Source organism: Platichthys flesus, chromosome 11 (genome assembly GCF_949316205.1).
Source record: "Platichthys flesus chromosome 11, fPlaFle2.1, whole genome shotgun sequence".
Classification (NCBI taxonomy): domain Eukaryota; kingdom Metazoa; phylum Chordata; class Actinopteri; order Pleuronectiformes; family Pleuronectidae; genus Platichthys; species Platichthys flesus.
This window is the reverse complement of record NC_084955.1, coordinates 24,786,975-24,928,670: the sequence shown is the minus strand read 5'-3', so window position 1 is coordinate 24,928,670 and position 141,696 is coordinate 24,786,975. Positions and strand designations below refer to the sequence as shown.

Genomic DNA, 141,696 nt, shown 5'->3' with positions numbered 1-141,696 from the left:
ATTCATCCCCCTGAGGGGTTGCATCGTGGAGTACTTTATTTTTCTTCAAATTTAAGTTAATGATGAAATACACACTGTGTGGGTTGTGTTAATCCAGATGGCTTCATCCTGTGAGCACAGAACACAAACCTGCACTAATCAGTTGGTGTAGAAACATCACATTAATCACACAATATGAAGATTGATCCTCTTCTAACAATGAGATTTGGTCATAAGTGACATATTGTGAGGAAATCAAAAACAAAACATCAAGTAGAAGGGAGGGATTGCATGACTGGGGTTGGGGGGGGTGTCCTGGATTCACAGGATTAGCTTGATTTGATCAGAGATTAAATTGTTAGGTTTTTGTTATATGATAAGAGAACGTTCTAATATGAAAATGTTAGAAACCCCCCCCCCCCCACATCCAATATATATATGTTCTGTAGTTTCTCTGTAATCTAACTGACCAACAAACAAGCATAACCAGAAATAGAAACAGATCTGTGACCTGTATTTATATCTATATATGATAAAAAGTTTTCCTGTTTTGTTTACAAGGCAGTGAATTAATTCAAGACCCATGAAACTCATTTTACAAACCTGCTCCCAGCTGTAAAGTTGTGGTTCTTCATGAGCTCAACACAAAGTTCTACAGTCAGATTGTGATGTTGTGTGTATTGTGTTCTTTCCTCACTGCTCTGAAGGGGATGGAATTGAAAGTTAGTATTTACACACCAGGCCCTTTCCAACACAACACTATGGAATCAGAATGAAAAGACATTTATTGGGAAGTTTGCTTCTGGGTTTTTTCTCAAGGCTGAAAGTTTTCGTTTCCTTAGTAAAAAATGTAAAAGAAGGGAAGCCCCCCCCCCAACCTCAGAATCACAAGAGAACGTGAAGCAAACCCCAGAATATCAATACTATATCACAGGAGACCACATCATGACATATCGCCTTATTGATTATTTGTCACACCCCTTTTGTAATTAGGGTTAAAGACTCTAAAGTGAAAATTGAACATTTACTGTTTCTTAATGCTCGTTCCTTTTTCCCAGGTTTACTGTGCACACGTTTTAAATTCAATTCTTAAAAGTTTAGAGAATCAGAATCACATATTTCAAATTTTACTTTTACTCGTAATTACCGGCTGGTGAAGCCTCTGTGTTATTTATTGATGAGGCCCCACCCTCCTTCAGAGTAACATCCTGAGTGACAATATAAAGACACTTACTGATCAATTAGCACCAAAAAACTGTAAGGAAAACAAAAGGTAATAAATCAAATCAAATAACCAGGAATACACTGGAGATAATGTAAACTAGTGGTCAAAAGCCTTTTACAGGTGGGTTTTAAGAAGTTTAACATTTTAAAGGTTTACATCAAGTCAAGACACATCAATACAACATAAATAACAAGTTAGCTGTTTTAATATTGTGTATTATCAGTTGTTGATGTAGTTTCAGGGACTAATTGATCAAAAAGGAATCAATATATTTTAACTCAACTTATAAAAGAGACAAATAAATCCAGAGGAAACCGATGAGATGGAGAATTGAGCAGAAGATAAATGTTTTCAGCTCAGATTCTCTCAAACATCCTCATGAAGCACCAACTCACTCGCTCTCGTGTTTTTAAACCTGACATTTCAAATTCGAGGCTTCAGCTCTGGCACAGTTGACGATAACAATTTCTGTCTTTTTTTTTCTGTTGTTTTTCAGAAACCGCAGTAAATTCAGCCGTTTACGATGATCAATAGACAGTCGGAGTGAAAAGGAATCCAGAGCCGACGCCTGTAGAGGCTTAGTGTTTCTGAGAACACACAGCGCTGTGTGCGATTTGAGAAAAGAGCAGAAGTAGAGAGCAGAGTGATCTATGCTCCGAACCACCTTGTGTGTGTTCGCTGTGACTGGATGGAAAAACAAGTCTAAGTGATGTGGCCCTCTAGTCATGTGACCATCAACACGGCGTCCCTGCCCAGGTCCACGAGGCGCCGGCGACATATTGCACAGGTATACGGCCGTCAGTAGTTATTCATCATCCATAATGTTAACGATTACAGCATGTCGATAACAAACCTTGGAGTTAAATGAGTTTGTGCACTCAGCTGGGCCTGCGCGGCGGCGGTTCAAGGTCACTCCCTGCCGTGCCTGACAGGAGGGATGATTCCCGGGCCGGGCGGCGAGCACACACATCTCGCCTCAAGGTCAAGTGTGCCACTATTTAGAACAAATAGATACATAAAACACTCAATCTTCTGGGTGGGTAAAGTATGGGCCAGGACCTTGAGCTGGGATAAAGTTGGCCGGCAGCTCGTATATTTCGTCCTGTACTTGTATTTCAGTTTGACACCTCCCCCCATCCCCCACCCCCTTCCTTCTTTCTCACCCCCCCCCCCTCGTTTTACTTGAACATCTTGAAGCCCCTCACATGTGACTGAACGCGAAAAGTTAGCATTGATTTTGGTCGTGTAGGAGATCAGCGGAGTGCGACGCGGATCCCGATCGTCTCGGGATGACAAACTGTGTTTATCAATCCGCCCGCTGGCCAGCTGAATCCAGACTCCTTCCTTTAAGCTGCTCTGTCAAACATGCCATGACCAAAGCCGCCTTTCACCTACGGACGGCCGAAAAAACAGAAACACAGAGAGGCCTTTGTGTGTGAGCACGAGCAGGACAAGGCCGGGGCGCGTGGCGAGAGGATACACTTGATTTGGAGTCAGTTAGCAGCTCATGCCTATCGTAATGGACAATGGGACAAGGGCAAGTGTGTCCCTCCCCTCGGCTGTCCCCTCTCCCACTCCCTGCTCCGTGGCGTGCGTCCCCCCGGAGACACGAGCCGGGGGCTGGGCGCTCTGATGGCCAAGCGTGACATTTAAACCCCTGCCCTGCGGTAGCTCTAAGGGAGGCTTTGTGGAGGAGATGGGGGGGGGGGGGGGGGGGGTCCATCTGAGCACAGAAAAAGAAAAAAGGGTGTACGGACAGAGGCTCACCCTATAAAACCCCTATCCCTCCATGCACATGCACCCCCTCCCCACACACACACCCTGCAGTGGGGGCCCCATTGTGCGACGGCCTGCCGCTGAAGAAAAGGGCCCTTTGGTGGTAAACAATTCAGCTGTCCACTCTGATCACAATGGGGGCACATCCCATTGCTTTGAGCATCTGTTTCCAGTAGGCACTGGTCCCCTCGCCACTCGGCAGCGATGACCATAAACACCCAGTGACCGACTAAACCCCTGAATCTGCTGGCCCACCACCACCTGCTCTCGGGGCTCCCCTCCTTTTATCATTCCTTCTCCGGATCAATACCGGTGACTCGGCGGCGGTGAGTCTCTCTAAAGACACGTTGGGCCGCCTGGTGTCGGCTGCTCGGAGGCTTTCTGAATTGTGTACAGTGCGGAGGGGCCAACTGTACGAGCTGATTCAGTTATGCACGAGGAGGGAGAAGCTGTTCTGTCCTGACACGAGGAGTCCAGGAGTTGATCAGCAGGGGCCTCACGCTGGAGGCTCGTTGCGTGGCCACTTATCGCCCCCTAGTGGTCGTTGTGGAGACTTGACTCCTGCTCGGGAGCTCAGATGATAAATGTTCTCCCAGTGTCAACACACTGTAGAATGGTGGGAGAGGCATTACAGTACTGAGGTCGACTAGACAATGCTTCAATGTTAACACGCTCCACTGAAAATGTAGGTCCATGTCTAAACCTGAAGTGGAATAGTCTTTTATTAGAATACATTTGAAGCCATGAAATCATATTTTCAGTTTCCTCTTTAATCTGTTTTATAGAAAATGTTTCTGTCTATTTTATTTTACTTTTTCTCTTTAAATTTCTAGCCAGTATAACCGTGAGTATTTTTACGTCTTAATAACTGAACTTCAGTTATTTGCTCATGATCAAAAGGAAGTATAGAAATACTTGCTTTGTGGCAGAAAGTACTTCAGTATCAAAAGTAAAAAGATGCATCTGTCAGTAATATAATAGTATATATTACATTCGGTGGTGAAATGTTACTGATGCGTTTATATCTCAGTGTCATTTTAGAAAAATCTATAGTTTCTATCTAATTGATAGCAGGACATCAACTCATAAACTGATATATTTAGTAAAGTCATCTGCAAAGAAACTAGTTGTAAAATAATGAGGTTGAACAGGAAGTAGAATAATTCTCTGTGGATCCAGGGTTAGGTTGAGCAGTAAAGTCTCAGCACACAGTAAGTAGATATTTAGTTAGTGTTGACCTCTGCTGACATTCAGTGTGTAGCTATTCTAATTAATATGGAACAGTACGAGAATGTTTCGTTTTTTTGAAGTAAAATAAATTAATGACATATTTTCTGGACTTCCTCCAAAGCATCGAGCGGGATGCTCGGCTGGGGGGGGGGGGGGGGGGGGGGGGGCGCTAATCAGCTCGGAAACATTTGCTGCCCTTCTGGCAAGGTCACAGGGGTCACGCTCCCCGGGCTGGGTGTCCACTCCCTCCCTCCCTCCTCCCCTCCCGCTGCAAAGCCCAGCCCCCCCCTTGAGGCCCACAGGCCCTGCAGGCACAATCACCGCACAGCGACTATAGGCTCACAGAAGCTGGCTTTAATCTATATGGAGCCCTGGGATGGACTGCGGCTGTCTGTCCATCAGTCTGTCAGCGGGTCTTGCCTTGACCGCACACTGCCGGCCCTGGACCTCGGCTATCGACTCAGACAGAGCGAGACCCAGATTTGTGATTGGTCTTCGGAGGCGTCCGGCGAGCCCCTCCCGCTGTTTGACCAGCTGATTGATCTGTTAACACTGGCCGCCGGACGTGTGTCCCTGAATTTAATTTCAGAATTCATTTCTGGGAGATGTGTGTGTACAGAAATGATGAAGAGTCCCGGGATCGGAGTGGAGGATCGAGGGGGGGGGGGGGGGGGGGGGGGAATTGCAATTTAGATTTCTGTCTCTATCATTCGTTCTCGTGTTATTTCTTTCATCTTCAATATTCAAGTCTTTGTTTCAATAAGTTTCTATATCTATATTTTCCAATTTAGGATTCTCTTTATTCTCCACGCCCCTGGATTCATTTTGCCTGTTGGGCTCCACGTATCGCTTCATTTCTGTGATGTAGTGTTGCTGTAATGTCTATAGCAGCGATATCTGTTATCCACACTACATGACTGGACCTGTAGTGGTGCCTTTACTGCCATTGCATTTTATCACTTATCAATACCCAGAGAACCCAACGCTGTCAAAATAATAAAAAGAGTTGAAGAACGCCAGCGGAGTGGGGCTGAGGTAACCCTGATTAATTTCACAGCTCATAAACGGCGTGGACGCTCCGGTGGGTGGAGCATCGTCCAGCGTGGAGTCCCCAGCTCCACCCGGCTGTACGCTTCTCCATCACCAGAAATATCCATAAAAACACTGAGACGGCAAAATGAAAGTGGTGGTCAAGACAATGCCCATGTTAGGAAGTGAGAGGCTGATTTGATGGAGTCTCTGCCCCCCCCCCCCCCCCCCCCCCCCCCCTCTGGCCTGCTGCAGACACGGGGAGTAGGGGGGGGGGGGATGCTCGGATATGCATCACAAAGGCTTCCTGCAGTATCGATCTGCAGTGGGTTAAGGCAGTCTATCAGCAAATGTCCCTCTCTCTGGGAAAAACAATAGGAGATTAAAAGCACACAGCTTGCTGGGCGGCAGGCTGCTGATGGGCCCTTATCTGGGCCCAAAGGTCACCGTGTACCGATATAATCCACTTTCACTTAACGGCTTCATTTAAGGAACCGCATGCAAATGGTGGCATTTCGGGATCTGTTTTAAAGATCGAGGTTTGTTTCTCCAGAGGCAGCTGAAGTTTTTTATATCCCAGAGGAAAAACCTTCAAGTTTGGTTGGTGTCGATCCTTCAAGCACTTTTAAAATCACATTTATAAATTAATCTGGCTTTTTAATTATGTCACGACTCAGTTAAAACACCGATGACACTTGAAATGAATGTGGTTTGGTATTTTTATTTTCGAATCCTGCTTGAACACAAGCAGAAGCTTCGTAATAGAAAAACAGACACAACCATGTACAGGCAAAACAAACGGTTTCATAAATTATTATTCATATTTCATGGCTAAATTATAATAAATTCTATTAACACATTAAATATCTGTTTCATTCAAATGAACCTGTTACTGATGTTACATAACAACCTTAAAATACAACTCATTTCAAAAACAAGGAATTTCCTTTATAAAAACAACAACAACCACATAACTTGTAATCAAATTTTAAAAACATCAGTGTAAATCAATACAGCCGTGCTGCTGAGTGAGCGGTGGGCCGCGGGGTCAGTAGCGTTCCTTGGGCTCACTGAATTTGCGTTTGCTCGTAGGAGTGGCGGTGGACGGGGTTTCCTGGCTGTTGGGAATCTCAAACTGAGAAACCTGAAAACAAAAGGGAGAAACACACAATGACAAAGTGACCGGCGCTGACTCATCTGTGAAACAAGGTTCACACACACTTTCCACTTCAAATTGAGTTGTGTGTAACGTGTGTAAATGTTTCCATCCACGGTTAATATCTTAACTGATGTTTTTGGACCATGAAATTATTAATACACTTTCCAGACTTATCGGACATGAATTCAATGGCTGCATAATTAATGAGAGGATGTGGAGTTGCAGGCACACACAGTTCTGTTGTTCTTATTGAATAATGCATAACATATATTTTTACAGGCTTCATTTAGAGCTTTTTATTTATACTAAATTATTTATTAAATCAGGATAAGGCAGGAGGCTGTGAGGATGAGTTTCTCACCATTTTGTTCTTCATGGCTGTCGGCTCGTTGTTTACGATTAAGTTTGTCTTCTATACACAGATACACACAACCACAGACACACACAAACACAGTGTCTTGTTACTTTCAACATCATTTCATTTTCACTTTCAACATCATTTCATTTTCACTTTCGACATTATTTAAATTGAAAGTCTTCAACATGTCAGTTTTCTACAGCAAACAGAAGATTCTTATTTGTGACGTAAAACATGATTTTATTTTCCAATCTCCTCTGTCTATGAGTATAGATCAGAAATGACTTGGAATAACCTGAACAGGCTCTAAAACCAGGTTAACATGTCCGACTCATATCATGAATAAACTAATAACTGTGGATGCAGACTATAAACTCAAAAGGTTGACAAACAGAGACGTCCTGGTGACTGGTTACTATATAACTCATAAGAACTGCTTGGGGATTCCAGCACCAGGGCTCTGAGGGGTTTTCCAGTGTGCGGGTGTTTCTAGCTGTGACCGTGCTCGGAGACAATTGGAGGCTGTTAAGCTGTAAGTGTTCGACTGACCGTGGCCGACTTGATGATCCGTCCACTCCTGGTCCTCTTCACACCCACCTCCATGTCAGAGGTCCTCTTCACCAGAGTGTCCATCTGAAAGGGGACACATGGCCCGTAACACCGACCCCACATAAGTGGCCATTTGCTTTATGTTTGCACAGAGACGAACCTCACTCTGTGCTCTCTGATGCTGGTCAACCTTTAGATATATATATTTTTTATATTTCTAAATAAACCTCATGAAAGGTTGTTTTTTTAACAGTTCTAAAATATTTTTAAACTGGCCTATTCAGTGTGATTGTTTTCTATTTGGCCAACCTACATAATGTTTTATTCACTGTTCATTGTATTGATCTTTTTGACGCATTGTTATTTTTTTGCTTTGTTTTTATCTCTGCCTTGTAAGGTGACCTTGAGCGCTGTGGGAGGCGCCTGTAAATAAAATGCATTATCATTATTTATTATTATTAGTTTCTGAATGCAATAAATTCTGTGTTTACCATATTCGTCCACATGAGAAGAATCAAATTCAGGTAAAAATCTTCTTCCACTTATTAACAAAGGCATTATTCCCTTTTTTTAACCACTTCATATTTACTTGCTGTTGATTGGGAAAAGATGATATTTTACCTTTTTGTTTGATTCCTCACTAATAATTTCCACTTGAACATTATTGACTGGATCAGGATCAGTGAATTTAAACCTGCTCACAGTGAGTTGATGCAAGTGTCACACTTACCTCTGTGATCTCCTCACAACTCTCCATCTTCTCATGACAGCTCAGTTGGATTTCTTTAAAAATAAATAAACACACTATCATTTTATACAGTTTAAATGATGTAGTTTCGAGGGCTCTCATAATAATCATAATAATAAACATGCCGGATAAAGGATATTGTATTTACATCTTTAGGTTTAATAGATGACGTTCACCCTGTTGCTATTACATCAACTAACGAATTCAAACCGGACTTTTAAGACACATGAGCACATCAGCAGTTTTTACCAGAGGATTTTTTATGGCAACGTCTCTGGTTTATACAATTAATTTCAAAATCTTTGCGAATCATTGCTTCCAGAACAATTGAGTGCTATGTTGAATCCACATTGTACATGTAACATGTTTAATTATCATTAACCTCTGCAGTCACTTCATACATAAAGGAGACAACAACAAAGAAGAAGCTGAATTGTGTAAAGGTTGTTATTTGTCAGATAAAGTGAAATGGAGGGGGGGGGCTCACCAATGTTATCCAAGTCTGTGTTGTCGTTGTCAGGTCTCTCAACGTCTTCGATCACATGACTCTAAAGATTTAAAACATGTTATCTGAACACCATGATAGAACTTTGTCAACACACTGAACACAACAGCAAAACAGCTTCTGATAAAAACAACCGACTATCACGTCTGACCTTTAGCTTCACTGCAACATTTGAGTGTTGACCTCAAAACGGCGCAAATTCATACTTGTCAGATGTCTTATAATCCTGAAGAGCGCGTCAATGAGAGGTCTGAAAAAATGTTATTATAATATAACGTGTCACTTAAAAGTATGACTAGGATTTCAAAGATCCTCTGGGTCATGTACGGCCTGTGAGAGAATTTTAAAATATAAAGAAAGCAACTCAGAAATAAAATATCGTCTGGTTTTTTCTGCATAACAAGAAAATGACACACAACAGTTGACAAGCTGACAAGTTAAAAAGATAAGAAGCTAAACCCTCATTCAATCAATCAATCAGTCATTCAGCAGGAGAATTTGTGAAAGATCTTTGTTTCTGCTGTAAAATTGTTCAACAAAATATAATTGAGGATTGATATTTTACAATTTGATCAGCAATATTCCTACAAATAAAAATAAAATCTAAAATTGAACCTGAATCAGGAAAAAAATTTACTGTTTATTACATCAAAGTTACATCGTTTGTTATCGTTTGTGGAAATTTCTATACACCAAAACTCTGTGAAACTCTTATCGGCCTATTTTTACTGGCTAACAAATAAATTGGTGGGATTCTATAAGAAATACCAAGCACTGTCCCTGTTGTGCCATCATCATCACTACCATCTGACATCAGAGGCTCATCAGCAGTTCCAGCTGTAGCAACAAAGAAGTTAGTGTGATAAACCTGCTCAATAATTTCGTACGGCCTGCGAAGGATGATGTGAAAATCTAAATGGCCCTCGATGAGAAAAAGGTTTGCTTCCCCTGATGTAGAGCGCTGGTGTATAAGCAGAAATAACGTAGAGTAATAGTGAGCATGAATTTGATCGTAAAGAGATTTATAGTGCGACACTATAACGTAAGTCAAAAGCGTGAGTGAAATGACTTTGCCCTGCTGAGTGTAAACAAGCTTTATGTCTGAGTTGCTTGTGTGCTGACCTGTGAAAGGACGCCCTCCCCCTCCATCTTCAGAACCCACTTCTCCGTCACATTAACACTCTCCTCCACCTGCAGACGTTTAGCAGAAAGCAAAGCTGTCCATTAGAAATCAGCTTGTTGAAGTGCTGGCTTATTGATTAGGATGTTGATTAGGAAACAAAGGCATCAAAAGCGTTCCATTAAAGACGATCAATATTAAAGAAAGACTCCAACGTGGGCATTGGGTTAGGCTTTCTATCCCTCTGTCTTCATTTCCCTCACCGGCTCCAGTCTCTGTCTCTCTGTGGCCATGTCCATCTTCAAAGTGTGGAAGGGGGTGGACACCTCGCCCATATTCAGTTTGACTGGCTCCCTCTCGAACTCCATGGTGTCACCGTCAGCCTCCTTGAAGCCCGGGGGCTGGTAGTCCTGAGGGGTCACTACAAAACAATCACACAGACAAACAAACCACCAGTCAAAAGCAAATATCATGACTGCAAAACATTTGTTACAAACACACAGAACATGCTACAATCTAAATTTGAAATATTTGCAGTTTAGCCTATAAATGTCTCTTTTACATATTTGTTTGAAATAGCTTACAGATCACATTTGACTTAGATGTTGTACAAATATATATTTTCATTTATTGGTTTTCCCCTCCTGCCTTTACAAAAGACAGGGGAATCTTTAATTGCAGCTAAATGTTTAAAATGTGACACAAATGTATGTATATGATAAAAGCAGGTAAGAGTTCCAGGGCTCATGACATTATGTTCATATCTAAATCTAATTGATGAAGTATTGAATGTGTCTTAGTCTAATTATAGTGAGTTTCTTTGTTACCATCCTCGTAGTAAGACAGCTTCATGTTGAGGCAGACGTTATCCGGCAGAGGACCCAGGTTCTGCATCAGCGTGTAGAGCTTCCTCACCAGCAGGACGCTGGCCTTCTTAGTGTCGCCACATGTCATGGTCGACACTTTGTTGTTGTTGTTGTTATTGTTGTTGTTGTTGCTGCTGCTGCTGGAACAAAAATGAAGCAGGTGAGAAACAAAGTCGTCCTTTCAGTTGCTTTTCCCAGGTTTTCAGGTGTTACACATTTTTTGAGTTTGGTCCATAACAGCCACCAGGGGGCGATCAGGAATCTTTGGCGTCACGTCTGTGGTATGAAATGTTTTTTTCTTTTTCCAATAATGCAGTAATGATAATAGCAAAATTATTGTAGCTATTAAGTTTTGGTGGAAGAAGGTTCTGGACACATTCACATTCACTGAGTCGTATCGAGACAGAAACCAGATCAACGTCCTGGTATGTGAGTGTTAAGCCAACCTAGCACCCTTCATGCTTATTGTATTTTCCTTTTGTTTGTTCCCCACACTGATATGAGGTTTATTCAACATCCCATTATCTCGACTGTCAAGCTTGACAAACTCCCACCTTTCAAAGTCCATCTGCGCTCCTTTTGCTGTGTACTGGATCTTAAACTGGTAAAACTCTGTCACTTTCTGCCAGACAAGACGGGAGGAGAGATGTACAGTAATCATACAAGCACCTGTACAGTAGTTTAATGGTATGGCAGATCCCAGCACATTACCTGGGGGTTCTCTGGGTCAGTGTAGATCTAACAAAAAGAGCAAACAAAGAAAACATCATCACCACATATATTTACATTTCTTTAAGGCCTCCAATAAAGAATAAACACTGTAAGTAAGTACTCTGAATAATGTGACAGTTAAAGATCCTTATGAACCACTTATCTCTTTGCTATCATCATCATTTCCCCCAAGCACACTCCTGTGTTTCTCAATAGAGCATGAAAAAGAACAAAACATAAGATTAGCTAAAATACTCACAGACATGATAACTGTCCGGAGCTGTGGGAGGAAAAAAGAACAAAGACACAATTTGAATCAACAATTTCTTTGCTGGTCATCGTATCTTACATCGTCTCAACAAAAACAAACAAATCTTCTGTCTGGTGGAAAAGGATGAATATGACTTACATATCTCTGCTGGATGGCCTCGAAACATCCCTGCATCCTGGATGAATAAACACACACACACGTACAGTTAACTGTCACCTTATTACATGAGATTACAGAGTCACTAAATCCTGTATCATCATCACATGGAGCCAAGAGTCTGACTAACTTCCAACTGTAACATTATTACACAGCATCATTTAACGTGTCATCATGATCTTAAGGGCCGAATCATCCCAGTAGTGAACCACAGCATCTTATAACATAATTAATACACAAAGATACAGCATCTTGACATGAGACTATTTAGGAAAAACTATTGTGATATGTTTCTGTCAATATCAACCAGAACAATCTAGGTTATGACTGACAACCAGTTAGCTGAACAGTAATTGCATCTCAAAAGTTGGAGGACATTAGTGTAGTGAGCCTGAACCACAGCTCTGACCAGCAGGTGTCAAGGTGTTGTTATTTACCACTGGACGATCTGAGAGGCCCCAGGACAGCTGCGCACTTCTCTAAGGATCATCACTTTCTGATCTGTGGAAGGCAACAAAATAGCAGGTATGAAATCGTGTTTGTAAATATTTATCGGAAATGATGTTCAGGCGAATACATTTTTCATGAGTAATCTCACCATCAACATATTTGTTCCCGTAGGCCTTCTCGGGGAAAAGGCCCCGCAGGTATGTGATGCCAGACACCGCAATAGCCAGAAGCTTCTTGATAACAACCAAGGACTGCTGCTCGGTGATAACCTGATTAGGCAACAGCTGAGTCTCCTGCATGGGTGAATCTAGTTAATCAGAATCTGAGTGAAGCTCATCACACTTAAGACAAACTCTCCAGACAAGTCAGCTGGACATATTTCATATCATATTAAACATTAACTAAAGGGTAAATATGTCAGTTTGTACACAAGATGCCACACTGTCTCTTGGAGACTAGGATAAAGAATATGAGCAGATCATCATTATAGTTTTTAGTTATATGGTTCTTTTTTTGTTCTCAAAGATAAGTATAAGTGAGGAAGATCCTCTTCATCAAGTTGGGGGAGTTTTTTTGGTATGTTTGTAGTAGGGCCAATATAACTATTATCAAAAGCAATACAAAAAAAGTACAATATTTATCTGCTTACTACCTCCTATTGAGGAGGTACTACATATGATTATCGACCTCATATAGGTTTAAGTGTTTGTAATTCTCTGCTCAAAAAGAAAAGTTTGAAACCACAACCTTCACACAGGAGCAAGAATCAGAATGTAAAAAATAAAATAAAATAGCCCAGCCCTATATGAAAGAAATCTTAACATTTTAACTATGCATTTTGCTAGAATTTAGAATAAAACAAACTAATATGAATCAGTATGGACGTTAAGAAACATATCTCACCCGAAGATCTGACCAGAGAAACATGGCGGACACACCAAGTGATCACAACTGTACCTTATGATGAATATGAGGATAATATATTTTGAATTTATAATCTAGGGGGGGATCTCAAATTAATGTTGAGGAATAAAGTCTCATTAACAGCCACTCCAATAACTATATTTCAAATATAGAGGAGACTCAAAAATTACACTCCTTCAGGCTAACCAGCTAGTTAACTAGTTAGCTGAGTTAGCAGCATCACATCCCCCTGAATGTCCTCTAAGTCCCTGTTACCTGGGAGGTTCTCACTTGCTGCACACACGCCATCACTCAGAGGGAGGAAACAGGATGGAGGAGCTGGAGAGAAGGAGGACAACGTGTTTGAGGAGGTTTAAAATGGCCCCTGGAAGCTAGCTTAATTTAGCTAGCACCTTCACATCAGTCTCTGCACTGATGTCAACTAGCACAAGCTACATTAGCCCTTACTGGCTTCACTTAGCCCGACTTCACGTGGTGATGACGGAGCTGGAACTTACTTTGACACGACGAGACTGTATTTGAACAATTAGCAACGAGGTCCCATCAGTTCTCTCAAGCGATCTGTTCCCGCTTAATGTTAGATTCACGGGTCACCGGCAAACAGCCAATCACAGTCAGTTCGCTTCCGAGAGGCTGACTGTGATTGGCTACCTGCTGGTGAGATAAGTTTGGCGCAGGGATAAAAGATAACAACAAATATGGCTGCCGATGCTCTAGTGGATTTCGATCGATCGCTGTTGTTAAACAATGTTTGTTAAACATTGTACGTATTTATTCTTAGTTTGATTTATTGGCGTTTAGCGTCAAACATCAAGGTGCATCACCGCCATATTTGTCTTAAGTCCCGCCTCTGCTTAGGAGAAGCAGCCAAACACAGTCAGGATCTCGAAGCAAACTGCTCTGTGATTGGCTACTGGCCCGGCGAGAGTTTTAATTACAGGTGAATTTGTATCGATGCAGAGTCCCCCCGTCTCCTTTTGTAAAATCACTGGACACCGGAGCTGTCACTCACAGACAGCTCGATTCCCATTGGCTCAATACTCCCCCTCACCGCCTTATGATTGGTTACTGTATACGTCAGTCACAAGCATGTGGCCGCCTCTCCCTCACCCACCTCCCCCCTCCCTCTCTGCTGTGGTGACGTCACATCTCGCTACGCCATTTTTGCTGGGGAGCAGTCGCGGTCTGTGGACAGGAGGATCACCCCGAGCAGAGCTCTCAGCCCCCGGCTCCGCACGTCGAGTCGCTCCGGTACCCGGGACGCTTGCCCGCCCGTCGCCCCCGCGCCATGTCTTCGGAGAACCCGGACTCGGACACTCAGGTGGACCACGAGGATGAAAAACAGGTGGGTTGTCTCCCTCAATGCTAACCCTGCTAGGCTAACGTCAGCTAGCACTAGCGGGGTGTTAGCAGCGTGCACCAGAGGAGGAGGGAGGAAGAGGAGGAGGTGGGGGGGACTCCTGGAGACATGCAGGCGAGGCGGTGCTTTATGCGGGGCAGCAGGACAAGCGTTTCACCGCGGCTGTCACCGCAACACGCTGACGCTGTGTCACTTTGTTTTTGTCTCCTGGCGTGTGTCATTGGCTGGAGAGTCCACAGCAGCTCGGGCCTCATTGGTCTGTCCTCAGGGGGGGACGGGGGGGGGGGGGGGGACGGGGGGTCTGTAGTCCCCCAAAAAACACCATAATAACCATAACCAAGTGACGTCACTCCAAAAAATATCTGATTGTAAATAAGATCCAGGAAGTGACTGTCAAACTTATACGTCGATCAATCCCAATAAAACGGGACATTGATGTGCACATTTATTTCCCAAAATCTTTCGATTATCTCCTTTAAAAGTTTATTGTTTAGCTTTACTACACCACCACTCCTTCTGAAACGTGGCATGAAGGGCCCATAGTCCGGAAAATAACTCAATAACCCATAATGAATACCATCAGAACCATAAAAGTACCATAATAACTAATGATTAATACCATGATAACATTACAATTTATAATAACATCATCATAACTATAACAAAGTGACGTCAGTCTAAATATCTAATAGTAAATAAGAGCAAGGAAGTGATGTTCAAACTGATTCATCATTTAAACTCTTTCTAACAAGTTATCAAAAGGATATTTCAGCTCTTTTTGTCGACTGGTTTCATTAAGACATAAATATTACGTTAAGGATTTGATACTGTTGCTCGTAAAACCACATATCCACAAATTTACTTTTCAAGTTATTGATGTTAAACAGACTTTAATATTTTTGCTGGTTAATTTCTGCTCGCCATGATCCCCTGACATAATTTCTTATGATTTATGTGTTGTAATGTTTTCTTTCTTAATGTTGCTGTTTGTCAACAAATCATAACCACACACAAACGCCTGCACCGGACCAACAACCTCGACACACTTTCCTGAAGGTCACGTGAAACTGACAGCTGCAGTCTACCTGCACGTCAGCTTTACACGACCACAACCACACTTGTGCTTATAGTAACAAAATCTGGTTCAACACACATGTTGTGTCACGTGCTGACGCCGGTGTGCGTCTGATTTATTTATATCAACTTTTTCATGTCTGGAAAAACAAACTCAAAAAATGTTTCCACTGCTAACGTCCTGATATTCCTTATGGTCATGTGACAGGGACATGAATCTCGGTGCTTCATCATCTCCTCACGATCACTACCACACACACGTGCACATAGCAACAACATAGTAGCACTACGGTAAACTTTTCACGCCTGTGGTCAAAATAAGTCAAATACTTTTATGGTCATAATACATTTGGATCAAGATCTCTGTGATTTGCACAAAAATATACAATCTTCACATTGTGCACAAGCAATGTGATTAAAATGCATTGGGGAAAAAATAGGGGAAATGACAGTTTGTTTTGATAATTCCATAATTATAATTACACATCTAAATGGAAAATAATGCAGAACGAATACGAGGCTCTAGCAAACCAGCCTTTAACTGGCCACTGAACCGTTGGGTGTTTGACATTCAAACTGAAAAACCTACTAATTGGTTTGTTTTGATAACTCAGACATCTAACTCGTGATATAAAAACATGGCAGCCATGCGCATCAGGCCTTAATTGGGTGTTTGAATTTCAAACTTATGTTGACAAACCTGATGTTTTCAAAGGATTTATAATCTGGGATGTGTACAATATACGTAAAGTCATAAATATGCAGTGAATGTTAATTATGTGAAGTATTCTGACACACAACATGTCGAGCATACTTCGTTACTTACGCAACAACTAATTCCGTGGTAAATACATCAACACACCCCCTGAAACTCTCTGACCCGACAACATGCCACCAATTAAACCCACACAACTTAATATAGATTTTTCTTCAGTATTGCAATGTTGGTTAACATTCAAAATGTGTCATGGGAATTTTTTTATTTAATGCAGCTTCAGACACCTCAGATGTTCAATATAGCTGCTGTTAAACCTCCTGAAACTATCCAGAGGGGCTGTTTGTGAGACTACTGAGGTTCTGTGGATTCCCTGCGAGCGAGTTGGCACAGTAACGAAGTTTCTAACACGTGACAGATGCAAAAATAATATAACATGGAAAAGAATGCACATATATCAGGAGGAAAAAGAGGATTCATACGTGTAGAGGAGGCTGAGGAACACGTCAACTTTGGAGAACAACATGATTCCAGAGCTTTTAGTGACATAATGTTAAATGTGAAGCAGCTTCGATTAGGCACTGTAACAAGCAGATGTTAGTTTATACTGTCAAAAAGTGTTGACAGACTGTTAAACTTTAAACCTCCCAAAGGTGACTTTTCTAAAACAGTTGTAAAGTTGCACTGAAAGCTGTTGGATTTGTTGTATCTCTGAGTCTGGGCCGAATATAGTGGCTCGTAAATTCCAGGTCTTTGACCCGAGTGACTCCGAACACTCTGTTCCACACCTCCGCTCTCCTCCTGATGGAAACTGTTCCTCGGCCTCTGTGACCTGAGTCACATTTAATCCCCGCCCGTCCAGCAGGTTCTACAGTGTCCGTGTCCCATCTTGTCTGCATAGTGTAAGTAGGTCTCTGCTGTTTGCTCCAGGTGTTCGTGCAGGGACAGTATAAATGGCCTTTGGAGCTTGTGCACTATTATAGTCCCACATGCACTTTACACCTGTTATTTAACTGACAAGGTATTAAACAACGGCTGGTGACCAGTTTGTCAGTAGCAACAATATAGACGCTCCTAGTGTCAAGTTATTATTCCAAGAATGATTCAATAACACACAAAATAACATCACCAATTAAATCACATTAACTGAGGACTAAAAATCATTAGATAAAATGTTACTATTAATATTTAGAGTTAGAGAGAGATTGGAAACTGGAAAAATACAAATATCTCAAGATGGAAAAAAGGAGCCATACACACGTAGAAGATGCTTAACAATAACACTGAGCTTTCAAATGCAGACTTTCTACGTCGTGTCCGACCTCCTGCTGCTCCTCTCAGGATCCAACGTCACCTGAATGTTCCTCACATTTTCTGTTGTTGGGAACAAGTCTTACCCGGACCATCTCGTGCTGCGTCCTTTATGAGACAAGCAAACTGTGCAAACTGTCTGGAAAGATGGGTTTGAACATGTTCCTGGTTTTATGTCTGAAAACAGCTGAGGTTCATGTTCGAATTGACTGAAAATGTCAGCGTTTAAGAACTTTAAATCTAGAAATGAACAACCCTCTGATTGCTCTGACGGAAGTTCTCTAATGTGGAATATTAAAGCAATTTAAAATAATGATTTAAAATGAAAAGAGTAGGTTTTAAATGATATATATCAATATAATTTCTAAAAACCTGTTTCCTCTCTCAAATACAGAGCTGTCTTCTTCTTGAGTTGTCTCCTCTCAGGCATGATGGCATATTGTAGAACTGAAAAACGAGTACCGGTCTCAAACCAGCTGTTCCAGTTGAGCTGTGAATGTTTCTCAAGATGTTTCAAGGTCCCTGTTTTGTGTGCAAAACACGGCTGTTTATGTCCGTTTGTTCTCGTCTCCGCAGGACGCCCAGGAGAAGAATGCAAACCCAGTGAAGGCGGAGGAGGCCAAGCTGCAGGCCAAGTACCCTGTTCTGGGACAGAAGCCCGGCGGCTCAGACTTCCTCATGAAGAGATTACAGAAAGGGGTAAGCAGCCTCGTTTGGTGGGAGATGGGAAGGAACCCTTTGGAGATACAGTTGGGCCTCATTAAAAATCTGTCTCAGGTTTTATTCAGTCATCAAACCTCCTGCTTATACCTACACCAGTAAACAGAGAGTCTGACTCAGGTCATGTTTGTCCTGTAGTGAACCTCAAGCACTTTACATTCACTGACAAATCCACTTGTAAAACTGAAAACAGCTGAGTGCCACATTCCTTTCATTCCTTTTCCTGTGTCCTGTGAATTCTTCAGTCTGTGTCTCTATCCTGCAGATAACTGGCTTCATAATGAGAGGTTTCCAGCTTCGGTTAAATTTGTTATGGTAGAAAATGTTGTGATCAGAAAAATGACTAATGATAAACAGTACGTGTCCCTCACAACCACAGGTTTCTATCTTGAGTCACCGTCGTGTTGTCTGCTCCACAGTCCTACAGGGCTGAATGCATTGAAGCAGAGAGAGAAATAGTTTCTCTACCAACCCAATCTCAGTCGAGCAGAATGCCAATGCAGCCAAATCCATAGGATGTGAAATATAACGGTGTGTTTGATGGATTGTTTTTATTTGTAATTTGTACAGCAGGCCAAAGCACACAGAAGCATCAGTCTCTCTCCTCGCTCACTTCTCCTCCACTGGAAAAACTGTTGCTCTCTCCACCTACACGCACTGTATATGTTACAGAGAACCTCCACCTCTGGAGACTGCTGAGGGTCATTCTGGGAAATCACAGACTAGAAGTCGGAGTAGTCGAGGAAGGCAGAGCAGAAAGCCTCAGAGTAAATTGCAGTACTTCATCATAAGATAACTCCCAGAATGAAAATCATCGGAGAATGATGATATCAAGGATAGTTAGAGAATCTGAGAGTAGACTTTTTTTTTTTGGTGATTGAATCAGTGCAATGCAATCGTCAGCTTGATCATTTCATAAAAAGGTTTGTGATCAGGATGTATTTGAACACAATACTCAAGCTTTAATAATCCCGCCTGTTCACACTGGCTGGGCCAATAAGAGCTTTTCACAGATATGTTGGTATAACCGTTAATGTTTGCTGATTTGAGAACTTAATTTAAGAAATAATAAAACATGTACATTTATGTTTAGAAAGAAATATGCTTGTGTGCTGCTTTTACGCAGCTGGGGATGTGTACAGGAGCAAGTGTTTGCACAGTGTCAGCTCGAGCCTCCAGCAGTCTGTCCTCCTCTCACAGGCTGGGATTGTGTCGGGAACGTTCCTCCACAGGATCAGTCAGACGCTGACCAATAACTTTCAGTGCACACATGAGCATGTGAATGTTGTTTTGATGAAAAGCTCACCTTCCTCTTGTCTGTGCCCTCACACAGCAAAAGTACTTTGACTCGGGCGACTACAACATGGCCAAGGCCATGAAGAAGAAGCAGCTTCCTGTGGCGGGGCCCGACAAGAACCTGGTGACCGGCGACCACATTCCGACGCCGCAGGATCTGCCCCAGAGGAAGTCGTCCTTGGTGACCAGCAAGCTAGCCGGCTAGCCTTCGTCGTGCTAGAAGCTAATATGTCCCCATCCTCCCCTCCTCCTCGCCCCTTACCTTTTCATCCCCAGACACCACTGGCTTTAACATATCGGGCAGAGTTGTATAAGTTAAAACTCCATTTGCTTGTAAGTGGGTGGGGCTTGGTGGGGGGGGGGTGACGGAGGTCACTGCGGCCCACAAGGTCGTAGCCGTCTCTGCCTTCCCACCGCGCACAGCTCTGCCCCCCTCTGCCCCCTCTGCTCTACCGCCCCCTTGTCTTGGTTTTCGGTGTTCCCAGATGCATCACAGTAGGTGTGTGTCGTCGGGCAGGGGGCGGACGGGGTCAGTCAATGCACTTTGTATTCTGTATATTATGTTTTTTTTTTTTTTTTTGCATCCTGAATGACACCAAAATGATGCGTGTGAGGGAGCTAGCAACCTTAATCGCAGCGTGTTCTTTAAGTTCCCTTTCTGTCCGGGTGGCAGCTTCGGGGGGGGGGGGGGGGGATGCGTGGGAATAATTGCTTGCATACCAAATCTGTTAGGGCAGCCGCCTGGATTAAACGAGCTGCTGAGCTTTCGCTGACACCGTGTTGGGAAATGGTGGCAATTGAATGGCGGCTTGCTGGCGGCTCATCCTTCACTCAGCTTGCGTGGAACCAGGCCAGAGGTCTCCTGCTGCAGCTCAGCCGAAAAGGGATTCGAAACGCCGCCTTTCTGTTTCGCTCTCTGCTCCTATTGCTTTAATTCTCAACTCCCTTTGCTCCCGTTCTCTCTAAATATGCTGCATGATTGTAACATGTAACAAAAAAGAAATTTAACATGTTTTTAAACTGGAGTGGGGCATCTGCTTATTGATAAGAAGAATCCAGAAAAACACACAAAGCCCTGAAATGTCCACAGTCGCACTTCCTTCCTTTTTGCTGTCCTGACAATCCATGTGCACACACTTGTTGGCGGCCCAGGGTAACAGCTCAGCTGAGTTTATCCTTGTATAATTTCCAAAGGCGGGGGACCCCTGCCATTCTCTGACTTCTGTCTTAGTCTGGATGCATCAAGATGTGTTACCATGAGCCTAAAAGATTTGTGGGGGCATTGAAGCACCCTACGTAGAGTATATGCTTCTGTAAATAATACTCCAACACGCACGTAGCTCGCGATAAGCTCAGCGCTTTGAGGAGCGTACCAGCTAGCATGCCTGACAGGAACGGTAGTGCTAAGTCCACTCACTTGAGATTACAACCTGGGATTTTCTGGCTGGGGAATTTCGTCGCTTTCCCAACTGAGCTAGATTTCACACTGCAGCTATCCCCCGGCTCAGAGACTGCAGATATCCAACCATTTAATGTGTCTTGTGTCCCCCGTCCAGACCTCTTACTCTCCCGACATCTCCAAACATCTCTACAAGTTAGTATCTCAGTGTCAAGTCTGAAGGCCATATCCCATCACAGAGGTCCCATTAAAAAGACAAAAGTTACCACAGTCCTAGCCTCGTAGTCGATTCCCACTCTGCCTTGTTTAGGTAGTAAGTTGCTCTCACACATTTGGGACTGATCAAACAGACTTTTCCTAGCTGCTTAATGGACGCTGGTTTCTCATTGTTTAAACTTTTTCAGATTATTTATCACAGTCAGATTTAGTTCTGTCCTTGAGTCTTGCCTATTTGGCAAATCACATTCTGAAACACTAACTTAAAAGATTACATATAGTTTACTTCACTAAATCCTGAACTGGAGTTACTCCGACTCCCAGCACCTCGAGAAGCATGTTTCTTTTTTCTTTCCAATCTCACACTGCACAGACTGGTTTGTGTCAGATGTGGTGAACGGCAACCTGAGAACCACAGGTGTCCGCCCAGCGAGCTTAAAGTGGAACGTCGCATGCTTGTGGGATGTGTTCACGCCAACACTTGGCGAAGCGGCGAGATTGTATAACGCTTGGTGAGGGGGCGACGTCTGAGCCAGGCCCACCTGTTAATGTGGTTCAAGCTCTGAAACAGGTCACCGGAGCCATCACCAAAGTCTGCAGACTTGAAATGAATCGAAACCAGGACGCTCGCTGAGAATCAGCCTCCTTGTAATAATAACTGCTTCAGGGAACCTTCACAAACACACGCACTCCTCCATGTAGACTAGGTGATCGGGTGCACGCACCATCACATCCTCCGCCTTGTTATGTTCATTGAGATTTTTAAACGTGTCAAACTTGCAGTGGATGAAAGAAGTGACCTCTGCGTACGTGTGTTGTGTGTTACACTGTTGTGTGAATGCACTGCCTTCCTCTGTTCCAGCCGTTTGTAAATAGTCTTCAACAGGACGGGATTCTGAGTGTTTTTTTGTTTCCCCATCAGCTTTCCACTCTGTCAGAGCCTGAGCTATTTCTGATTCAATGGTTCCTCTACTTTTCAGTTTAACACTACTTCTGCTCTGTCTGCAGAGGCTATGTGAATCTGTATCATATGAAAATATGTGTAAATGCTGCTGATTCAGTCAAAGACAAATCTAAGAGAGGATGCCCTGTAAAGAACACCTCTCCTCTCGATTCTACCAGTCAGACTCTACTCTTTCCAACGGGTATCTCTCCTCTCCTATCCTACGACCGAGACAAACTTTAATCTCTTTCAAACTACAGTCAAATTTAGTGCATATCCGACCACTACATTTATGATTGCTTTGTTGAATTAAATCATATTTTTTTCGCTCTGGTCAGGTCTTAAAATCTGAACAGACCGTTAAGCTTCATCTTGTGTTTGAAATCCTACAGTTTCCTGCTGGAACAAGTAAAGGTTGCTAAAATAGATGTGTGAAAGACGACATGTTCCAAGACACAACAGTGGACAGGAGTTCTTGAATGCTACTTGATGCTCGGCTTTGCACAGAACAGTTCACAAGAGGAGATAGCAGGGTACGTTTCAAACCCACCATGCAGGGTGTCTCTCGTTCAGCGACGATAAACATGTGCCAGAATGTATAAAGAAATGACCGGCTGTGTGTTCTGAAGTACTTTTGTGCTGCTTTTACTTTTAATCAGTTTTCTTGTTGTTTTGCAAGTAAATGTTTCTACTTTTTGAGTTTTCTCTTGTGTTCAGGTATTGCATAATTCGTTTTAATTGTGGCCCCAGACAACTGCAGGGAAATCACTGGCACCCTCGCTTCCAAGACACAAATATATAAGGGTTTACAATGATTTAATCACAAGAGGATGACTGGAGAACACGGGAATGATTTTAAGAATTCAGAAAAGTTCAGGAGAAGTTGGAATGTTTAAGTTGTGTGGGAGTCGTTGAAAGGATTTTTGTCAGTATTTGAAATAAAATTTTACATTAACATTTTCCTGTTGATTTGTATTGATTAATTGATGCTCCTTTATATACCTGATGTGTTTATAAGATGAGACTCGTAAGAGGCAAGCCCTTACAAGAGCACATCTCCTACTGACCACCAGGGGGAAGCAGAGTCACTCATGTCATGTGGCCCGTTGTTGAGGAAGAAGTTCTTGTTATTTTAACACTTGTCAACAGAAGAACTAAAACAGGAAGTGATTTTTTTTTTTTACCCATTTTGTGAATTAGAAGGGTCGTGAGACAAAAAATGATTTGTTTTCAAAAAAGTAAAACAAAGGAAATATGCAAAAAGGATTTGTGATGATCACAAACAAGTTAAATGAGGATCACCTGAAATACTGAATGATTCATGTTGTGTATCAAACGGTTAAACTGAAAGAATATCACTTGTTTGTGACTTATTATTTCACTCTGCTCAGGCTTTACTCAAATCAACACTTCAAAGGATTCATTAAGCAAATACTTCGTTGGCTTGATATGTGTGTAGATGCATGTAGATACAGTGATAGCGCCCCCCGCTGCCAGATACAGTATAACAATCACCACTCGAAAAATCTAGAAATGTCCACATAAGGTGCAATAATGAATTATAGGGCCTCGCCTATACAGGCATTCCTTTGTTTTCTCGAGAACAGAAAGTGAGTAATTTACAAACGACATAGTTATGAGATTAATAATGTATCAGAATCAGAATTCTTTTTATTGCCATGTATATTTGCACATACAGGAAATTGCCTTGGTGTGGTTGGTGCACTTTACAAACAAATTAAAAACAACAATATTGAACAATATAAAAAACAACAATATATACAGTAGAAGAGTTACGTGCGGTTTTTAGGTGCAGAGATTGGTGATAGTGCCAGTAATATATTATGTTGAGTTATACATTATGTAGATTAAATAACTTTATTTGTGACGCCATAATATAACTTTGTATTACGCCATAATATCAAAATAAGAGAGTAAATTACTTCATAATGTATTATTACTATGTCGTTGAGAAAGTTTGTATTTTTCCTTATGAATACTAAGAAACTGTGATGTCATGGAAAAATACAAATCTCACCTAATTCCTCACAATAAATGTTTTAACAGATAATTTCAGCTTCTCTCTCTTCGTTGTGTTTCATTTTTTGTATTTGTTTACTTTCCGATTTAATCAACGATACGTTTGCTTTGCGGAAGTGAAGTGACGTAACGTCAAATGACGCACGGACCCACCCACGAGCACAGTATATAAACCCGCTGCACTTCCGCTCCTCTGAATCCTCAGACAATGAAGGAGTATTAGGCCCCTGCTAGCTCTTTGTTTCCCGCAGCTAGCTCCAAATTAAAATCATTTTTAAACACTTAATAATTCAAGAAGATTCCCCAGAAGAACGAGGAGAAGCGAAAATGTTACCAATCAAGAAACTGGACACACTTAAATTCGCCAGCGGGGACACGAGCCGCTTGTTCCAGTCTCAAAATGGAGTCGGGGACGGACCGATGAAATGCGGCTCCTGGGTAAATTCCTCCTCGCAGATAGTGCCGCAAAACGGGAGCGCGGTGGAGGGCCCGAGGCGGCCGAAGACCCTGCAGGTCACCGCCAGCAACGAAGGGTACTCAGCGAAGAACCACCGGGAAAACGGCGACTCGGTGGACGACTCGCTGCCCTCCAGCCCGGACTCCCAGGGCGACGTGGACAGCTGCCCGGCGGGGGCCGAGGGGCTGGAGGCCGACACCCGGCAGCTCATCCGCCGAACGCTCGAGGACCTAGTCGCTCACAAGGAGTCGAGCTGGAGCGACAGCAAAGCGCTGGCGACCATGAAGAGGGTCGTGGACGATCTCCTGGAGAAACACAGATACGCGTATAATGGTGGGTTCTTCCTCCGGTGCTGCTGGGGCTGCTCCCCCGCGCTGCAGACTCCATGTTGCACGAGCTGCTATGTTAAAGTGCTCGTATGTTAAAATGGTTAAAGTGCTTGTATGTTAAACTGGTTAAAGTGCTTGTATGCTAAACTCAGCTCCCATAGAACCCAGTTAAAGCTTTACATTGAGTTACTGGTGATTGCTGTGTCAGTTGAACCGTTCGACCGGGGCTGTGTTCTGACCGGAAGCCTGCTCTTTATTCCAGGTATGCTCAAAAAACTGTCGCTGGACGACCGGGCGGGCGATGTGGGCTTCGTGAGCGACGTGGCCACCAGCCTGTTCAACGACGGCACCACCAACTGGGGCCGGATCGCCAGCCTGGTGGCCTTCGGGGCGGTGGTGTGTCAGCACCTGGAGAAGACGAGGGGCCCGGCGGACAGCGTGGAGCTGGTGGCTCAGGAGATCTCCACGTACCTGCTGACCCACCAGAGGGACTGGCTGGTGAAAAACAACTCCTGGGTGAGTTGTGACTAATGTCTGAGTGACAGGGTGCAGCAGACAAGTGTGGTTGCATAACTGCCCTCGTTGTGCAACAAAGGCTTGTGTGTGTCCATTGAAGACACCGAACTTATGTGTGTTTTAAATTCTCCTCTCCAGGATGGGTTTGTGCAGTTCTTCAGAGTATCCAACCCTGAGGCTGTGGTGAGGAACACGCTGCTGGGCCTGGCTGGCTTCGCTGGTATTGGGGCACTGGCCCTGTTGATCAGGTGAATTTGGACACTCGTGGACTTTTTGTGTCCGACAAATGCTGGAAGCGCCTTCTCTTTTGAACATTTGAACCCTTCGGGGTCGGACTTAAGAAGATGGAAATATCGGCTCCACTGGAGCCTGAGTGATAAAGACGATCACAGACCTGTGGTTACTTTTATCTTCTGTTCCCTCCTTGGACTCCCTTCACCCCCACCCACACAACAAGCTCACTTCACTGTCGGCTTTGAATGATTTCACCCTCTTAGAATACCATCAAACAATTACATATATTTAATTTACGAAACAAATTATTTTTCTAAAGCGTGTACATTGATTCTATGCAACACATTTGAATGGTAATGGGAAGTCGTTTTTTTAAATCCTTTTGATTTTGATTTTTCTCATTGTTTACATCTTCCCAATTATGAAACCTTTCCCTGGCAGTGAGGGTGTAGCAGGCAGGGCCCAGAGCAGGAAGGGAGAGGCTGCGTTTTCCATGACATGCAGCCCATTTCCATAGAGTCCATTCATAACCCCTGGATTGTATGGAGGCCTCGGCCATGTGAAGGGAGGAGGGGGTGAATTTGCATGAGTGTAGCTCTGTTTCCTGGTCGGGAAACTGACCTGAGGAGAGCGACCCCATGCCGGACTTGTGGCAGCGCGGCCGCAGCCTGTAATGTTCCAGTCTGTTGGAACCGCACAAGGACTGAGGCTGAAGGAAGCAGATTGGGCTGTTCCTCTGCACCAGACCTGACGAGAGTGGACAATGAGTAATAGTACAGATTCAGTTATAAGCTATTCAAAATAAAAGGCAAATGTAATTCACATGACTTCAACTTTTGTTTTGACTTTTCTTCTTCAGGTGTAGAACTCTTGGTTTGTTCTGTTGTGAAATAAATCGCCCCACGCTAAACTTGACACCTCCGCACTCTTCAACCTGATGCTTTTTCACACCACAGCTCAAAATGGAGCGCTCGCTGGTGTTTCCTAGAAATTAGACATTGTGGTGACCCCCCCCCCTCTGCACTGAGCTCAGCTGCATCCGCAGTTTGTGAGTGCTGCCTTGTTTTTATGCAGTTGTGTGCACGGCTGCAACAGCAGCAGCAAGGTTGTGAAACGGGTGAACAGCGGTTCACAACATCCTCAAACATTTCATAACAAAGTCTTCTTCCTGTGTTTCAACAGTTATTTAGCTGCCTGGAAACTGGTGACTTAATCAAATATGACATATTTGATTTCTAAATATTTACTGTGTGTTCGTGGGGCATTTCCACCATTTTCTTTTACCCACAAACCTCTGGTATGTTTTCAGTGAGGATCTTTCTAGAATCTACTAGAACATGAGGGTTCCAGTCCAAAAGATTTCTATATGATCACCTTTTTAATAACTCATATTTACATGCCACAGCCCACTGTAGGGAGGCTCCCCTCCCACTATGAAATCCACTGGTGTGGAGCACACCAGCCCGAGGCCGGGGGAATCCTCGCTGGTGACTTGCGGCTGCGCCCTTGTTTGTTCAGATCCTCCCGTTGTCTCGGGTTACAGGCCAAACACCAGCCTCATCAAGGTCTTGGGAGGAAATGGAGAAGAGTCTCTCCATGGTGATGAGCCACAGCAGGCCCCCTCAGGTCCTCCTGCGGCTGGTGGTGTTGGCCACCACCCTGGTTACCCCAACACAGCTCAATGGGGGAAAAACAGGCTGCGACACAGTGGGGACTCGAGGATGAGGCAACTTCCGGGAACAGTTTTCACTATACACGAGAGGGTTGATGGAGGTGGGGGGTGCAGAAAACAGAGTGGAAGCAAAGTGAACCAAGTCTTTGAACAACCTTGATGCTGGTTACCAGTTTAGTGGTGCATCTTATCCTTCTACCTGGAGTTTTAATGATTTCACTTGAATTCCACCTGCATGCAGCCGTGTGTCCACCTGAGTTTATCAGTGACCAGGCGGGGGGGTTATGCAAATGGAGGCAGGAGGATGTGATGACTACCTTTTTGTAGCTTCGCACACAAACTGCAGCTGCGTCGAAGTTCAAATAACGAGATTCAATAAACCAGAAAAAGGGAACTTGATAACAGGGCTGTACGTTAGTGTGAGGGACAGCACCATCAGGAGATTCCCTGACCTGCTGTTTAAATACTCTTTAAACAGTTATATGATCAACTAAATTTATATAGCACAAACTCAAAGAGCTTCATAAGGTGAACGATAACAGGTTAATTAAAAATGTATTTTAAACGAGCCCAATAAAATAGAACTATGAAATAATGAAGTCAAGAAATGCAACAGGGATCACATTAATACCATTGTTTAAAAATAGATGTTATTTGGTGACTAACGGTGTATTTATAACTAATCTTCCATCACTTGGTAGAGCTCAAACCTCCACAGGGCCAGACAGTCCCCGGGCTGCACCAAATCCAACAGTCAATATCGTTTCTCTAAATATGTCAGATGTCTCTTTTTGGTTTTTCATCAAGATCCATTAATTATTCACTGAGAGAAAAAGGAAAATGTTGAAAAACTCAAGTATTCCCTGGACCTGCCTCGTGATCAGGTTCCTCTCGGGGCTCTAAACCACATCCTTCCACCGAGTCGCCATTTAATCTGTCCAGTACAAACAAACAAAAACAAACTGTCGGTCAGAACAGACGTTTTCCAGTGACTCAGCTCTTGCTGTGGTGGTTTTACTGTCTGAGTCTGGCTCCTTCATTTTGGATCAACTGTAATTTTATGTCAACTTTGCTGAGTCAGACAAGCAGAGCGAGTTACAATGGTCCAAACCAGCAGAGGTAAATACTGTGGTGTTTATTATATTAAACAGTTTAACTATGGTCAGGGGGTCCAGCTCCCCCCCCATGGTCCTCTGAGGATAAGTGGTGTCTGGCTCATGGGAGGATGGGATGGATGTTTGAACACAGTGGACCTGAGCCTGCAGTCAGATGGGTTGAAGTTTCCCTGGGCACTCCGGGGGGATTGAACCCTCGGTGTTGCTCCACCCCAAACACGTCTTCTATTCGAGAACTACACGTCCGCCACGTTCTCTACCTGCAGCTGTTTTGTGTTAAAAGTGTAAATCATGTCTTGTGGTTCTGAGCTGGTCTGTAAAAGTTGATTCTCGGCCGTGTAGGAGGGAACCAGTGCTGCTCTGAACTCCTCTGCTGTGAATGCATTCCTAAGTTCAAGGTGTGGTATGAAACCTGTCTGCACGCCCACTCAGTTCTCAGAGTGTTGATTATATTCAGGAAGTATTCAGACGCATTGTTCAGGACTCAACTTACATTTGAATACTTGTATATATAGTTTCTGTGCTTTAAAAATACATAAACTTGAATTCAATGTCGACTTAAAAAGTAAAATAAGTGGTTTTCTTTTGACTTTTGAGGATCTGGGTCTTTTCAGTACAAGAGAAATGCACGAGAGAACTTTACAGAATAAGTTTAGATCCCTTTCATTTCTTGATAAACTGTTTCATCATGGACGTGTTGCTCAAGTTTTGGCCACACAGAAGCTTCTTTCGTTCACAGACCTGCTGCAGTTTTATTTGCCCTTTAGTAACTTGAGCTGCGAGGAACGGCCTTTTGAAGAAAGCCACATCATTGGTCCGGAGCCTCTGCACTTCCTCGTAGCAACAGCCCGCCCCCTGGTTTAAAAAAAAGCAACAGTTTCTGGGAAGTCAGCTGACGCACAAGTTTATCTTTAACAGTTCTCTGCTGCAAGTTGCTCGCTGGAAGTCGTCAATAATCACAATTTGGACCCTGAGATGCAGAGATAGGCCGAGTCGTTTGAAGTGACACTGCGTTGCGTTACAGAAGCAGATCGGGTTGTTGCTCTTCTCTTCAGTGGTACACACACAAAAACAGACTTTAACATCACAAGGGTTTGATGGAGCTGCTGCTGAAGAATTAGAGACCGAGCTGCACACAGTCCTTTAATTAAACCTGAGCCTGCAGACCCAGCTCTGCTGTCTGAATAAACACAACTTGTTTCTGTGTGGGTGCAGACTTCCCTCAGGGTGTCTGCTCAGCTCCTTCCTCTATCGGGCAGAAGTGCTTTTGAGCCAAACACATCTAAATGGGTCTCAAGGCAGTGCTGTGAAAACCTAGTTCACACTGCAATATGTTGTTTCCATGTGTGGTTCCGAGAACTGGCCGTGTGGTCGTGACTTCAGACACTTGTTTCTCAGTGTGATCCATCAGGTTACTTTCAGTATCACTTTAGTTTTATTCTTAAGGTTTCATGAGGTGCTGCAAAGTTCTCAATTCTTATTTTCATTCTGAGTAATCCTGCAAACTTCAAATGACACCCCCCCCCCCCCCCCCCCCCCCGTGTGCAAGAAGCCACTGGATGCAGACTCATGCATGTGCAGACCTTCTGCTGGATTCTGCACCAGTCACCTCATTCCTACATTCAGATATAATTTACTTTCTGCTGTGTAATCTGGTTTTGAATGTGAAGTCGACTCATTCTCTCTCTGGTCCGGCTCATTTCCTTTTAAAGGCAGCAGAGCAGCTTCTGCCTTGATGAGCTCAGACCCTGAATCAGCAGCGTCTGCACAACACAAGGTCAGAACCGTGATCTGTGTGCATTCGGCTGCTGTGTACCCAGGAAGACGATATGCAAACCTATTTGCTTACTGTGTTATATAATCATGCTTGTTGGATGCTGGTGTTTTTCTAGGGCTGGGCCATCAAACGATACCAGTAATTATTGCAATAGAGCTTTAATCAATATTAATATAACAAGTTCTTATGCATTTTGCATATGTCTTGTGACTATCGGCTGATATGACCTAGTATCTGGTTGCAGCCCTATGTTTTATACACGTGTGTTCATGTTCATGTATGTAAATATGAAATTATCTTTAAAAAGATTCATGCAGTGTCCACATGCTTCATTCCCCTGAACAATAATGAAGCCAAAATATCTGCTTTGATCTCGACTCATCAAGTTTGATGAGTTGAGATCGAGAGGATGCAGAATGGAGGTTCGACCAATCACGTGTCCGTCTCATCTGTCAATCAGGATGTTTCATCCTATTCTCATCACATAGAAAAGCCCCTTTCCCTAGGCTGGTTATTATTAGTTTTGTATTTGCATGAGTTTTGTTTGCATGAGTTCAACAACGCACGACTGGGTTTAGTTTTCTATCTTTGCTCTCATATCGTTTCAGATCGAGAACACACGGGACCAAATGTCTTATAAAGAAGTTTTACTAAAGAGGAACTTTTGTTAGTGTAAACTTTGTCGAGGAAATTATATCCTTGCTATTTTTTTTTTTCCTTTTCAGAGATTTCTCTGCGCTTTGGCCAAATTGTGAGAAATATTTCCAGGAAAGGTTTTTGCCATTTTGTAAATTAATAACAAACTAATAATCAATTATTATGGGATAGGGTTTAACAAATGTTTCAACAAATGTTGATGTGTTGTCTGGACTCAAAGACGTCGTTGTTACTCATACGTGAAACATGAGGGCGAATGCTTTCTGCTCGTCATGGAATGTGTTTGTTTGTTTCCAGGTACCGTTCATACTCTGCATAGCATGCATTACACAAAGCTATGTGTGTGTTGAACAATATTCTTTTGTGTTACGAGACGCAGAGCAGAAGAAAATGGCTCCGAATAGAAGCTTTAAAAATAGTCCGGGATCAGAGGTCAGAGTCATTCATCAGGACATGAAGCTCTCTGTGGTCGGAGGACGCTTCTGTCGCAGATTAAACTGGATCCACTGGGTGATGTGTCATGCTCCAGTCATCCCGCTCTTTGAAACTTTATTCTCTGACCGATGACCAGAGAACTGTATTAATAGACGTGTTTGTGTCGACCATCATGTCGCTGTGAGCTGCAGATACTGATGTTGTTTGAGGTTGTGTTGTTGTTTGTCTGATTGTCAACACGACTACGCACAAAACTACTCAACAGATTTGAAAGAAACTTGGTGGAGAGATGCATTATGGTCCGAGGAAGAACCCTTTCAAGTTTGGAGCAGATTCAGTTGGTGGGGGGGGGGGGGGGGGGGGGCGGAGGCAGGAGTTTGTTTTCACTTTCTTTATCAGTGCGAGTTTGGTATTTTTTCAACTTTTGAGAAAACCTTTCTCAGAGAATAATCAGATCAGAAAGTATTTATTGCCAAGTAGGTTTACACCTACCAGGAATTCACTCTGGTTATTGATGCATACAATGAACATAGAAACATAAAAACACAATAAATACAACACATAAGAAAAGCACCAAAAAAAAAATATATATATGTTTACTCAATATTTACTTCTTATTTACTCACTTTTTCTAATGTTTATACAAAGTAACATTTATTTAGACATAAACATATCTAAATAAAAATATATAAAAGATATATAATGCAAAATTCGAAACAGTGAACAGTGTCAAATTACAATATGCAATGTAATGCAATATAATATAATGTGTTAATTTAACATCCTTGAGGTGTGGGGGTGGAATAAAAGTCTGAGTCAAGTGGGGGTCCCGGGCCTTGTTGATGAGGCCAACTGCCTAGTGATCTAAATAGAAACTAATCACACATGAAGTGGATTGATATCTTTGAGAGTGACTCTGCAGCTTGATTGAGTTTAAGGAAGGAGGAATAAGATTTACTGTAAGGTGAGCAGGAAGCAGGAAGTTCAGGATAAACAAATGTTTGTCAAAGAAGTTTTCAGATCACTTCTCATAGTTCTGATCACTGAGCACTGATGTTCAAGTCCCCTTGTTCCTCATCGGTTTGGTTTTAAGAAGTTATTTGATATCAAAACAGAGTGAGACCTCCTGTTTGTCAGTCGAGACTCGAGTTTATTAAGTTGTTGATGTTTATTCCCTCTGTTGTTTTGAGTAAAGCTCTTCAGCAGCTTTAACAGTTCCATGGGAACGTCGCAGCTAATCTTTGTTTTCATCTTGAGTGATCTTCATGTTTGTGTTTTTGATTAACTGCTCGAACTCTAACTCATCTGTGAACTGTGAGACGAGACTTCCTCCTGGCATCGAACCACCGATCCACATTCCAGAGATAAGGACTCTGAAACAGAAACGAAATACTCACTCACTCAAATAACTTAAACCACCAATAGCTGATCACCGTTGTTGCTGATAAAGTTCTTACTGATTAGTGATCAACTGACGAATCATTTAAATCCTATAAAACGTGTCTGACCTGCAGATCTGTCACTGAGCAGATAAGTGAAGGAATCTGTGTGATGTGACAGCTGATTAAACAGAGTATCCTTCCTCCTCTGGTGTTATGTATCAGTGTCTTCATGAATCTTCTCTCTGGTGTTTTCTGTGCGCCTACGTGTCGGTGCTGCCTCGGCACACTGTGTGCTGGACGGCCGGCCCTGGTTTGTTTAGAGCACAGAGGAAAGAGCAGTTCGGTATAGAGGCCAGTGGGGTGTTGTGCTCAGTGAAAGGGGGCGTGGTGTTCCCAGGAACATTCCATGCTTATTACAGAGGGGAAGGAAGTGGCAGGACATTCAGCCTTAGAATAAACAGCCCAAGCAGTGAATACAAGGCCCTGCTGCACCGCCCGGGACATGCTCAGCTACTCCTCTGTGCAATCAAGAATTAACATGTCGCTGTCTGACGTCTTTATTCTTCCTTTTCTCCTCCTCGATAAGTCCTGTCTTTGCTGAAGTTGTATTGAACCAGAGACCAGCTGACAGGCGGTGGACCCACGTCTCTTCTCTGCCATCAAAGTCTTTGTAGGTGGAAAACAGAATCAAAGGGAACAGAGTTTTATTCCTGCAGAAAGAAACTGGATTTCTTCCTCTTAAGAGCTCAAGAAAGAGTTTCACTCCTCAGATGCTGGAGGTGTTTACATCTCGGCTTGTGCACGAATAAACACTGACATATATATATATATATATATATATATCTATATCTGTAACGGCAGTATGAGCACATTAAAGGAAACATCACCCGCAGCTGTGTAACCGTCCAAAAATAACCAGTCCAAACCAGTCCCTAACCGTAACCGTACGTCTAACGTCCAAAAGAGTCAAAGTGGAACCTAAACAAGTCTAAACCAGAAGGACACGCTGAGGTCACATACCGAATCCACCGAGGCTGGTCTGCCACTTTACCACCGTATCGCATTTACATGTTTGATATCAGATTTTCAAAGATGTTGTCTACAAACTGTTGTTTATCTATATCTCTGTTCTCTGATGTTGATGAAAGGAGAATAAAGAAGTAGAAAGATTCAAACCCATCAAAGTGGATGGTAGTTTTCCTAACATTGACAGTACTTGGATAAGACCTGGACCCTGAGCAGCTGTATCCACAGCTCTATAGATTTCCTGCTTTAACCTGATTTCTTGTACTAACTCATAACTTGTACTCAAAAAAACAAAGTGAACAAACTCATCCAGGCTCAGAAATGATCCTGGAAACACAAACACCAAAATAGGAAAAATAAATGTTTCAGTCGTTTGCTTTTGGTCGGCGACTCGGTTCCCTAACGACGGCGACACCACGAAACTGGGTGACAAGCCTCCGAGAAGTAGGTCACCCATTTCCACTGGACTTGTTTGAACTGGGAGAGCGGTCACTGGGAGCCTCCTGCCCAGTGTGTGCAGAGGATCCATCACTTGGAGGCAAAGCGTCTTTCCATTGACTGTTTGGTGTCTCGAGGTCAAACGGCGACAGGCCCGGGCTTGTTTGACCCGAGTGCTCTCAAGGTGTGATGTTGTTATGTCTGGACGAGCCGTCGGGTGGGCGGAGGGTCAGGTGGTCAGTGTCAGTTACAGCTTGTCCCCCCCCGACCCCACCTCCCTCTTGTTTGCCGACGGCGGTTGTGTTGAAGTCTGCGGCCTCCGACCCGGCGGAGCTCGGCCGTTGAACCCGGCTGAATGAGCGTCTCTGTGCTCGTTCTGCTGATAGTCGTCGGTTGATGTGGGGGGGGGGGCTCGGCGTGCGGCCGTGCGTCATTCATACGAACGATTCATCGGTTCACCACGGCCCCGAGCGGTCATGCATCTCCGGGTCACATGCTCCGGGTGGCAGTGCCCGCTGAATGGAGGAGTTTGTTGAAATCCCTCGTTTCAGCTGGAAGACGACTCGAAGAGATGACGATAGTGTGAGAGGGATAATTATAGAGCCCCCGTCCCCCCCCCCCCCCGTCCCCCCACATCACCACCTCCTCTTCCCCCCCGCCGCATCTGAAGCTGGGATCAGCACTTGGTCAGCAAAAGAAAATGAAATCTGATAAAGAAACGTGGCCGAGCAGGTCGCACAACCTGGGACCAGAAGCTACAACTCATGCAAACACACAACTTTTAGGTGGGCAGGCGGAAACCCCCCCCCCCCGCCCCCCGCTTCAGGGAGCACAAGATGATGACTCACTTCTAAATAAGTACGACAACATGACTGCGTTTGTTCTCGGAAGTTACTGAGATAAAGTCTGCGTTCACACACACACACACACACACACACATCAGCCGCACACACACACACGGCCCCCTCATTGATTTGAAGAAGCCATTCCGATCATTCAGTGCTGATAAAGAGGTTCTGATTAACATGGACTGTTGATCCTGACTCATGGCCTCCAGTCTCACTGTTATTGTTTTGTTTGAATTTTTTCTTTTTGCCAAGACTTTGCTGGGGGGGGGGGCTCCAGGTTTGAACGTTACCACATCACCACAGCAGATAAAGTTCCCGATGGTTAGTTTTACCATTTCAATCAGTAATTGCCGTCATTACCATGGCGGTGTGGTTGGTACTGGAAGGTAACAGAGCCGATTGTCTGGATTTTCCCCGGGGGGGGGGGGGGGGGGTCATGTCTGAAACCGGCTCCTGAGTGATTGTGAGGAGACGTCTGAGAGCGAAGCACCGGGCTGCGTTCTGCCAGAGTCCTGTGAAGTGGATCCTGGTTCTGGTTCTGGTTCTGGTCTTTGTTCTTAATCTCGTTCTGGGTTCGGCTCGGATCCGTTTGGGTCGTCCAGCTTCGTCAGACCTCAAACTCCATGGGGGGGGGGGTTGGCGCTGTGTGAAGCTGTGGACTTGACCTTGTTGACCTGACCTCAGCTCAGTCACGTGAAGATGTTTTCAGGATTCTTGTTTTTCACAGACAGCGTGTGACGGCCCCTTCAGCCCAGAGGAAAGTTTCTACTGCTGTGACTCCAATGAAGTGGCTGTTAACCCACTTTATGAACAAGGACGCGTCAGCTGAGACTTTGTTTTGCTCGATCTGAGCCAGAGTGGAAGAGTCGACTTGGTTCTGTCGGTTTACATTTTAACTTCACTGTCACTGTCACGGTTTCAGGTTGTTATCACGTTGACATCACCAGTGTCAGTGTCAGTATTCAGGTTATTTTGACCTCATCTCTGGATAACGGGTGGAGACGTGCAAGACTATAACAATAACAATGTGTCTACAGGCACCCCCCCCCCCCCCCCCCCCGTATTCCCACAGTCTGTTTGTGCTGGTGTCTTATCACTGAAGTGTGAACCCTGGTTGTGTTTGGTCAGTTTATAAATCCAATCAACCGCAATAAAACAAAACTAGTGCCTCGCAAAACCATAATTCCCACGACTCACAACTGGGACTCGGCCTCTGATCCTGACCCAGTACAGATCTTTTACCTGATACCTAACCTCTGTGAATATCAGAATCTGGAAGCAGTCTGCAATATTTTGAATCATCTCTCGAAAAAAATTATCTGTGAGGATCAAAGCCAAGTTTGCCGATTGGATGCTTTTCTGAAACTGGTATGAAGTCATTCAAATGAATATGAATAATGTATATGTATGGTCCCTGTTGTTTATCTTTACTTACAGTCTGTGGTTCTGCCCTCATGAACCTGATCCTCGGGACAAACTGTTCCCACAGTGTCACGTTAATCTGCAGACAATGAAAATGACCTGGTGTCAGAATCACCGGCTTTGTTCCCGGCTCTGATAAACGTTTCACCAAACAAATGAAATGACGGGTTTCAGTGGTTCCTCTGTTGTGCGCCTGCCACCGAGCGAACCCACAATCCTATAAAAAACACTAATTAAGGGCTTTTCTATGAGCTCTGCTATTGTTTTGTCTCTCAAGGTCTTCCTGTGCATTTGGGTCAGGGCTGAAGTCTTTCATCCTTCCCCACGGGCGACGACGGGGAGGATTACAGCACAGACAAAATAAGAGCTCGGCAGATAAGCAGAGACACAAAGAGCGCTGCCAGCTCCAGGCCTTCACCGGCACTTCACCAGAGAAACAGGGGGATGCAGCCGTGTGGTGAGTGTGGCCCCTCCGACATCTCGCCCGGACAAAGAAAAGGTAGCTGAATGTGTGCCCGTTGGAAAAGATAATCCTCTCAGCATCATCGTAAATATTTGTGATTTGTTTTGAGCTCTGTGCCGACGACTTAATCCCGAGTTTCAGAGTCTAAATCCCAACGCAGCACAATTCAATCAAAGTTCTTTAACAGGCAGGACAGAGGTTCATCAGGTCAGGGACAGGTCGGCAGTGTCCTCGGTGAAGTTCCTTTCAGCGACGCCCAAGCCCGACAATATTCTTTATTATATTCTTTATTTGTCTAGTGTCTGCTGATGTCAAACTCAGAGGACATTGACACCGGATCAACACACACGGACGTTTGTTTTCGACTCAGCTTGAAAACAACAGTCCCCACACGGAGCTGGGTTCAGGCCTTCAGGTGTGAAACAAACCAGTGTCCCCAGTGTGTGGTCGGACGTGTGTACAACAGCTGTCAGGGATTTATTGTGAAGTAAATTAGTTATTTATTGATTTTATTGGTTTTCTGATGTTTGAACTGAAGTGAAGGAGTAAATGATTCATGCTTGCTGTTAATTTCCTGAAGCTTATTCTAGGTGTAGCCGTCAGTGGGACAGAACAGGTGTGACCAACTTCCTGGAAGTCTGTTTATTCTGTGGTTAATTATCGTTCATCCTCTTTGAACTGAATTAAGTAGGAACACGTACAAACTGGACGTAGTGACATTTGCATTTTGAGCTGGGGCCGGATATGCAGCATCAAACCATAAAGATGTGGGAATTTTTTTTCTAAATGAAGCTTATCAGGGCGATAAATCAGACACATGGGATCAAACTCCATGAGAATGACAGCATGGGTGTTTGGATTCTCATGTAAAGCAATTATCTTGGCTCAGGCTCAGTTTGGTATTTACATCATGGATTGGCTTATTAGATCAGTTGCATGTCTTGGTTTTTAACGCTGGTTTTATTAGCTCTATAAATATACATTATTTTGATGGAAGGGTTAATCTTGGAAAATATTGAATTCATTCTGTTTCGGAGCCGCTTGTGTGCAGAGCATCTGCATGACATCCTGTTGAAGTGAGAAAGTATAAGAGTCGTGGTTTTCATTAATAGAATCTCAATAAGCACCTGACCTGGAGCTGCAGGTGCGAACACGTGTCATGTAGCGTGTAGCGTGTGCACAAGCATGTTGCACTGAGCCTGATCAGTGTCATCTGATCCCAGTGTTTGTGCACGAGCTGCTGTTTGTGTAACTCTATTTGCTCGACTCAATAGGGATCTCACATGTGTGTGTCTGTGTACACACATATTTGTTATGCACAACAGTTTTCCGTGTTCACATCTTGAGAGACACTTGTTTCTCGTGCTGCTGACCAGAGGGCTTCCTTCTGCTCTGCTCACTGAATTGATTTAGCATGACGGCTAACGCACTGACCTCATGGCCGCAGAGTTCCTGTGTCCAACGTCAGGGGAATCCAGTGAAACCAGTGATCTGTGGTACCGGATTCTTTGGTAAACACATTATAAAGAAAATAAATGTTTTCCCATGTGACCAGTACAGACAGATGACCATCTCTTCTGATGCCGGTCACGAGTTACTGACAGGAATCCCCCCCCCACATCATAAATCATAATAATTCAGCCACAGATCATAACAGCATCGAGGCTGGGGAACTTCCGATATGGATCCAGCTCGCAGCACGGTTCATAAGAGTACACAAATAATCTCATATCAGTATTTCATTTTTCTGAAGCCAAGAAAACAGTTTGAAACTAACTGTGGAGTTTAATTGAAGGGACTGTTAGAGTAAGTGAGAAGCATCATCATCACTCTCATCTGACATCAGTTGGCTTGCTTAAGAAAAAGTGGTTCCAACCATCACATTGCTGTGGTTGGTGTGGTCCCCCCCCCCCCCCCCATGCCCAACACTTCAGGGAAACAGGAAGACCAGATCACACTCCACCATCGAGCGATGTCATGCCTCCTCTCAGACACATGTTTGAATCATACAACTGAAAACGTTTAGCAGCTTCACAACAAACTGTGCGCCTGTTTAAAAGATGAATGTGTGTTTGTTCAGTTTGTTGTATTGTTAGATTTGTTTCCCGAGTCATGTTCAGTTTAAATTCAGGTCCAGAATCCTTGTTTTCATTTATTTATTTCCTGTTGTTGTGTTCCTGTCGAGTTTGACCTGTGTCCTCCTCAGCTGCTGCCTCTCAGTCTGATTCCTCTGATAAGTCTCAGATAGGTTATCTGGCCTGTGTGAGAACAAACCGCTGCGCCGCGTTTGATCTCCATGTGCTCGGTGTTGCTTCAGTTTGAGCAACCGGAGCAGATTACCACTCAAATGCATCTGCTTCCTGCTCATAGTCATGTTTATTATACTTTTTGGCCAGAGACAGAATTCCTGGATCTCCTCCCTGTTCCAGATCTTCACCTACATTTTAGGCTACGTCAATAAAGCTACTACGAAAACACAGCCCCGGAGATTTCAAACTTCTCGAAGCAGCCCCAGTGGACGCTTCTGGTACTGCACCCTTCCACCCACTGTTTGTGGAAATCCATAGTTTTTCCTGTAATTCTGCCAAATGACAAACAAACTAATTTCCCTCTGGGCTGCGATCTGAGAGCCTTTCACCCGATCACGTCTCTGGGCTGCGATTGTGGCTATGAGCTCATTCTGCAAACACAGACCCACGGTCACACGGAGCTCGTTTCTCTGGTTATCAGGTTTTTCATCCAGTTACCAAACAGCAGCTCCACTTTCACACAGATCTTTACTGTGAAATATGAGCAACACGAGCTGATGCAGCGCAGCATTCGATCTGTATCATCAGTTTGTCCGAAGGTCAACAACTCATCACAGGAAGCTGATACTGGAGACTTATCTGCTCACGTGATTTTTGTCTCACGTTAGTTTACCTCGTTTCTGAAACGGAGACGAAGAGGAACAGGTCAACCCCCCCCCCCCCCCCCCCCCGAGCCTCCAAAAGAAAACATCCAGGTTGACCGATGTGACTCGGGGAAAAAGGTGTCGGCTGAAACTGGATTGGATTCTGTTGATGAAACCTGATAGGCGTGGGACTGCGGGGAAGACAAGCTCCTGGGAAAACTGTCCCACGTGACGACATGGTGCAACTTGCACTGATTCTTAATTGAGATACGTGTGTTGGGCAAGAGTCCCTACAGACTAACCATGTGGTAGGAACCACACACAATGGGTCGTAAAAGCGGGGCCTTTGAGCCAAGATTAAGCCAGCTAAAGTCTCCCTCTAAGACCCAGCATGGAGATTGTATCTTCTGGTGTTAACTTAATCCCTGGGGTCTCCCCAGAAACCCCTGCTCTGCTCCTGGCCCCTCCCACTCTCCTTTGACCTCTGACACTCAATTGGCTAAAAGCCAGCATCATCCCATGACCAGCACCTCAAGGAGGCAGAACCTCTCAGGTAGAATAAAACCACTGAGACATCAATGCTCGCTGCCATTTTTTACCCTGCTATGAAGACATCATGAGGCCCCTTCGGGGCCTCCCAGCTGTTTTAGTTGCTAAAGGGGGTAACCTTAACTTTAGTTTATCAGCCATTTTTACCCTGCTCTGAAGACATCATGAGGCCCCTTCGGGGCCTCCCAGCTGTTTTAGTTGCTAAAGGGGGTAACCTTAACTTCTAGTTTATCAGCCATTTTTTACCCTGCTATGAAGACATCATGAGGCCCCTTCGGGGCCTCCCAGCTGTTTTAGTTGCTAAAGGGGGTAACCTTAACTTTAGTTTATCAGCCATTTTTACCCTGCTCTGAAGACATCATGAGGCCCCTTCGGGGCCTCCCAGCTGTTTTAGTTGCTAAAGGGGGTAACCTTAACTTCTAGTTTATCAGCCATTTTTACCCTGCTCTGAAGACATCATGAGGCCCCTTCGGGGCCTCCCAGCTGTTTTAGTTGCTAAAGGGGGTAACCTTAACTTCTAGTTTATCAGCCATTTTTTCCCTGCTCTGAAGACGTCAACAGACCCCTCCGGGTCTTTCCAGATGATTTAGTTGCTAAAGGGGGCAACCAGAGTTATTTTCTTTCATTTCTTTCATTGTCTTTTATCTCAGTCGACGTTTTTATTTTCAAAAGGACTTTGCTGTTTTAACTTGAAAAGACCAAACAGGAAATTGCACGCGGAACAATCTCAGACTGTTTCACTTTCCCCACGGACTTTACTTTCTTTTCCCAACAATCTACAAACGGCTTCCACAGCCGTCCCCTGCAGAAGCGCGAGATTCATTCCGCTGAGGAGCACGACCTCCACATCCCTGAAGAAGGACGATGTTCATCCCGTTGAGGAGCAAGACGAATCTACTCCTATTCGGCCCGGCCGACGCCGCTGCGACAGAGGAACCAGCGCAACAGAGCTTGAGCGGCCACGATTATTCACTGGACTTCCGAAATATCCGCGCGACACGCGCATGCAACACCGTGAAGGTCACAGTAAGAGGCTTTATTGTCTGGGCAGATGTTAATCTAATACGTAGCGTATTGTTTTAATACTTGAATGTATTTGTTTTGTATGAGACCGCAGAGTCTCTAGTGTTTTAGCGGCGATTCGCCACTTCCGGTTTCCGGTTACGGCCTTGTGCCATAGTTTTTAAGCGCCGTGAGCAGCGTCTCCAGCTCATTGTGACCGTTTGAACAACGTTGAAGATACTTTACCGGTCAAACCTCAGCACACAACGCCACTTGGGTGCTGAGTGGTAAAGTAAATGTAACTTGTCTCTGACGGTGCTTTTAGAGAGCTTTGCTCTCTCCTTGTATTCTCTCTCTCTCCTTCTAAACCGACCTATACACACATCCGATCTGTATTTAGAATACAGTTCATGTGACATAGTTAAATCTATATTCAGAGAGGCTGGACACATCTGGAAGCCATGCGGCCGAACGCCAAAGCAGAGACAAAGAATTCTCTTTGTCTGAAAATCCCTTTGTGTAATTCATGTGACCACCAGTGTGAGCTCCGGCCACATGGTGTCATTAACATAGACTCCATTTTGAAGAACGCAAGTTAAACCACCATTTTGAGTCTATTATTGCCACGCCTCCTCTCTCACTCTCCTCCCATTCTGGCTCTAAATTCATAACGGCTCTGCCATCTTGTTTTGTAGTCAATTCGCCATTTTGAGAGTTTTTAGGCCTTGGTTCCACGAATCATGATCGGCCGCCATCTTAGATGTGACGTGACTTCGTCATCGCCACGCCCCCCTTCTTTTTCTCTCTCTCTCTCTCTCGCTCTCTCACACACACACACACACAGACACAGAGACACATTGATAGACACAGACAGATACACACACACAGATACACATTGATGAATACATGTGTTTTCTAAATTGTGATAAGCGGCTGCTGTTGTTATCTTTGAAATATGGGAGTTTGTTAAAATGATGAATCATTAAATAACACTAACTGTATTTCACATGCACACACATAGACACACACACACAGAGAGACACTTTGACACAGACACACACGCATACCATGACAGACATACATAGGTAGACCGCCGGTTTTACATGTACTTTCTGAATTGTGATAAGTGCTGCTGCTGTGTTTATCTTTGAAATATCGGAGTTTGTTAAAATGATGAAACATTAAATAACACTAACTTTATTTCCCCTTTTTAATAAATGCTTTTGTAATTAAAGTATCTGTAGTCTGTGATTATTTGTGCATATGTATGTGATTGCAGCTGGATTATGATTGCCTGTGCTCGAACTTAGAAGCCTTCACTGTTAATTAAATAATTATTAATATTAAATATTGAGATTATTGATTTGACATTTATCATTATGAGACTGATATTTAAAGATTGAATTGTTGGTCCCTGTAACCAGGGTGGTGCCCCGCGACAATAAGCAATGATTACAGATTTGTATTATTCTTAATTGATAATTTTATTGTTTTCATTAATTATTTTAACTATTATTAATGGATAACCGTATCATTTCTAATAAAATGTGTTACTATTCTTAATTAATAGCTTTATCATTTTTGATTATTTTTAAGAAATAATTGTTATTTTAATAATCATATTTCATGATTATTAATAATTAGCCAACGTCAATTCTACTCCTACTATTGCACAACACGTGTTTGTTCCCAGGCTGGTGACGACACGTGACCGAGGTCGCCCACGCAAGGTCAAGGAGAAGCACCGCTCAGAGCTGTCACGCCCCCAAAGCCTCGACCTGCAGTTTAAACACAGAACTCCTCTCTTCCCAAACATCAACCTGTTCTTCTCGTTTCCTTCCTCCACATGTACATTACATATATATATATACACAGGGCCCCAGTGGACTGAGGCAGTTTGTTCAGTGAGATCATGTGTTTGTTGAACTGCAGAGATTCAAATATTTTGGGCCTTTTTGCATTTTAGACGTACAACAACAGTCTTTGATCTTTCCCTTAAAAGCTGGAGGCGGAGAACTCATTACACCTGAGTTTGAGTTTCTAGTCACGTGACACATGGAGCTTCTCTCTTTCCTGAAGTTGGATGTGGTGACGAGGTATCTCATCTTTGAAGAGTTCACACAAAGTGACTGAAGACTGTTGAATGAAGGCCAGATTTTTTAGATTAGGGCTAAAGCTTAAAGGCTATAACTTACGGCGGCGATTCAACGTATTGACCTTAACCGCTGTTTGTGTTGCTGCTGAATTACATGAATTACTCATTTTCTGTTTCACCACTGACATCAACTTTTTAAATTTTGATTTCCTTCATTTGTGCTGATGGACCTGAAAGTGATGCAGAACTCAGAACTTCTTCCCCGGTGTCGAGTCCCTTCAGATCTTTTCCTCCAGAATGTGTCGGCCCGGCCGGTTTTAAAGGTTTTGAACAAGGCTCTGCTCTCTGTGCCCCGGATTCCACCTGACAAGCTCAGGTGGTCACATGCAAAGGGGGGGTGGGGGGGCGACTGAAGTACACCAGTGCATTAGCTCAGTGATCCGAGGCCTTTTCAGGCTTCACTGACGTCCTTGCCTCCGAGTGAGTTCTGAAAAACAAGCGCCTGGCGTGAAGGAATGCAGCGAGCCCTTCACTGGAGCCCGGAGGAGGTCAGCAGCTTGTGTTTTCTCCTCTGCCTGATCTGCTGTGGTTTGTTCCTGCAGCTCTCTTACAGACACCGGATATTACAAAGAGGAGAAGGAGGAAGATAAATCTCATGGACCAGATCCAAACCCATAAAACCCTGAGGAGACGTGGCCTCAATCTGCCAAGACGTCAGGGATCTGGTACCAACATTATGGAAAGTGATGGTTTTTCTTGCACATGCCTCGACACAGGAATCCCACGAGTCGTCTTTGCCCGCCCCCCCCCCTCCTTTGGTGTAATACCCATCAAATATCAGAGGCTTCATCCAAACCGTGTCTCAAGCACCAGGTATTTGCCTCCGGCTGCGATCATTTAAGTAGAACCCATCTGAGAGGATTTGTTTACCAGACTGAATGTGTCTGGTCTCTTTCTTCAGTCACAGTCATTTCCTCCTCGCGGCCTCGAGTCATTTCAGAGACGTGTGTTTTTACATCAGCCCCCACAAGGAAAAGGTCCCTGCTCCACCTGCACGGATCTCACACCTTCTGTGTTTTGAATCAGATTCTGGCCCAACTTCTGCCTCCTACACACACACACACGCCTGAATAACACACACACACACACACACACATAACCACACATACACACACACATGCACGTCTGACTTAATTAAAGGACAGGGTTGTGTGGATGGGGGAAATACACGGATCTGATGTGGTGCACATTATTTCGCCCACGCTCTTAAAGGAACAGTGCACCAGTTCCGTGTCGTTACAGATCAACACTCACTGCTCTTTAAAGGGACCTTCCACACAAAAGGATTCCTCTTTCACATGAAACAATTGAGAGAAGTGAGTTTAGAAAAGTTTTTAATTTCGTTTCCTCATGGTGAACAGAAGGAGAACAACAATGACAACTGAATGAAAAGCTAGAATACTGATTTAAATACGGTAGAGGGAAAACTGTGAATTAGAGAACACACCAGGACTCGAGGGTTTCTGCTGACTCATGCTGTCGGATGAGGGATTCACATCGTTCATCAAACCTTATGATTGACAGGTGACCCCCAGTCCCTGTGGCTTCGCACCACAATGTTCCAGTTCATGATCTGAACTCCATCACGATGCGTGACCCTGTCCAGCCTGTTTGCTGAGTCACGTTTCACCGGCTGCTCCTCTCTCATTGGTCGGAGTCTCTCTAATCAACAGCCACACCTGGAGCCCTTTAATTGGCCCCAATGACGGTCAACAAAGCTTCAGACTCCAGGGCTTAAAATTCAATATCTACTCACCTCTCATTCAGGTTCAAGGTTGAGATTGTTCATGAAAACACAAACATACACATATTTATAATGAAATGTGTAGGATCCACCACCTGAGCAGCGACACAAAAGGTTTTGGCGTAAAATAAATAGTTTTATCGGAGCATCAACTGACGAGTGGACATTCCCGTCTGTTCTTCATCACTCCTGTCCAGCGTCAGGTTCTGATGTGTGTGTTTAAACCCTCTGGCTGGTTCTGTTTGCCTGTTTCTTAAGTGTTTTGTTGTTCGGAAGTCTGTCGCTGAATAAATTGGGAGTTCTGAGTAAAGTTTAACTTGTGATTCAACAGTTTCAGGATCAGTCTGCTGGTGTCCGTGTGGAATGTGTCCCAATAACACCCACTGAAATTCCTCAATCATGACTCGTGGTCAAGTTACCGGATAACGTGACCTCAGAGAATCTCATTAGTCAGACGTGAAGAATGTCGTAAGAGGAAATGACCATGAGGGATAAATATCCGTCTCAGTCTTTCTCAGATGTGGTTTTTCTCCTCTTCTCTTTTTGGACTCGGTGTCCTCTGAATAAGAGCAAAACCTGATCCTGTTGAATTCGGGATGAGTTACATTCCTCCTCCATGTTGCTGTGTTGCATTTATATCATGGATTGAACTTTGCTGTCGGCTTCCTGTTGTCTGACCTTTCCTCCTCCTCGTCATGATCACCTGCTTTTCCAGCAGCAGCACGAACCTCTGACCAGAGTCACGCTGACGACATGCTGGTTCTTCTTTTCTTCTCTATTCCAGTTTTATTTCTGGAAAAACTCTCAGAACCTGGATGTGTGTTTTTTCAACAGGACGTCCTCTAAAGCGGCCGGGCCTCTCCTTCCCGGATCGTCTATCAGCTGACTGTGTTTGCTTCCTGCTTGAGTCAATATGTTCTGTGCTGCAGTTGAAAGGCAGCTCACAAGAGCAGGCTTGTCTTTGGCAAAGTCGTATACCTGTAAACGCATGTCAGCCGACAGCCTGGGCCTTTCATCTCAGCTCTCTTATTAAAAAACACCATTTATTTACTTCTTTGCCTTTTTCTTTGCAGTTTCCCTTATTTGTGCAGCTCTTCAGTGTGGAGAGGAGGAGGAGGAGGAGGAGGAGTGTTTGTGGCTGAGGAATGAGAGGAATGAAGAGTGGGATAAAGGCAGGCGTCGGTTTGGAGAGCCGGGGGGGGGGGGGGGGGACTGGAGTTCTGGGAACATTTGGTACTGATCTACTCATCTAGTTGCATCAGGGTGTGCACCACTGAAATGAAAGGGGGGGATTGTGTGTTTGTTTGGAGGCTATTTGAAGCCAGGTTGGTGAAACAGGAATAGCGAGAGCTGCTTTCACTTCAGCTGCGATTCATTAAAGCCGTCCGGCCCCGGCCATTGTCCCTGCTTTGAATAGCAGGTACATGTTGATGCTCTGCCCTGAAACACACAATAGAGAGCAACCGACCGGCAGCTGGCAACGCAACTGCCGTCAGCGTCTGTCAAGATCCAACCTGCTCACCACATCACTATGGTTCTTCCAGTTTTCCTATTGTTTTGGATACACAGTTGTGTGTGTGTGTGTGTGTTTGTGTGTGCGTGAGTATGTGTGTGCGTGTGTGTGTGTGAGTGTGTGTGTTCGTTGCCGAGCTGCAGTCAACACCATTCCCACGCATTTCTGTGGAAAACCAAACTCAGAGTGAGCGGAGCTGAGATAAACAGCGTCAGCTGACTGAAGGCAAACAGCAGCTCCCAGAGAGAGAGCACGCCGCCCGAGCACAGAACACACAGCAGCCACCAGTTCAGAGCGTGCTCACATCCAGGATCAGCTTCTCCTCCAATACGCTCAAGTACAACATGCAAATACGCAGCAGGGCTGTTCTGGACTTTACTTTTATTTGAGATGAACTTGTACTTTACTGGAGTTTTATTTTGTTCTACCATGAATCAGTGGAGAACACTGTGGCTTTAAATTCACTTTATTTATCAGACAGCTGTAGTTACAAAGTAGGAAAAGTTATGATTCAACTAAGTAGAGCACATTCCTCCCCTAAGGTCCAGCAGTCCTGTAATAGTATGTCTTGTTTTTTCCATCAAGCTTCACAAATGATCCCCTGGGAAGTTAGAGGAACTGTCCAAAAAAACAAAATCTTGTGCAATGCAATTCCAGAATCTGCCCTTTTGTCCTGATGTGTCTCAAAATTCAGTCAGTTCTGTTTCAGCCGATGTCCCAACTTTCCTCGAGGTTCACAGAAATCCATTCAGGGTTTTTTGTGCGTAATCCTGCCGTCAAACCATCGAGCAGGAGTGGAAACCAGTTGGTAACTAGAAGGTTGCATAGAGAGCACATGCCCCAAAACTCTAAGGCTTCTTCTTTGGGTCCCAACCCTCCAACACAAGTTTGGGAAAGAATCTGTCTCGTAGTCTTTGTGTTATCTTTTAAACAAACAGACAAACTCAGATGAATTTGTAGATAACTAGGATGCAGACGTGGTGTTGTAACTGTTGTTGTGAACTTTGATCGCTTATATTTTAATCTGTAGAATTTACATTTAAATTCACATTAAAGGCGTAAGGAACATTTCCATTTGTCAACAAGTCATTCATTTCTTGGAGACGATGTAAACCGTCAACGTGCAGCAAACAGTGTTCTGTGATTAAAAGGTTTCATCTTAGATTAATCCTCTGGCACCGAGCCTGGTCCGACGCTCAAACAGACGTTCCTCACAGCCGCCATCTTGAAAAGAAAACCGACGGTAAACACAGGTGCTGCTGACGTCGCCAAATAACGATGTGTTCTACTGAGGTTCAGAGCTCTGACTGATGTGACGCCCGTGTTTACCCACCATAAGGCCCGGAGGGGAAACTTTCCAAGAGTTCCCCCTGAACGCAAATATGAAAGAAACGTCTGCAGCAGTTTGTTTTTCTTCACTCTCCCATTAATCACATCTCAATCCCTCCCATGTCTCCTGTGACCCCCGGGGGGCCCTGGGCTGGGAACAACTGGGCTGGGAACCACTGGGCTGGGAACCACTAGACTGGGAACCTCTGGACTGGGAACCACTGGGCTTATCTACGAGACTGTTCTGTAAATACAAACATGCTGCTTATTCATAGGAGTTATAGAGAAAGACATTTGTTTGTGTCTACCTCCAATTGTCTTTTAGCTCCGATTTTGGGCTCCACCTTCTCCTGAGGATCACATCTGGCTCTTGTGTTAAATGTTCAGACTGTGTTCTGCTCCCTCAACATAGAGAATGATGACCTGTGTCCTCACAGGAGTCAGCAGCTGCTCACAGGGAGACTGACCAACACCTGTAAAGAAGAATTGTGTAGAATAAGTGCAGTTCAACTCAGATCCACAGTAAAATGTGTCCTCTACTGTATTTTTATAAAAATGCAGAATTTAGATGAAAACCTGGTGATTTAGAAGTGACTGGGGAAAAGCACGACAGCGTTTGTGAGTCTGTTGAATTGGTTTCGACCTCAGCGCCTCTCAAAGTGTCGGGGTGGAGCGTCGGGTTGTGTAGCGGCCCGTATCAACTGGGTTTTTTTTCAACCTGGAGGAAAGTACCTAAATGTTCCTGTCATTTAAAAAAGTGTTGATCTGCTCTGACCTGGGTTTTGCAGATAAATTTGACTGAACCGAGGAGGCTGCAGCTGCGGCCTGGAGATCCAGCTGTGCTCGGGTCAGCTGGTGTTATCGGAGGAGGTGTGTGTCTTCCTGTGAGCGAAAAGAAAACAACGAGACGGAGCAACAAACAAAGAGTTTATAATAATAAAAGAATATGAAAAAGCCTGTATTTAGCTTAGTGTCGCTAAAAGTCAATCAAACGCTGTGTGTGTGCAGTGGCACGTCCACTACCTTGACTTGTGATGAAATCTGGGGTTTGCAATTGGAAAACGTTGAACTTACCACAAGACTTTACTTCCTGTGCATCAGTAGATCCCCCCCCGACCTCGAGCTGGGTATTACACAGATTCCCAAATCGCTGTAAACGTTCGTCTCTCACCCTGAAGGGTTAAAGACGCCTCCCACAGGAGACTTACCGTAAGAATCATTTAAATGCTCATATTTAGTTTGTCTGGGTGTTTCCCCTTTTCCTTCAATGTGTCACTGCTGTTTTTTTTTTTGCACATTCAAAAGTTCCACTGAGTGGTAAAAGGTGAAGTCTGCAGCAAAGCGAGGTTTGTTCCGTAAAGCGTCAGAGAGCCAGATTTCATTCGAGCGTCTAACGTCCTGTTTGACTCATATCGATACAGAACCAGCTGATCGAGCAGCTTCTCACTGGAACTCTTCGGAGGCTTCAGTGGAAACGATGTTCAATCTCATGTTTGCTGAAGTGCCTTGTGGTTAAGGGTTAGAGTCAATTACATGTAGACTTCGCCCACGTAGGTGACGACGACAGGACGTACACATGTCGATGAAATTCTTTAGTCCCTAAATTACAACGTGAATTCAAAACCACGTCAGAGGAAACTATGGAACCAACACGTGAAGCCGGGTTCGGATCCTCAGGTGTGAAAACCTCCTCGGTGACTTTCAGTGTAAAACAACCAGGCTAATTTAAGAGATGTGGTTTTGTTCTGTAATCACTTATAATGAACCCGCTCTTAATCTCCTCAGTGTCTTCCTGAGACATCATTTGATTCCTGAATAAGCACCTGGAGACACAAGGTTCCTTCTCACTGTGATGAATCAGGGTTTTGAAGAAGCTCTCGTTTTGAACATTCAGTCACCGACAGCTGAGGCAGGATCTGGTCTCAGATCAGCTGGGTGACAACATGTGCTCACATCATCAGATTGCACAACAAGCTAAAGACCACTTGTGTGAATTATCGGCCGTCATCTGTTCCTCAAACCTAAATTTAGAGAAGGGGTTTCGCTGACAGCGGCAAAACACCTGATGCCAGGAACAGGCCACACAGTCATTTTGAGTTTGAAGTTGGTCACTGCGTCAGATTTGGTGGACCAATCAGGGCTTGTGATTCAGGAGATCAGAGAGACAACAACAACACGTCAGCCTCATGTCCTTTTCACTGTTTACAGCTTGTGAATAATCACTGTGCTGAATATCCTGAAACAACCGTGTGTGTGTCACAAGGCATCACGAGTTCTGTCTCTCACTGACCAGTTCTTTTGGCCTAACATGATCTTTTCTTATTGGTGAAGTGAGGAAATCCTCCTGGGTTGGATGGGTCCAATGTTTTCTTTTTTCAAGAGGTGACAACACAATCATCCTCACTGCTCCACTTCATTTTATCTCCTACCGCAACAAATTGATGAACAAACCCATCAGACTCGGTGTGTGAGGATATTTATTGGATGATAGAAAACACAGACCTTTCGTGTCATCTACCAGAAGCTGTGTGGGTTTTGTTTGCTTCAGTTCTTCTGCATGAGGAACAAGACCTATTCACCTGTTTGTGTGCTGCACTGGTTGAACTGGTATCTGCTGGAAGCTGCACCTGGGCTGTGCTGCAGCCGTGCTCGGACACACCCCTCTGTGCCAGTGCTGGACGACCATCTCAAACACAAACCACACCAAGGGCAATTTGGCAGAGGAGCAACCTGAGTGCAAAGGCTGTAGATAGGAGAGCAGTGGCGTGGTGATCTCTGTGCTGACTTACAATCGTCTGAGTGCACACCCAGAGCCAGGGAGCAGCCGAGAGCTAAAGGTCGGTGAGTCGAACCCGGATGTTTTCATGCCGGATCCACACGATGCCGAGCATCAGCCTGATTGTGCCAAACAATGAAGGTGCCAATATTTCAGATGAAAACAAACCTAACCTCTTATCAATCTGGAGTTTGATTCATCATCATGTTATCTGAATTCAAAACAAACTCTTAGATGGAACCAAGCCTCGATTCTGGATTGTGTGTTTTGTAAACACCTCTGATAAGAGTCCTGTCTCATAATGTAAAGAAAGTGACGAACCTTTGATCAGCAGCTTCGTCTGAAACCGCTCCCAAACGTGTCATGTGGAAGAAACCAAACCTCTTTTGAAACCACATTGGAATTAGATTCAGATTTTTATTTTGATCTTTTTGTTTGTTTCGTTTTTAGTCTTCGTCAAAGATCCTTATTCCGTGAAAAGCTCAATGTTCTATTATCGGTCTGCACTTAATTTTATTCTTGAATGTAAAACATCCGGTACTTAAATTTCACGTTGAACAAATGTATGATTTGTTATTTTTATTCTTTTAAATCATCTGGATATATTGCAATATATTCAATAACCTTAAGTTTGGCCACAACAGATTTTTAAAACTCAAACGAAAATCGACATTTTCCTTCTTTGGTAGTGATTTGATCTGGTAAACATCAGTTTCCCATCAGAACGACTGGTTTCACGAGCCGTGCCTTTGATTTCTCATGTGTGTAGGTGGACGTCTCGTGTATGAAACTCTTTGTTCTCATCAATGTTTCTGTACAAATGTAAATCTGGTTTTATCCTGAGTTTAACACCATCCGCCGTGCTGTACACTTCTTACAAACACTCTCCTCCTTTAAATCCCTCCCTACGTCTTTAAGCCAGGATTCTGCAATCGCCCAAAAGCCTCTTTTTTTGTTTTTGTGTGTGTGTGAGTTGCCTCGAATTCTTTCAATAGAACGTGCAGTGTGTGGGCGGGTGTGTTTTCTTTCTCTCTCTGCAGTTGTTGAATGTCTCTGGGGAGTCGGCTGGATTATTGAGGGGATTTCTGTTGGATTTCAGGGAAATAAAGACAACTGTTTTTCCTTTCTCCCTGAACTCTCTCATATTGCATCAACCAATCACAGCCCGCAGACCTGACGCAGCCTTAAGTGCTGTTTACATGCATTTTTAACAGTAGACCTCTCTCCGGCTATAAGCTGCGTATTATAGAGGGTTGCGTCATGGAAGTGGAACCAGAATGTCAGCGAGGAGGGAATAAGCCTTTTAAAACAGCACTGGCCTACTTTGTTATCTCAATGAGAGCGTGTCACACAATGCACACGACATGTTGTGTGTGGGGGGGTCGTCTATAGGAGGCAGAGGCTGCATCCAGGCCGATGGAGGAACTAACAGAGAATCACTTCAGCTGTTTGAAGGGGATAAAAAAAGAACTGGTAAAAGTAGAGGAGGTTAAAAAAAGAATAAAAACTTCTCTTTGTGACATACAATGGTACTTTGAGCTAAATGCTAACATGCTAATTCAATGTTTACCAGGATCACAATCTTAGTTTAACCTGTCAGAATGCTAACATTTATTTATCAGATCAAAAACATCTTGAGCTTTGCAAATAATTTGGAGCAAACGTAGAGGAGGCGGGGTTTATGACCTGTTCTGCAGCCAGCCACCAGGGGGCGATCAAGATGCTTTGGCTTCACTTTTGGAAAGTTATAATTTCATCCATCTTTAGATGCAGTCTATGGGGGATGGATCGGGTTCCTATCAGGTATCTATTCATTATACAAACTTATGGATGGATCAACCTAAGTGGACCATGAATATTTCCTCAAATTCATTGCTCTGCATTGCTGAAATATAATAGACAGATAGATAGATAGATAAAAGGATAGATAGACAGATAGATGAATACATAGAGAGACAAACATTATTGTTGCACAATGAGCAAAAACTGTGGTAGATGAAAACCGTTGTTTACCGGAGGAGTGGGCGGACGTCTGCCTCGACCAGTTTGGTTGAATGGGGAAAAAAGAGGAGAGAGATTTATTAAAACATACAAAATCAGTTTTTCCAGAGACGATGTGCTGGAAAACGTCTGCAGGACATTTTCAGAGCAAAAAATTCTGCATCCACAGCTCAACAGCAGCTGTGTTGTTCACGCTTCATCTCTCTGTGTGTGTCTGCAGGGAGACGACGTGCTGAGGTGCAGCTTGTTCTGACGCCGCCTCACATTCCTGGTAAGTGCTGCATCAGGAGTCGGGAACATCTTGTTTTGAAATGTTGCTCTGAGGCAGATTCTTGCATTGGACTGAAATAACTTTAAAAAAGTACGTGTCTGGACATGCTGTTCCCGTCGTAAGGGTTGGACGTCATCCAACGTGACAGGGCTCCACAATAACAGGGAGGGGGAAGGAGGTGAGACGTTCATCTCCGAGCCAGACTGATGACACAACACAGCTACGTGCAGCAGCAGCATCTTCATATAGAACAGACAAACAGCATATAGGTCAGCTGAACATGTGCTGGCTTGTCTCTGCAGATAGAATCAGGGCCTTTATGTTTTCTAATTTTTCTTGGGTTGTACATTGAGTATATTCAAAAACAGACTTTCCTCAGGAGAAAGATGTTTTCATGATGGAGTTCGAATCGATTCAATATAAAAACAGAAAGATGTTTATACCCCCCCCCCCCCATCCTCAGAAATCCTCCACGGCCTCTGTTGAGAAGCTGCCACACGTCTGCAGACTCATTCTTCTGGATGACACTGGACTGGTCATACTGGGCGAGGGAATGGTTACTCACTGCTTTTCAGTTCTTGAGGACATTGTGTCCAAGATGAAAAGATGTTTTATCCACTGATGAAACCATGACACACCCACAAGGCTCTGGTTGAGTCGAAAGACGCTGTGCTTTTATTTTGACGGTTGCTGGGTGTCACTAGAGATGACTCTCCAGTGACTGTGAAACTTCTTTCTATCTAAACATATGTAACTTCCGCCACCTGGAGTTTCTTGAGCATTTTGATATCTTTGAACAGCTTGGATTTGATCCAAGAACATTTTCCCATTGAACCGGTTGTTAATTATTGATTAATTATTAGCCAGACTCTTTTAATGTTTAATTTTCAGTTCAATCCACGCTCATTCTCTCTCTCTTTCCTTCTTTATCAAAATTGGACTACTGTTTTTTTCTTTCTTAAGCTGGATATATATATTTAGATATAAAAATAAAAATGTTGACATTCTATTTTACACCATTTTATGCAAATTTTTTTTTTAATTCTTGAGTATTGTTAGAAGACAGCCTGTGACTCAAGCATTTCATTGCCAGCGACTGCCTAATTGTTTTCTCTGTGCATTTGATAATAAAAGTTTTGAATATAGAATCTTGACTCTTGACTCTTATCTTTATCAGCATGTTTTATCTCCCATGAAATTTACTATGAAAAAGTACCTTTCGTTTAATTCACTATAAACAAGTCATTTATTTTAAAAAGGGAGAATGGCGTCACCACTACGGGACTTTCAGGGTTTTTATTTTCAGTTTCTGTTTTTCGGGTAATTTATATTGTGTCAAATATTAAACTTCTTTCTTTAAATCATCACTCAAAAAGTACATAACCGATTGTCTTTTTCATGACCGTTGCTTGAACAAATATTTATTTGTTTTAATCTTTCTCCTCTGTGAAGCATTTTCTAATGTCTGTTTTGACAGGTACTATCAATAAGGTTATGAATATTATGACTATTATGAGGATGCAGAGTTCTCCTGAAAAGAAACAATCAATAGAGGTCGTTCTTATTTTATCTCTCTGTGATTTCCATAGACGTTAAGTCCTGATAGAAGCAGGGAAATGTTTTTTTATGTTTTCATTAGAGGCTCCAGCCTGATGAGCACAAACAGGTTCAGGGATTTCCAGAGTCCTGCCCTCGACAAACAGGTACGAGCAGGTGGACAATAAGGAAACCAATAAGAGACGCTGGCCAGTGAGTGCAGCAAATTATAAACCTACCGAGAGGATCAGCATCAAAGAGAAAGTGAAATAATTATGAGTGAATTAAAACTAATAATATGCACTGCTGCACCTGAGATCTGCTCTATGTGGCTTATTTCTATTTCTGTGCTCTCAGTTGCACCTGGTTGTTTTGACCTGCTTCTTCCTGATTGGACGAGGCTGAGCATCAATGTGATTGGTTATTATGTTTCACTCTCATTTCTGCAAGCAAGCTAAAAAACAATGATTGTTGAGGTTATGGTGAGGGGGATGGAGGGGGGGGGGGGGGGATGTTTTTCCTTTTCCCTGCAAAGCATTCAAGTCCAGTTCAAGTTCATAAACTTTTACAGCGTCTGCGAGTCCAGACCTCTCTCCTGGTGTTATTCGCTGATCTCTTGCATATTACAGATCTTAAAAACCACATCCGTCCTCCGTCCTCCGTCTTCTGTCCGCTCCGTCCTCCCTTCCCCCCGAGTGCCGGCCCTCTGTGTGTGGCATGTGGTTTGGATTCCTGCCCAAGGACTCTTCAGTGTGGGAGAACAAGGCCCCCCACTGTGCTGTGTTTTGCACATTCCTCAGCCCTGACATCAGCTTGGCTGCAGGAAGGACGCCGGCCTCAATAGCGAAGCGGCTGTGTGCGGGAAGAGCCCCCCCCCGCCCCCCCTCTGACCCCAGCCGTCTGGCTGACGGACCCCGGGCCGGGTGTGGGGGGGGCCCCCAAGCCACCTCTGACAGCAGAAGCCCCCACAACAATGCAATCAAAGGCATGCTTTACATACCACATGTTGTTTTGCCGTATAAATTAGATTGAGATGCCCAGCTATCGTTAAGATGGATTACCCCCCCCCCCCCCCCACACACACACACACACACACACTAACATTGAAGGGCGATATGGAAATTTAGGTCACATGCTGAATGTAAATATTATGGTTTGCAAAAATGCAGCGTGAAGACAACTGAGGACTGACGGCTTAGAGTCTGAGGCAAACTGAACAGACTGTTGTGTGTCTCTGTGAGTGTGTGTGTGTGTGTTTGTTCAAATCAAGATTTATGTGAATTTATTTTTGTAAAATGATTCAGTCTGTAAACGTTGTGGTGTTTACTTCAATCTATACTTTATTTACAGAGTAATTTCAATAAATAAAAACTAAGATTCTATTTCCAACACAATGCTAACAGGCTGCAACTGTGCTAGCTTCTATGTAAAGCTGCACTCGGGTTTTGAGCTAAATGCTAACATCGCTCTTGATGACTATGCTAACATGTTGTTGTTTAGCAGATATAATGTTAGTAGTGTTTTGAGCTAAATGCTAACATGGACAGGCTAACATATTGACAATGCTAATGCTACGTTACGGAAAACTCAGATTTCAGACATTCCAATTTAAAATGTCCGACTTCCAACAGAATTAAGATCACTTTACGTGGACACACACGATGGAACCTGATGTTTTAATCATGAGTGTGGTTACCTGAGAGCGGAGGTCAGGGAGCAGCAGGGCTACTGACACCAACACCACTCGTGTGTGAGTAGAGAGCAAGTACAAAAAAACTTTTAATCATATCTTTCTGTACTTTGAGTATAAATTCTAAACTAGACTTTTAAGGTCTTATATTTTGCATTGAACTTTTCCCTCATAAGGTTATTTGTGTTCACTTTTGGGATAAAACTGGCTTCACGTCAGCATCTCCAAATTTGGACAAAGAGTGTTTGGGTGTTGGATGATTCAAGATAGTTTAGTCAGAACTCAGATCAACCAGGACCAGAATGCACCCTGGGCTCGTTCCTGGTCTCACTCAACAGATCCTGGACTTTTACCAACATGAGTAACGTTCTGCAAAAAGTCAACTTAAAATATGTTTTTACTTATTCTCCCGTTCGTTTAGGACTTAAACACAAAGGCTTCCAGACTCGCCCGCTGGTTTTTATCCTGAATGTTTTCCACATGCAGTCATTTGATGAGGTGTTCTGGCTCATGGCCATGTGTTCACCTCCAGACGCAGCCTGGTCTCAGGTTTCCCGTAAGGACCCAGTGTGTGTGTGTGTGTGTGTGTGTGTGTCTGCGTCTGCGTGGGAGGGCGAGGGGGTTGGCGTGGGGGGGGGACGAGGGCCGCACAGAGAGGAGGCGTGGAAGCGTGGGAGGAGGAGACATCAAAGCCGAGGGGAAATGGGCTCCCCTCGTTCAGACAAAAGCCGGCCGAGGGGTTCAAGTGAAACGCGATCTGCCGTGTGACCCTGAACGCCTCGCATACCTCCCCCCCCCATCGTCTGGCTCCATTCAGCTTTTCACCCATTCAACATTATCAGGCCCCCATCGTCACAACGACAGACACATGGAGCAGACTTGTCTTGTGGTTTGTGAGTTTGTTGTGGAATTTGTTCTAAGTTGTGTTTCTCTGTAATGTGGTTTTGGTTGTTGAGTCGGTTGTGCGTTCATTCGTGTCCGTGCCGACCTCTGAGGGAACAAAGTCCTGGATCATTCAAAATAGAGGAAGCCATCAAGTTCTATTCAAGCTCCTGATCTGACGCTGCAACCGAGAATTATCTTTGTGATACACACGTTTCATAACCATCATCTTTTATCATTATTTATTAATGAGTGAAATGTGGGAGTGAACAGTGAAAGGTACTAGTCGATGTTCCCTGAAGGTGTCAGACACCTCAAGGCCTCTGATGCTGCTCTGCTACCCGATTAATCACTTATGGTCCCTATGTGACATTTATTTGCTCAGTTGTGTTTTTTAAGGTTTAAAAAAACAAAATGAAACAATAACCTCAAACAACTATTATCCAAACACCGTCAAAACTGTTTGCTTCTCCCTGAGTCATCATCAGCAGCTCCAGGGATGATTGTCATGAACTCCAATAACCCAACTCCAGCCTGGCATCACCGCACACACACCACCTGCTGCCGCGTCGCTTCAATACAAAACAGGAATATGGCTCATGATGGCAATTTGGTTTAAATACATAATATTATAATAATATACAGAAATATTTTAGAAAGAAAAAGCAAGAACCAGACAAACGTCATCTAAACAATTGTTTGACTGACAGTCAACAACCTCAAATGTTATGTTCACTGTTCACAACAAAACGTTTACATGTACTATAACTATAATCCATACATTTTTTCAGCTCCAGAGTAATTGATGGATGTGTTGGAAAATAATACAACTTCTATGTATAGTTTTTTTTGGGGGGGGGGGGAATAGGGGCCAAACAACAAACTTTTGACCCTGGTCCACAAAGGACATTCCTGCAGCACTGTCCCTGTGTACTTCTTCTCTTAATAACGCTCAGTGTTGACTTTGGATTTCCTTTGCTTGTTTAAACATCCTCTACTTGTGTTTGATCCAACCCACCAGCTGCTGTGTTATGAGCTGTACTTTGCTGAAACAGCTGATGAACAAAATAAAAGTTCTGCCTTGTTATTTCACCGTGTGACATCATTCATCGCTGACTCAGCTTTAAACAACCGGCTCCTCAGCTGCGTTACACAACCCATGATGTGACCGAGTGAAGCATCATCGAGGTGACATGATGAAGTCCGGTCTCAACTTGTCTGAACGACTCTTCTCATCAGATTCTCACCGGCTGCGACTGACGACTGTTTTTCCTGATCCACTGATGTGTGAACCGACTTTACTGGATCTGCAGAAACACAAACATGTTTTACTCATCAACTGATGTCCGGAAGCTCGACACGTTGATCACCAGTCGTTGTTTTCCACTTCAAAACAGCCTGGAGGCAAAATGCAGAGTTTGATTTTCACACAATGTCTAACTTGTTTTTATTTTTGAATCCTGATCTTTTATGACATTTTGTGGTTTTATGACCTTTCATGGTTTCGTCCTCTGACATTTCACTTGATCAAAGTGACCTTCAGCCTGTGCTCGAGTCATTTTAACGGTGCCAAGTATCTTGTTAAAAAGGAAAGTACCACCATCTCCTCCCACACCACAGCTCTCGGTACCAGTGCACTGCACCAGCAACAAAGAGGCGTTGGACAAATAGGAATTCACACGTGGTCCATCAACAGCAGAACCAACACAGCTTCACTTTTTGAGGAAGGTGTCATATCGCAATCATCCATCCGACCAATCAGCACATTAGCAGATCGTTAGCATGATACACGAAAAATCCTCCCTGCAAGAAAAACCACGAGGCCTTTCGTATTTTTCATTGCCAATCCTATTCATAATAAATACACAATCTGTTGAAAGTGAAATAATATTAAGTCTTGTTGTGTAGAAGCAGGTGTAAATAAAGATTCTTGACGTTAAGCTGCCATTAGCTTTAATTCATCGAGAACTACCTCTCTACCGCCATCTAGGTGAATTACAGACAATTTCAGTACTGCATGATTTATAGTAAGAGGGCACACTTTCTATTGACTGATTTAACATTGAAAACAAATTATCTCTTGTAACGTCAACAAAATCAAGTGGATCTGGAGTTTAAATCGTTTTGTTGACTGTAAAGATATGAAGGTGTAAATACATAACTAGGATAATGAAAACTGACCTTGAAGATCAATTTAAATCCCTTCAGTTTTTTTCCCCTCATACTCAACGGTGTTCCAGTCGGAGGGAGTCGTCTCTATCTCATGGTTCAGGCCGGATATATATAACAATAAACATACGTTATCAGCTCTGTGTATAATAATAAATGCATAAAACATGCCTTTGTAGGTTGGAGTGAACCAATGTCCACATGACCAAGAAAGGGACAGGAAGTGAGTAATGAAGGGATCAGCTCTACTTTTACAATTTAACATCACTTACGTGTTCATGACCAGTTCCAAACTCAATCAGTATGAAGCTCTAACGATGTGGAACATGATCATTTTGTCTACTGTCACTTTAACAGTTTTATATAACTTATCTATACTATCTCAACCCTGTAGAGTCTCCTGGTTAATATAATAGATCATTTTATTTATTTTAAATACTTTTGACTTATTTAGAGACGAATCCACATAGTTAACTGTAGTTAACGTTCTTTATATCATGATTAGTGTCATTCCCGGTGTATCTGACACCCCTACTGCGGACTGTAAAACCTGAACAATTAGCTCCAAGATGCTAAATTGCTATTGAATGTCATATTTTCTGACGAGTGTTCCATCTAACACCAAACACGATAATTTAATCCATGTCAATGTAAAGATTTTGAATAGAGCAGCTTTAATTCAAACGTACAATCTAATCTTTGGCCACTAGGAGTCCTCGATCAAGTTTGTTGTCGTCAACACTAATGCCGATAAAAATTGACTTCACAGATCTCTGGATGACTTCATGCATTCAAGTTTTATTCATGTTTCGCAGCAACGAGCAATAAAACAATATAGATCCTTTATTCAGTGACAGTTACAGTGGGTGGATCAAACAGCTGATTGGCTAATTGGCTAATTGGCTAGCAACGTGTTTAACCTTTGTTGTATGACAGATCAAGATGAAACCTTCAATAATAAGGTTGGAGATGACTCTGGGTTTGTTGGACACATTTTGGATCTGGGAAGAACACAAGTCAACAACACATGTAACACATCTGTTGTCACTTTAATATTTAAAGGTCCGAACCCGTCTTCCACTGGGAGACTCATCTAACTGTCATTTTACTGAAGTGGCCAGTCACTAACCTGTAATGGACCTCTGACCTGCCGGGGCCACGCCTCCTTCTGATACACTATCAGCTGACACATGCTGAATCCTTGAAACGTGTTCGTCTGTAACGTGACGGCCATGTGAACACCTCACTCTCATAGTTCAACCTTCACCTCCTTACACAGATGACTGTGCAGCAGTGAAACCGGATTGGGATGCAGGACACGCTCGGTGGAGCAGGCTGGGGCCGGGCGCTGTGGTCAAACGGTGGAATGTTCCTGTGGTTTGTTTGATATCCGCTCAGTGTTTGGTGCCAGAACATGACGAACGCGGAGTGAAGCCAGCGAACGACCGGGCCTGTGTTTGCTGTCAACACAGGCTAATGTAGGCCCGAGGTCCTGCTGGGATCACAGACACACACACAGACACACACACGAAGACCCACACACCCACAAACAGACACACACATACACGCACACACACATAATGGACGCAGTTGGAGAACGACTTGTGTTCTCACTGAAACAAGAACCTTTTGTCTGCTGGTTTCTCGTTTCCTCCATCGACCTCTGGGGGCTAACAAAGAGAAAACCACACGATGACGAGTTTATAAGAAATCCCAACCATGTGTTTCCCCATTTCAGTAAAGGAGGAAGCAGGTGCCACTCCGGTTTCTGGTGTGAAGGCGTCAGGCAAACAAGGCTTCGATCGGGGTGGGGGTGTGGGGGGGGGGGGGGGGGCAGGAAATTGACAGGAGAGAACTGTAGATATACCTGTGATCAGTTATTATAGTTTTTTGAAAAGCAGAGGAGAGAAGGAACAGAGGTTTGTTTGAACAGGAGGGGAGAGCCCCGTGGACTTCCTGTTTCCGTGGGAGAGCCCCGCCTCATCTCCCCCCCCCCGCTCAGTGGGGACGCACAACTTTACAACGCACATGGAAATATGACAAAGTCAAAGCCTTTAATCAATTAAAGAAAGAAACACCAGAGTACAAAGTACAAATAAATTAACAGAATAGAAAGAATACACATAATATACTCTTCATTTTCTGCTAATGAAACACGAGACATTTAACAGTTTCATTTTACATATAAGCACGTTCAGATTAATTTCTTTGTTTATTCAAACAGTTTTTTTAAACCACAGGAGCTGAGCCAGTGTTTTACCACAGAGACAAAAGATTTGAAAGAATAATGAAGATCGAAGCAAAATGTATATAAAATAATAGAGAAAAGGAAATAAAATAGGTTAGGAGACTAAATACAAACGTAAAGATTAGACAGAGGACGTCTGTACAGTATCATAACCGTTCTGACTTTTATATTTAATTTAGTTTTGGTCGGTTTCTCGAAGTCTTGAGACGTTTTCAGATGTGAACTCAGGAGAAGGTCCAGACTTCCTCTGGACTTTGTATTTGGCTCTTGAAGAACACAGGATGGATGTTTGCCTCTGACTGTTCATCCTCAGATCTTCGTTTTCTTTTTTGATTTTTACATCAACTCATCAACTCGCTCCTCCTGAATCCTCTGGACGATCCCCTGCTGGGTTTACACATCTGCTCATTCAGACATTCTCTGGAGTTTTAACTCGGGGGGGGGCTGGCAGGAGCGACTCCAGAGAAAGTCTGCAGCCTCTGACATTTTCACTTCTACATGCAGGCTCTCCGGAGGATGTCAGGAGAGTCTCCGAAGTTCAGTGCAGGCCTGGAAGCAGCTCCTGTGTGAGACTTTTATTTTTGGTAACAGAAGATTGAAACTACAAACAGGAAGTGCTGCTCTGTCTCCTCCACACATTGTCCTGTTTGCGTTAAACAGAAAACTTTGACACATCTCAGTGGCTTCTCGTCGGTTGTTTGTGAATCTGAAGTTTGATAAACTCTGCTCAGACGCTCTCAGCCTCTGGGGTTTTTCTGTGGTTGTGTGCAGATTGTGTTACTTCTGTGCTGAGCCTCTCGTCTGCTTCATCTCTCCATCTGTCGCTCTCGGTCTCACTCTGTCTCTTTTTCGATCTCACTCTCTGTTTCTGTCTCTACGCATGAAGCTGTCTCTCGATTCTCCCTCCCCCTGATGCGTGTGTCATTAAATGGAATCACCCACACATTCACACACACACCCACACACCCACACACTCACACCTAATTTACATTTATCAAGAATTTTGAGTGTGTGTGAGTGAAAATTCCATTTCTCTAAAAGTTTTCTTGTGGAAATTTTGCGCTCTGATCTATTTTGGATCGATTGTAAAACCCCAAAGTAAAAATAACATGTCGTCATTATTGAATTTAGATTCACACTGAAGGTGAGAGGAGCAGGAAGCCTCCACCTTCAGGGGGAACATCACATTTCTTTCAGCATTACAACGCTGCTGTAAAACAATGTGGATTTTATTAACACAGTAATTTGTCCTGTTCTGAAACCAGTCGGATCAGAGACAGTGACTCATGTGACGAGGAGAAGCGTCATTAACCTTCTGGTTTTCACTGGTTGAAAGGGTTTCAAAGTTTGAACACATTCAAAATAACCTGAAATACATGGAAACGATTATAAAACTGTAATAATAACAATACATTTATCTATAAAGCACAAAATACGACATGTGGTCTGGACTCTTATTTCAAAATGGGATTTATTCTTCAGCTTAAAAGAGAAAAGTTTAATAAAGTTTTTCTTTTGAAACCTGTCGGACTCGAGACAGTGACTCACACTACAAGACTTTTCTTTTGATCATATCAAGATGGTAAATGTTGTGCAGATTCAGAGTCACACAGATGAATCTGAGGTGATGCCCCCGATGTGATGTGGTTTGTAAATTTAGAATCGTTCTTGTGAATTTTCTGATGCAGGTGATGCTCTGGTAAACTTTCACCAAAAATAACTCATTTGAAAGGTCAGGTCAACACACTCACAATCTGACCTCATTGCATACAGATCAAATGAACACCATTAATTCAGTAGAGAAGAGTTCCAACCATAAAGGTGAATTATGGGCTTGATCCAGTTCCTATAATAAACTAATGAGTGAAACTCAAACTGAAGGGATAGATGTTTGGTGCTGTGCCAGCAAACTGCATTCTTTTAGTCATGATATCCGCCCTGTGTCTTTGTCTCTTCATGTTTTGCTTGCGTTTCCCCTTTGGCAAAATACCAGGCGGTTCCCAGCAAGGAGCTGCAGGTGCTGCAGATCCTATCAGGTCCCTGAGAAGAAGCAGAAAGTGCAGAGTGGCTAAAACAGGCAGAGGAGCACAAGAGGCCTGTGTTGGTTAAACACTAGGAGAGGAGCGAGCAGCGTGAGAACTCGGCTGTTCCTCTCTTCACCCTTGGATTATGTGTGATGAGCAAAACGAAAATCACTGAATGCAGGACACACCTTTTGTTGTTCTATTAATCTCTAGGAACAGCGAGGGCGTGGAAGCAGTCGGGCCTCATTCCACTCTGGAATGTTAGATGGGTTCGACCATGTTGCCCAGGTGAATGGCATCTTGTGTTTTGTAATGATCTGCAGAACTTCACCAGGGCACGAAACACATAATCACTGAAGGCCTTTAATCAATAGGTGTCCGTTATGTGACGCTGAGAACAAGCTGAAGGGATTCTGCTGCAGGGACTCCAGCGTCATGTGGTTTAATCATCAGTGGAATCAAGTTTTTAACAAATCTCTTTAGATTTGTTCCTCCAGGGATGAGCTCACTCTGCTCCCTGCACGTCGTGTTGGTCCTCATGTGACCCTGAGGGACACTGGGGGGGCTCTGGTCCATCTCTGCTCAGAGTGGATTCTTTCAGGAGAGCTTCAGAGAGACTGTGTGTAAAGTGACCATCTGCCTCCCTCTAGTGGAAGCAGGAGGGCAGGACTGGGAAACGGAGAGGAGAGACTGGGTTTTGGATTCCAAATGCAAAGTTCAGAAAGTCATTCTAACTTTGGGGGTTTTTGACAGTTTAGTTTCACTGATCTCCTTCGTTTCAATGTTATCTCTCTTTCTCCCCCTTGAGTCATTTGTGAATTTCCTCTTTAACGGATAATAAAAGTTGAATCAATAATATTCTCTTATCTTATCTCTGTTGAAACAAAACAAAATCTTATATTACCTGCCCCTTTCATTTCATTTTCACTTTGGATGTTTTGAATTGTCCTATAAATCATTACGTTATCATTATTATTATTATTATTATTATTACAGACAGAACGACACACCTGCCTCATGTAGCGTTCATTATCCTTCTTGGATCTTTGTCATTTGATATTAATGTCAACAGTTTTGCAGGTTTGTGGAGCAGGTGTGTATTTCTGGCTTCACACAAAACCAATAATTATAATGAATTAAGGAACACGATCCTGAATAAACCCGGAAAACTCCAGGTAAACACCTCAGGGCTCAAAAAGGGGAATTACGATTGAGGTTTGTCAAAGTTTAGTCAGTTTCTTTTTCAGGAGGAATTTATTGTAAATGAGAAGAGAAACTGCTGCAACAGCATTTTACAACTATTTCTACAGAACTGCCAAAAGTTAAAGAAAAGGGAAATACACCAGACAAGTGTAGAGTCAGGAACAAAGTTTAAAGTTGAGTTGGTGTGAAAGTGGAAACATGTCGATGCAGATATCAAACAAAACAATTTTTTTGAATTAAATGCAAAAGGAAAAGAGAAGTTGACTTTACATGAAAAGAAAGATTCCAGGGGGATGATCGAGAACCTGAACAGAAACTAAAAGACGTGAAACTTCTGAAAGGGAAAAGAAAGGAAATCTGTATATTAGGTCAGCTTTAAATATACAGTTGAACTTTTAATAATCTATAAATTGTGATAATGGGACAATCACTGATTGACTACATCAAGAAGTATTTTACATAAAGGTAAATATAATCCAATAATTGTGTGATCTGTAAAAACCCAAATCAGGTGATTCTGACTTTAAGTTGTAATGATGTGATTTCCAGAGATTGAGGTAGTGACATCATCATGATGCTATTCATACAATGAATAATGATTCCTTTATATTTAAATATAAGCTCTTTCTGATGTTATTAAATACATAACTACACTATATGACATCATTTTCTGATTTCATAGTGATGCCATGATGACGTTGTTCCCTTCATATGACCGTAGAGTTTCACTTTACGTTGTGACTATTGTCTCATATATGACGATACCTCAAAGTATTGTTGATCTTTGCCTGACATCATTTCATCACTTTCTCTCAGACTGTGAGATGTTGAAAGATGAAAAGTGTCAGGAACGTTTAGGGAACCGACTTATACGACACAAGTTCGACCTTCAACCAATCCCTCTAAGTTTGGTAAAATGCGTTGTTGGCACACAAACACACACAAAGACAATCATACAAACACACACACCCACACACTCAACGCACACACAGTAAAAAAATATTAGATTTCAGGATCATTTTCCAGTCAAACCACTGGATGTCAGCATTTCTCTTTCCTTCAGATTTTATCCCCCTTTAATTGAATGACTGATGAACAGATGAGTTCATGCCCCATTTCTCTCTCTCTCTCCCCACCCCCTCTCTCTCTCTCTCTCTCTCTCTACACCTCCCTCGCTCCCTCTCTCTGCAGCCAAAATAATAAAATGCTGACTTCTCAAAGTGCTGTCAGTATGCCTGTCTCAGCAGAGCAGCCCTGACACGGGGGAGAGAGAGAGAGAGAGAGAGAGAGAGAGAGTAAAGGAGTAGGAGGGGGGGGGGGTGCAGGTTTGTAACTGCAGCCTGTGCCTTGCCGAGGGGCTTCAGCACTGCACTTCTGTGAAGGTAGGTGTGAGGCTGTGTCCCTCCGGCTCTTTCCTTCTCTTTATGGGGGGGGGGGGGGGATTCCAACTTTAATCTTTGTCAGCCAGGGAGGAAGAGGAGGAGGAGGAGGAGGATGGGGGGGTCACCGTTACCTTCAGCCCACTCCTGGTTGTGTGTGTGGAGCAGCACAAAGGTGAATTGTCGTCCGGAGGTCAGATGTGTGTGTGGATTTTCATTCTGCTTCATCTCCGGCTGAAACTGTCGACAGCTGCAAACGGAGACGCGGCTGAAGCTGTCATTGTGGCGTGTGGAGGGGTCAAGCCGTCCAATAGCTGTCCATTGCGGGCGGTTTGATTTGTCACAGGGGACGTGGGGATGTGGTCTCAGGAGGGGCCTGTGCGGTTTGGAGACAGGGGGCCCCCGGCTGGAGGAGGCCCCCGGGTGGAGGAGGCCCCTGCAGCCGAGGATCCATCAGCTTGAGTCCGTCACTGGATCAATGTCCTTCGGGGTCACTCAGATTCATCGTGGTGAGAGATGAAGAGCAGCTCGGTGCTCGGATGTGACCTCAGTGTAAATTTAGCTCGGTTGCAGCATCAGGAAAAGGCGCCGAGGTCTTGGAGGAGAAACTTTTCCACTTGTTGCTCGATTCCAAAGTTTGATTCTGCAGCCAGGGTTTGGAAAAGGCTTCTGGAAGGAGCAACCAGAGCCGGGTGGGGGGTGGGGGGGAGGGGGGGGGGTCGCTGCTGGTTGACTTGTGAAGCTAAAATTAAGCTGAGGGCTGATTTTGGAATGTTGCACTCGGGCGGTAAGACGTGGAGACGATGACCCGCGGCTGGTGACAAATCTTCTGAGCTGACGGTGGCAACTTAAAAAAGAGACACAGGAGAGTTTATGAGAGTTTCACGTCTGTCACAGTGAAATCCAAAACCTCCTGCAGGTCTGTTAAAGTCCTGCTGCTCCACAGAGGAACACGTGAAATCGAGGTTTCACTGCGTCTGTCTTCAAGTTATTAACAAACTGAATCCAGAAGCTGCAGTTTGTGTTTTCTTTGTATTTGTGTTATAGACAGAAGGTCAGTGTGGCTCAGCAGCTGCTTGTCATGATCTTTATTTCTATGTCTATTGTGGATTTGGATGAATTTCACTTCTTATTTACAGATATGCGCTTTTATTCTGTTTTATGTATTTATTCAATTATTAATTTAGTTTCTCATTTTAATAACCTACTTTTTTAATTTCATCTGTATTTATTTACCGTGTTGTATAGATAGATAGATAGATAGATAGATAGATAGATAGATAGATAGATAGAGAGATAGAGAGAGAGATAGATAGAGAGATAGATAGAGAGATAGATAGATAGATAGATAGATAGATAGATAGATAGATAGATAGATAGATAGATAGATAGATAGAGATAGATAGATAGATAGATAGATAGATAGATAGATAGATAGATAGATAGATAGATAGATAGAGAGATAGATAGAGAGATAGATAGATAGATAGATAGATAGATAGAGAGATAGATAGATTAAGATTAAGTGAATAATCTTCACCCCCTCCTCCTCTGTGTGTGTCTGTGGAGGTTTGAGGTGGATCCATTGTTTTTACTACTTTTATTCACTGAAGCACTTTATTTTCGACAAATTAAGTCTTTTCACCTCATTGATTATTTCATCGATCACACAAACCTCCTGTTGATTGGCTGATGTATTGACGTCTGAGTGATGGACACATTGACGGATGTGTTTCCTGTTTTGAGTCGAGCTCCACCCGGTTCCATTGACTCACAGGTCAGAGGTCACCGTGGTTCGGCCTGGTCCACAGGGATGTGCTCACTGACTCTGAGTCTGTGACTTTATAGATTCTGTTTAATCAAACACTGGAACGTGAAGTCATCGTGTTTGGTTCTCAGTGGTTCATCAACCAGTGATCCCAGTAACAGCGTCCACCACTGTCCTGTGGTTTGGACCAGTGCAGCAGCTCGTCAATCCGTCCTGCAAACACAACACACACAGTGTTGTTCTGTTGTTCCGTTGTGTAAGACCTGCTCTGGTTGTGTGTCCAGTCCACGTCACTCCCTGTAACACACACACTGAGCAGGTGAAGTTGTGGAGAGCAGTGAATCCAGACTTCAGGGGTTAATCTCACAGATCTGGAGATTTTTAAATTACCACCAGGTTGATGAGTAGAAACTTCATCTGTCTCTAACTCTTTGGGAAGCAACAACTCAGGAAGGCGTCATTTTGGACACATGTTGTAATTACCTCAGTCAGGGATGTTGTGTTTTCATGTGCATTTGTTTGTCTGTAATTTATCAGAACAACACAAAAACTGCTGAACAGATTCGTTTGAATCTTGGAGGAAGGATTTCAGGACAGAACTGAGCTCCACGTCATTTCCCTTCCTGTGGCCTTCAGGTTGTAATTAGAACATTTGTCTCGTGAGAAATTAAAAACATGTCATCACCGTCGGGCTCTGATGAGAAATTCTGTTGTGACTTGTTAAGTTGAACTCACACGTAGACGACACGTCTCTGAATCGGGTTTTTGTGCAACTTGCTCCGTGGATTCTCTCCCTGAGCTGTTTTTGGGGCGTTGACACATTAGAGCTGCAGGGTCACGTGCGGGGGGGAAACTCAGGCCTGTGTTAAAGTTGAAGTTTGAGTCTTATAGAGAGGAAACAGGTCGATGACCCGGCTCAGCTCGGACTCCTGAACAGACAGACGGCAGCTGCAGGTGCAGGAGACGCTCGAGGTCATAAACCGGAGAGTAGAGGAGGGTGGAGGGAGCAGGTGACGACCTCCTGCCCCCCCCACCGCTGCACCCCCGCTCTGTTGGGTTCCTGCTGGGGACAAACGCCCCCCTGTGTTTCCAGAGACTTTCCGGAACATGGAAAGTTCCAAATGAAAACGTCAAAACAAATGAAAACAGCTGACGTGACGTGTTTGTCGTGTTTCTTCTTTTTAACGTTTTGATCCATTTTGCTGCTGACGACAAAAACATTCCACGTGAGAGAAGAGGAAATGTGATTTCATGAGACCCCCCACAGAGAGAGTCAGTGTGATGTGTTTGTGTAAAACTGTTACGATCCTCAGGCGGCTGGTTTGTGGTCGTGTGAGCCGCTCGTAGCTCAAATGTCAGAAAACAGCCTCGTGTTTAACTGAACAATAAGCGCGGCTCAAAGGCTCCGCGGCAGCCGGGTGACACCAGCCTGAGCTGGAGGGTCACATTCACACAGAGAGAATCTGTCACTAATAAGATTTAAAGCATTCCGACTCATATCGTGTTATTTATGTCTGTTTGTTTAACATTTTAAAGACAATATATCTGAGATTTATGATATGAAACGGCTGCAAAAGGAGATGGAGACGAGTAAGAAACAATTTTTTGTTGTTGATTCAATAACTGAAAATAAAGATGGACGACATGACGGCTCCAGAAAGTGAAGCCAAATCACAGTGATCGCCCCCTAGTGGCTTATTTCAAGTAGTCCAGTTTTAATTAGTTATTTGATGACATAACAAAACAGACTGAAATGTGTGATTAATTGATATTTGTCTTCGTTGTTGCTTCAACTGTAAATCTTCTGACAGGATTCACTTGTCCTCAAACCCGGAAGGGGGGGGGGGGGCGGTGTAAACAGTATTTTACCATCCTCTTGTTTCATGTTGTGTTTTCTGTTGTAAACCAGCTGGTGTCCGGTTGTTTTTTTGGCCTGAAGCTGATAAATTAGAGTGAAACCTTTCATCTCCCCTGATAAGAAAGTGAGTTTAAATGATTCCTCCTCCACCTGAGCCTCTGAAACCTCGACCTCCTTCTCCTCAATCTTTAAATCTCCGGCCTCGTCTTGCTCTCGGCTGTGATCCGGTGTTTGTGTCGGTGGATTTACACATTAGAGCTTCAGTGAGGAGCAGACACACACAGGACAGGTGCTTCTCACAGTCGGACTGAAGAGGTCTGCAGATTCCGACTCTTTGTGTTAACGTCCTGCAGAGCTTCACATGTGTGTGTGTGTGAGGCTGTAGTGGAGCTAAAGGCTCAGCTTTGAATTAATATGACTGATTTATGCATTCACTCAAATCTACTTCTGCTGAATGATTTGAGCAACATTTTCCTTTCCTGCACATTTTATCAAAAACATGTATCTTTCAGTGTATTTGTTGAATTCTAATAATGTAAATGTTAAATTATCATTAGTAAAATACAGATAATTGTCTATACATTTCTGCACAAAATAAATGCACCATAGAGAAGTGAACAAGGCTTTCAACTAGTTCCAGGATAAAACTCTGTGTCTATGAAAGGTGAAATTATTTCTGAGGCTCAAACACGTAGAAAAGTTGTTTTAACTTTATTAACGTGCAAGACAGAAAGTTAGAGTGACTCCAAACTGAACAGGTGTCACCTTGAAGTAACAAGGTCATGTGTCACTGGAGCGAAGCAATTAGGTTATACAGAATAGAATAGAATAGAATAGAATAGAATAGAATAGACAGATGCTCAGATAGATTCACAGAATCACTGGAATATCAAAAAGTTAATTCTGAAAGATTCATATCCTGTGCTCCTGCTGTCAGAAAGGTCTCAATCATGAGGTGTCGCATTAATCTGAACCATGAGTTACAGACTGGTAAACTCAGGTGAACACACTGGGTGAAAATTCCCATTAACACAGCCTCAAGTCGGAGCAACAACTCTGAGAGTCGACGCATATTTTGATGCACGAGTTGCTGAGTTGTGATGTCATCACTTATAGATGTGTTATTGTCAGACACGTTTTTAATTTGTCTCGTGTGTCGGCTGCAGCAAGACAAGAAAAACACCACGAGGACATGAGGTCAAAGGTTATATCCAGATAAATGTTCTTATCAGTCTAAACCTTTAATTATCATGACAAATTTATTGATATTGTTTTATTGCCCTGATTTAACATGTAATCTTCAAAGAACAGTCAACAGCCCGTCAACATTCTTTGGAACTGGGATGAAGTTCCAGATTAAATGTATAGAAACCCAGTTAAACTGTGCCGCCCAGTATCTTCAGTTTATCGGTATCAACTCATATTTGCTCTGTGAGACATGAAGACGCTGTCGATGTGTAAAACCCGTGAACCTGATAAACCATCACAGACGCTGGTTCTGACACACAGGCTGAACCAGAGCACATTCTGGGACCTGGACTGGGAACTGGTTTTTCTTCTGTGGCCAAGTTGGGATGAGATTTGGACCGAAACGAGAAAACACCGGACTTCACAAACCTGATATCTGCATGACTCACTCTGTGACCCAGAGCTGTGTGTGTTATCCTTGTGCTGGTTCCCAGTTTGAGGCCTGTGGACGAGCCGCTCTGTGGACGAGCCGCTCTGTGGACGAGCCGCTCTGTGGTCGTCGCTCCATCGGGGGGGGCAGATATGATTCGGGCGGGTCCACTACTGTAAGAGCGAGTGTCCGTCAACGATAATCAAGAGGTTGCACTTTCCCCCCCTCCTCCTCTCTCTCTCTCTCTCCATCCTGCTATTCTTAGTGTGCTGATCTCAGGGTTTAGAGTTACAAAGACCTTGTTCTCGCTCTCTCGCTCTACTTTTCACTCTCTCCACTTCCCCCCCTCGCTCTTCCTCTTCCTCTTCGTCGGTCCGGTCTCAGGACGTCAGTTGAGGTGGACGTTCACCTCTCGTGTGTTTTGAGGTGAAGATGAACGTGACCTGGACGCTGCTGCAGCTCAGTGAGACGGACTCCACCCTCCGGAGTAACGCTCATGTATTATTGGAAATGTGTCTATTATTATCGCGGTCACATTATGGAAGCTCTGCAGAGGGCAGTCGATGAGCTCGATGAAGATCAGTGTCCGGCGAGGACCTGGTTCACAGAATGTTTGGCTGAGAAGCGGGAAAGTTTTCATTTACTCGTTTTGTTTTACAGAACGAAGCAATTTACGGTTTAATATGAAACGATTCAATTCTGTAGATTCATCACTGCATTTGTTTACACAACAAGATAAAGAAAAAACATAAAAACATGAAAACAATTAAGAACAACATACAAATACACACGGAGATATATACAAATTTAAAAATACAAAAATAGAGACTTTTAAGGGAATTAAATTAGATTATACAGCTGTATCAAATATTGTACAATATACACAATGTATAAAAGTACAAGCAAGTTGTGTCATTTTATAATTTGATTGAAAAGTATTATATAAAAATATACATTATTGCAACACTAATGTAATACAATATTCTACAAATACAAATATTTCAGTTAAGGTTGTGGCAACTTTGTTCACACTGAAAGAAAATAAAAGGAGGTTTGGGTTTAGATGTAAATTACAATGGATGGTCAGAAACTCATTTTGCATCGTCTCTCTCTCTCAACCCCCCCCCCCCCCTCCCCCTCTCTCTCTCTCAGGGGGGTGCAGCGGTGTGTATGAGTGAGGGAGTGTGTGTGTGAGACGGAGCCTCAGCAGCCATGTCGGACCCGAGGGACATCGATGAGGACGCCATCCTCAAGGGCCTCAGTGCCGCGGAGCTGGATCAGCTGGAGTATGACCTGCAGGAGATGGACCCCGAGGTAGAGGGGGGGGAGGGGGGGGGTCGCTTTCTAGACTATATGAAGTTGTATATCATAGTTTTATTCAATACATGGACACTGTTTGTATTCTCTAAGGGAAATGAACCATTGCTGCTTATGTCCATGTTTAACTGGCACTTAACTGGTTATCTCTGAGACTTACAGGAACCAGTCCCTCATTATCTCCATCCAGCCCCTGTGCTTTAGCCTCACCGCTACATCAACATAACCTCTGACCCCCCGTTCTCCCAGAATGCCATGCTGCCAGCTGGCTTCCGGCAGCGTGACCAGACGAAGAAGAACTCGACGGGGACGTATGACCGTGACGCCCTGATGCAGCACCTGGAGAAGGAGGCGCTGGAGCACGAGGGCCGAGACGACCTGGTGCCCTTCACGGGGGAGAAGAAGGGTGAGGGGGTGGGATTCAACTCTACATGCAACCCATTTCATTTTATTCATCATTTATATGCTTATTATTATAATAAATATTAAATATTATAATAATTGGTAAGTTGACAGTGATCTTGTTAGTTAATCGACAGCACATTGACTGTAAATGAGCCGGACTTCACTCAACTGGCTCGTTTTCATCTCCAGTTTTAAAAATAGCAACCTAAGATCTAATTCTCCTTTTAATGTAATTTCATTTAACATTCAGTCTCACTGTTCAGCGATGTTTCTTAAACAGTAGAATCTGGATATTTCACTTTTAACTGTTCTTTTATTAAATGTTCTTAACATTGTTACGATTTCACCGATTTCCAAAGGAATCATTTATGATCTTGAATTAACATAATCTGGCATATTTAACAATACTGATCAATATCAGATTTAAGGGGGGAATTGAGCCCTGGCAGAATGTGCAATCTTACACTTATATTAGAAAAGTGCAACCAGCTGCACTGTTTGTCCCAAATATCAGATTTGTACTAGTTTCAAAAGTAAAACTATTAATAACTCTTGTGTTCATTGGTGCAAACAGTGAAATACAAATAAAACGTTCTACTTGTGGTGCACACACTTCACAGTATTTGATTTTATGACACCAGCAGGGTGAATTATGGAATCACCATAACTCGTGGTCATGAACTTCTTGTAGGGCAGGTCGGGGGGGGGGGGGGGGGGGGGCAAACACCGGCAAACACGTCCAGACCTTCACCGGGAAATGTTTGTGCCGTAGTCCGTGTGTAACACATCGACTTCATGTAAATCACTGAAACAGAAGTTATTATATATTTAAGAGGGAAATTGTGATGGTGAATGAGGCTCCAGTGGAAAACTGAGTTTAAGAGCTGCTCTGTAAATCTGTGATGAGCCTGGTTTGCTGGAAACATGATCTGAACAGAGCTTTAACAACACAGAGAGAAATGTACAGCTTGAACATTTATACGAGATACTCCTTCCTTCCTCTGTCTGTCTCTTCTCTTCTTCACCTTCCTTCTGACGTCTATCCTCAAACTCTCTCTCTCTCTCATTTCTCCTTTACTTCCCCCTGTGTTCATCTCTTTAACCCATCGTTTCTCTTCTGTCTGTGTCGGAGCAGGAAAAGCCTTCGTGGCCAAGAAACCCGCCGAGATCCCCGAGCACGAGCAGGTGACCCTGGAGCCGGAGCTGGAGGAGGCTCTGAAAAACGCCTCTGACGCGGAGATGTGCGATATTGCAGGTGAGAATAATATCTGTGACTATAGAAGCTGATATTAAAGGTCCCATGTTCCAAGTCTTTCTTAGATGTGCTATAATCTATAATGTACATCCATCCATCCATTATCTGCACCAGTTATTATCCAGGGTCAAAGGGTGTATATGATAAAGGATATGTATTTAAACTCTCAGAATCTGTGAGGGTCAGTGAGCCGTCAGGGCTCTGATGTTCTCACAGGAACATGTCTGTGGAGGGAGAAGGTTCTGCTCCTCCTGTGACGTCACCTCCTCATGCTCGCTCCCAGCAGCAGGTGCTTATTAACGGGTTCTGACACGAGCGCCGTGACCCCCGTGTTTTCATCACAGGGCCTCTGACCCGCACGGTTCTATTATACAGACCCGGCTGCCTCGCAGTGTTTCCCCAGCTTCGGCTCACGGACATGGGCAGACGTGGGACAGGCTCCAATTCCCTGCACTCAGCAACACAGAAATAAATAAGCCTGGCCCTGCACAGGCTGGTGAGGGAAGGAAGGGTGGGGAGGGTTTGGGGTTAAGATATCGTATCTGTTTCACACAGACAAGTGGGAAGCTACTGTGCTCCCAACTTTCAACTCAACTCCGTACAGTCTGGGCTGTCAGAACTTCTTCATGAGCTTTATATGTAACTATATAAACGTTAGCTGTAGTTCCTGGATGTAGATGATTGATGTTAATCCGACTTGATTAAAACATAATTCAGTTTTCCCTAAGACCTGTTTCTGACAACCTGCCTCACATGTCATTTTTACATAATGAGAATAACACTGAGAATAACGACTCCAGTGCAGGAAGTAAATTTCCAATTTCGTCATTTTCTCCAACGAGGTTTCAGAAAATATCTAAATCTAAAGTTCAGAACCCGGTCGACCAGCGACGAGATGAATTATGACATTCAAACATTTGTTTCAGAATAAAAATAAATAATAGGCACAACACTTTGGAACCAGACATCCCATAAACCAATGATCCCTTAGTTCCACTCTCCTTTTTAGATTGAACCTTGTTTTTAATATAGTGTTGCAATAGATTGTATGTTTTAATGTTTCATTTATTGTGTAGTATAGTGTGTAGTATATTGTGTAGTATAGTGTGTAGTATATTGTGTAGTATATTGTGTAGTATATTGTGTAGCATATTGTGTAGACTAGTATCCAAGTGTTGTATCACCGACTGAACCGATAACAGTTGAGCGTAGCTGAGATGATTTTCACAGTTGTGCTTCATTTTAATGGAAACAACGAGCTCCACCAACCAGAGACGACGCTAATAATCAACATCTTAATTAAAACAATGAAAAGGATTTTGTTTTCTATAAACTTACTTTATAAACGTGGAAGAACTTGTGACCCGAGCAGAATTTAGCTGGAAAGTCAGAAACTGGCAGCGTTTGCATTTGTGATATTTGTTTTTTTATTTCTGGAAAGTGTGAAGAAGAGGAGACGTGTCGTCCATCTTTATTTACAGTCTGTGCCCGGGATCAGTTCAGATTATATAAGTGGAGAGAGTTCATGAAGGCCTCTCTATGCAGAACTGATGATAAACATGTTTTCATTATCAAGTGTGATCCATAGAGAGAGAGAGAGAGAGAGAGAGAGAGAGAGCCAGACGGACGTTTTAACCCTGGACAGAGTCCAACAGAGGATTAAACCTCCGTTCCGCTCTGGCGCTCTTTTGTTTGGGCTTTTTGGCGAACACACTAAACGGGGCTGAGTGGCCCGGCCGAGCGAGTCGGGGGCCAACAAGCCACCGGGGCCACTTCATTTCACATTTTATTCCCCATATTAACACGTGGCTACAGGGAGCCTTCCAGTGGTCTGCGGTCCAGTGAGTGTGTCTGCGTGTGTGTGTGTGTGTGTGTGTGTGTGTGTGTGTGTGTGTTAGTGCTGTCAAGCTACTGTGGGTTATTCTCAGGGCCAAACTAGATGACGCCCCCCCCTCACCCGACCCCCTGATCAGGCAGCTGTCCCCGGCCTCCCTCTCCTCACAAGGCCCTTCCCCTGGTTCCTCACACCAGGTCAGGAGGCTGGTGTGTGGGAGGGGGGGGGAGCTGCTGGTTACTGAACCAGCAGCTCTGCCTCCTACTGGTAAAAAGCAGGGCTGCAGGAGAGCGAGAGGAAATGATTTCAGTGTTTATTCGTTCAAATATTTTTATAAATTACAGAAACTAGTGCATTACTCCACGTTTCTTGTTTTTAATTTAGTTTAGTGTTTAAATATTCGTCTTTCACCACATTTCAGATGGGAATATTTACTTTGACTTAATGCTCCTATATAAATTGTGACATCTGTACAGAAAAGTGCTTAGAAAGTACAATGCAATGTTATATTTGCATTCTCAAGTGGACCAAACTTCAATTGTGTTATTTAAAGCTGCTCTCAGCAATATATATATTTTTTTAATGGACTTATTGTTTATAATAACGAGTTGTTTTCTACTTCAAGGTCTTTTACGGCCGAAGACATTTTAAATAAGAAAAAGAAAAAGCCATGACAATCTCCTCCCTGTAAACAATCTGCAGAAAGGCAACGGTAAACAATCCACTGTCATGTGACATCACAACTACCCACATCTGCATAATGCACGGTCTTAAAGAGACAGGTACTCAGTGTTTGAGACAGAGGCTGAAAGGAGGAGCTGCAGCAGTGGACAGTCTGAGGAGTGTGTTGTGTTTTCATATCACTCATTTAGTGTCCGACAATGTTTGTGTGGTCCTTTAAAAGTGACTTAATAAGAACAAGCTGTGGAACTCAGAGGCCCCTTCACTGTTGTTTGTGTTGAATGTGTGGTGTCATTATTACTGTGGCCCCTGGAGACGGTGAGATTACAACCAGGGGCCGAGTTTCCTGCCGAGCTCAACAACAGCGTCTTTATCTCAACAAACACACACGGGCGAGACCAGGGAACCGAACAGGGCGTCTTACATCATGGGTTCACATCGGGAGGCAGTTCAGAGACATTGAAACATGCTGTACAACACAGGACACGTGACCTGGTTCTAATATCACTGGACATGTTTTAATATGAATTATGATTTCATGGTGATTGTTTCTTGTGCTTGCAGCCATCCTGGGAATGTACACGCTGATGAGCAACAAGCAGTACTACGACGCTCTGGGCTGCACGGGCACCATCGCCAACACGGAGGGCATCAACAGTACGTATCAATTATAACAATTAACATAATTGTTTTATGTATGAACAAATATTGAATTATAGCTCTATCGATATAGTGGTTTGACTGATATTAGTTTTTGGGATATCGGTATCTTTATCGGTTACCGACAAGCAAACTTTTATTTTACAAAATAAACAACACAGAAGAATCGTTTTCTTATTTACAGTTTTGAAGAATATGGTTTTACATTACTTTGTCATAGGGGATAAGGGTTTGGAATCATTGCTGGTCATTTGAACATATTTATACATCTGCCAATTCATTTTTTTTCTGCAAAATTCTAATCTGTCAGGTTCTCATCATTAGAAGATCTGTTTTAAGTCTCTTTTTCTCAACAATAATAAGTTAAATAAAATAAATATTGCATAAACATCTGTGCTACTTCCCATTCGTGACCCCAGCTGTGACGTTGTGTGTGTTCCAGGTGTCGTGAAGCAGGATCCGTTCAAGATCTTCCCCGACGAGCCGCCCAACCCCACCAACGTGGAGGAGACGCTGGAGAGGATCCACAGCAACGACAGCAGCTTGACAGACGTCAACCTCAACAACATCAAGGTGCGTGAAGGGGGGGGGCGTTCAAACTTCTATCATACTACAGTTAGAATGTAAACCAGCTGCTGCTTGTGGGGGGGGGGGGGTAAGCTCACCGACATGACGTCTGTGTCTGTCTGTGCTGCAGGACATTCCCATCCCAACGCTGAAGGAGATCTTTGAGGCCATGAAGGGAAACTATCAGGTGGAGTCTCTGAGCATCGCCGCGACCCGCAGCAACGACCCCGTGGCCTACGTGAGTCCCCCCCCATCCCCCCCCCCCCCACACCGACATCCAGCAAATACAACTTATTGTTAATGTTCTAGATTCTTGCTGCATTAAACATTCATGAATCTACCACATCTTATTACTGCAAACAGATGTTCTGTGTTTCAGAAGGTCAGTACTGTTGAGATTGTGTTTTACTGTCACAGCAACTCACTGCAAACAATCTACTTATATACAGAGTTTTATAACTTAGGTTTTACGTTGTGATGATTAACACTCTGACTGTGCTTCAGGCCTGTGCTGAGATGCTGCAGGAGAACACCAGCTTGCAGAGTCTTAACGTGGAATCCAACTTCATCACCGCTGACGGCATGATGGCGATCATCAAGGCGATGGCCAACAACGCCACGCTGGTGGAGCTCAAGATCGACAACCAGGTCTGGACCTCAAACAAGACCCACTTCAAAAGATTGAGATGTTTGAAATGAGAAGAAGAACCTGCTGTTTGCAGTGAGTGATGTTTCTCTTCTGTGCTGCAGAGGCAGAAGTTGGGAGATTCACTGGAGATGGAGATCGCCTCCATGTTGGAGAACAACTCCAGCATCCTCAAGTTCGGATACCACTTCACTCAGCAGGGGCCCCGAGCCAGAGCCGCCATGGCCATCACACGGAACAACGACATGAGTACGACACGCACCGGCTGCATGAACTCAGAACACGTGTTCAAACACGCATGTACGGTTGTTGGAAAGAAATGGGATAGATAGTGAAGGTGCACTTGAGATCGTCTCCTTCAAGAATTTAAAGTAATCGTCAAATTATTTTTCTCTCAAAGATGTTTTCTGTTGTTTAAGGTAGGTTTGGTTTAAATTACTTATTCAATAAATGGAGTTAAACGTCATGATTGACAGGTTCGATTGACTCGTGAACAGTCAGGTGTGTTAATCGGCTTCATGTCAGTGCAGCGGGAGGAAGTGGAGTTATTTCATTCACAGTCTATGGTTGAAATCATCAGCTGTACTGGAGGAACCCTTGGCTGCCATTGAAACACATTGACGTAGAAGATGTTTAGAGTTTTGTGCTGAACGTTTCCATCGTTCATTTCACGTCCTAATTGTTTCCTCCTCTTTTCTCCTCTCTGAAGTTCGTCAGCAGAGATTAAGGTGAAAAGGACGAGCAGCAAAGAGGAGGAGCCACCGCCTCAGAACTTGTGAACACGGCCAGCGACAGCCTCGTGCCAGATTTCTCCATGATGCACCAGAACGAATCCCCCCCCAACCCCCCCACCCCCCCAATGGTCAGCATGGTCAGCGTTCATCCACTAACGCAGCATCCATGTCCAGCCATTTCATTTCCTGCAGCCGGCTTCTTGTAGACTGCTGTGTTCATCATAAAGGCATGTAGAGGTCACAAGCAAAATGTGAAGTGTCTTCTTTTATTTTGTGCATCATCCCAAAACAAAAAGGTTAACTCGTTTCATTCATGAAAACATTTCCCATGTGGTGCTACCCATCAGCAAGACAACAATCTGTAAATACTTTAAATAAAAATATATATGTTCAAGGATTTTTGCAAATGTTTGGTAATTAATTTGATTGTTTCTACATCCGAGCATTTTATTTCAGGGTTATTTATTGAAATGTCTCAAAGCAGCTGATAGGTGTGGAGCCCATTTACAAAAAACTCCTGAATGACCTTTTAAATATGCACAATTTTGATTTATATACTGAGACATAATGTTGTCTTTAACTTTAAGAGTCAGAATTAGATCAGGTTGACGTGACACCGGCCAAAAGGGGGATCTGTTGGACTCGATGACGTGACACAAAGACTTGAAGTCCATCAATGTGTTGGAATGAAACCCAACTGAACGCTGCATATTACCCATGATCCTCTGCTTCTTGACCCACAAGAGCTGCAGCTATAACAAATCCACCAAACAACAAATTCTTCAAGTTTTAGAAGTTTGCTGCTGAATATTGGAGATAAACTCTGTTTTTTTAAATAATTTATGAGTCTGTTTAACTGATCTCAGTTCAGCTTCAGTTGTTTGTGACAGTTGAAGCTGTGACTGTAAAGCTGCTGTCAGATCTGCACTGAAGTAAGTTGATCCAGACATTCTGGAACCTCTTCCCACCGGCTCCCAAGTGGAGTGACCGAGGTTCTGGACCCAGTTCTCAGGTCTGAACGTGGCTTCACTCAGTTCCTCTCACAGGAGATCGAACCCACTCCCCAAAGTTAGAGAAGAAGAAGAAGTTCAGGGTACGGAGTCGGAATAAATTAATATTCTACATATTCATATTCAACGCTCAAACTCATCTTAATCAAGCTGCTTCTTTAGGGTTAGATTGTTATATACTGTTGCTTTAAGTCATAACTGAGCGTGTCCGTCATTTATACAATTATAACTTCAAAAAACTCGACTCTGCAGAATTTTAAAGATGAAACCTTCTCGTAAAGTATCAAACCGCTCTAATCCCTCAAAGTCTCTTCTGATCCTCTGACTTCCCCCAAGCACCTGAGCTATTTTTACCCCCCCACACCCCCCCAGAAGAAACCCTGATGGGGAACGTAACCGAGTCCGCTGGGTTGAGTTACCTCGTTCCAAATATAAGAGCCAACTTAAAGAGGGGTGCACCCATGTGTGTCTGCGGGGTTAACGGACAGAAACAGCTGTTAACCTCTGAGGACTTTCACAGCATTGCTCAGGTTCCTGCCTCCGTCGCCCATTTCCTCTTTTCTCTCTGACCTAATATCCAGCTGGACACGAACACCAGGTAAAGAGCAGAACACGGATTTCCAGACTTTCTCAAAAGGTCACATTTTCATGGCCATGCAGACTTCAGGCGTTCGCCCAGTTGACACGATTCAAACTCAGCGGCTCCTTCCTCTTCTCTCTGATTGTTTTGCAGTGAAACACGTGTATTTTGGGATCAGGACGCCGGATGCCGAGCACGCCGCCCTCACACGTATCCACCGGGCTGCGCTCCATCTGCTCCTCCTGCTCACACTCGCGTCAAAGGACTGTGAGAGCTGTAACGTTGAAAGGTCAGACGAGGTATTAAAGGTCAGGAGAACTTAACGGAATCAATAGCTCCAAGTCTCCATGACGAGCGACATTGATCTGACACGTACAGTAGATTAAGTCCTCGTGTGCTGGAGACTCCCTGAGCTCCGGAATAATGAAGAGAGCTCTCCACACTCATTAGCAGTTTCATCAGAAACTAACTCAGGTTAAAGACCATCTGCCCTCCTCCCACTGACCCGGGTATTATCCAATTTATACCAACTGGGCTGTGAAGAATGATAACCAGTGGCTTCTCCACCCACATTAGCACCAACCATACGTCTCTGCTGCTGACGGAGGATCAGTCTTCCAGATAAAAGCTGTTGAACTGTGTTGAAATGGGTTAAATAGACAGAATAGGGTGATACGAATAACTTAGCTCTATCTGAACATGTCCCAGGTCTTTGCACGTCGTATGAATATCATATTCCAGCTGTATGTTTATTTATACCGGGGGTTTTCTGCATCACGGTGAAGCAGATTACTACGACATGTAAAAATGTAATTTCATTTTAAAGTAGAACTCTGTGAGGGTCATAGGTCACCACAGATGGGTCGTCTACTGTCATGTTGTGTAACTTGTTTTTAATAAATGTACTTCTGCTAACTGAATATTTTACACAAACATAACATTTCACAGCCCACTGCAGTACCTGTAAGGGCCACTAGGGGGCATGGACCACCCTATGAAGATCCCTGAGATAAACAGTATTTTATCCTCAACATTAAAATAACAATCTTGAATGATTACAACAGTGAAAATTAAATCACAAATTACATTTTTACTATGTTGGTTTATAATGTCGACGATTAAGTGTTTCAACTGGAAAAAATAATAGTATTGATCCTAACTAAAAGACATAATGGTTAAAACAATATAAAAACATCTTGTAGAATCCTCTGTTTTTCAGAGTGTTTTGGATTAGACACTGATTCTATTTTTATTATAATCTTCATGTCTTTAAGTTGCTCGATGTTTCCTGTTGCACCAAATCAAAACATTTTCAGCACAGTGGATGAAATGTTTCTCACATTCTGTTTCTAATTCTGTAAATCAAATGCTGTGACGTACAGAATCAGCCGACTGTGAGGAGATGATGCTTCTCATTAAATCGTTCGATTTGTTTTTTAGCAGAATAAAAGAATCACGAGTTGCAGCTGATGGAAACTAGAAGTTTTCTATCACTGCTGGTGAGTGGGAGCCCAGATGAAACCGTCTCTGTGGAGCCAGAAGGAAATCATGTGATTCAATGAGCGGCTGGAGTCTCTGCACGTGGAAGCTCAGTTATTTCATTCAGCACCGCGGCTTCAGGACGTTCCAAGTACATCTGTGTCCTCAGTCCTCTGAGTGGACGAGGGACGGAGGCTCCTCCTCGTCCGAGTCAAACTCCACGTCCTCGTCTCTGATCCACCGGCCGCTCCGGTCCTGTTTCCACCCGTCACTGTGAAAGAGACAAGAGATGAAATCAACAAAAACACTGAACGGAACTCTGGTGATGAGAAATCTCAAGTTCTGAGGCCTCAGTTTAAATACAAACAAAAGAACCTTTTCAGTTTGAGGTAGTGCTCCAGCTCTCTCCTCCTCTCGGCTGTGATTGGCTGAGACACCTCCACATCATGTGATGGATTTAACTCTTTATTGTCTACAGGAGAAAAAAAAAACCTCTCTTGAAACTAAAAGATTCAAAGTTCACATCAAACACATTTTTCTCAAAGATTGTTTCTGATATTTCAGGTCGTTCTCATCTCACTGATGTTTCATGTTGGAGTTTGGTTATAATCGGTTATTTGATGGTTTAAAAAGGGGATGAAACATTATGAGAGACACGTCGTCCATCTTTATTTAGGATCTATATTTTTGAATGCAGGTGACAGACTTCACCTGCCGTGGAGCCACTGCAGCTTCTCGACGCAGCAGAGTCAGAAGCTTCACTTGTGTTCTCTGCGTTTCCACTGACGTCTGAGATGATGCTCGCTGGTTCTTTCTCAGATTTTGTGCTTGAAAAAAAGAAAAATCTCAGGTTTATTTCTAAACTTTAGCTTATTCCCTGTTCTCTGATACTTAAAGTACAGAGTGGGATTCTGTGTTTTATGAAATAAGCGTCACTCTCACCTGGTTTTTCGATGGCAGCTGTTGTACGGGACAGTTTTCAACAGAGCGTGATATGTGAGCTTTCGTGTTTGTTCCAGTAATGGGGCTGAGCTGGATGGTTCCTTAAATCAAAACAACAACAACAACAACAACAACATGTTATATTTGGCCAGTAGATATTTCTCACACGTAACCCGGCGTTGGCTCAGTCGTCAGAACTAATGAACGTCTCTGTCTGTTGTTTATGTTTTCCATCCCAGTCAACAGTGTTAAATTGGCAGGATGTAATTTGGTCATGTGATAGTCACAAGGCTGCCACACACAATAACTCAGACACAACAGCGTCTGACAAATGAACAACAGCAGTTGACCCGAGACGACAACATGGAGCGACGGCCTCAGTCAGAGAAAGACGCTGTTTGTGTACCTCACGTTGTTGTTTGTTCAAACTGATCATTTCCCGGATGAATCATCAGCTTGACTCACATCTGTTGGTCCCGGGTTCCACAGCTTTTTCCAGAATTGTTTGCTCAGTCGAGTAAACGGAAACTTGTCAAAGCAAACGTACTAAACCCCCCCCCCCCCACCCCCCCGCTCGTGGCGGTTACAGTTAAGTGTAAATAGGAAATAACAAACCTGTCCTGCGTCTTCAGCCTGGACGGAGGTTTCTTGTTGCCTCTTTATTATCTCATTCTTCAGCCGTGTTTTTTTGCCATAGAACAATTGTAATCCTGAGGAAATGGAACATCAAACACAACAGGGATTGTTTTACAAGATAATATGACAATAAATACACAGTGTGGATTCAAGCTGGACTGAAAACTGAGAGTTAACAATTATTACAATGTCATTTCTGCCAATAGCAACATAACAAAAGTATAACATCTCATATTTAGCTTCTGTTCTGTGCACATTGAGCAGATATAACAAAATGTTTAATGTTTATCAAGTGTTTGTCATTCAATGGGATGTTTATCATTATGATTATCGATATCGCCTGACTTGATCATGTGATTTGGGGCCATGTTGTCCAGCCCTGCAGAGAACACACTGCAGTTATTAAATGTTTTATTCTTAATAAGCTTGAGGAGGAAAATCTTCATTCAAACCTTTAATAAAAGTGACTCACCTTCCAGATGCTTTCTCCCGTTTCTGTGAACCGTCAACATGTCCACGGTATCGAACACGGGACGATACGAACACACGATGCAGGAATATCTGCACAACACAAATCACACACATGTGTACACAACCTTTAAAGACTTGAAGTTACACGATGTCAGCTGAGTTCACACCGAACACGTGTTTTTAATCCACTCACCTTCCGTTTCTCATCAGAACCGCTTCGTCCTCTGGAATGAAGTGAGACAGAAGATCCTCGACACGTCGCTTCTGAAACACGAGACATTAAAGCACAGAAGGTTTAAGAACCTGGCTGCAGCTTCCTGTTAGCTAGCACCATGCTAGCTCGATGCTAACAACAACAACAACAACATGGAGGTTTCGAGGAGAAAAGTTAAAAATACAAAGTTCTACCTTCAGAATGTTTAACTGACTCTTGTCGTCCCCTTCTCTTTTAAAGGACATGATTATAAAGGTTATTAATATTCATATAGAGCCAGAAAAGAGCTCAGCTAGCTACTTCTGCACAGGCTAACTCCTGTTAGCAGCGGCGCCTTCACAGTCAAACCGGAAGATTGGAAATACGGGCTTCCTCAGTGAACATACACGTTAAGCTGAGTTTAGTTTTAGTTTTTACATATTGTTCGAGTATCATGTACTCAATCTGATTTTAACCTTATTTTTACTAACTTTATTTATGTAAACGATGACGTGGTTTCTTGTAAAGTGTCATAAAGCGGTATATTGTAAATGTTTTTCATTTGTTCACAACAGACAACACATTGTTCAGACAAGTGCCATACAAATAAAGTTATTATTATTAAAAGATATTATACTATTTAAACATTGAGTTATATTTATTTGAAATGAATGCATGAAGTGTGAATAACGAGAGGCTATAAAAGGCTCCAGTCAGTAATGTTGTTTTTTTCCCCTGTGGCCCTGAACGCAGCAGCTGATCCCGCAGCCATGGCAACACATGTCAGACGAACAGCTGATAAGTTGTTAACCTGCTAACTAGTGACGTAACCTGCTAACTAGTGAGTTAACCCAGTAACTAGAGACGTAACCTGTGAACTAGGCGGGCTTGGTGTGGTTATATGTGAGCGGGACTCGACAGGTAACGTAAACAGTCACAGTTCGATTCCCGGAGCGCACACACGTCAGTGAAGTTGACGGTTAGCATGTTAGCTCGCATGCTAACTAAGCTGCTAGTCAGTCGCTAGGTTCTCACGATGTGAACGCTGGTTAACTTGTGCTCGCTCGGTTCCGCGGACCTTCCACCGACTCCATGTCCGGGCAACACACGCCTCCTGCGGCCGACGGCAGCGGGCTGCTCACCGGCGGCCGCAGCCGGTCGTACGGGAGCCTGGTCCGGTCCCCGGTGCCTCAGAGGCGGATCCAGCACGAGCTGCAGCCCGGGGAGACGCTTCCGGGCCTGGCGCTGAGATACGGAGTCTCCGTGAGTACCTGACCGGCTCCTCTGTAACACGTCAACCGCACGTGCATGGAAATTATATCAAGTTTAAACTTCCATGTTTATCATGTTATTATCATCATATTTTGTCCTCTAAGTTTAAAAACTATATCGATAAACTGAACCTAACTTTGTGGTTGATGAAGAGCATTCCTCCATAACTATACAACAATAATTTCTTTATTCTTCTCGTACTCATTACTGTAAAAACTACATTTCTATAATTTCCTCTCAATGAATTTCTGCTTTTGAAATATTGGGACGTACATATTAAATGTACCCGAGCTGCAATGAGCACATTTATTGTTAAAGCTTCATTTAATTGCAGCTTTAACACCAAACACTCGGTTTCATTTTGTTAAATGTGACTTTCTTCTGTTGTTCTTTGACAAACATGATCGTGTTCTGAATATATATTTGTTCTGGGAAATGTCGGTTCCACTTAGAATTCACATTTAACTAAACAAACAGTTTAATTGCCACTGAAATAAGTATAATTATCATCTTTTATAGCTTTTAATAAACTATTTGTATTCTATATAGAGTGTAGAGTTTATCTTTACTGCAGCTACAACCCTTTTCCTTATAATTCTGAACCATAACAACATATTTGCTCTGACTCCGTAGATAATGCATCAACCATAGACTGTTAGATTTGAATCCTTTATAAGTTAGGACCATACATCTGAAGCAGGACAGATTCCAGTCTAGTTGTTTATTCAGTGTTGGGAAAATGCCTGATTTAGAACGTCAGTGGAAGGAAAAGGAGAAATTGAATTTGTCTGCTTGTGATCTTAGTAGAATCTGAATCAACCAGCTCCTTCAAACCCAAGTGAGAGAAGTGTGACGGGTTCGTTCTCTTGCAGATGGAGCAAATCAAACGAGCAAACAGACTCTACACCAACGACTCCATCTTCCTGAAGAAGTCCCTCTCCATCCCCGTGCTCTCGGACTCGGCTGCAGACGATGCCGGCTGTGCTCAGAACGGACAACCGGGCAGCGCCTCTGGGAATCAAACCTGTGACGGCAGAGACGGGGCGGCAGATCTGACTCCAGATCTGACTCCAGAGGGTTTCTTGAAGAGGTTGGATGAGTTGATTCACCAGTCGAAGGAAGCTGCAGTCAAAGGACATCAGGACGCAGAGGAAAGGTAGAACTGGTCCTTCTCACTTTGTGTAGTGTGAGTCCTGAGGCTGTTTTGTGTATTTGTCTCTGTGCAGCGTTCTAACAGCCGATATATTTCATTTGCTTTTCACTTAAGTACTCATTTGTTTTTATGTCGTTAAAAAATACATATCTATGTAATAAAGGATCAAAATTATGAAATATAAACCTTTCACAAACACTCAGGATCTATGTTTGTTTGCCAAAATGAAAACTTTTATGTTACATAATGAACGTTGCAGAAAATATGTGCACCTATGTTTACTTAAGTGGAAAAAAACCTTGATTTTCTAATTCAAGTTCTCAATATTAGATTATAAAGGCTTTCTTTTGATTACAAGTTGTTTACAGTAAAGTTTACATTGAAACTGTAAAATATCAAGCATCTGTTACATTTCTTTGTCATAAGATGAAATATCCGAGGCTCGGTTTATGCTCAATAAACTAGTTTTGATATAATGAAAGTATACATGTAAATATCTTTGTCTTATTTACTTTATTGTGGCCAATGTGCTTGATTAATACCACGTTCATATTCAGGTTGATTCATAGAATCACCTTCTTCACTTCTCAAACTTGTGACTGTAATTCAGAGACGTCAGTTCTGATCCTTTGATCTCATTCTCTAAAAGCTTCTCAGAGCTGCCAGAGACAAACTGACTGATGGAATGAGTCCCGTCAGACTTCACTCCACCTTCTCCTCCTGTTTACTCTGTACAGAGTCGCCGCCCTGGAAGCAGCTTGCAGCAGCGGGACAGCCGACTGGCGGCGTCTCACGAGGTCACAGAGCGTCAGCACCCCCCACGCAGCGCAGCAGCAGGAGGTGGCGTTCAGGGCCACGCCCCTCACCGTCACCAGGCTCACAAAGACACTCAGAGACAGAGAGGACGACATCTTCCAGCTGTGAACACGTGACGCTGGGACCATGCATTACAGATAGAGGTTACTTAATCTCATTATGAGGTTTTATACTGACCTTTAAATGGAGAGTCTTTCTAAATGAATAATGCACCTTTGGTATTTGTATTTATTTGTTGAAATGCAAGGTATGAGTATTGTCCTATAGCTGTGGGGGGTTTTACTTTGAGAGATGGTTCCCACAAGTGTGTGAAATGTAAAACATGAGGATTTACAGTCACATGTGGGATCAGTCATATGATCGTTCATATGGTCCAGTCGGCACGTGATCCTGTGTCACGCTACCTCACGGCTTGAAAATGCAAAAAATGTCTTCCAACAGAAAAGTTAACGCCATGATGTGTGATATGTAAAGTTTACACAGTTCGTCAGGTTCACTGTAAAACACAGATTTTACCAGAAATGTGTTTTTTCCTCAATAAGTCAAACTACACTGAAGCCAAGGAAAAAAAATAAGACACAAGATTTTTAAGAATATATATCCACAGCAATATTGTTTATTTTTTATGTAAATGTTTCCAACTTCGTTTTCTTTTTTAAGTTTATTTTAAAGCAAAAATAAAAAAAGGTGTTGATCCAATGTTCAGGTCTGAGTATTAATCTCCATTGATCTGTAAATGTTTCTGTAACTGACGTCTCTCCATGTTATTGTTGCACAGAAGGAAAAAGACTGTAACAGGAGCTGGAGCGTCCGGTCAGGGGTTCACTTCCCAGTCTGTCTGTTGGAATTAAACATCATGGAAACCAGAAGAATAACACACTGTGTCTTTATCTCAACCAATGAGTGTCGGCCGTTTGTCAGGAAAACACAAATCATGGGATTAAGCTGGAAGCTGTCGCCGTCAACACGCTTTGAATCATGTTGGTAGCTGCACAGTGACGTCAGGGGAAATGTCCACTGTGAGGTTCTGAGCTCTTTACTGTGTCTGCACGTTGAGTTGCTGCTTATGCGTCAGTTTGACCACCAGGTGGCAGTGCTGTATTTCAGTGTTGCTCCCTGACTTGTTCTCTTGTGTTTTCTCCATAATGCAGAACATCAGTAGTAACTTTTCAAATAATAAAACATCTGATGACAATTTACTATCTAATAAAAACCAGTGGAATATAAATCTGTTTAAATTCAAGTTTGGTGTCCACGGACGATATGTCTCCTCTAAACTTTAAAACACTGAGGGATGACCGAACCAGCTTTTGTTTTGATCCCACGTGTTCCTCCAGAACCACGGGGGGGGGGGGGGCTCTTCTTTCCGCTGCCGGTCCTCAGCAGCAGTGTATATATATATGTTTTATATTCATGATGACTTGTCCAGCAGCTCAGTCTTCAGTGTCTGCCTGTAGGCCTCCCAGTGTCTGACTGCTCCCCCGTCATATTGTGCCTTCCTCCACCAGTTTGTCGAGTCCTTTGCAGATCCTGGTGAGGTTCGGTCGGAAGGGGCCGTCGGGCTCGTACAGTTTGGTCAGCAGCTCCGGGTCGGAGTAGTGGTTGAAGACGTGGTTGATGCGGCCGTGGGACTTGGGGGTGAGGTGTGTGTTGACCAGCTTCAGCAGCAGGTCCCTGCAGTTCGTCAGCAGGTCGGCCATCACCGCTTTGTCGAAGGTGTAATCCACCTGCATCGATCAGGAAACGTAAAAATGGACTTGAGTCTTTTTGTGATTGTCAATAACATAAAGATGGACGACGTGACAGATCCCTAAAAGTGAAGCCAAAACGTCTCGATCGCCCCCTGGTGGCTGTCTGCAGTATATGTCACAACCCAGCCTCCTCCTTAAAAAAGGATTAAAGTAGTTGCTGATTTTGTTCTGGACTGTGATGTGTATCTATGATGAGACTTTTTTGTTTATTTAATGCTGCAAAAATAGGGTGAAACATGATTGACAGCTGAGATTGACGGTCTTCTATTGTTAATACAAGTCAAATCGAATATATTAATGAGAAAATTGTTTTGGACGGATACATTTCGATATCTGCTCATCTGCAGATCCGTTAAGTAAAGAATGTTTTGGATTCTACAGGTTGGATCTGTTCATAATCTTGTAATGAAAACTTTCCTCGCAGTTTTTATTTTGATGCAAATCTAAAATCAGAGTCTGAAATAAACCTATTTGGGTTCTGTCATGTTTTAAAAGCGCAGATGGAAACAGGCTGTTGGAGTCGGTGAGTGTGTAGCTGAACTAAAATGAATCCTACACTTGTAACACACGTCGACTCTTAAACACAGAATAATAATGAGACTTGAACTGGTTCCTGTTCATCTCTTCTCCAGATATTTGTTTATCTGTGTTAAATTTGAAATATCCTTGACAGATTTCATTATGTTTGTTTCATTCCACTGAATAAGAAGCTCGACATGAGCGAACACACCTCGTAGAAGCTGACCGCCGTCATTGCCCCCTGATGCAGCTTCTTCTTGAAGTCCTGGGCGACTCTCAGCTCATCGGTGCTGAACCGGTTGTTCCTGAACAGGAGGCCGATCTTCACCGCGATCTTGATCAGGTCCTTGATAACCTTCTGGGCCTCCGACTTATTTCCCGAGTACTCCTTGGAGATGCGGTACAGTTCGTCCAGGATCTCGCTGGTGGTGTCGTCGATGAACATCTGCACCGAGCTCTTGCTGGCCATGGAGCTGAGGAGCTTCTTCTGCACCTTCAAGGCCATGTCCTTGGTACTGAAGTCGGCCATGTCTGCCTGAAATGTCAGAGAAAAGAAAACCACAGTGTTGATTAAATATATATATATATATAAATATAAATATATAATCGTTTCAAAGATGTTTGCTCATCTTTTCCATTGTTTCCATCTGATCTGGTTAGTTTTGGATTCACGTTGTAATGTTGTCAAACCAAAGCCTTAATGATCTCCACAATAAAATGACTAAATCTAAAAGAATCCGACTCTTCAAAGAATTGAGTGTTATTATAAGACGAGCGTTTTTCACACTTTGCCGTCGGGCACAGCTTCGTTCTTCTGCTGCCAGACCCCAGCGGGGGAGCTGGAGGTTAAGTGCTGTGTTCAAGGGCAAAGCGTTTGTTGTTGTGGAGTCTGGGGAGGAGGCAGCTCGTGTTCACCTCTCTCCTCCAGATTTACTCCATCATCTGGGGAATCGAACGGGCGACTCTCCAGTCCTTACTGCGACTCTCTAACCTTCAGATCTTCATCCATCCCATCACCTCGTCACTGACGTACAACTCACTGTCTCTGTTATTGAGAAGGATTCTGTATTTTTTAAAGGAAACAGTGGGAATCCAGTGTGTTGTGTTTCATTGGAAGCTTTTGTGTAACGTTAGCTGCAGTGTTTGTGTTTGGATGTGACAAGTATGAAGTCGAGAGGGAACAGCTCCATGGAGGAGACTCCTCAGAGGCTTTTAGTTTCTCCTCTGAGACTTTAACCACATGAAGCATCCACCACAGAGACGCTCCGCCGGGAGGTCATCAACATGCAACAGGTAACACACTGTTTGTGTAAGATTGTCAACACACATGGAATTATTTCCTTTTTAATTCAGACTAATTTCTCCCTAATCTGTGACACCAAAGTGTGGATTATAAACTGAGGAAGTCAGGTTTAATTTAGCCCTTGTGTGTGTGAAAGAATCAAAATTTGACTTTTCACAGAGATATATGAGGAACGACATTATGAAACTAAATGAGAAGAGGAAGGGGTTTTTGTTTTTTTACATTTTGAGAATAGTGAAAATGTCAAGAAGGAAGTTGAATTTCCGAGAAAGATGTTTTCTTTTGAGTTGAAAATAAATAAAATGATTTGCTACTTTATTCTCAAAGCAGAAAATGGAGAGAGAAATCTAATTTTTCTTACTTTTCTTAAACCTGACCCATGCTTCCCAGATTATATCTCCACCGCACTTCACATTAATCTAAAGTAGTTGCAATGAGAGATCGAATGAATTAATCTCTACCACGCATCAGTGCCACTGACACCATTAAACTTCCTGTGTCACTTGTTTTGGTCATTTCACACCTTTTCAGTTTAGAGTACAAACGGGGCGACGTTCACAGAGCGTTTTTCAGCCTGACTTCCTGCACTGGGCCCCGTCCTGTGGCCTGTGTGAACAGGCAGAGGAGCCGGACGGCTGCATAGCTGAGGCAGGTCCCGGCCTGCTGTTTGCAGATTGCATCAGTGGTGGAGCAAGAAAAGAAAGTGAACAATCTGAGCCGCTGCTGTAATTACTGTCCTGGGGTCTGTGCTTGTGTAAAACAACAGTGAGGTCTGTTACTGGAACACCCTGTGCATTAGCAGCAACATATTGTCTGTAAGCTGTCAGTGGAATGACTGTCTTCCCTGATGGAGGCGTCTCTCATGGCTGCTTGTGCTTATTAGACGATGATGCTCTTCTCATCATCCGGCTTCAGCGATGCACCGTCAGCAAACGACTGCACGGCTCAGAGATGAACCAGAGGAGCTTCAGTCGCGTTAATGATCATATCATGCAAATACGCAGCACTTTGCGATGACTCCACCCGACGCCGGCCTGCACCCGAGTCCCTGCTGCAGCATCCGTGATTACCACGCGGCCATTTTCACAGGATGTCTCACTCGGCTCTGTTTTACGTGCTCAACCACTCATTCTGAACGAGTGTGACATTTCTAATGGCTTGCTTTGTTATGAGAGCCTCGGCTTCCCTGTGGGGAATTAGAGAACATTCATTAGATTAATTTCCCTCAACGGTGATAATGGCAGTGGAGCAGCGTGATAGCTATTTCAGATTCATGCTTCAATCTCATTCATTTGCTCAAAAGTCTGCAGGGATTTGAGGGACGTGAGCAGCGGGGACTCGCCAACCAGAGCTCCCCATAACGAAATGTAACTGGGCAGCTGGAGGCGATGGATCCATCCGGGCTGTTTGCAGAGCAGTGATTGATTTTCAGGTGCAGACGGACAACGAGGATCTTTAAACACCGGTTTGTCGTCTGCGTAGAATCTTCAGTTATCTGTTTCCCTCCTGAGGCCGAACTCTGAGATCTGCCACCTTCTTGGGGAACAAAATGAAAAACCTCCAGAGCAGAGTCGTGTTTAGCTTCAGAGTTCAACATGCGGGGAAGAGCCCTCCCTTGTTAATGGACAGTCGCAGCGAGGCTAATGATTGGTGGATCCATCCAGGCAGGCAGGAGAGGTAAATATTTAGCATTCCTCAGATGACTGCAGCGGTTGAGCCTCAGTGTTTGTGTGCATGTATGAACCTGTGAGCATTTCTCAGTAAAAAGTGGTTTCAGGTGCGTTCAAGTATGTTTGGGAATTGGAGAATTTCCCGTGTGTTGCAGAGGGAGATTCACGAAGCCCCCCTTAGACTCGGCCAGTGGAAATGTGTCCTGTGCAGCTGTAGGAGCTGAGCAGGGCCTCATTATTATCAGCTCGACAGAAACATGGGACCACCTGGCTGACTTCTCACCTCCGGGCCTGTGGGGACCGGTCAATGGGGGTGGGGGGGGTGGGGGTGTGGGGGGGTGGGGGGTTCTCTTTCATCAGTTGGAACAATGACAACGTTTCCAGAGAAGCCAAACCAGTCGATCAGATTTAATGAGACTCTTATTTTCTCCCTAACTGGGAGAACATGTTCAGAGTGAAACCACGGCAGGCTTCAGCGGGCGAGGGGGTGAAGTGTCACTTCCGCTGCGTGTTTCGAACTCGGGGCGACGAGGCTGCAGGTTGAGATCTGCAGTCATCGTTTTGCATCTTGTTGTGTAACTCCTGGATTTAATCTCACTGCATTAAGTCGACTGAACCTCGTCTCCATAAACCTAAGACGGGATTTTGAAACCCGCAGAATGCTCATGTGGCAGTTTTTGTCCAACATTTCACAACTCTTTTCCGACTTGTCGTTGCTCAAGTCTGAAAAGGGAAGCGAAACAGGCGGCAGTTGGCTGAGCGGCCGGGCGCCTCAGCGAAGGCCCACGGTTTCTAATTCATTCCTCGTATCTTGACACTGTGGAGCCGGCGACTTCTCAACCTTCTCACAGGCTTTGGCTCCGGCCTAACGTGCTCCAGTTCAAAGTAGAGCAGCCCAGCGCGGGAGGAAGGGAGAGTCCACCGCCTCGAGATTTGAGTTGAGCAACTCGCAGCCTGTGCAAACAGAAAGCGGCCGCTCCACATCTGTGCCTGTGTCACTGTACTTGTTCCAGCATGACCGTGAGCGTACATGCACATCTCCCAGCTCGATGGGGAAGTGGAGAGTCAACACACAATTTGTTCCAACCATCCCTCCGAGTGAGTCTGTGCCGGCGAGCCACACAACCAACACTTCATTTCTTTCCAGCACTAATCTGGGCCCAGAGGATTATTTTTAAGTGGCACACGAACAAGACAGGAGGGTCTTACCTTTTTGTGTGTCTGTGTGTGTGTGTGAGAGTGTGTGCTGCGTCCCCCTCCCTCCTCGGCTGTGCCTCTCTCTCTCTCTCTCTCTCTCCCTCTGCTCCGGGTTGACAGCTCAGGCTGTTGGATTTAAACCGATCCCTCCATCTTCACCAGAACCAGAACCCAGAAAAGAGTGGCAGCGGCAGCAGCAGCAGCAGCCCTCCTGCAGCGCCTCTGTTCCGGCCACACTGTCTTAAGATAATGTTGAGTTGTACTTCCTTGAGGAACTAAATTGCTATGACACACCCCTCAGCCTGTGTGTGTGTGTGTGTGTGTGTCTCTCTCTCTCTGTTGTGTTTCCCTCGGTAACTCAAACTCTTCGAAACCCACTGTGTTCCTCTCCTGCCCTCTCTCATCCACCTCTCACACTCTTTTTGAATCTCTCTCTCTCTCTCTCTCCCTCGCTCTCTTTCTCTCTCTCTCTCTCTCTATCTCTCTCTCTCTCTCTCTCCCCCCTCTCTCTCTCTCTCTCTCTCTTACTCTTACTCTCTCTCTCTCCCCCCTCTCCCCCTCTCTCTCTCTCTCTTTCTTTCTCTCTCTCTCTCTCTCCCCCCCCCCCCCTCTCTCTCTCTCGCTCTCTCTCTCTGTATTGCTGACGCTCTGCCTCTGCTTGTCCTGACAAGTGAAAACCCAGAAAGAATTTAGCAGTAATCCGGTGATGCAGCTGTTGAAAGGGGAGCGGCTTAACCCCCTTTTTGTTGTTCACCTTGGCTGGTATGTGGCTCCTGTCACTGGCGTTGAGCACAGTGTCACCTCCCTGTGTGTGTGTGTGTGTGTGAGTGTGTGAGGTTGTGTAGGCTCCAAACAATGAGTGTGTCTCATTCTGACGCACGTGCACAGTCATAGCTCACAAGCTGAACTATAACTTCACACCTTTACTGACCCACAGTGGTAAAAGGTAGTTCATGGACTAAAGGTGGTGCTGACATGTGTGACGATATCTATCTCTGTCCATCAGTGTGTGTGTGTGTGTGTGTGTGTGTGTGTGTGTGTGTGTGTGTGTGTGTGTTTTATCTGCTCGTAAAGCTACAGTCTGTTTTTTGCGTTACTGTTCAGTCCTAAGTTGTAAAGTTACAGTAATGTTGTGTACATGCACCTTGCCTTCATTCAATTCAATCCTTTATTGGCTTGTTTTTAACACTCAATGATAAACTGTAACCATCCCATCATGAACATGCTTCTTCCATGTTAGCAGATAAGACATGAAACAAACTGAAAACATCTTATTACACGTTAAAAACATGTTTCTTTACGGTTGTTCTTATCACACAAATGTGTTCATGTGTTTGTGTTTAAATGAGTTTTCTGATGACGTCCTGACTGACAGCTGAGTGCGTGTGTGTTGACATGTCACGACCGTTTATGATCCTGAAGTTTTCAGCTTTTGTTTGACCTCTTGCCAGTTTAGTTTTTTTTCTAATCATGTTTCTAAAGCAATTAAACTTCACATCAATCATCCTCATCGACCTTATTTTTGAGCCGAAGCCAAGGAGGTCATTTTCTAAACAGATTTCTATGAAACTTGGCGTCAGGTTGAGATCTGACATCTACGAGTTTGTGAAACTCGGTGTAGATACAATTTAAGGTCTGGATCTGTAACTGTGGTTTCATAGGGGAAATAGGGTTTAATGCAGCTGCTGTGCAGAAACAAATAGAACTAGAAACATGCAACTAACATCAATGTGTAGCTGGAATAACTTAATTTATATTTTAAATGCATCTGCAATAGTTTTACATCTATGTCCTAGTTTTAAGGGACTGTTGTGCTTTAGCTAAATCGAACACATTGACATGACAGAGATATTAGTGCACTTTGTCCCTGATAACTTATTTATCCTGGTGAAAAGTACACATCATAAAGTAATTCCCCTTTTTTGAAGTGGTGAGTTTGACTGAAGTCGCAGTAAAAGCTTGAGGTTATTATCAGTCTGGTGAGTTGAGCTTTGTTTGAGCTGTTTGTCATAAAAACCTCCACCCTGCGAACGTCTGAGTGAAAAATAAACACAACTGAGGTTAAATCCAGCATCACGACAACAAACCACTCAGTCAGCGAACATGAATTCAATGATTCATTCAGAATCAGGAAGTGACTGATTCCAGCGCCGTGTGTTTATATGTAGGTTTATCTGAAGTGCAACCAGCTGTGCTGCTGAAGGGCGGTCAGTCAAGAAACCACCGGTCCTGACCAATGACGGCTGGTGAGCGCTGATCGTTGTCAGATGTGGGGTCAGAGGTCACGCCGAGGCCCGGCTGGACTCAGAGGTGAGTCAGGACATCGAACCCCCGAGACGGAAACACACCTGCCTCTTTGTCTTCTCTCCTCTTCCTCCTCCTCCTCCTCCTCCTCCTCCTCCTCCTGCAAGAAGCTCAAGTCCCGTTAGACTCTGAAACTGCAGAGAGGTCTGTCGCCGTGGCAACAGACAGGAAGTAGTGCTTAAGCGGTTTCCTGACGACTTCCTCTTTATCATGTAATGACATCGCTCAAGGAAACATCAGCGAGGGCTGAACAGGTTTTTGAGTGTGTGCACGCCTGCATGTGTTTGTGTGTTAGAGCGCTCGGCATGTGTTTGTGTGTGTGTGTTTGTGTGTCTGTGTGTGTGTGTGAGTGTGTGTCGGTGAAGGAGCGCTCACCTGTACACAGCTACGCATTTGCCTCTCTGGGTCATGAGATAATATGAGCAACTTCAATTATGTCACTTGTCTTTCATTAAGAGATCACACAGACCTTCCAGCCTCTGACCTCACACACACACACACACACACAAACGCACACACACACACACACACACACACACACACACACACACACATAATGGCAGTGGTTATCACCAGATGACTCAGACCGGAATAAGCGACCTCATAACCGCTCAGGTCAGGGAAACGAGCCTGGAGATCCTGGGTGAGGACACACGGAGGATCTGGCTCCGGTGCTCTCGGTGCTCGTGGCCTCGTTCCTCTCGAGTCCCGGTGAAATCCACGGTGAACGCAGAGCGAGATCAACAGATGCTGGGTCGACGGAGGCCAAGAGATTTAATCTGATCAGTCCGCGGCTAACGGAGATTCATTCAGTTCCTCGTGGCGTCAGATATAAAACGCTTCCATGTCACTTTGTGTTTTCAGACGTGAGGAGACTCAGGGATCTGGGAATGAACCCTCGTGTTGTTCACAGTCGCTGATTTATTAACTCATTTATTTATTCCTGAGCTTTTGGTTCTTTTGATTTCAGCCACGTCCTCTCACAGTCGAACGCTGTGAAGCTTTTACTTGCATTTGTCCCAAGGAGCCAGGGAAGCACCCAACTTTTGGATCGGATTTTATTAGGTGCTTGGATCCATGAAAATGGAAAATGTTGTTTCTAAACTAAATAATTATGAATAATATAGATCTCGATGAAGGCAAATTATCTGATCTTAGTACATATCTATGAAACACGGTGAGGGTGGCCATAAGCCCTTCTACATTCATCTGCCTTTGTTTGTCTGTTTGTGAACACGATAACATAAAAGCTACTGAACTGGTTTCCATTAAGTTTTGTGAAGTGGTAAAAGTCTGACCCGAGGAGGAACTCATCAAAATTTTGAGCAGTTCTGGAAATAGTTTTTCACTTTAATAAACTTAGCAATATAGAGCGTTAGCCTTGGTTCAACCTTGGATGAATTAAGCTCTCTACTTAGTGTCATTCAAATATTTAACCTCTGCAAAGGAGGTTGTGTTTTCAACGTTGTTTGTTTGTTTGTCATCACAATTACGCACAAATCATGTACCAGTTTTCCACAGAACTTTGATTTCGATGGAACGTGACCCGAAGGAGGAAGAAGCAATAACACGTGGGCGTGTACGCAGATTGTTTCTTTTATATTTCTTTAATGACAACGAGGAAATCATGTGACGGCTCGTTCCACTCGGCTGGATGAATGTGCTCTAGTGTAATTATAGTGATTTTTCTGGTCACACCTTCTGCGTCACGTGTTTCTCGTCATAATCTAATTATAAAAATACAAAAAAAATTTGTAGAGGCTGTACATACACTTTTATATAAATAGACACTGTCGTGCAGTGGAACACATGCAGTCAGTTACAGTCAGGGGCTCGAACTCATGAAGACAGTGTGGGGAAACTCTACGCTGACCATTCGTCTACTTTCAATAAAATACAACCTATCACGTCTATTCTCAGTGAATGAAATGAAGCTTCCGTAATGTGGAGGCTGGGTAGGATCATGTTTAGATAATGGGTTATTTGTCATTTTCCAAAACATCCTGTCATCTGTTGTCATTACAGATGATCACACATTGTCTGAGTGTTTTTCCTGTACCAGTAAAACCAGTGACAGGGATGCTGAAAATCTGAATCACACTTCATTGTCGTCCTGTCGTTTAATTCTAAAGAGCAACATGCAGCTTTCATCCATTTGATATCAGAGGGTTTCTCTTCAGCTCCTGAACTGGGCAGCTGAACTTTAGTGGGAAATGTTTAAAAGTTAGCGATGGTGTTTAGTTTAAGTTGCCAGGAAACTTTAGTTTGACTCTGGATGTAACAAAAAGCCAAATTCTGTCACAGCCCTCGGACATGACGGTAAAATACAGATCGTTGGCAGCCGTTTGTGCAGCCCCTGATTAAACTTCACCCCCTGGTCACATGGTGGCGCTGTGCCGTCCTCCCGCTGCCACCTCCTTCTCACAGAATGGAGCAGGAGGCGCTGCGCATGGGCAGGTTGGCGGGCAGCTTGGCGTACTGCTGCCGGAAGCTGTGTCTCTTGATGTTGAGGAAAGGAGCCGGGTTCTCCGGCCCGTCCACCGGCAGCAGATCCTCCACTATATCCACTCCCTGAGGGACCTCCAGCCGGGACATCTTGCTGATCTTAGTCTTTTTGGCTTTGTCTTTGTCCTGCGGCTCGACCGAGAGGCTGCGGGGCTCGGCGGCGGCCTCCGGCAGCGGCAGGGTGTCCAGGGGCAGGTCGCTGGGGCTCGGCTTGCCCTCGGCCTGGTCGTCACTTTTGGCGATGTTGAGGTTGGACGCCATGCGTTTGGTGTTGGGGCTTGCGGAGCTGGTGCAATTACACATTAGTTTAATTCACACAAGACAAAAAGAAAACATTCAGACAAAGTTAACACGCTGCCTAAAATCGTATATTTCTAAATATGGCCTCATGGATTATCGGTGTAAACATCTTAAACCAGGAGTGAGCAAAGAATAACGATGTCAGAGAGTTAGGATCCCAGATAACGTTTCCTATGGTTCTTTAAATTAACCTGCTGCAACTCATTCTATGATAAATCTCACATTACTAACATTTGCATGGATTTCTCTTAAATTTGATTAATATGTTTCCTCTTCTCTAACAATCATGGCTAAAATGTGCTGCTTTTAATTGGTTTTAAATTGTCTTTGATTTATAGAATAAGTTCACGAGGAGCCGGGGTTTATCAAAATAATATAAAACTACATATCTGAAAGTGTAATCTGCTCAATACCGGTGTGCATTTCCCTTCCTTTGCGTGTTTTTGAATAAATATATTAATCATTCTTTTGAAGAAACAATGTGAACTAGTGGAGGTTATGTTTACACCCTTGTCTTTTTGTTTGTCTGTTGTGTTTGTTTGATTTGTCTGTTTGTCGGGGTTACACAGGAACTAAAGTACAGATTAACTCTTAATTTTGTGAGAAAGGATGTTTTTGAAAGAAGAAATAATGGATCTTAATGAAAAGAATCATATCATAATATTTCTAAGAGTTTTAAATTTTTGCAGATCCAAAGGAAATTAAATCTGGTTTCCTAGAATTGGGCCTTTGTGGAGGTTAAATACTCTTAAACCTTTTCTAGTCTTATCATGTTGTTTATTTAATTTGTTTTGTTAAAATAAGTCTCAAACACTTGATATGAGACGGAATCCGAGAGGTTCGGTGATGAGCCCATTTTATCTAATGATAATAAGTGTTATAATCATCTTTCTTGCTTCCTGACCAATAAGCACACAGCTCTGACTGAATCAACTTGGGGCCTCACTCGTCCACACAGATCAGACCTGGTCCTCAGACTGGTCCTCGGTCTACTCACCCATTAGAGCTCTTCTCCTCCGAGTCTTTCTGCTCTCCGCTGTAGCGCAGCTCCGCCGGCGTCTTGAACGATAGATCCTTCTTCCCTTTCAGCCAGTAGGTCTTCATGTAGCCTTTACCCTGAACCCGCAACACCAGTTACTCAAATAATCACAACTATAATAACACGTGTCTCTGATGAGGCTGAAGATAAACATGGATGACATGACAGCTAGATCGCCTCCTGGTGGATGGCTGCAGTACGGGTCACAAACCCCACCTCCTCCATGTCAGCAGATGGGACATGAGACAAATACATATTTCCAAAGATGGTTTCTGTTGTTTTAGGTCGTTCTTATCACACTGAAGGATGGTTCAGGTGTGAACAGCAGATCAGCAGCCAGTGCAAGAAATATGACAAATCAATAAATGTCATCTGTCAACGGCCTCCTCACCTTTACAAATATCTTGCCCCTCTCCTCGATGATGTAGGGCTCATGCTCCAGGTGGTCCTTGGTGGTCTGACTGATGTGGATCTGCATGCCCTGCTCACACACACACAGAAAAACAACTCATTTGTATTATGTGTATGTATTCTCTGCCCATAGCACACATTCCCCCACACATGACATTACCTATTACTGTAAGTAATGGAAGGCAAATTAGCCGATTAGCATGTTGCATTAACTTAAAAGCAACGTGCACGGGGGGAGGGGGGGGGTCATTACTACAGGAAATGGTTTCCTGTAGTAATGACTGTGACGGAGGGAAATGGTGAATGTTGTTTCAGTTATTAATTCTGTCGCCCGCCGGTTGTGTTCGAAGGTGCAGCGGCTCGTTAAATATCAGAGAGCAGTCACCACTCCGTTGCTCTCCATCCGCGAGGCCGTGTTCACCGTGTCGCCAAACAGACAGTAGCGAGGCATCTTCAGGCCCACGACGCCGGCCACCACCATGCCTGAGTGGATACCTGAGGGGGGGGGGGGCACAGAGGAGGCTTTCATCAGGAACTGAAGAAATTGGATCTTGTCCTTCAGGGGAGAATTCAGTGAACCCAGGATTCAGGCCTCATCAGGTCGGAGCTGCTCACCGACTCGGATCTGGATGTTGTCCCCGGTGGACGGGTCTTTCAGGTGGTCGATGGAGCTCAGCATGTCCAGGGCCATGTCACAGGTGTGGTGGGCGTGGAAGGTCGTCTTGTTGGGCACGCCGGCCACGACCATGTAGGCGTCACGGATCGTCTCCACCTGGAAACAGAGACGAGGGTCGAGCGTTCGCTGGAGAACTTATTCCTCCACAACAACAAGGGTTTATAAAAGTATTCATCAAGAAGAGTGTGTGTGTGTGTGTGTGTGTGTGTGTGTGTGTGTGTGTGTGCACCTTGTAGACGTTGTGCTTCTCGCTCAGCGTGTCGAAGACGATGTAGATCTCGTTGAGCATGTCCACCACCTGCATGGGCGTGATGTGGATGCAGATCTCGTTGAACTTCACCACGTCGCTGAACAGGATGGTCACATCTGGGAACACCTGGAACACACACACAGACACACACACACACGATTAGATGTTTATGTTTTATAGTTTCCCTGTGATATTAATTGTGGAACAGTTTTTTGTCATGTTATGAATTGTCTCCACCTTGGAGGTTATGTTTTCACCCCTGTCTGCTGGTGAGTCAGCTAAATTACATATAAACTTCTGAACTTCCTCAAAACTTTGTGGAAAGAAGGAACAAGCATCGAGACAGAACTTAATGAATCAGAGACGAGTTCCATGATTTATTTTTTTATCCCTTTTTGTGACATGGGGCTTTTTTCACATTTTCCAGATAGAAAAATTCTTGGATCTCGATTAGTTTGTGCAATTTGGTGCAGATCCAAATACAAAATCTGGTTAATTGAAACTTGATGGATTTGATATTCGGGCCAAAGAAGAAGCTGATTCATGTTGGAACAGATTTGAGTAAACAAAGGGGGGGGGCACTCTTCTGACTTGTGTTTTATATCATTGCATAATTCAAACAGTTCCTGAGATGCAGCCCACTTTGCTTCCTGTGAGCAAAGTGGTTGTTGAGGTCACAGCTTCATATTTACTTGAGTCTCAGCATTAAAAAGCAGTTTGTTATTTCAGTGACATCTTAAAGTTCTCCGGTCTCGGCCCCGGCCCCGGTCTCGGTCTCGGTCTCGTACCTGACACGTCTCCAGAGCCGTGATCCCCTTCCGGAGGCGGTCGGCCACGGCCTTGGGGATCATGGCGTACAGCAGGGAGTCGCCTCTCTTCTTCTCCTCGTCCAGCTTCTTGATGATCTCCATCAGCTGAGCATATTTCTGTTGCTCCTGGAGGATCAGAATTGGGACAGAGGAGTCTACAGTTACAGTCTCACCTCCCTGAAAACTGGAATCCCCTCTCTGTCTGCTTTTAATCCTTCTAATCCACATCCCAACAGAGGGGCAGAAGGTTCACCTGGGCTCACCTGCTCCCCGGCTCCTCTTACACATGAAAACAACGAGTCCTCCTGTTGAGGCTGCACTGATTCTCATCATCTGGACACAAAGGAATCCGGGTTTTTTTGTTTTATGTTTCCCTCACCTGATCCAGAGCCAGCTGCAGCTCGGCCGACTGCTGCGTCCCGGCCAGAATCAGCTCTCTGCTGGAGTCGTGCAGATTCAGGTCGTTCACGTAAACTCCCATTTTGATCATGTCCTCCACCGTCTCTATGCTGAGGGACAAGGAGACGTCAAGGTTTCACCTAGTGTCCACATTTCAATACTCAGTCTTTGATCCGTCTCATTATTAATACTCACGTTTTAAATATATATATGTGTGTGTTTATATAGTACCTCTAAATATAACCTTGAATATGTTATTATACCTTATTATTATTATAGTTTTCTTACTTGCAGCCAAAATAACTTTAAACAAAGATTTGTAGGTAAAATCTAAATTAAAATATTATTAAATGTAAAATTAATACAAAGAAAGAATATTTGGATTAATTATTATTATAAACTTCAGGCAGAAATATCTTAATTTCAATGATAAAAACATACAATTTAACATATTTAGTATTGAAGAGTTATCAAAAGGACAAAAAGGATAAATTTAAGAGATGTTTGTTTGTTCTGTTGCCTTTTTAAAACAGTAAATGATCAAATATGTAATATTTAAAAATATACCATGCTGTAAAACATCAAAACTGCATCTGCCACTAAGGGTTTTTCGATTGTTTGAATAAAAAGCAACATTTTTAAATTAGACAAAAATACTGGAGCGTTCTGAAGGTGAAAGTTTATCATGACAGGGATGGACCCGAGCTTCAGAGTCAAAGGAGACAGCAGCAGCATCACCTACAGGATCAACACGTTACTGCAGCTAATGATGGAAGCTTTATTTAGAGTCTATGGTGGAAACACAGTGAAACCAGTTCTCTTACATCGGCGTCCCCAGGAAGATGAGTGAGTCCCACTGGGGGACGTACTTCATCTGTCCCTTCAGATGCAGAGGTTTCTTCGGAGGCTCCCTCATGTCCTCGAAGATGGTCTCACTGCACTTTCCTGAGAACATCGTGGAGGAAACCGGTGAAAACCATGTGAGCAGGAAGCTGAAGTAGATTCAGACATGTTAAATCTCGTTTTGAATTATTCATATGTCGCTCATAACGGATCCTTTTTATTGGCTTTGGCAGCGAGTTGTGTAAACTCTCCAGACAACAACTACAACTTGTTTTTGTACATTCTGACCTAAAGGGCCACAAACGGACCGAGGTTGGTTCAGGTGGATGCACAACATGAACGTGTGCGACTCAGGAACTAACGCTAACAAGGTGGAGGTGTAACAGGGTCTGACCGGTGATGGTCTGGAAAGCCAGCAGCTCAATGTCCTCCATTCCAGGGTTGGCATTGCTGTTGTACTGGGTGGGGTTGCTGCTGTACTCCTGCTCCGTGTCCTTCATCTCCTCCGGGGAGTTGGGCTCTGATGGAGGAAGAAGAAGAAGAAGAGTGAGTGGCAGTGAGGAAGAGGAGGAAAATCCATGTGAACCAGGATATGAGGTCAACAGGAGCACGAGTGTGTGAATGAAATCCTCAAAGTGTCGCCAGCAGCAGACAGATCATGGAGCTATGTTTTTAATTTAGCATCACAATACAAATAAAGTAAATTTTTACAGACATGTTGCTAAAGATGTACGATCTGAAAACATATGAATGATAGTTTGATATTTCTATTCATGCCTGGATTTATTTATATTTTTTGGGATATTTTGTGATACCATACGTTTGAAATAAACTAGTTTATTCTGGATTGAAATAGGACAGAATGGACTTTGTGGAGCTAAAAGTACTTTTAAAAAACGTTTTCAGACTCGATAGCGCCCCCTGCAGCTCCTCCTCGGCCTCTCAGTAAAGAGTTGGGCTTTCTGACCCTGGAAACTTTGTTCCTGTCTCTGCAGCTCAAGTGACCGAACCAGGCGAGAAGATGAAAAGTCAAAGGAGTGGTACCTCTCTCCTCCTCCCTCCTCGCCTTCTCGCTGTCCTCCTTCTCCTCCGAGCCCTCTTTGTTCAGTTTGGGGATGTTGACCTTCTGCTTGCTCTCCACCACGGCTTTGGACATCAGCTCAAACACGTTGTTCAGGTGAGTGTAGATCTGAACACAGGGAGAAGGAGGAGGAGGAGGAGGAGGAGGAGGAGGAGGAGGAGGAGGAGGAGGAGGAGGAGGAGGAGGAGGATCATTGTGGATAAAGGAGTTTGTTCATCAATATTTAGGAGGAGGAGGAGGAGGAGGAGGAGGAGGAGGAGGAGGATCATTGTGGTTAAAGGAGTTTGTTCATCCACATTTAGGAGGAGAAGGATGAGGATGACAAGAAGGAGGAGGAGGAGGAGGAGGAAGAGGAGAAGGGGGAGGAGGAGGATCATTGTGGATAAAGGAGTTTGTTCATCCGTATTTAGGAGGAGGAGGAGGAGGAGGAGGAGGAGGAGGAGGAGGAGGAGGAGGAGGAGGAGGATCATTGTGGATAAAGGAGTTTGTTCATCCATATTTAGGAAGAGGAGGAGGAGAAGGAGGAGAAGGATGAGGATGACAAGAAGGAGGAGGAGGACAAGAAGTTCACAAAGTTCTGATCTTCTCTCTTCACTCACGTTGTCCCAGCTGAACTCCAGCATCGGTCGGACCAGCGCGAACTCCTCGTCCACCTTCTTGCCCTGCAGGTCGGAGAACACCTCCTTGAGGCCGTCGCCCACGCGGTACATGGTCATGTCTCGGCGGAAGATGACGCTGAAGGGGAACATGTCGAAGAAGATGCCGCGCTTCATCGGCAGCTTCTCGTAGCTCGGCGCCGTCTTCTGCTGCGGCATGCGGTGCTTGAAGGCCGCGTTGTCGAAGTTCATCTTGTAGACCTGCAGGAAGACGGAGGCGTGAACACAACCTGAAACACACTCAGCTGCTGTGAATGAGAGAAGTTTGGTTTTATAACTTTTGAAAGTGAATCAACACATTAATCAATAAATAAAAAATGGCAGCAGCAGCAGCAGCAGCGTGCCCACGAGGAGGAGAGAGGACTTTGAATGTGAGTTTCATTCATCACGTCCAGGAGCTGCTGACATTCTGTCGGAAGGAATTTTAAGATTCGACCTCTGAGGCTTGTTTGCATAAATGTGTCCACAAGCTGTGAAGTGAGAAATCACCAGGTTCCTGATGAGTGAGAGGAAAGACTCCACAGATATGAACTGTATGGAGGGTGGATTCTAATATTAGAGGTTAAATTATTTACGATATTGATTTATAGATCAATACATACTGAAAAAAATGTCTCAATGTTTAATGTGTTTATGACAAAGAAATGTAAATTAGGTTTGATATTTTACAGTTTAAACAAAATGTGATTATAAATAACTATAAAAGAAGAGAAAACACAAATACAACCAAATACATATTTAGAAATGTTTGATTTGAAATTGTATAAAAATAACAACACATAAACAATGCAGAAAAGATTAGCATTTATCTGGTACCAGATGTACGGTAATAATTGTATTGTACAATGATTTTATCATCTGTACGATTATTGACACGTTTTATGATCATTTCATCATCCTGCGTCATTTACTATTACTAACTTACTATTTTAACCAATTATTATTAGTTGTAATCTTGTGGTAACATATGGATCACGTCTGTATTCACGCATCTTTTCCCACGTGATGTCTTTTCAGCAGATCATACTTCAGATTCCACATTTCATATTTGCTCCTGCTGTAAATTCTGAGTTTACCCAGAGGCTCAGACCAATGAGCTCTTCTCTGTCTCTAACAAACACTTGTTGTTCGAGTGCAAACGAGAACCGAGCCGGAGTCTCGTTGAGGCCGACGGACTCGTTCCCCCGATGATGGAGACGCCACCGAGCTGGACGGCCATGTGACCTGAGTACGTACCACATAGGTCATCTTCTCCGTCTCCTCTTTGGAAAGGATCTCCACCTCGATGTCCGTGTTGTAGAACTGTCGTCCCACCTGAGAGAGCTGCCCTGCAGGGGGCGATAACAACACACGGGTCACGGGTCGGTGGAGGTCGACTGCACTGATCAGGAATTCAGAGGATTGTTTAACTTCAGAGGAAACTTTGTCCTGAGTCGTTTGCACTCGACTGCTTCGTCCTCGGGAACAACTTCTCAGCATCAAACCTTCCTTTTAGAATATAGATACCACAGTATGTAGTACTACAGTATGTACTTAGTACTACAGTATCTACATTAATTTGCGCAGCCTAGATCTTTGTTAAAGAGACATGTGCTTTATAATTAAAACTTGTTATTACTGTTTATTGTCTGTGGAAACTTTCACCTCCAGTTGCCTGGAAGCAAAATCCAAACTTTGTGAAACACGTGAGAAGCTGCAGCGTTTGTCAAAAAATGTTTTGTGATAAAATCCAGTTGATTTGTTAATGAAGCAAAACAAGCAACAACACACAGTCATGAGTCTGTTGTGTTAATCAAAGTTAATCCCAGTCAGGGTCACACGAGGCTGCAGCGTATCCCAGCATGCACTGGGCAGAGACCCACCCAGGCACGGGCAGCGAGGGGAATCGAACCTGCGGTCTCCTGGGTGGTGCGTCCTCTTACCTTTGACGAACTGGGTGAAGCCCTTGCGGGTGCTGCGGTAGTGAAGCGTGAGGCTCGTCTCACACTCCTCCTCCACGCAGAAGCTCGGCGGCTGCACTTTGGGGAAGGAGAAGCGAAAGTACTCGTGCAGGTTGTCCAGCTCGTTGATGAAGTCGCGCACATTGCGACCCAACACCTGGAAAAGATGGAGGACAGGGACGTTTTTAATACATAATATTCTATGTCTAGTTATAAGCATTTCCTGTGTTTCTATGCACCTCTCAAATAAACATGAGGACGGTTGCTTCATGTGCAGGGAAACGTTTTCTGTAGACTGAATACACGAAACCTTTATTTACCCAAACCCAAATATTCAAAGGTAACGCTTTTTACAGTTTCTGGTCAGATATATTTAGAACCTCTGAACCGTTCCTTATTTAATTCATTCAGAAATATGAACCTTCCCATGTGTGTGTGTGGGGGGGGGGGGGGGGGGGGGGGGGTTAGCGTAAGGGTCAGTGGATCACCTTCAGGATCCGCTCGTATCCGTAGTTCCCGATCCTCTTCACCATGTAGACCCCGAAGGCGTACATCAGCTCGTCGTGGGTCTTTCCCAGCACCTCGCCGGCGGCCTTGGCCAGTCGGAGGATCAGGTTGTCACTGGGAAAGAGAAGAAGACGTTAAACCAGTGGATTTAAAGACGTTTCTCAGCTGAAACGTAAGTCGACTACAAGTTTATCAACAGAATATTTATCAGTTTTAACAAGTTTTCATTTAGAAATTTGAGAAAATATTCAACACATTTAATCGATATAGAAAATAATTTACCAGCCTTAAGGGCAACACAACAGCTTGCCCACAGAAAATGAAAACCAATATGATTTACAAACGTGTTCGTCCCATTATCAAGTCTTAATGGAAACAGCTGATGATGTCACATGACCTGTGTTCCAGTGCGGAGCTATTACAGATAAAAGACTTAAATCAGAACTTAACAGCGTCGTGTATTAAACTATGAAAGCTTTTCAGGGCTTTTATATAAACCCCATATTTGAATTATTGTGATATTAATGGTAAATGTACTTATTGCTCTAAGTTTGACCTCACTCAGATAAGGGGTGAAGAGACTGTTTATATTCAGCCTTTTATCTTAATCTAGTTCATAGCAGAATATTGTCTATATTTCTCTAAATTAACACTTATCCTTTCTGCCCCAGGTTAGAATGTTAGATTCCTTATTTCATATTTCTCTAAAAAAGGCTTAAATATTTCTTCACAGCACATTTCAAGCAACATCTTCAGCTTCAAACGTGAAACATTTGATTTTATAATCGTCTGATTTATTGCATCTCTTCGATATCACAGTTCTTCTTTGTCAGAAAATACCAACCTGCTGCTGGTCCATCACTGGAAACCAGCTCAGGTCACAGATCTTCACCAGAAACAGAAGAAGCACCTACTTGTACATCTGATGTCTGACGAACTTGAGGTGAGGGATCTCCGCCCGGTTCTCGATCAGCCTCCACACATCCCCCCCGTAGGATTCGTTAATGTAGTCGTTCACTGCTTCCAGGTACAGGCCGTACATCTTCTGAGGAGACGCCTCCAGTCTGAAGCTGGAATGAGTCTGCTTCACTGAAGCAGGACCAGGTGAGAAACGGGGTGAAACCTGAAAAAATCCTTCAGCAAACGGACTTCGAGAAGAGATGAAAAGTCACAATCCTGCTTGATTTAAAGTTCTTCCAGATGTAAAGTCAAAACCTTCAGCAGATGTGTGTTTACCTGTGACTCACAAATCCTCAGGGAACCAACTGCATCTGAGGAGAGAGCAGGAAGGGACTGTGTTCAGGAAGCTGTTTCACCAGTGAGGGAGCAGATCTGCAGCAGCCTGGTTCTGCACTTACTGTCAAACCTGCTCCCTGAGTCAAACACAAGCTACTGAGAAGCACCGAGCGGCTCATGAGGCTCACCTCTAATCACTGAAGTGCAGATCACACATGTGAAATAAAGACAAAATGAAAGAGCAGCGTGCAAAGTGTGAAACCAGAAGCCGCCTTACCTGCAGTCCCTCGGCGCTGTGGTGTCCTGGGCTCCGACTGAGCGAGCCAGCGCCTCAGCCCCGCTCCCTGCTGAGAGCCTCCACCTGCAGCTGACATGTGAGCACTTGTCTGTCAGGTCAACAGGTGACCGACGCCAAAATAGCAGCAGCGAGGCGTGTTTGTGGCAGGTAGCAAAGAAAAGACCCCCGAAAAGAAAAGAGCGGCCCTCAGCTCGGTGCACTGGCAGATCTGAAAGAGTTTGTGTGGAGATGGAGTCGGTGGGGGGTTGTTAGCATTCGAGGGAATTCCTTAAAAATGTAATTGGTGTGTTGTGTGCTCACAGTGTGAGTCTCATTATCCTGGAGACCGGCCTCACACAGCAGTGTTTGGGCTGATTACCTCACGTCAGCTGACATTAAACCAACGTGCTTCCTGTGCAAAGACGTCTGGTTCCTGCAGGAAATATGTTTTTATTACATAACCTGGCACTTTGCTGATAAGAGACTTTTATTTTTATCATCTTTTCAGTGTAATTAACATATAAACAAGAAACAGTTGAGAACAAATACACATTATCTTTACACTGAAAGCATTTTAAATAAAAAGACAAAGAGGATATATGATAATATTATGAAAATAGTGTGTGTTTGTGTGTATATATATCTATATAACAATATATATAGATATATCTCTATATATAGAGAGAGAGATGCACTAATAGAGCATATATACTCGTCTTTTGTATATTCCCGTCCTTTCTCTCTCAAATAAAAAGGGTAATTGCAAAGTAAGCAAAGTTATAAATAACAATAATCATAAAAATAATAATTAATAATAAACTTTAGTTATAGCACTTTAAAAAAGTATTTCATGGAATAAAAACACATCGAATGAGACGATGGATCAAATGAAGCAGGTGAAAGCAACATGATAATAATACAATTAAGATAAAGCAATAAAAACTAAAGTTAAAATATGTTTTTATTACAAAATCCACATTCACAAGATGCTGAAAATAAAAAAACACTAGAGCAAAATGCAAAATTTACAAATGTTACACGTGAGAAAAGATAAAATAAAACATAAAATGATAATGATGATGTAACATCAGAACAAAAACGAAATTCAGACCCCAGCTCCCGTCTTGATACTCAACAAACCCACCAGGGGGCACTGTTACAACATCCCTGATTTACTGCTCATTTCTCCACCAAAGGAAATGAGATGACATTTGAATGTGAGTAGTGACGGTGGCCTTGAGCTGGGGCCGAACAGCAGAGAGCAGCTACTCTGTCTTTTTCATATCTTACACTTGTCCTTCTTCAAAGAAAATATACAGATCTGATTCCCTTTCTCAGCCTCCATGAAAAAAAGACTTCTACTTCTTCTTATTTTCATATTTAAATATGAATATGAAGTCCTGACCTATGGGTGAGGAGCCTGGCTCGTATCATGTAAAGGTTTAATTAAGAAAAACACTTTGAGGCTTATTTTACCCAGCGCCCACTTTCCTCCTCACACCCTCATTCTACCCGGGATTCAAACCACCGGGGCTGGCCTCTAATACTGAGTGCTGATGAGCTCCAACACCTCCTCCTCCTCCTCCTCCTCCTCTTCCTCCTCTTCCTCCTCCTCCTTCCTTTCTCTCCATGCTTCGCCAGGTGCCTGTAATGGGCTCTGGTGCCACACGTGGTCCGGGAGGTCCTGCCTCGGAGTCCAGATAACAATGTGCTGATGCTGCCAGTCCAGACTCCACAGAGCTGCCGCTTCCATTAAAGACACCGTGACTCATCGGCCCTCGGACGCCGCCAACACTGCACCCGGCCTCCCCACAAAGAGAGGGGGGGGCTGCTGCTTCCACCATGTCGTCTATCGGACGTTGACAGGAAGCCCGGGAACACGTCCCCGCCCACTGTTTGACGGGAACATCACAAACACGCACACGAGTCCTGTTGTCCTGTCCCTGCCACACAAACACACACAGCTGCCATCTCCTCCACTCCACCTGGATGGGATTCCTCTCCGCCCGCCGCTGCTCGTTATCTGTTAAAGGAGTTATCACGCTCAGCCAGGCGAACGCGGCCATGATCCAATTTCTGGGGGCGGGTGGGTGTGTGGGGGGGGTAGTATCTCGGGCCAGTGGTGGAGATGGCGCTCAGTCGGGCCTGTTCTGTTCAGGAAGAGCCAGATATTATTTTCATATCGTGGAGGCGAGAAAAAGAGCTCAACCGTTCAGCCTCCGGGCGGCCGATTAAAGCTGCAGCTCCGAGCGCAAACGGGATATTGGAACGTTTTTGGACCGGAGTCAGTTATTGGATGATAAACACACAAACACACAAACAACCAAACACACAAACTGTAAACTACTCCTCATTGTCAGCGAGCAGCAGAAGCCGCCGGGGGCAGATAAACCCGTGAACCCTCCGGTGCGGCGGCACGATGAATGGATGAATGTGTGTGTGGGGGGGGGGGGGGGGGTGGGGGGTGGGGGGGGGCGTGCTGTGACCCCTGCTATTGAATACTTAATGGGAGTCGATGTGTTTTCCCGCCACCTTATCTCTCCACCCCCCCCCCCCCCGCCGCCGCCACAACAGAATATGCCATATTTCTCCGGCTCAGTCCCATGATGCTTTGCTCTTATTGGTTTTCCTGTAGACGCAGCAGGAGGCAGCCTATAGCGCGACAGAGGCTGAATGCTAACAATGTGGAGGCAACTTATTGAGGCTTCATGCAGCCACAGAGGGCCCCTCTCTCTCTCTCTCTCTCTCTCTCTCGCTCTGTATTTATAGCTCCTCTCTGCATCTCCCTCCCTCATCGCACCCCCCCACCCTCTCCATTTCCTTTCAGTTTCACCTGTCAGCATCTCTATCTTCCCCCCCAAGCATCCTTTACTTCCACTTTGCTTTTTTTTTGCCACTTTCCACTCTCAATCTCCTGTGATGCCTGCCCCCCCCCCACCCGCCCCCCCGCAGCGGGTCCCTCATTATTTAATGCAGCACTCTGGCTCCATCCGTCCACGTCGTGGTTGTTGTTGTAGTTTGTCTCCCGGCCGTGTCCCACCTCTCCGTCTCCCCTCGCTGCATTAGCCTAATTGAATCCTCCACCACCTCACAGTGGAGTGTGTGATGTGGGGGGGGGGGGGGGTCATGGGTTGCGACTCCCCCTCTGCATTAGTTCCTTCAGCGTGGTGCGATGGAGCTAACAGCCGCTAACGCTCCCTCTCTCTGCAGGGCCTGTTCAGCCGGTGGAGGTACAGAGCTCCAGTGAGGAGAGAGTGTCAAACCCTGACAAAGGCAATTCTGGAGCGACGGATAGGAGCAGAAGGGGGGGGGGGGGGTGCACACAGCTCAGAGAAAGAAAGGAAATTCAGGGTTCCACAGTCTGCATATAAATATTCCATTAACTTCAGCTGGCTCCATAACAGCTCGGCAGGGCGGTTATGCATTCAGTGCCTGGAATCTGAAATGAAATTATTGTGGAGCTGAGAGAACAGAAGAGGAGGAGGAGGAGGAGGAGGAGGAGGAGGAGGAGGAGGAGGAGGAGGAGGAGATGGTGTTGGTGAAATAGCCGTTTCCTTTCTTCCAATTTTCTCCTCTTCCCTCTTTCGCCCCTTCTCCTTATCACAGGTGACACTAATCTAATTTCCGCTCGGCATGTGACGGCTCTAACGTGGTTAGAGCAGCGACCCCCCCCCCCCGCCCCCCCCATTGCCAATGCAAACACAGAAAGTGACTCGTGTGCACCCCCGAAAGGTCACGTACATTTCCCAAGCGTACACATGCTCCATGTATATCCAGATGTGCACGGACATCAAACCCTGACTGTGCTCGATCGGCTGTGACCTGAATTTCTTCTTCTTTCTTTTGGAGCTAAAGGAGTAAAACTGAAAAACATTCAGGAGAAACCACAGAAACGTTTCTGAGCACCACCAGTCGGTGTGAGCCACAAACCTTCTGCTCAATTATCAATGCTCCAAATGTTCAGCCAGAAAAACTAACAAATAAAACCACAAACATCTGAACGGCTGCTCCGGATGAATGGAAAACATGAGAGTTACATGCGTGGATTAACCCTTTAAACCCTGTTGATGTATCTGATCCCTCTTCATTTCAATTTGTTGTTTGACCTCAAAGATGAAGCATGAACATTTTGTATTATAATCATATATAGTAATGATTATTAAGTTTTCCTTTCCCTTATCTTGTTGTTTGTGGATCTACTTATCTCTGTTTACAGACTTTTACTGTTTGTCTGTTTATGAGCAAAAGATTATTTAATAACTACAACAATAAGGAAAAAAGAAGAACTGCATTTATGGATCCCCCAATCTTTTTTCACTTACAAGAGATCGATATTTCAAGTGATTTAATATTATTGTCTCAAGGGTTTGATAACAGGGATCACCGACATGTTTTTTTCCATCTCTGTAAATATAATTTTGTAATAATCGGTTTCTATATCGATCAGAATCTAGTTTTTCTAATTCCAGTTTTAGTAGTAGTAACAATTCCACAAAAATGAGATGTGGTGACCTCCAGGACTCGAAGGTCGTTGTTCGATTCCTGAACAGAAGATGGATTAACGATGGGCTCAGTGAATAAATACAGTTAAAAACCTGAAAGTTGATTTTGTTCGATAACATCTGGAGTAAATCTACTTGCTCTTCTGGATTGATCTGTTTCTGTTGTTCATGTTGATGAAAATTGTTTTTATCGGCTGGAAAAACGAAGTCTTTCCATTTACTCAGAACCCGGAACATGTCTGCGTTGCTTCAGCCTCTTGGGACGGCTGCTGCAGAACTTAGCCTGCGTGCGCCTCCATGATGGATTCCTCTCCGTTTGATTATTGAACGTCGGTGCAGAGTCGTGAGATTAATAAAAAGCTCCGGGCTGTTTGATTATGAGTGACTGGCACCAAAGCCTGATTCTCACTATTGATGTTGGAGAAATGTTGTTGTTGTTGCTGCGAATGAGAAAAACTCTGAGAAAACCATCACACGGAACAGAATCGAGCTCGTGAAAGGTTTCATCCAGTGACGGCGTTTCAAAGTCCTCACTGTGACACATCGAGACCCGTGGAATAAAAGAACATTATTAAAGAGTGTCAGTGTCTGTCTGTTTGTCCGGACGCCTGAAATAACCATTCAGTAAGTTTCCTGAGTGAAGACCACCTGAACTGGGGATGTGATCCAACACGTGAACTCTGGAAAACTGAGTCTGGACATGTCTGTCTCTGACGTGAAGCAGCAGCAGATTGTCGAGGTCTGACTCGTTCATAACAACATCCAGGAGAGAGGTGGAGAGAATCTCCTCGTCTTTCAAAGCCTTCATCTTCTTCATCTTCTTCATCTTCTTCATCTTCTTCATCTTCTTCATCTTCTTCATCTTCTTCATCTTCTTCATCTTCTTCATCTTCTTCACAATATTCTCTTCTTTAAGGGACTCACATCGAAATCTGAGGTCTTAATCACTGAGAAGTTTCTCTGAGCAGGAGATGAAATCCTCTCATCATCCATTTGACGTCTCTTTGGTTTTTCAACAGCTGTGTGCTCAAGCTCAGGTAGAGCGGGTCGTCCTCTGACCAGGAGGGTCGGCGGTTCGATTCCAGTCCTCCTCATTCCTCATGCAGAATAGATATGAATGTGTGTAAACAGAAATAAAACAGTGGTGTAAAGCTTTGAGGGGTCATCACGAGTAGAAAAGAACAATAAATACAGAATATTTATAAGTGAAGAAGAAGAGAAGTGGAACATCCAACGTTAGATTGCGATCTCGAGTTTTCACGCTCTCATCACTCTCCATGTTTTTACACGTGGTCCTGATGTTCTCAGAACCACCACGATGACCTGCTGAGCTCTTCTTCAGGATCTGATTCAACATCATTAAAGTTGCCACGAAAGCATTTCTCTCTAAACACAAAGCATCAGTGAAGTGATGTGTGTCGTGAGGCAGCGAGCAGACGCCTCCTTCAGGCGTGAGACGTGACATCACTGGGGTGAAATCAGGACACGATGAAAGAACTGTAATTTACTATCAGCACTTTATTCTTCTGCTTATTTCATCACTTTTCTCTCTATGGGTTTTGGCATTAAGTGGATTTAATATGTAATTTATTCGCCTGTCGTCTGCCGGCCCTGATTTTTATTACGCGAGTGAAACCAGCGCCCAGATAATTGAGTCCATTGTTAGAGAATCCTCCCACAGCTCTGTTTGGATTTGGAAGTTTCAATCACGTGGAATTTCATATAGATGACAACTACTTAGCGTCTTTTCAATGAGATGATTCACACACATCGGCTCACGACCTGCGTGTTTCCAGTCGAGGACAAAGAGAAAGTCTCTGTGAGCTGTTTCTGTGTGAGGAACTTGAACTGAAGTGCTGATGGAAGCAGATCTGCAGCAGCTTCCTCTTCCAGCGGCTTCTCAGTGACCACGCAGCGCAGGAAGCCGGGAGGACCACAACAAAAAGATATTAAACTTCTGTCTCCTCTTGTAGCGCCTCGCTGCAACACATGCATAAACTTACAGAGGCATTCAAATTGCCTACACACACACACACACAATCACAACCCACGTGCACATGTACCCTTCAGCACACATCAGTGAACATCCCATTTCCCGTTCTTATTCCACAAGTTTCCACTGGGAATTGTTCAATTGCGGGTGTGTGTTTTTTTGTGTTTTATTTCTTTCTGCTTCAGAAGCAGCGCCTGTGGTTTTCTGTGCAGTTGTGTAGCGACGTCTAAACGGGACACAAGGTCACCGAGTCTTTGTCGCGATGCACCCTGCGCAGCAAGGGGGGGGGGGGGGGGGGGTGATTGCATCAGAAAGTGGTAATTTAAAACAGGGTCGCAGCCGGGCTGGGGTGGTCCTGCTCGTGTGTGTGTCTGTGTGTGTGTGTGGTATATCCCTTCCAGAACACAAGCCTCCTCCGACGAGGCCGTGGAGCTTTGTGCCGTAAATCATCCACACAACAACATGGCTGAGGAATTGTTTGCAGTGAAATAACGGATGAACTTCACTCTGGGTTTTAACCACATTCGTCACAAACTGTCATCGGGCGCCGCCTGGAACTCTGGAGTAATGAAATGCTTCACGGGTAATAATTGGCTCCACTCGACGCTCAGACGCTTTATTATTCTCTCAGATCTCATCAGTGAAGTGTTGGATTATCGCACTTTAGCTCAAGTTTGTTTAGTTGATCAGAAACTGGAACTTTTCTGGATCAAACCAAACTTCTTCTTGACCAAAACTGAAGCTGGTAGATGTCGTAGAAACAAATGAGACACAGGATGATTTCACATATTCCTGTTTTCGATTTTGATTTTAATCCCTTGCCATAAAAACTTAAGAGCTTCTTTCAACATCTCCATAATCACACAGAGAGAAATAAGATCATTTTAGATGAGGACCAACAAACCAGAACTCTGATCTTCCCACAGCAGAACTTAAACATCACAATTCACCCCCGCGTTCTCCTGTTGTTGTGAACTGCTGCCGTCTCCATATGTGAAACACAAAACTCTTGAAAATGTCTAGACATGTCTGGAAACAGTTATATATCAGAGAAAAAGACAAGTGGAGCAATTAGGACACTCACAGTCGTCTCAGTACACTGCAGCCATAAAGCAATTTGTGATTCAAGCAGTCCACATCCTTCATTTCCCCGCTAAATGTCCCTCACCACTGTTATCGGAGCCATTATGTCCTCGACTCACAGCTCCTGAAAGTCCCGTTGCCTCTTCTGCTCGGAGACCATCAGTGCAAAGAGAGAGTCTGGGAGAAACTAATGCAAACTGAGAGAAAGAAGTAAATCACAGAACAAGAAGAATACACTGAAGATCCTGGAGGCTGAGGTGGGACATGTCCTTTAACCCAGAGTCTGCAGGACAGGACAGGACGAGAGCTGGTTAAACTCCCCCTGCTGGATAAAGCGACCTCTGCAGTTTCTGCGAAACGTGGGACACCAACAGACATAAGGACACATTTAGTTTTTAATCTTCAGAACACACACTTCTAGAATCCAAAGAGGTGATTCCAGAAATATCCCAGAAACTCACATGGTCTTCTTCTTCCTCTGTTTGTGGCGGTTTAAACCTCCTGAGCTGGAGTGTGGAAAAATCATGTAATTAATTCACGAACTGATGATCCTTGTCTGGTTTTAATTGTTTAATCTCCATTTTTCTTTAGAGGTAAATTCGTTGAAGGAGATTTGTTCTGCTCATATTCAGGTTCACAGTTTTAATCCGTGTTGTCACTTATCATAAGCAGTTTTTTCATCGTGTACAATTTGAATTTAAATCCTGTGATGCAGTGAGTTTCCCTCTCTTCGGGTATTGACCTTCTCTAATGTATGGGTTGGTTGATGTGCCAGCGCAGAGAAGACGCTGCTGAGAGTTTCTCAGTGTTTCAGTCTCTGCCAAGAGTTTGTGTCTTGGTGGGAATCTGCACACGGGAGGTAAATGGATTCCAGATTGTTGGTTTCATACGTTAAACTCATTAATGAGCCACTTGCCAAAGAGCTCACGTGCTTCTCTGTGTTGAGCAGCCAAGATATTATTTACCATCACTCCTCATTGATTTCTCATTTTAAACCCAAGTGCTGCTCCACAGAAGATGTGATTATACTAATATGTAGCACATGTACTGGAGATACTACTGCAGATAACATGCAGACACTAAAGCCCATCGGACTAAATGAATCACAGCACACGAGGAAACACATTTTACTTGCAAATACTTTCTGTGTCTGCATGAAAAAAATACTTCCTCTCTACATTTAACAGAAAACTATCCTAGCATGTTATTAGAGAGGCGGTGGACTAGTGGCAGAAAGTTGGACTATGGGCAGAAAATCCACGGTGGTCTCTGGGTCGCCTCCAGGGAGTGACAACAACAACAAAAAAAACATAACTGGATCTGTTCCCCACTGTCTAAGTGTCCCTGAGCAAGGCACCTTACTCCCCCAACACCTGCTCCCCGGGCGCCGTGCGTGGATGTCCATTGCTCTGTGTGTCCTCCTGTGTTCACCAGATGGGTCAAAGGCAGAGAACAAATTTCCCCCCATTTGCATGTCGTGTGTGTGCATGTCGTTTGTGTGTGCATGTGTGTGGGACCAATAAATGTATCTTCATCTTCTTCATCTTCATCATTAACAGTCTTCACAGGCCGACAAACGCTTCAATTCCATTCCATTCCCACAGGGGGAGCCCTCTTGGCCTGTGAAGAAGCTAACATGCTAACTATCAGGTTGGCTGAGCTGCAGTAGAACACTTACACATCTGAGATTCACCAGGACTGAGCCCAGCAGTCACTTCAATGCACTGCTTCTCAGTAATTATTCATGTTCTGCTTTTACTTTAATGCAGATCATATCCACGCCATTTTCAATTTGGGTGATCTGAGCATTGGGGGGCACATGCTGCTGATATTCCTGTTTTCAGGAGCTTTGTTTGGACGTATGAACAGGACATCCTGGATGTGTGTCTCCGCTGGTGATCACGGGTTTATAAAAACCTGCAGGACTCAGTAACAGAGCAGTTTGACAAGGTGTGGAATAGAGTGTCAGTACCTGACCCGTGTTGTCGAGCTGGGTTTGGATAAAAACGTTGAAATGATATTTGGGTTCAGGTCAGTTTCCCTGGCAAATACAGATCGGGCAAATTCTCTCTGTAGGAAGTGTTGCACCCGGCTGCATGTAAACAGAAATATCAGTTATTAAATTCAATAAATCGTGATATTGTCTTCCTTGGAATAAGATTCTAAATAATTACATCTGAGTCTTGAGTTTCTCACGTTGTGCTGGAGGTCATCTTCTCACAGCGGCTTCTCTTCACTTCTGTTCCTCGAGCTGAACTGGATCTCAAACCGAGCTCATCCGGCTGAAATCCAATTCATTGTGTAACTGCCGCTGAGCCGGAGAGCGAGAGCATGTTCCCAAACGTGGGAGTTTCACTTTAATAACATGCTACGTTAGCCAGTTTGCAGGTGTGAAGCGCTGCCCCCCCCCCCCCCCCCGGTAGAGCCTTCCTCCATGAGAGCTCCTGCTCTAATGAGATTTGTTGCGATGGGAAACAAACAGTGGAGACACAGGAGGGATGAGGGCGCTGCAGTGTTGAGTCTGTGTGTAAGACATGAGAGGGAGAGTGACTCATGCTGCTGCTCCACATCTTCAAGTGTGCGGCTATAAGTGTTATTGTTTCTGTGTGTGTGTTGTCTTTGTCTCTGTTGTCACGCAGCCTCGTGTTTCCTGTTCATTTCACTGGTTTCAGACCAGCAGACGCTCTGAACGGACAGGTAAACAAACTGGTAACGATGTGACTATGATGATGGAGGCTAATTTAATCAGCTTTTTTAATTTATTTCAAATTTTTCAGGTTCAAGCGTAACAAAGAATTCTGTTTAAATCGGAGACCAATGGAACTCTGCCTGTGGGTCACCATGTCGGGGATTGGTCAGTTAGTGGGGGAGAGGGAACTGGTTCATGGGTTACCATGGCAATATCATTATGGTATTACTGCCTGCATCAGCACCTTCAGGCGCAGTACTACAGTACTCTACAGTACTAGAATACGCCGCAGTACTACAGTACTCCACAGTACTCCACACTAGTTAAAATGCACCAAAATAAATGTCCTTGTGGTTCAAAAATTATATCGCTGGAGGTGAAGACTGCAGCTTCTTCTTCTTCTTCTTCTTCTTCTTCTTCTTCTTCTTCTTCTTCTTCGTTAGGCATTAGGCTTCTTCTTCTATTGTTTCTCCTGTCTCTACTCCCTGTGATTGGTCCACTTGAGGAGAGCCAGTACAAAGAAGCCTAATGTTCCAGTGCCAAAGTGAAGTGCTGCTCTTTTGCATCTCCTCTGTGGATGTTTGACAGTTTCTCCGAAGCGTTGTCGATCGATTCAAAGAGATGACATCCTCTCGTCGGAGCTCATTCAGGGGCCTGAACCCCTCGTCTGTTTCCTGCCTGCAGAGCTTTAGAAACTCCCTAATAACAACATATCGTTAGCGTCTGCAATTGAGGACCAGGAGAACTGTTCTATAATTACAGTCATTACACCCAGAGATGCCTGCAAGAAACCAAGAAGAGACATAAAGCTGCCGAGGAGCTGGACGTGTGCAGCTTCATCAGCTCGTTCAGGAGAACCAGTAAAACCTCTCATTTACCAGCAGGCTCCTCTTACACTTCACTTCCCAGTGACCACCCAATCCTGCGTAACACAGCCGGCCCCGAGATGAGATTACCGTAAACCTTCAGCCGTTCACACTCAGCTCACAGAGACAGAGGCGCCGGCGGTGAGCCAACACTCAGCCTGGATTCTGCAACCTGCACTATTGTTGTCCTGGATGCTGGGTGGGGAGATAAACCCAGTATAGAGGGGGTGGGCGGATGTTGTCGGTGACGAGGGCGGCGGTGGTGTTGTGGGGATGCACGTTCTCCTGCTCTCCTGGCAGCCGCTCCTTCCAGTCCATTTACATTCGTGCACGTCTCCCAGTCCTTCTTCTCCCCTGCAGCCCCCCCCCCCCCCCCCCCCCCCCGGGGGAACATGTAAAGGTGTCGCGGTCCAAGACGTCCCCCGAGGAAACCTGCAAATGAGCTCAACAATTTGTGATTCCCAAAGTCCACCTGCAGCGCTCTGTGTTGTGTTAACATTTATTAAAGCAAATCAAACGAGCCTGGGAGGAGGAACTGTGGAGGTTACGCTGTGAGATGTTTTTCTTAATGCTGCTGCGACTGGATTTCTCTGAGGTGTGCGGCTCCTTCCACCTTCACCCTGAGCTCCACATGACCTGGAGCCAGAGCCACTTATTTCCTATTTTCTTGAAAGTGTGATTACATTTTCTGCGAGCAGCACAGATTGACTCATTCCATTCTTCTCTGTGTAGGAATGGGCCTTTTGTTCATTTCATTGTTTCTTTCATCCCGGCAGAAATGGAGGTACAGTCAGACAATCTCTCGGCCGCTGTCGGAGCGAAGTGCAACATAGAGAACGACTCACAGAGAAAAACAACAGATGGCGAGGTGGAGCGGGGGGGGGGGGGGGGGGGGGGGGGACGCGTCATATTGTTTTTGTGTTTGATGAAATTTAGTGTTAATAAAGGAAATACAATCTGAGCTGATCGGGCGCCATCTCTTAACTTTCTCATTGCCCCCCCCCCCCCCCCTCCTGCGGTGTCTCGTTGTCTTTCAAATCCCAATTAGCACCATATCAAATTGTTCAAGTGGGTTTTAATGCCAGTCAGATAGCCGTCGTGCCCCGGAGGTCCCTCTTTAATATTTTATCCACAGCTGTGTGAGTATCATCATAAGAGATTTCCCCACTTCCCTCATTTCGTTCTGAGCTTTCATTTAAACGCTCGGAATAAAGGAATCAAAACTCTGCTCTTATAAAAAAAGCCCATGATGACATTCACAGAACTAATTGATGATGTGGTCCGGTCCCGCCTTCTTCTCTCCGAGAACACACAAGTGATGAGGAGCGCTTACCTGAGCCTGGGAATCAGGATCACAGAGTCAGAACATGTCTCGGCCTGAGGGGACGTACAGGAACTGATCTGGGGGCAGTTGTAAGTTTAATAGTATTTGATGATAAACGATGTGTTTTGTGTTTTTTGTTTTTGTGCCTGAGCGAAATCCTCCATTGTTTCAGTTGATGAGTGAAAATCACTGATGTTCATTTAGAGTCAAATAGACCATAAAGCACCGGATGCATAGGGGTGTCAATACTCTGTGATTGACAACTAAAACCGTCCAATGGGTGCAGGTCACTGGTGTGGGTGGACGCTCCTCCAAATATGGTTATGTTTGGTTTAGAAAAACAAAGATGGCGCCCGGACTAAAAATGTCAAAGTTGGGCGTCAAATCAGCCGCAAACAAACCAATGCTGCGTTGCCAGTTAGAGCCCAACCCCGAACCCAACAGGAAGTCCGCCATTTTGTATTTATTATACATAACTTAACCTGCGACACGTAGATAAGAGCGTGAGGACGTCTACGTGCTGTTAAGCAACGATAGTCTTGGCGCCCCCTACTGGCAACAGGAAGGAAACCTCAAGTGACAATCTTAATTTTTCATTTTCTGCTCCACATGTGATACAAAGCAGCAAAGTGCATTTTATCCAGGGCCACATGCTGGACACAGGAAGTGATTCAAGGTGTGCGATGCATCGTGTCCACCTCGGTGCACTAAGGCCTCCTTGACGTGACGTCCGGTGCACAGCTGCACGAGCCAGATGTTCTTATTCTCTCACCAGCAGGAAAAGATATGATTTTATTTGTGTTTAGCTGCATCGTCCCTTTTCACTGTAATCAGCTCGACTTCCTGCTGCTCGTCACCCCCCCGACAGCAGGACTCTGGATCTGAAAGTGGGCCGGTCAGCGTGGGGGGGGTCATCCTAACCGAATGTGATCCGTCCCCATGATTCCAGCAGCTCTCGACCTCACAAACAAACGAGCTGTTGAGAGAGAAGCTGGCAGCCTCTGCTCTGAGCAGTGAGTCACTAAGTGCTGTAAAGATGTGGACGGAAGAAACTGTTCTTCTTGTGAATTGGCTGAGAGCTCTAGTGCTTTACCTGGTGGCTTCCACTTAGAGGTGTCGGTGCCGCCAGTCGCCGATGTGATGGAGGAACCGGCAGCGGCTTCCTGTGAGGCTGCAGGTTGGTTAGTGACTTCTACAGCTCGTCTGCCCCTGATCACACAAACACTCCTCCAACCTGTCGACCTTCAGACGTCCTCCTCCTCGAGTGTGGCTCTTCTTCATCCTGTGATATATGTATTATTATTGTTGCTATTCAGTTTTGGATTTTTATTAGTAGAGAACCAGTAGAACATATGTAGAACGTACAAAAAAAAGCTCTTAACATATTTTACCCAGAGTTTGCAGATTCAAAGAAACCATTGCTGGGTGTTATTTTTGAAGAACGGACAAACCGTATATTCCATCGACTGTGAGTTTCAGAAAAACTTTTAAAACAATGATAACTAACTAACAGCCGGTTGAATCTGCTGCGTGTGAGCTCCATCAAGGTCTGAAGACGTCTGATTGGCTGCTTCTGTTGACGAAGGCCAGTCGGAGGATTCATCGTGTTGTGTTTGTTCTCGATGAAACTCAAGGTGAATTTCCGTGTGAGAGGTTTAATGCAGACAGAACTCGGTGATGAACGCTCAGCAGAGAGAAACACTTCAGTCCCGACTCCTGTGATTCACCTCGAGCTCAAATCTTCTGTTCCACCGTCTCCCTGACGCTCGACAGGATGTGAACGTGAGAACCTTTTATTCCTCCACCCCGAGAAAGACTCTCAGGTTGTGGAGGAGCTGTTTGTCTCTTAATTAGAGAAGTTGATGTCGCCTCTGAAATCTGGTGATGAAGCGTTGACGGCTCTAATTCACATAAAGAATAAAGAATAAAGAATAAAGAATAAAGAATAAAGAATCCTCCCCGGTCTGAACACACTGTAATAATTCTCCGACTCGCTGGTGACTCGTCGCTTCATGTCTTTAAAGTTATTTCACATAACTGAGGATGGCAGAGAGCACTGTGTTCTCTCTCTCTCTCTCTCTCTCTCTCTCTCTCTCTCTCTCTCTCTCTCTCTCTCTCTCGCTCCCACTCGTTCCTGCTGCAGCTCGACCCGGACGTCTCTCACCGTTTAGTCTCGTAACGTTATTGATCCTCATGAAAACAGACCGTGGCTCAGATGTTCCCACGGTGCAGCTTCATCTTAACTCGAACGTCAATATGCCGATGCTCTGCTCCCAGAATCCTCCAGTCCACTCTTACAAATTGATATCCAGCACGGAGGAAATCAACGCCTATTAACGTAAACACACACACACACACGCACACACAAACACACACACACTCAACTGTACAGTGCAGGTTAACAAACTGAAGTGTAATCGGTCCGAGTTTCACTTCTCAGCTGTTTGATCCATTTTAGTTAAGTTTGGAGAAAAAGGGAAACGACCAAAGTCTCGAGCAACTTTTGTTCAAGAGCAAATACATAATGAGAAGGTAGTGTTTATATTTCCACAGAGGATTTGAGCTTAAAGGGATAGTTCACCCAAAACATAGCTAATTATCTATTTACCTCTTTGTTGGAGTTTCAGGGGTAAACAGCGTTGCAGCCGAATCAACACATATAACTTTCCTCTGATATCCTCCTCTGTGTCGCGTTCAAACACACACACACACACACACACACACACACACACACACACACACACACACACACACACACACACACACACACACACACACACACACACACACCGGAAACGCCTCCCTCAAGCTCCCACCCAGGGGCGTGTGCAGGGTACATGTTAGCGCATCACGACTTCCGATAGTGGACTTTTGGGCTAATGAGGTTTTTTAAATTAAGTTTCTAATAATAATCTTCTCATCTACAAACACTGAGCTAAATTCTTTTTACTTTTCCGCTGCACGGCTCGACGTTAACTTTGTTTTTCTCGATGTGTCCCCTCCGAACCTCTACGATGATGAAACTTCTCTCTTCACCGTGCGACTCGGAGGCCGCTCGGCTCATCATCAATTTCAGTTTGAGGCTTTTCTCACACTGAAAACGTGGATTATATGTATTATATGCATTATTCACAGTCTAATATTGTAGAGCTATTACAAACCACCACACACACATGGCCATACATCAACACAACCCTCCTCCTCCTCCACACACACACTCTCTCTCTCTCTCGCCCTGCAGTGATGAAATATGCGCATACTGTTTACAGCCTCATAAATTGAGGATGCAGACTCAGACATAAAAGATTACAAAAAGCAATTCCTTGTGGTTATTTTTCTCGCTTCATCCTCCGCACATGGAAATGAGTTGCAGAGTTTCCCTTCCCCGAGTCTCTCTTGCCCCCCCACCCCCCCCAACCCCCCGGTTTTGACTGTGTGAACCACGCCGCAGCACAAACGGTGGCAAACAGGAAGTGGTTGTGCGAGGGGCCGCGGGGCAGGAGGGAGTGTTCTCCTGGTGCGTGGGCAGGAAGGTGATCTGCAGCAGCTTCGAACCCGGAGGCCTCGGATGCTCCTCACCAACGTGTCCGACCACCATCTATTATTAAGCACCAGAAGAAAGCTGGGGGAGGAAGTGGACGTGTGCCCGGCTGTTAGGTCGACAGGTTTCATCCGGAAGCAGCATGGAGGCACTTTTCATTCTCAATGTCTGGGATGTGGAAGCTTTGTTTGTTGTGAGAAAACAGCGACTTCTCTGACCTTTGGGCTCAAAGAACAACGAGCACGTCCGTCACGATCCTCAGCGGCTCCACCGACTCCAAACAAGCTGTTGTTTATTAATCTGTTTTTCTTTGGATCTAACCCAAAGTACAGCGGGGGAGAGGATCCAGGGGGATGCACAGTTTGCCCCGTCCCTCCTTCAAACAAGAAGAAAAAGAAGAAGAAGATGCACCGGAGAGAAAACTCACAACCTGTACAATATTTAGATGTTTCATAGAATCAAGAAAAAGACCAAACAAGGTGCAGTTCATCTGTGAGCGCTGGCAGAGACTTCAGCAGGACAAGACATTAAATAGAAGTGTTGACACAGAGAGAGCCTCGAGCCAAAGACTGAGCTGCTCCTGATTTACATCTCAGCACGATCCACATGAGGCAAGAGAAGCTTCAGGATGTTCCTCTAGTTTGAGTGAAGTGATGGAGGAACCGGGATGTGAGATGAGATGTGTGTGTGCACGTTGATTGTGTGTGTGAGACGGAGCTGTTCCACTGATCACTGGAGATAGAGCTGACGTCAATTTCATGTGCAAATCCACTTCATGTCTTTCTGTGATTGATTTTTATGTTCCTCGCTTCTAGAGCCTGGGGAAAAGGGAAAATCATAAATAAAGCTCAGATTGCCGCTTCCAAAAACAATGACATCAGTAGCAAATAGACGGAGCAGTGCAGAGCAGCTTCCAGCTTTCTGCTCCAACATCTGTTCAACACCTGCAGCCGCCGTGCTGCTCTACTGTAAAAACCCTCGGAGAGAAAACGTCTCCATCTGGGGTCACGAGGGGTCACGAGCAGATCTGGAGCGAGGTTCACCGGCGTGCCCGGCCCGGCGACTCGCCAGGAAAGATGAATCCATATTTTGATCTTTTAATGGCGGCGTGCAGCGCTCTGGCCTCCTCCTCCGAGGGAAGAATATCCATGTTTGGTTATTTGATTTCAGATTATTTCTCCTAGGAGCGCTGCCAATATTCCGTTATAGGAAAGACAGCACGCGGCTGCTTTATGGGCCTATTTCCCCAGTTACATATTAGTTTTGGCTCTTTTTTTTACTGCCGGGCTTAATGTCTTCATATGAGCTGCATACTCAACAAGGTGGAGGTGCACAGGCGGTGCTGTGACCTTTACGTCTCCCTCGTTGACATAACCAGATCGATAAGTTAATACAAAATACTGGAAACATAAGGGCAAGAAGTCACACTCCAGCTGCAGGTGACCTTTCAAAAAGAAATCCAGGAGCAGTGCTCGACAGGCCGGACGAGGCTCGGCTGAAACGCCCCCCCCCCCCCCACGAGAAGCCGGGGCGAGAACCCAACGTGATCACGCGGCCGCAGGACAACAAGGTGTTACATCACAGAGCGTGTGGCGTCTTCAAAAACAACTTCCTCTGCTAAATGGACGTGTTTGTGTGCAGGGGTTCCTGTCAGGGCGCCGGTGTCATTAATATTTGATGGCGCTGGATGGAGGTAACCTTTGAGGCGTCCCACTGCTGCGCACTCCCAGGTGACCTTTTCCTTTTGAGCCGGACTCCTTCCCTGAGCAGCTCACTTGTCCGGGAGCAGCCTGGACACGGTGTGCACGAGAGGAATCACTGATGGTCTCTGTTTCCACCGGAACGTTCTCAGGACTGATCCCGAGCGAGGACGAGGATGAGCTCATGGCTCAGTTCAGAGATTTTACTTGTTGTGACATTAACAACACAACAAAATGCTTCACTTTTATATCAGAGCTGGGAAATGTGAATCAGTGTTTATGCATAATTAAATCCAACTTGAAAGTTGGTTCTCAGTGAAATGATGAAGCTGCAGAAAGAGAAACAGCTGCTGCTCTGCACTTTGTTTACAACTGAATTTTATAAAATTACAACGAGGATTAAAAGGACAAATATTATAAATCATTAGAGTTCGTTTTCCAAAGGATTCTGAACTGATCTCAGATCTTTCAGATTTTAACTTCTCCTGCAGAAGCTGAGCTCCTGTGTTCACTATGTGAGATTTGAGATTCAGAAATGTTCTTGAATGCATCATCAAGGAAAGTCTGCAGCTTTGTGTTGCTTTAATATATGAATGTTTCTGTTTGTTTACTAAATGCACCCTCACAACCTGTTGGAGTAAAGATAAGAAACCAAGTCGAACTTCTCAGGCTCAATTTGTTTGCCGTGGCAGCAAAATGTTATTTTTTCCATAACTCCATCCCGTTGTAAAAAGTGTGTTTTGAAATATTCAATATTAGAGATCTGTTTTTTTTCCTGTTCGAGTCTCACTTGAACAACACGGCGCTCTCTGCTTCAGCTCGACTCGCTGCTTGATTTCCCCGGAGACGCCGAGCGACTCACAAACTGATGTGAACACAATTACTGTGAGATTAATGTGGAGAAAACAAAGCTGTGATCACGGTGCTCAGCTGAGATGTTACACACACAACTTCACAGACACACACACTTGTTCTGTACTGTTGATGCTCTGGATGATGGTGCACTTCACTTCAACATTTAGCACGAGGACGTCTGCAGCTGGACCGTCTCAGGATGAACTGAGTTACCTGATGGTTCCAGATGAAGAGACTTTCAGACGCCACTCGAGCGTCTCAGCCTGCGTCTCTTGTGATGAAAGAATTGATGAGGAGTTGTGTTGTGAAAGGAGACGGTGCAACGGCTGCTCGTGTGCTGACATAACATGTAACACAACATGTAACACAACATGTAACACAACGGTGAGGAGGTTTCTGCTCCAGCTTTAAAACTTGTTCAGTTGTGAAAACAAATGATTTCTACACGCGTGCAGAGTGGAATGTCTCAAGCAGATCTGAGAAAGCAAACACTGGAATTATGTGTGACCGTAGCCTCCCTCTCTCTCTCTCTCTCTCTCTCTCTCTCTCTCTCTCAGCTTCTACATTTCAGTGTCAGTTAGATAGAATTAGCTAAATGCTCTGTTGGACATGATTCTAACATTCACTACATGTTCCTCTGAATCGATCTTTCTCTGAATAAACAACGTTGTATAACTTGTTGACTTGGCTCTAATGTCGAGCCAAACATTAATCAATATCTAGCCAGAAATATAAATATACACACGACTTCCAAGAAACACAAAACTCCAAAACTCCCCAAAAGGAAAAACATGCACCCACACATTATCATTGGTACCAAGAGGTTTGTCCAGGTTTCTAAATACAGATGTTGTAATAAACCAGATTCCTCTCGCACTGAGCTTCTGCCTCTGGATGTTCTTACCTGTGACTACGACCTGTGACCTTCTTCCATCCCAGTCATCACGTTTCAGTCTCTGCTCTGAAGAAGACTCCCGCTCTGGTGTCAGATGCTCTGAGAGCAGAGCATCAGTGGAGGTGGATGTGTCTCCTCGCTCTGTGTGAGATGCAGAAGAAGAGAAGAACCCATAGAGCGGCTGGATAATGATTTGATTTCATTGTCCTCAGCGATGGTGTGGCAGATCGTTTGGGGAGCAGATGTGTTTGGAGCCATCGATCTCCTCCATCTGATACGGAGGCCCAGCGACAGGCTGTTAACCTCGAATGGTCGGAGCATTAATCCATTTCTAAACATCCCAACCAGCTTCTCTCCCTGCTTCCAACACCACGTGACCGCAGGTTTCATGAAACACAATTAAAACTCCTGACGAACGCTGACACGTGGATTATCAGTGTGAGAGGAGCGGGAGGGTTGTTCCTCTTCTATCCGGAAAATTAGATTTGTCCGAGGCTACAAGGTTTTCATCCGGCTGCAGCTTTATACTGGTCGCAGATTTAATAGAGAACATTAATTATCCCTGCAGCGGTTTACAGGCGTTGTGAGTTAACAGGTCATCCTGTCTCAAATGTTTACGACTGTAATGAGAAGCAGTCGCTCTGGAAAGCGTTTAGCTCGGAGCGCGCCGGAAGAAATACACACGATCGGCCGCTAATAGAATAGAAACTTCCTAGAATATAGGAAGTTTCATTGAGGAGAATTTGTTCATCATTAATGGGAGTGTTTTAAAAAGAGCTGAAGGTTAATGGGAAGCGCCTGAAGGCAAAACACCAGATCACTTCACATCAAGAGAAGCTCGCTAATGAATTCAGTGACTGATCGATGCTTTGAGATTATTCTCTGTCATTTTAGGTGTGTGCCACATTCCACTTCTTTACAATTAAACTTAAAGTCAATGGAAAGTCAATGGAAAGGCCGTCGGGATGAGGTCTGAGGGGGGATGTGATCCAGAGCTTCAACAGAGGGACAGTTTGAAAACGATAGAATCTGTGTTTTGGTCCAAATGTTCAAATCAAGATGTAGAACCACCTCTGATGCTTCAAATTGTGTATTCAGTGATATTTGTATTAGCAGTGATACAAAAATCCTGCATAAAACATCACACCTTTTTGTTTTGCCGGTAATAAAACACACAAATTATTCAGCCAATGTCCCACGAGAGCAAGGGAGTGGAAACAAACAGGATGTCCTCTGCTTCTCATGCTAATACCTTTATTATTTTGTGTGAATCCGTTGATTCGAGGTGTAGAGACACTGTGAGCTGCTCCTGTACAGTCAGTGTGTGTGTGTTGTTGGTGATGACTCATTGTTCTTTGTTGTTTGTTGTGTTGCAGCTCCGGCAGCTGTGCAGTGATTATCCTACTGTTTGTTTCCAGGGTCAAAGTGAGCCAGCATCAGTCGGCACGTTCACCTGTAAACATCCAGAGACTCCTGCACCAAACGGCAGATGAAGCACTTTCTCTGTGTTTCAGGGCTGGAAGGAAATCCAACCTGCTCCTCATGAGACAACACGCTCGTACGTGAGGCTTCTGTCTGAGGAGGACATGAAGCTTTTTACTGTTCGGTTCCTCGAGCAGGAAATCCTCCCTCCATGGCAGCTCTGCATATCTGAGTGAAGCCTTGTTTACCTTCCTCTGACACCGATCTTCCTGTGTCCCGTGGACAAGCCAGCCTATTTGGCCGTAATGATTGGGCTGTCTGAGCATAATTCAGTTTGACCTGCTGCTAATGATGTCCTGACACCTGCTTAGCGGCGCTCTGCATTCGGATCGCCGGCCTCAAATTGGAAGTGACAGGAGAGCACCTGTAGCTCCGTCACCACAGTGTTTACCAGGAATCTGTTAGAGGTGACTGTGAGGGGAGGACGGCTGAGATGATCTGCGGGGGGGTTTGATTACACTTCTTGAAGCATCTCCTCTTCCTCTCATGGTACAAAGATGATGCTAAAACGAGTGCCGCCATCTTGCGCTTGTGATGTTGTGTCAGAATCTATTCCAATGGAGACCGGAGCAGTTCTGACTCGTGGTGGATCAATAACCTGCAGAGACGCAGCCGGACCTTCCTCCAGTTCATCGCCCGGCTCTGCATCCTCGGCCACAGGTGCAGTCCCCCCCCCCCCCTGTTGACAGGAGAGAACCCCCAAGATGGTTCCTGCTGAGACCTGCAGGATCATGACCTTGGGGCGGGTCGAGTCCTGAGAAGGACGCTGTCTAGACAGATTGGTTCATCGATCAACTGACTCTGGATCTGTAGAGAAAGGTCATGGGACAAGTACAAATTATACATTAATGTACTAGTTCAACGTGTGTGTGTTTGTGTGTTTGTGTGATTGTGTGATTGGGTTCAGTGAAAGCTTACTAACACAACTAATCCAATCCGGGGGGGGGGGGGGGGGGGGGGCATGTCCCACTGTCCCTGACCAAGCAGATGGTTTGATCCACAGAACCCACTGGAAGGTTTTAATGCATTTCCTGGGATTTCCTTATAACTTCCTTTAACATTACGAGATAAAGTGTTTTTCTATATTTTTACAATTTTGTCAGAGAATAATTTCTGGATCGTGGTGAAAATATTCAGGCTCCATTAGGAGCTTGATTTCTGGGAGTGTGTAAAATGTATATTATGATTTGGTGCCACACTAATAAAACAAAATGTAATTAAATATATTTGAAATTTGGTGCAGCTTGATAGACTTTAATGAGAGAGTTGAGCCTCGGCTGAGGAACGAGCTCTAACGAGCCTCATTCTGGTCTCCAGTGATTTCAGTTTGTGGTTTTTGAAGATTTATAGAAAACCAGCTGAGGTGTAAAAAGTCCAATCAGCAGGAGAGAAAGAGGCAGTGACTCACTGAAGTTAGACTGACGTCAGGTGTCCGTTCATCAACACCTCCAGACGAGCAGCCGAACACTGCTCTGACACGTCGGGTCCGTCAGAGGAGGAGACTGCACCTTTTAAACTTTCCCTATTTGAGGAAACCACCATCTCTGCTGCAGCCAGCTCAGAAGAACGGCTTCCTCTCAGTCTCTCTGTCGTTTTATCACCTCTGTCCAGACTCCTGGAGGAGTGAGAGGGAACAGAAAAGACTCCTCGTTTCCTCTCCTAATTAGGTTTCAGCAAAGAGGCTTTTGTGTGTTTAACAAGAGGCCATCGTCTCCGGGCCAGACGGAGAGAAATCGGCTCCGTTGATTCTGATGTTCTGAAAAAGAATCTCAGCAGGAGGAAGGAAAGCTACGATTCTCTCAGAGCTCACGGGTCCTGAAGTTTGGTTTCACAGTCACGGTCGACTTCATTTCGGCCTCGTTTCACTTTTTAAAAACAAATTTCATTCCCTTACCTTCACATAAAGTCTGCAAGAGGAGAAACAAATCTCACTCCATGAAAATCTGTATTTATCTCCTGCTTTGTTTTCCAGTCCGGAGTCTCTCCACCGGCCATTTGAGTTCACACTCGATTTCCTCCTTCTGAGAAACTGTGGAGAATCTCCAGAGTTCCGTCCGAGAGCAGCTTCAGAGATTAAACTGACTCAGATGCAGTTCTTCTATCAGCTGCAGCAGGAAATATAAAAAAAAAATAAGCAGGTTTAAGTTTTTCTGCTCAAATTTAAGTTGCAGGTGTGAAAAAGTGGAGAGGACTTAAAGAGCACAGGGAGCTCAGTAATGTGCAGTGCAATAAAAAAAACGGGCTGACACTGTGAAAAGTACATATGAGTTTTCTTTCTGACATTTCACTCAGCCGCTGCAGCAGCTTTAATGGAGCCCCCCCCCCCTGTGGGACTGATGTCCGTCTGTCAGCTGCTGCTCTGATGGGTTCTTTAATCCCCCTTGTGACCACAAATCAATTAATGCAGCTTTGAGTCAACAAATGATTTCAGCAGTTTGTCTTTTTTATTTATTTATTTATTCAATAACAACAACCAGTCAAACCTCTCAGACCACTTAAGAGTACCTGGAAATGTCTTTGGCTTCAATAAGGTGCTAAGATGTGACATCATCTTGCTCTTTTATTTTCTTGTGCCATTCTCTTGCTCAGTGAATAAATAAAATATCAGAACCTGAACACTTCAGTCAGCTTTGTTCATATAGTTTAAATATTCATATTTATATTCACCGTCATTTAGATTCATTTACAGTCTCTGTGTCTGGGGCCAGTTCAGGTTCTTCACTGAGTCGATCTTCTCTGACCTTTAGATAAACAGGTGATCGGCTCTTTGTGCAGCTGCAGCTCTTTATCTGATCACTTTCACAGATTCATAGAGAAAAGCTGCAAACACCAGATTCCGGATCACAGGAGTGAGAGATCAACGAGTCCCTGTCATCGACTGACGACTCATCACCTTGTGTTTCCCTCTATTTGTGTTGCTTCTATTTCTACGTGACCGTTGGCCTCGTGGAATAAATCCATCCAGCGGTTCCACTGATTGATCACCGAGCTTCCTGTTGACACGCGATTAAGCGCGAGCGGCACATCAGAGTCCTCGTGTGACGCTGAGAGCTGCTGTCGATACTGCAGATGAGTGCACGGAGATAACCGGTGTGTGACTCCCGAGTCCCAGTGTTGTGCTTTTGTGCACGTGTGTAGACGAGGTCACACTCTCTTTCCCATTACAGCTCTGGGAGTGGAAGGCGCCCATCCATCAGTTCAAAGAGCAGAATAACCAAGAGTGACATTCAATTACGCTATGCTAATTTGTGTCCTTTATTTATTTATTTTGGGCTTCACCATTCATTTGCTTAATTAACAAGTTTGGACGTGAGCTATCACGAGCAGATTGCAATATTCTTTCCAATAACAGGCCATGATGAAATGTATTATTAGCAATAAAGTTAATGGAACAAGTGAAGTGAGTCACCGCGTCACCTCTGGATGGATGGGACATTGAGGATAATGGAGGAAACGCACACACAACGCAGACACAGGAAAATGGCTCCGGTAAATTATTGTTTCATATTTGTGTGAGACGAGCACGATGATCTACGTCTGCGTTGTGTTGTCCTGATGCACAATAACCTGTGTGTTGTCCACCTGTCAGTGGACGGCCTGAGGAAAACCCTCTCTCCCTTGTTGTTGTTGCAAATTGGACCTTGTTCTCCATTAAAATGTAATTAGAGCGTTAAAAGAGAGAGAGCTGCTGATGTGACAGTCGAGACTCAACTCAAGACGCTCGCAGGTGATTTACAATATTCAGCTGAACCACGCAGGGTCTGGCTTCCACCTGGAGATCCTCATGTGGTTTGGATTGACTGAATATGAAAGGATCCATCTCAAACATCACACAGGATAAGAGGAACGGCTTCATTTAACAGTTTACAAAGGTTTTCATTAAAGCATCTTGAACCTGAACCTCTGGACTTTCTCCCAACGATGACTGACAGTGAAGCACCTTTGTCAACAACAAAGATGGCTGCCGCTGATGTGGAGATGACTCTGCTCTGATTGGTCGCTTGTCTGTCCTGATCACTCCCTGGAAATTAAAACTCACTTTACCGGCCTCTTCTTCTCGTTAATCTAACGCCCTGTTTAAATATTTGTCCTGACAAAAGGTACATTTCACCATCATTGTCCCCGTCACCTTGTCCCCGTCACCTTGTCCCCGCGCCGCAGCCGTACAGTATGAATAATGAACGCTGGCATGTCCGTGTCTTGCCGGCTCCTCAGCGGCTCCATTAAAGAATGAAAAGGCTGCTCTCCTTTGTTGCTCCCAGATCTCCCCATTATTAAAGAATCCCATTAAAAGGAAAGAAGGTCACTTTTCCTTTCAGTGGGATGACACATGGAAGGAGACCCCTGTCAGGTCGGAGATGGGGACGCTGATGAGGCCGGTGGGGGGGTGGGGGGGGCTCACAGGGAAGCAGTTATTGATTGACTGGGCCCGCACTGCGTCTCCTGCACTCTGTCAATCACCTGCGGACCTCCTCCTTTGTTGCTCCCTCTCCTCCAGGCCGCCGGTGATCACCCGTCTTCAGAAGCCTCCTCAGAGTCCGTGGCCTCATTTAACTTCATTACTGCTCGGCTGACAGGCGGCGGCCGGGGGGGGCCGAGCGGCGAGGGGGCCGAGCGGCATCCTTTTGACCCTGCATGGTGGCCATCTCCTGGAGACACCTTTCCTGACGCCATCCGTCCTCACCCCCCCTCCTCTCCTCTTCTTCTTCCTGGTTATTGTATCGCTGTCTTTCCTCTACGCCCTTCACAGCACTGATTGGACAGTCTGACAGACCAGTGTGGCGGGCCGGCGTCAGCCCCTCGACCCGTCCCCTCGTCCCTTAACTCGACACCTTGCCGGTTTTCATCAAGGTCGCCCGCCGCCTGTCGGTGCTGCGTCGGCAGCTGTGCGTTCACAAGGAGAGAGAGAGAGAGAGAGAGAGTGTGTGGCAGCGAATGGGCGGCTTTCACCTGCCACCACTCGTTTCCTCACGGAGAGCAGTGGATTGATGTGGCGCCGCATGGCCGTGCCGTCAGCAGGAAAAAAACACCTGATAAACGAGCCGTGCCACAAAGGGAATATGATTCATGGATTTTTGATGTCCAGCATCAATATTTTCACACTCGCCCTGATAATGAGTTAACCTTTTCAACTGCACAAAACAACACAAAAGCATCCTGTGAGGCAGACGTCTGTCGGTGATGTGCTGCAGTGATGATACACTTAGAGCATCTAGAGATATATTATAGATACCTGCACTTTTAAAGGCTCAAACACGGAGGCGGCTTTAAGCTTAATATCCACATTAATATGGACAGAGTGTAATTAAGTGTGAACTTTGTCATCGAGCAACCTCAAATGCATAATTCACACTTTTCTAGGCAGCAACTGGTTTTCAATAATTCACATTTAAATAAGAGAATAGCAGACGTGTTAAAGAGACAGATTCTGATGTCAAGTCTGCAGGAAGTCTTTGATTTACACAAATCTCAAAACAGATTTAATATGAAATAAAACAACTTCATGCATCTTTACACAGGAGACGTTAACATAAAGGCCACGATACCAAAGAATCCATGTGTAAACACCACATCATGAATCAATTTTGTGTTTTAACATTTTATAAGAACATCAGTATAAATAGTGATGACTGTCCTCAGGAAGTCAGGATGTCTGCAGTGTAATCAGGACGTGTGTCAGTCTGTGTTGTGTTACTTTGTGTAGAAGCTGCAGCGTCTCTGGAGGTTGCATGTTTACCACCCAACTTCTACACAAAGCGTCTTGCACCCTCGGTTGTACCCGGCGAAGGGAAAGTAACACCTGCTGTGATGTGTGTGTCTCCCACGCACTCAGGGTGACGCACAGTGTACGACAGTGCGGCTCCGTGAGGATGAACTACACAAACACACACACAAACACACACAGGGAATTGTGTTCTGATGACTGTTTCAGGTCCTCGGGGGAAACTGCTGCAGCTCCAGAAGCGGGTTCGATGCTGTTTGACGGTTGATGATAAAGATTTGCATGAATCATAAAGAAAACAACACGTCTGTCTCCTCAGAGGAAACCAGGACGTGACTCACTTCATCTCTCGTGTCAGGTACATGTCACTTGTATGTGAATGATGTGGCTCCAAGTTATAATTACATTTCCAGTCCAATTTCACACTCATTATTTTATGTCACAGTAGAAATGAATTATTTCGTCATCCTCTGCTAATCTCTTTAAAATTGGATTCTCAGAAGAAACCTTTATCACTGGTGTTAGATCCAAGTATTCATATATGTACTATGTAATGTTTATTCATGAGTGTACATTCAAAACAAAAGGACATGTAGATGCTAATGTGTATATATATACATATAAATGTGTTCGTGGGAGTATATTACAGGAGTATTCCACTAGAGGGCACTCCACAGAACTAAATACAAATTCACGCTAACACTGGAGGAGTTTAGCGTTTTCTTACTTCTGACATCAGGCATCATCATAGATTGTGTGTGATGTCTTTAAATGGAAATGTGACAACAGCAAGTATTTGTCGCTTTACTAACATTCATGTGTGTAGCTTTAACTTGTGAGGATGAGCACAATCAATGCACCAGCTCGAGGCAGAATACAGGAGGCAGCCATGATGCATACGAGTAGTAGTAGTAGTAGTAGTAGTAGTAGTAGTAGTAGTAGTTGTAGTAGTAGTAGTAGTAGTAGTAGTAGTAGTAGTTGTGGTTTTGTTGCGTCACGTTCCTCAGGCTGTTTACAGCGAGAAGTGAAGCAACTTGTGTTTTATTTAATCTCCTGTGAAACTGTGATTGTTGCTGATATGACATTTGCAATTTACTGCAGAGGAATCAATCATCAAGCAGTTCAGTCTGATCTCTACCTGAATCAGATCGGCCTTCATGAAATGCTCCTCCTCTTCCTCTCATGTCTTATTTTACATGATTTACATTATAACCCAGAGAACATCACACACCTCACACATGTGACATCACCTCGGGTTAATGAAGACGTTCAGTCCTCACCCCTGAGTCGCATTCCACCTCGTGCTGCTGATCCCAGTCTGATCCTGAATGTGTGAAGACGTCTGGAGACAGAAGAGAAGAGGAGACGACCCACGATTCAGATTTAAAAGAACCGGTGAGGAACAATAACTCTCCTCCTCGTGGTGTCGTGTGGATCTGAAGTGGTAAACTGTGGCACTGTGTGTTTTTCCTCCTCACACATTGAACCCTGGAAATATCTTCCCCTGCCTTTTCTTCTTCTTCTTCTTCTTCTTCTTCTTCTTCTTCTTCTTCTTCTTCTGCAAGTCGCAAAATGAATTTGGAAATAATTCACTCTAATTGGGATCTGCACACCTGCTGGTAATCACATTAATAAGCTCGACACTTTCCCGGAGCACCCGAGCTGCCACCAGGCGTCAGCCGACATCGATATTAATAATGATACTAACGAGGATTTGGGGCGAAGTGGCAGTGAATGTGTGTGAGAGTGTGTTGTTTTTGTGTTTGTGTCAAACCACCTTGTATAAGCATTGTAGTTATTTATAATCTCACTGTTGCTTTTTGTGTCTTTTCTTTTATTACATCGACTTCCTGCTCCTCTTCATCTCTTCAAGAAGCGACAGCAAAGTTTCCAGGATTTTCCCGACTCGTGTGTTCCTGCCTCGTTAGCAGACCTCCAGTGGTTCATCACATTTCAATCACAGTCGTATCGCACTGATTCCTTTGTTAATACGTTCCACAGACACCCCCCCCCCCCCCAGCTGGAGATCCCCCTTCATGCTCCGCTCTCCGGTTGTCCTCTGCTTCCACTGAAGACAAACCAACCGTGAAGACTCTGCGTTCTCGTTCCTCCCACCAGCTCATTCTGGTGACCTACCTTCTTTATTTGTTTTATTTTCCAGACGTCCCAGTGAAATGTCACCAGATTCCACGGCGTCCTGCAGAGCGGCGTCCCGGAGCCGGAGGGACTGGCGTGTTGACAACAGACATTAAGCAGCGTCTCATATCGCGGCGTGACAACAGCACAACACAACCCCAGCTTTCACAAATGCCATTCTCAAGCGCTGGGCTATGAAGCATATCACATCGATGTTCTCGTGCAGATCCCAGCCGGGCGGGGTGAGGCACAGCCGGGCGGGGTGAGGCGCTGCAGGGAGCCACAGTGTTGCTTTCAGCCATGTACGTTTAATTCATTATGTGAGCGACGCTGAGACAAAGCCACTCGACTGTGGGGGCGTTTGATTTAAAGCTCAGACTGCGGTGATGGATCTGCGTTTATCTTTAATGAGAACAGGACAAAAGACTCTTCTTCTCCTTTGTTTCCTGAGTGTTTCCTCTGCACCTCGGTTTGAGTCTCACATCGTAAATCTGCTGTCGGGATGAAAACGAGAAACACAATAGTTTCTATATAAGTTTATGTTTAAATCTCACACTGAGCTATAATAACTTCTGAATCATAGTGTATGTGGCCGTGAATGAACATCAAAGGTGTGCCTCTATTGCCCCTAGTGGCTGGCTGCAGCAGAGACAATAAACCCCCACACTCCTCGATGTTAGCAATTGGGGCATGAACAAACTAAAATTGTAAATAATAGCAGTTCTTATCAAACTGATGTTGACATTTTGAGACTTACTTACAATTGCTCCACAGCATGATTTCGACCTCTCAGGCTCCAGTCAACGGAGAATCTCCATTTTCCATTCTGCACATCCTCCGCTCACCGATGTTTCCTCAGGGAATTTATTCTTATGTGAGTTTTCTCCTTCAAACCTGCTCTGAATTCGAACGCAGCACCGGAATGGAGACGCATCTTAAACCTAATGGTGCGTTCAGTCGGTCATTGTCGAGTCGTAAAGTCCATTTGCATGTTGAGCAGCAGGAAGTTGTTCTCAGACGAGCGATAAAATGTTAATATCAGTGAGAAAATGTTCATCTTCGCACTAGCGTTGTTTAAAAGCCTTGTTTTCTTTGAATCCAGTGAAAATAATGTGTCCCGGGATATCGAGAAGAAAAGACTCTGTGTCATTATCATTTCTCTTGTAGTCCACTGGTTTGTGTTAATCCATTAGTCTTTTAAATAACACGTTCAGTCGGCTGCTTTAAGAAAACAAGAGAGTTCAAGGCTCATTATTCATCAGTGGAGAATAAAAATGTGTTTGAGCTCTAAACACGACTCAGGCCCAACGGTCCCTTCGGCTCTGAACCAAATCCGTCACGTTGGTTTGGACATAAAACTATTGAACCTTCATATAAATATAAATATAAACTGCTGAGAATAAACTCACTACTACATTAGAATCTGCTCAGTTTTTCTTTTATTGGATCTGCACTAAATATAATAGATATCAGTCCCTTGAACCGGCCTTATGTTCTTCATCAATATCCATAATTGGCTTCAGATATGAAAATAACAGAATATATAAAAGCAGAGAATTAATAGAAAGACAATAATCATTTAAAAGAATTCTCAGGAATGTTGAAAAGCTGCTCCAGTGATGAAAACCTGCCTGAAACACACAATGTGATCACATGACGTCCTGTGACACCTGAACGCTCCATTAAACAACCGACCGCTTCCCAATCTGCTTTTTATCCTCGTCAAACACAGACTCACACCTGTTGTGTCTGTTGTGTCTGTCGTGTCTGTTACCCAGACCTCGAGCAGAAGGCCGTCGACCACCAGGGGGCTTCGGTCCGACATAACACTTTACAGAATAAAAAACGATTATTACATAAAACAGACAGAGTGATGAGATTTACAGCTGTTTCCTGGAGGATTATAGTTTCACTGGAGGCTGATGTGTGGTGAGAATAAAAGATATCAGGCCTTTAACACCTCGAGGTTCTTCTAAAGACAGGGTCTCACTCACAGGTCGTGATTTCTGTCCTGTGAGTGAGGAACCACTTAAAGCTCAGTGCAGGAGGCAGAGCTGGTGGAACTGAGTCCTGTTACCTCACAACAATTTGCACAGTTAGTGTATCTTGAAGATGTTTCTTCTGGACACTGTGTGTAGAAGGTTTTCTCCCAGAGGTTTGTGTGTGTGTCAGAAGTGGTGTCCAATCAGCACGAAGAAGGGCTGTGATTGGTGGATGAATACGCTGATCTTGGATTATGATGACTTTTTCTCACGTACAAATAATTTCTATTTTGTAAGGATGTGTTAAATTAACACATTATATTATATTATATTATACTGCCTTACATTGCATATTGCACTTTGACACTGTTCACTGTTTAGCATTTTGCATTTCACTTTTTACATCTTATATATTTTTATTTAGATGTGTTTATTTCAAAATAAATGTTACTTTGTATAAATATTAGAAAAAGTAGGTAGATAAGAAGTAAATAGTGAGTAAATATATATATATTTTTTTTTTATTGCTTTTATTACGTGTGTTCTATTTATTGTGTTTTTATGTTTCTATGTTCATTGTGTGCACCAATAACCAGAGCAAATTCCTTGTAGGTGTAAACCTACTTGACAATAAATACCTTCTGATTCTGGTTCTGATGTGTGAAGCTATTCATATTTTACACTTGTGTTCATCCTGGGAGAAGGATCCCTCACATGTGGCTCTCTGAGGTTTCTACTTTCCTTCTTTAATAGAGTTTTTTTTAATTTAGTTCCCTCCCTCAAAGACAGAGGATGTTTTACAAGACAAATTGTGAAACGTGATAACGGGCTTCACAGATGAAACGTGATCGATTCAGTGAAGATGCTCGAGCACCGGATCGGAGCGACTCTGCGTTTGCTTTGACCTAAATCAGCTGTTGGAGTTTTAAAGGTCAAGCAACATCAACGCGACAGATTAAAAAGGCTGCAGCTGTGTTTCCCAACAGCGTGGAGCATCGTTTCTGAGAGAAGAACTTCTCCCTTCGGCCTTTGGCTCGATTTCAAGTTCTCCGTGCCATCGATTCTACATTTATTTATATCTCACTGTTTTAAC

General features: G+C 44.2%; 8 protein-coding genes and 1 long non-coding RNA gene across 15 annotated transcripts; 5 read left to right on the top strand and 4 right to left on the bottom strand.

The window, feature by feature from the left end:
- Positions 1-5,960: 5,960 nt before the first annotated feature.
- Positions 5,961-14,283, bottom strand: hormad1 (HORMA domain containing 1). 3 transcript variants are annotated; one of them, XM_062398954.1, is made up of 16 exons: positions 14,171-14,283; positions 13,312-13,374; positions 12,281-12,425; positions 12,120-12,183; positions 11,665-11,701; positions 11,515-11,535; positions 11,256-11,282; positions 11,099-11,166; positions 10,506-10,681; positions 9,942-10,099; positions 9,681-9,749; positions 8,541-8,601; positions 8,036-8,088; positions 7,306-7,389; positions 6,760-6,810; positions 5,961-6,383 (listed from the first exon to the last, which is right to left on the bottom strand). In XM_062398954.1, the coding sequence occupies exons 2-16, from the start codon at positions 13,342-13,344 to the stop codon at positions 6,288-6,290; spliced, it is 1,143 nt and encodes a 380-aa protein (XP_062254938.1). In that variant the 5' UTR covers positions 13,345-13,374; positions 14,171-14,283; the 3' UTR covers positions 5,961-6,287. The 3 variants fall into 3 exon arrangements, with proteins under 3 accessions (XP_062254938.1, XP_062254937.1, XP_062254939.1); XM_062398953.1 differs by lacking the exon at positions 14,171-14,283 and adding an exon at positions 13,554-14,163; XM_062398955.1 differs by lacking the exon at positions 14,171-14,283 and having other exon boundaries at positions 10,506-10,678; positions 13,312-14,163.
- On the top strand, positions 14,266-23,050 carry ensab (endosulfine alpha b). The gene is made up of 3 exons (XM_062398957.1): positions 14,266-14,401; positions 18,093-18,215; positions 19,570-23,050. Exons 1-3 carry the CDS (start codon positions 14,345-14,347, stop codon positions 19,735-19,737), a joined length of 348 nt encoding a protein of 115 aa, XP_062254941.1. The 5' UTR covers positions 14,266-14,344; the 3' UTR covers positions 19,738-23,050.
- Positions 23,051-24,312: 1,262 nt separating this feature from the next.
- Positions 24,313-26,493, top strand: mcl1b (MCL1 apoptosis regulator, BCL2 family member b). Its single transcript, XM_062398956.1, has 3 exons — positions 24,313-24,920; positions 25,179-25,432; positions 25,571-26,493. Exons 1-3 carry the CDS (start codon positions 24,458-24,460, stop codon positions 25,682-25,684), a joined length of 831 nt encoding a protein of 276 aa, XP_062254940.1. The 5' UTR covers positions 24,313-24,457; the 3' UTR covers positions 25,685-26,493.
- A 3,523-nt stretch (positions 26,494-30,016) lies between these two features.
- Positions 30,017-54,282, top strand: LOC133964722 (uncharacterized). Of its 4 annotated transcripts, none has more exons than XR_009923815.1 (3): positions 30,017-30,230; positions 53,084-53,134; positions 53,598-54,282. It is a non-coding gene; the product is annotated as an uncharacterized LOC133964722 (long non-coding RNA). The 4 variants fall into 4 exon arrangements; XR_009923817.1 differs by lacking the exon at positions 30,017-30,230 and adding an exon at positions 36,127-36,937; XR_009923814.1 differs by lacking the exon at positions 30,017-30,230 and adding an exon at positions 49,424-50,923.
- Positions 54,283-66,133: 11,851 nt separating this feature from the next.
- tmod4 (tropomodulin 4 (muscle)) lies at positions 66,134-80,005 on the top strand. Its single transcript, XM_062398752.1, has 10 exons — positions 66,134-66,268; positions 72,662-72,823; positions 73,076-73,232; positions 74,367-74,486; positions 77,566-77,658; positions 78,104-78,234; positions 78,359-78,466; positions 78,733-78,876; positions 78,979-79,123; positions 79,584-80,005. Exons 2-10 carry the CDS (start codon positions 72,722-72,724, stop codon positions 79,604-79,606), a joined length of 1,023 nt encoding a protein of 340 aa, XP_062254736.1. The 5' UTR covers positions 66,134-66,268; positions 72,662-72,721; the 3' UTR covers positions 79,607-80,005.
- Positions 80,006-82,076: 2,071 nt separating this feature from the next.
- On the bottom strand, positions 82,077-86,131 carry scnm1 (sodium channel modifier 1). Of its 2 annotated transcripts, none has more exons than XM_062398754.1 (8): positions 85,998-86,131; positions 84,920-84,990; positions 84,728-84,816; positions 84,235-84,329; positions 83,620-83,720; positions 83,389-83,504; positions 83,053-83,149; positions 82,077-82,948 (listed from the first exon to the last, which is right to left on the bottom strand). In XM_062398754.1, the coding sequence occupies exons 2-8, from the start codon at positions 84,931-84,933 to the stop codon at positions 82,843-82,845; spliced, it is 618 nt and encodes a 205-aa protein (XP_062254738.1). In that variant the 5' UTR covers positions 84,934-84,990; positions 85,998-86,131; the 3' UTR covers positions 82,077-82,842. The 2 variants fall into 2 exon arrangements, with proteins under 2 accessions (XP_062254738.1, XP_062254737.1); XM_062398753.1 differs by lacking the exon at positions 85,998-86,131 and adding an exon at positions 85,135-85,299.
- Positions 86,012-88,857, top strand: lysmd1 (LysM, putative peptidoglycan-binding, domain containing 1). Its single transcript, XM_062398755.1, has 3 exons — positions 86,012-86,182; positions 87,064-87,347; positions 88,082-88,857. Exons 1-3 carry the CDS (start codon positions 86,012-86,014, stop codon positions 88,266-88,268), a joined length of 642 nt encoding a protein of 213 aa, XP_062254739.1. The 3' UTR covers positions 88,269-88,857.
- Positions 88,755-95,045, bottom strand: tnfaip8l2b (tumor necrosis factor, alpha-induced protein 8-like 2b). Its single transcript, XM_062398756.1, has 3 exons — positions 94,613-95,045; positions 90,642-90,965; positions 88,755-89,887 (listed from the first exon to the last, which is right to left on the bottom strand). Exons 2-3 carry the CDS (start codon positions 90,957-90,959, stop codon positions 89,645-89,647), a joined length of 561 nt encoding a protein of 186 aa, XP_062254740.1. The 5' UTR covers positions 90,960-90,965; positions 94,613-95,045; the 3' UTR covers positions 88,755-89,644.
- Positions 95,046-98,510: 3,465 nt separating this feature from the next.
- Positions 98,511-109,599, bottom strand: LOC133964447 (soluble guanylate cyclase 88E-like). The gene is made up of 16 exons (XM_062398526.1): positions 109,235-109,599; positions 108,302-108,434; positions 107,796-107,970; positions 107,110-107,201; positions 105,817-106,074; positions 105,181-105,325; positions 104,531-104,656; positions 104,118-104,238; positions 103,274-103,403; positions 102,874-103,020; positions 102,065-102,211; positions 101,775-101,931; positions 101,545-101,654; positions 101,140-101,229; positions 100,707-100,825; positions 98,511-99,695 (listed from the first exon to the last, which is right to left on the bottom strand). The coding sequence occupies exons 1-16, from the start codon at positions 109,360-109,362 to the stop codon at positions 99,326-99,328; spliced, it is 2,448 nt and encodes an 815-aa protein (XP_062254510.1). The 5' UTR covers positions 109,363-109,599; the 3' UTR covers positions 98,511-99,325.
- Between the last annotated feature and the right edge of the window lie 32,097 nt (positions 109,600-141,696).

What these genes read in the sequence shown, in the direction of transcription:
- lysmd1 (XM_062398755.1), top strand. Translation starts at nt 86,012, where the DNA reads ATGTCCGGGCAACACACGCCTCCTGCGGCCGACGGCAGCGGGCTGCTC. An exon ending in CGCTGAGATACGGAGTCTCC is followed by an intron (nt 86,183 to 87,063) that starts GTGAGTACCTGA and finishes GTTCTCTTGCAG; the next exon opens with ATGGAGCAAATCAAACGAGC. An exon ending in CATCAGGACGCAGAGGAAAG is followed by an intron (nt 87,348 to 88,081) that starts GTAGAACTGGTC and finishes TACTCTGTACAG; the next exon opens with AGTCGCCGCCCTGGAAGCAG.
- mcl1b (XM_062398956.1), top strand. Translation starts at nt 24,458, where the DNA reads ATGTTACCAATCAAGAAACTGGACACACTTAAATTCGCCAGCGGGGAC. An exon ending in ACACAGATACGCGTATAATG is followed by an intron (nt 24,921 to 25,178) that starts GTGGGTTCTTCC and finishes TCTTTATTCCAG; the next exon opens with GTATGCTCAAAAAACTGTCG. An exon ending in TGGTGAAAAACAACTCCTGG is followed by an intron (nt 25,433 to 25,570) that starts GTGAGTTGTGAC and finishes TCTCCTCTCCAG; the next exon opens with GATGGGTTTGTGCAGTTCTT.
- LOC133964447 (XM_062398526.1), bottom strand. Translation starts at nt 109,362, where the DNA reads ATGTACGGCCTGTACCTGGAAGCAGTGAACGACTACATTAACGAATCC. An exon ending in CGGAGAAGATGACCTATGTG is followed by an intron (nt 106,075 to 107,109) that starts GTACGTACTCAG and finishes GTCTTCCTGCAG; the next exon opens with GTCTACAAGATGAACTTCGA. An exon ending in GAGGAGAAGAGCTCTAATGG is followed by an intron (nt 99,696 to 100,706) that starts GTGAGTAGACCG and finishes TAATTGCACCAG; the next exon opens with CTCCGCAAGCCCCAACACCA.
- ensab (XM_062398957.1), top strand. Translation starts at nt 14,345, where the DNA reads ATGTCTTCGGAGAACCCGGACTCGGACACTCAGGTGGACCACGAGGAT. An exon ending in ACCACGAGGATGAAAAACAG is followed by an intron (nt 14,402 to 18,092) that starts GTGGGTTGTCTC and finishes TCGTCTCCGCAG; the next exon opens with GACGCCCAGGAGAAGAATGC. An exon ending in TGAAGAGATTACAGAAAGGG is followed by an intron (nt 18,216 to 19,569) that starts GTAAGCAGCCTC and finishes GCCCTCACACAG; the next exon opens with CAAAAGTACTTTGACTCGGG.
- tmod4 (XM_062398752.1), top strand. Translation starts at nt 72,722, where the DNA reads ATGTCGGACCCGAGGGACATCGATGAGGACGCCATCCTCAAGGGCCTC. An exon ending in AGCTCAAGATCGACAACCAG is followed by an intron (nt 78,877 to 78,978) that starts GTCTGGACCTCA and finishes TCTGTGCTGCAG; the next exon opens with AGGCAGAAGTTGGGAGATTC. An exon ending in CACACGGAACAACGACATGA is followed by an intron (nt 79,124 to 79,583) that starts GTACGACACGCA and finishes TCCTCTCTGAAG; the next exon opens with TTCGTCAGCAGAGATTAAGG.
- hormad1 (XM_062398954.1), bottom strand. Translation starts at nt 13,344, where the DNA reads ATGGCGTGTGTGCAGCAAGTGAGAACCTCCCAG. An exon ending in AGGCCATCCAGCAGAGATAT is followed by an intron (nt 11,536 to 11,664) that starts GTAAGTCATATT and finishes TTCCTCCCACAG; the next exon opens with CTCCGGACAGTTATCATGTC. An exon ending in GGATCATCAAGTCGGCCACG is followed by an intron (nt 6,811 to 7,305) that starts GTCAGTCGAACA and finishes ATCTGTGTATAG; the next exon opens with AAGACAAACTTAATCGTAAA.
- tnfaip8l2b (XM_062398756.1), bottom strand. Translation starts at nt 90,959, where the DNA reads ATGGCCGACTTCAGTACCAAGGACATGGCCTTGAAGGTGCAGAAGAAG. An exon ending in CGGCGGTCAGCTTCTACGAG is followed by an intron (nt 89,888 to 90,641) that starts GTGTGTTCGCTC and finishes TGATCGATGCAG; the next exon opens with GTGGATTACACCTTCGACAA.
- scnm1 (XM_062398753.1), bottom strand. Translation starts at nt 85,185, where the DNA reads ATGTCCTTTAAAAGAGAAGGGGACGACAAGAGTCAGTTAAACATTCTG. An exon ending in GTCAGTTAAACATTCTGAAG is followed by an intron (nt 84,991 to 85,134) that starts GTAGAACTTTGT and finishes CTCGTGTTTCAG; the next exon opens with AAGCGACGTGTCGAGGATCT. An exon ending in AGGCTGAAGACGCAGGACAG is followed by an intron (nt 83,721 to 84,234) that starts GTTTGTTATTTC and finishes TTTTGATTTAAG; the next exon opens with GAACCATCCAGCTCAGCCCC.